This window comes from Ixodes scapularis, unplaced genomic scaffold (genome assembly GCF_016920785.2).
Source record: "Ixodes scapularis isolate PalLabHiFi unplaced genomic scaffold, ASM1692078v2 PGA_scaffold10__122_contigs__length_95168666, whole genome shotgun sequence".
In the NCBI taxonomy this organism is placed as follows: Eukaryota; Metazoa; Arthropoda; class Arachnida; order Ixodida; family Ixodidae; genus Ixodes; species Ixodes scapularis.
The window spans coordinates 77,643,283-77,787,461 of NW_024609836.1; the positions used below are offsets into that span (position 1 = coordinate 77,643,283).

General features: G+C 46.5%; 6 protein-coding genes and 1 pseudogene across 6 annotated transcripts; 6 read left to right on the top strand and 1 right to left on the bottom strand.

Moving 5' to 3' along the window:
- Positions 1 to 1,642: 1,642 nt before the first annotated feature.
- Positions 1,643 to 5,343, top strand: LOC115328552. The gene is made up of 3 exons (XM_029989803.3): positions 1,643 to 1,903; positions 3,222 to 3,347; positions 5,263 to 5,343. The coding sequence occupies exons 1-3, from the start codon at positions 1,643 to 1,645 to the stop codon at positions 5,341 to 5,343; spliced, it is 468 nt and encodes a 155-aa protein (XP_029845663.3).
- A 5,507-nt stretch (positions 5,344 to 10,850) lies between these two features.
- On the top strand, positions 10,851 to 21,582 carry LOC115328557. Its single transcript, XM_029989813.4, has 3 exons — positions 10,851 to 11,204; positions 16,654 to 16,764; positions 21,285 to 21,582. Exons 1-3 carry the CDS (start codon positions 10,947 to 10,949, stop codon positions 21,363 to 21,365), a joined length of 450 nt encoding a protein of 149 aa, XP_029845673.3. The 5' UTR covers positions 10,851 to 10,946; the 3' UTR covers positions 21,366 to 21,582.
- Positions 21,583 to 22,579: 997 nt separating this feature from the next.
- Positions 22,580 to 44,034, top strand: LOC115328551 (annotated as a pseudogene).
- A 169-nt stretch (positions 44,035 to 44,203) lies between these two features.
- On the top strand, positions 44,204 to 46,453 carry LOC121834804 (mucin-12-like; the record flags this gene model as incomplete). Its single annotated transcript, XM_042288600.1, has 3 exons — positions 44,204 to 44,553; positions 44,674 to 45,102; positions 45,574 to 46,453. Coding segments are annotated over 3 exons (1,659 nt in total), but the record flags the coding sequence as incomplete, so codon positions are not given.
- A 213-nt stretch (positions 46,454 to 46,666) lies between these two features.
- LOC121834805 lies at positions 46,667 to 53,279 on the top strand (the record flags this gene model as incomplete). The annotated part of the gene is made up of 4 exons (XM_042288601.1): positions 46,667 to 47,224; positions 48,521 to 49,651; positions 49,733 to 50,775; positions 50,848 to 53,279. Coding segments are annotated over 4 exons (5,142 nt in total), but the record flags the coding sequence as incomplete, so codon positions are not given.
- Positions 53,280 to 56,297: 3,018 nt separating this feature from the next.
- On the top strand, positions 56,298 to 99,860 carry LOC8030643 (protein amnionless). The gene is made up of 12 exons (XM_042288602.1): positions 56,298 to 56,310; positions 81,168 to 81,331; positions 83,634 to 83,712; positions 86,103 to 86,353; positions 87,868 to 88,002; positions 88,684 to 88,783; positions 89,584 to 89,663; positions 90,363 to 90,519; positions 94,569 to 94,667; positions 97,152 to 97,260; positions 98,229 to 98,376; positions 99,660 to 99,860. The coding sequence occupies exons 1-12, from the start codon at positions 56,298 to 56,300 to the stop codon at positions 99,747 to 99,749; spliced, it is 1,425 nt and encodes a 474-aa protein (XP_042144536.1). The 3' UTR covers positions 99,750 to 99,860.
- An 8,085-nt stretch (positions 99,861 to 107,945) lies between these two features.
- Positions 107,946 to 110,630, bottom strand: LOC115331013. The gene is made up of 2 exons (XM_040221435.3): positions 110,502 to 110,630; positions 107,946 to 108,936 (listed from the first exon to the last, which is right to left on the bottom strand). Exons 1-2 carry the CDS (start codon positions 110,527 to 110,529, stop codon positions 107,975 to 107,977), a joined length of 990 nt encoding a protein of 329 aa, XP_040077369.2. The 5' UTR covers positions 110,530 to 110,630; the 3' UTR covers positions 107,946 to 107,974.
- Between the last annotated feature and the right edge of the window lie 33,549 nt (positions 110,631 to 144,179).

Below are 144,179 nucleotides of genomic sequence, written 5' to 3' on the forward strand. Positions count from 1 at the left end.
CGATCGGTATACGCTCCGCCCGTCACCCAGGGAGTTACATGACACAACGAGAAGACAGCGAATGGGTTTACTGTACCTCCCGGTTGCCCGTCGTCGAGAGCCGGCAGTCCAGGCCCGCCGACCCCTGTTGTCGCCCGTCGATCAGACCTCACAGTCGGAGTCCGTGTCCAGGCCTGCGGATCGGCTTTCCTACGCCAACGCTGCGTAGAATGGCTGTCCCGGGTTATCAATGCCCGAGTCTCGCTGTGGAACCAAACCGGGATCGTGACAGTCCAGGTCATATGGCCAGGGCTCGCCGTTTCCATCGGTCTTGCTCCACACATCGCTGGTGGACCGCTCCGGGGTTCGCCATGGGCCAGGTCAGGCAGCCCGGCTCCGACGTTTTTGACCAGCTTCATCCTCGGTCAGCCCACATTGTCTCGCGCCAGCTTGTGACTTCTCAGCCGACCGCCTGTCAGGTCCTCTGCCTCGACTTTCACCCTCGGCTCCCAGAACCTTTGTGTTTTACTTTGTTCCCAGTGACTATTGCAGAATGTCACTGGGGCCGAGAGCTTGTCAAGCTGTCTATCGAGGCTTTTATTCTCGGCCCCATCATTACCTGTAATAGGAAATAAAAATAGAGCTTAATAATATTATTATAGTTCTTACTATGTCGTTCTAGCTCCGTAATCTTCAAGAACTTTCGTTGAGGTTCCTGGAGTAAACGACCTTTTTTTTTGTTTTGAAAGAAACTTGAATGATTAAACATATAGTAATTAAAACAAATGAATAAAAGAAAGCACAGTTGTGTTTTTTGTAGCCTACAAACACACTGACTCGCACAAAGTTATGTTGTCGTAATACTGTCACTTCATTGCTTCGTGCGTTTCATATGCTTGGTACAGTGTGCCGTCGATGCTTCATTATACGCAAAAGAAGTTGCCCACTTTGAACGCTCGCACGAATAGGGCCTAAATACGTGTACATAAAACAAAACACAGGCTTTCTCCTGTAACTAAACGTATATTAGCCCGCTCTTCGTGATCGCAAATGCGTTGCACCCGACTCGTTCTTCCTGACAGGAACATAGGAACGCCTGAGCGGGCTCTTATTTTATGAGACTGATCGCGGAATTGCATCAGAATTCCGCGATCAGCCCGTTCATGATTTACTTCTTTCGCTACCACACTCCAGTTATAGTGAAAGCACCCAGACGGCCGCTCATCATAAATCCTGGGGCCCTAAACTCTTCAAACACAAAGTTGGAGCCGAACGTTCGCGGAGCGAGCCGATTGGACGCCGGCGACAGAAGTGCGAAGTCATCATCGTGATAGTCAAATCGGCGCGTTCCGTGATCTACAGCCTCAGCTATGTGTTTGACGAGTTTAGAAACCCAGAGCGCGACATTTAATATAGAACGAGGAGCGGGAGCGCCGGTGATTGGACACGTCCCGGTTCATCCCGGAAAGGGCCGTAGACGACATCACGTGACTATTGGACACAAAAAGCCCACACGCTTGGAAAAATATGTGCCTATGACGTCACAGGTGAGCGCCTCGCCTAGGAGTGCCTATGATAGCGTCAGCCATTCGGAAGGTAGCAGCGTCTGTGGCTTGTCGAAAGCAGAACCATCTACGGCCCGTCCCTCCAGGAGACGGCTGAGATGGTTGGAAGGATACAGGGATCAGTCATCGTTGCGGCGGTGACCGTTCTAGCCGATATCGGCTACCGGAATGATTTCTTCGAGGGTTGCAGGGAGCATGAACCCGACGTCAAAATCCGTCCGCGGTGTGTTTATGTGCCGCCTGGGTGGCTGGAAAGCGACACCTACCGGCGGTTTCCTCACGTGGCACTTGGAAAGTACCCTTTTTGGAGCGACGACTATTACAACACAGTGCTGAACTTGACTCGGGCGTCGATCCGGGTAAATTGATCTACTTTGTAAGTTAGGTCACGTATCTGCAAAAATCGAGCGGTGTTTGGTGTTGGTAGATTCGAGCAAGCTTGTCGATTCTTTGTAAGTTGGAAATGCACCATTTAAGCTCATGCATTACCGCAAATGTATGCGTGCTGTCTTGAACGCAATAATACTATGTTGACGTTCTAGACAGCGTCAAAGAGATTCGATATAGTGTTTGCGAAACCGGTGCAAAAAGCAAAAAGCAAGGTATCGGTGTTGCTTTGGGAGTTTGACATGCTATGATGTACAGCTAGTGCGCCTCAAACTTAACGCCGCCAGCGCATTTGCCATTTCTCACACTCCCTGCACCGGCCAATCGAACTATCTGAAGAATGTTTGGGTTCCCGATTTCTATCCTATTTCGAGAAGGCATGCCGAACGTTTTGATGACAAATTTAACAGTAAGTAACCGACACGAGCTCAATGATTGGGAACCCAGTGGCGACGGTAAGTTTGAGAAGCACTGTACATACATTCTGTTAAAGAATGAGCCAGGTGCCTCCAGTTTTCTAAAACGTCTGATAATGCTTTTTCATTTATATATATATATATATATATATATATATACTTTTTTCATATTGCACTGCATGATATAGTAATTTCGGGAAATAGCATAAACCGTTTCAGTAAGGAGATTCTGGCCATTTTCTTTGTTTCTTCGCTTTTCGAATTGACGAACACACGCGTTCACTGGTGGAAGTTGCATGTCGTGCTGCTGACAAGTAAAAATTAGGATGGTGTTAAAAGTCGAATTTTCACTACTGCGAAACTATCGGACCAAAATTAATCACACCAACCTAGTCCACTTCCTTCTTCCTGATCGCAGACGATCACAATCGTCTGCGACACACTACTGTCATACTCATCTAACTGTATACCTTCGGCATACTCAAGAGAGCCTGTGAACAAAATCAATGTATTAGAAAATTTCGATAAGTGTAAAATATGCCTGATGAATGCCGAGGACTGTCCATGGTGCTTCAAAGTACGGCCTGTGAAAAGTGCTTCGCGAAGCTTTGATAACGGATATTTCCTGATTGACGAAATGAGGCTGGCAGTATGAAAACGGCAGAGCGTTTCTTACCAATGCACGGCCTCCAGCGCCCGTTCGCAGCCTTCCGTCGTGCTGGCGTGCACTCTCGAGGATCACAAGTCCCGGGACAACCAAATGACTTCCCTGTCGTTCTAATCCTATCAGCGACTGTAAATAGCTGAAACAATGCTCGGCGCTTGGGAAAGGAGACATCGCCATTGCTTTCATTCTCTTATTGCGTGCCTCTAGCGGATCTTCATTGTAAACGGCATGGGAAAAGGCACGTTCGTGGAATTCACAACCGTCCGGAGCAGCTGCAAGGTGACCGATACGCCCGTCTACTCGGAGAAGCTCTGTCGACCTACCAGTAACAAGGTACAGACACGTACACTGAGCGAAACTGTTAGCACGAATGAGCCATCGCCATCGCCAGTTTTTCCTTTTTATGTGCCATGCTTCGTTTCGCGATAACTTGGCAAAAAGCAAACGTTATGGCACATTCGAGAAAGATAGGCACTTTTCGTATAGCGTTTCTGGCTCTTTCATATGCCAAACCCAATATTATAGACGTACACTGAAGTCTACCCTCTTGGACCGATTTTAGTCGTGCGTTCTGTAAACGCTGCCGATTGAACATCTCGCACAATCTTCTTGATTCCATTTGCCAAGGTCGTAGAATGCTTACAGCGCCATTATGCTCATGAAATGTGGTATTAAAAATACAGACTTTTCCAATCATTTAATTAATTAAGCCAAGCCGCAACTGCCTGATCAAGCGCGCTTTTCTGCGGTGCACGGAGACCACGAGTGGGTGTGCGTCGTTCGATCACGAAGCCTCCGTCAATCGTCCCGTGGCAAACGGCAGCTTTTATCAATGCTATCGAGGGGTATCGGAGTCATAGAAACGATATACTAAAACTCTCTAATCAGTGTGAAGGAAGAGAAGCAGGTGAAAGCCCTTACCGAAGATTCCCAAGCAGGTGGAGAGGAAGGAGGGCAGTGACCTCAAAGAAAAGCTTTTCTGGGCGTCAGTATTCTGCCCGAGTATCGCAGAAAAGCTCCGATTTCACGTTCGCACTAATGGTGTTGCTCATTGTGCATTTGCTGACTGCCGCAGTTAATTCCTGGTATATGAATTGGTTCATTCGAGACGTTGTCCTTTGTTGCACATAGCCTGCATGTGCGTGACGCCATCACACAGTACAAATAATCATTACTACATGTTATTGCCGGGAAAAACGAAAACAAAACAACCTCCGTAATGCCAAATTTCTGCTTCAGAATGCATGCGCGTAGATTGCAAGGTCCCTCTCAATAGACGCTGATGAGACGTCGATACAAGCCACGTATAAAATCATATCTCCTTTGATCCGCGCTGTTGGTGAAGTGTCTGCAAGATTTCGCATTTTATCAAAAAGTGCCAGATCATTCGAGCAAAATAAGTTTGTAGCACATGCGCGTTGAAAAGGATAAGCACCGATAGTTTGATCTATCGTTTTGTCTCCGTAATAGTTTTCTTCTCTTAAATTGGTTATATATTAGCTTTCCTTATTTATTCATAAGCACTACATAAAGCTAGTTAATTGTCGTTATCGTAGTTGTCTTTGGATAACTTAATAAGTTCTGCATAATCTTAGGAAAGTAGAGGCACAGCTCCTGATAAGCTATGCCTTACGGCGTTTATTTGATATATTGCATTTGGGTTTAGTACGGGCATATTTATCAGAACAGATAGTGGCAAATCTGAGTGCCTAAAACGAATAACAGGTATCCGGTCTTACCAGAAAAATAAAACAAGCGAAATGTGAGCCATGGTTTGAACGCAATGGAGTCCTCGTAATAGTCATATCGCAGGAATACTGAAAAAAGGGATAAAAAAAATTACCAGCGGCTTGCTCACGAATGGCGTTGGTCAACAAGAGTCTAAAATTAAGATGTCGGCAAAAATAAAAGCGGTGTATTTTTATTTTATCGAATTCACTACAAACAAATCTTTACTGCGTGTTTTTTGACAGTAGATTTTCGGTGTGCATATTCGTTGACAAAAAAAAAGCCTATATTTCCTTTCAGCTTATCAGGCCGCGTAAAAAGCATAAGCCACCGGGTAATTTCTGTTCGAATGGTTAAGCTATGATGGAACACGAATACACAAAAAGGACAAACACCATGCATGATGGTCCGCTTTTGATGCCGTCTGATTAATTCCATCAGCTCCTGGCGTTGATCTGAACTGAAGGTAAAACGATGTATATTTTTTAAATGTATATATTTGTTTCTCTTTATTTTGCAGGCAAATGGTTGGTGTCAAGCAGGATTCGACTATAATCTGCCACATAGAGTTCTGGTGGTGGTCTGTAAAACGCTTAAATGAGCCTGAAGGACGGCATCTGACGTCTTCGTTCTCGCGCCCATTGCAGCGAACATGTTGAACTTGTGATTACATCCCTTGCGTATTTCTTCATTCGCAGCTTCAGACATCAACGTGAAGTATTATAAGATGAGCAGGATTTAAACGAATTTGTGTACGTTGTAGAATTGGTTTTATGTCATGCAAAAATGAAGTCGGGTGTTCGGATGCTGATGTGGTTTTGCTGTTCCTTTCCTTTTTGGGCATTGTAGGTTGTTTCATGGCCGATAGCTTTGGCGCGGTGATTGCTCGCACGCTCTTTTACGATATATTGGGACTCAGAAGCACTGTCTGTGATTTGTTCGGCGGCACACCTTGCATATTTATTTTTTTCCCTCGTGTCAGTAGTACGCCAGGGAAATTGAAATTCTTTCATGTCATTGTCCTATATTGCCTGGGTCTGGGATGATATGTAGTGTATCGTAAATAAATAACTAAACTTCTTAACCTTTCTCTCTTTTTTTTTTTTTTTTGGAGCTCCACGCGGGAGGCACCAGAGAGGTGATTGCAGACTTTCCGAGACAAGAAAGCAAAGGAAGTGCTGTACCCTATACTTAGATTGACCCAGCGTCGCCCACAACGGCATTTTTCATTACATATAAGGGTTATCAACACATTAACGTTTTCGCAGAGCACATACATATCCGCTGAACTTCTAATTTACCAAGCTGACTGATAGCAGGGCCTCTAGTATAAGTTACATTGCCCTATACGCGAACTTACGCTTACTCCATTATGCAAGCTATATCGCAGGCATTGACGGAGCTCTCGTAATCACTCATACATCAGAAGGACCCCATAATGTGAGTAGAAAAGTGCCGTAACCGGAAACACATCGTTATTGGAATCTTGGTAATAAAACGTTTTGCACTAACTCTTTTATGTCGGCGGCTATTTTTTATAAATCTTATCGCACAGCTGGTTCCTTTCTAAGAAGTTATTGCCTTCTACATTGACTTACGCAACACTGCTAATACGTCGCTATGCTATACCGACACTTATTTCTTATCCGGTGGAAGTTGGAGCTTGGAGAATATATACTAAAGATAACGCGCTGCGGCAGCAGCAGCTGTATGGCACATGATCACGTTCCCAGCCCTATTAATTTTTTGCTATTATCCAAAGACGATTGAGGTATTCTTTCGTCAGTTGAACAGACCAGTATAGGTCTGAATGCAGGAAGTTGATTGATAGGTGAGTTCGTCGATAATTTCACCGTCTTAATTACCACCGCCGAGCCGAGAATGTTTCGATATGTAATCCATAAACTCAGTTAGCGGACACTCCGATCTGATGGGGACAATCGAGCATCCGCGAAAAAGTGCACCGTCACGGCGCTTTTTGCGAAAGAAAAAGTTAGTTTTCAAACCAAGCAATTGTGCTTTCATTTCTGTGCGTTCCCGGCTGAACCAATCAGACACCAAGAAAGCCCCACGTCTCCCCTGCATTTCTTAGTTCATCAGTGAATTTAATTTATCAAGAAAACGCAATCGACACGTTGCCCCTCAAGAAAAAAAAAAATAGAGGCGTATGAAACGCGCACGTTTTGATAAGATAACGTGTATGTAATCTAAACTGCACTTACATACAGCATATCTCGATACTCCACATAAAACAGGTAAATTAATAATACACCCCAAGAAAACATACTTTTTTTACCACCCTTTTTTTTGGTGGAAACGCGAGTATATTGATCACCAATGTGTATGCCATCTGACGCGAATAGTGGCCATTCGAACTTACCTTGGAGGATGCAATTGGTGTTGCAGACGCTTACGAATTTGTGGACCTCTAAATAATGGTAACACCCTATTTAAGGGACTCCAACTCCGCTATTAGGCGACTCCAGCGATAAGCCTGCCCTCATTTTGGATACACAGCAGAGAAGGTTCAAACAAATCTGATGCCTTGGCGCGTTAGGTGAAATGATTCGTTGCGGCCTAGGAGGTTTTGTTGCTTTCATTCAAGTTCAAGTTTTATCAAGATCAGTTCGCTTTTTGTTAGGTTCCTGGTCGTTTGGTTTGCTGCGTCCTTGTTTTTCTAGAGTTAAAAGAGTACGTTTTGAGTGATCCTTAAAACGTCTTTCATTTTTGGATTATTTTTTTTTGGGGGGGGGGGGGTTGGGGGGGGGGGGGAGAAGGGGGCATTTCCGGTGTAAACAGCGATGAAATTTTTTTTTTTATATATATTGTGTTTTTTAGAGGAGGTCACTGCTTCTCAGTTCTATTGTAAAGGTTGCTTTCGTTGTCAAATAAAGTTTAGGGGGGGGGGGGGGGAGGCATCGGTGGCAAAGTGAATTAAGAAGAAAAAAAAATCGACGGCCAAGTGAGCTAACGCGTCTCAGCTCGGAGCGTGGAGCGAAAGCTTGCGCTGAGAACCTCGTGGGTTCGATCGCCACCGCCCCCGTCCCTTTGAAACGGGATGAGTTTCGCACCGTCACGCGTTCGTGTAATCACTACTGCGTGATGCACGTTAAAAATCCGATTTTAGCGATGGTACTGCATTGGCTTAATTTCTCGCTGATATCTAAGCGACCTGTCACCCGTTGAGGTGTTCCAATATCAAGGCTATATAAACATACAAAGCAAGTCAATCCTTTCTTTTTTTTTTTTCAATTTCAGCTGTGTTTGAGATTTTGTGTTTGCTCGGCTCTTCTCTTCTCAGTCTCAAGGTTTCTAGTCGAATGTTTACTCCAACTTATTCTCGCCGGGATACACCTTGAGAACCAATTGCAAACGCTCGAGCAAACGCTTGTTCATCTCTTCGCTCTTTCGTTTCACTCTATGCGTGACACAGGCCCCCGCTACAGTCCGCTGGAGGGAATCAAGTGGAGCCAGAAAGTACATCGTCACGGCCCTGCTCGTTTCTGCACGCCTGCTATCACCGGGTAAACAAATCGCGTGCAGAAAAAGCAAAAAGGAGCCGGTCATAGCAAAATGCATTAAGACGACGAGTATTTTGACCATGTATTTTTGGCACCGCTGGGGTGGCTCGGTCATTTCGCAGCATCGGTTGTTGTCAAACGATTCTATCGAGAAGACACTTTTAGAGCGCAGCTCTTAGGGGCCCGTTCCCGGCTTGAGCGGCGTCGCCGTCGGCGTCGGCGTCGGCGTCGCCGTCGCCGTCGGCGTAACCGCAACCCTCGTAACCCTCGTGAGGGTTACGAGGGTTACTTACCCTCGTAACCCTCACGAGGGTTACGAGGGTTTTTACCCTCAGAAGGGTTACCTTCACAAGGGTTACCCTCACGAGGGTTACTTACCCTTGTAACCCTCACGAGGGTTACGAGGGTTAGTAACCCTCGTGAGGGTAACCCTCGTGAAGGTAACCCTTTTGAGGGTTACGAGGGTTAGTAACCCTCGTGAGGGTAACCTTCACGAGGGTTACTAACCCTCGTAACCCTCAAAAGGGTTACGAGGGTTAGGTTACCCTCGTGAGGGTAACTCTCATAACCCTCGTGACCCTCACGAGGGTTACTTACCCTCGTAACCCTCACGCGGGTTACGAGGGTTAGTAACCCTCGTGAGGGTAACTTGCGAGGGTTAGTAACCCTCGTGAGGGTAACCTTCACGAGGGTCACGAGAGTTACCCTCACGAGGGTCATGAGAGTTACCCTCACGAGGGTCACGAGAGTTGCCCTCACAAGGGTTACTAGGGTTACCCTCACGAGGGTCACGATGGTTACCCAGGTCAAGTGACCCCCCCCTGGGGTCACGTGACCTGGGGATACCCCCCGAGGTCACGTGACCCCCGTTGACGTCATAGCCACTGATGACGTCATCAGTGACGTCACTGATGACGTCACCGGCATCCGCATCGTCATCGTCACTGATGACGTCATCAGTGACGTCATTAATGACGTCACCGGCATCCGCATCGTCATCATCATCACTGATGGCGTCATCAGTGACGCTACTGATGACGTCATCGGTATCGTCACGTGACCCCCCGACGTCACGTGACGCCCCAAGGTCACGTGACTCCTACAAGGTCACGTGACCCCCAAGGTCACGTGACCCCCCGCCCCCCGAGGTCACTTGACCCCCCCCCCCCCCAGTACCCTTCCCTCCTCCTCCTCAAGAGCTGCGCTCTAATTCGGCGTTACAGGGAGTTGTAAACGGCTTTCATTTTTTTTTTTGCGTAGGTTAGAAAAAGGCTAAAAAACTTCTTGAAAAAAAAAAAAAAAAACGAGTTAGGGGTGAGTTCCGGCGTATTTGTATCTCTTAAAACCTTAATATGACGTTAGTTTTGCGCGAAGATGAAACTAAGCGCAAGAAAACACGAAAAAAACTTCAACCAGTCGTGACGTCATACTAGGATCTTTGGGCCGCTAAGTGCGTGTGCCATTTTTCGCGGAGTGTCCAAATTAGGGCCCCAGATCTAATTCTTTTCGCGTGTGTTTTATAACGCTCCAGCTCATATTTCTGATATCAGGCCAGGCTCTTTGAAAACCGGGTTGGTGCACGGGCCCAGTGCCCACAACTCACGTGCGAAGTCATACATGTTTGCAAGCTGTAGAGACAAAAGCTACCTGGGTGATATATCTAGAGTGCAAAGGTGATGGTCCTTTGGATTACAGAACCGTATAGCTTCACTATGTCTTTCTAGCTTCGTACTCTTCAAGAGCCCTTCCGCTGAGGTACGCGGACTAAAAGAGCTTCTATTAAAAAGAACAAAGAAAACTTGATTAACTAAATAAAAGTATTTTCAGAAAAAAAATGAAAGAAAACACAACTGTGTTTTTTGTAGCCTACTAACAAACTGACTCATACATAGGTATGTTCTCGTAATACTGTCACTTCATGGCTTCGTGTGTGTCATATGCTTGGTACAGTGTGCCGTCGATGCTTCATTAAAGGCAAAATAAGTTTCCCGCTTTGAACGCTCTCACGAATAGGCCCTAAATACTAATATACAAAAGAAAACATAGGCTTACTCCTGTAACTAAGCGGATATTAGCCGCTTGTCTTGATCGGCCATGCGTTGCATTCGACCCACCCTTCCTGACCGGAAAATAAGCACGCCGGAGCGGACTCCAATTTATTATGACACCGATCGCATAAAGCCGGTAAATGATTTACTTCTTTTGTCACCCCACTCCAGTTATAGTGAGCGCAGACAGACGGCCGCCCATCATATGTCCTGGGGCCATAAATTCGTCAAAGGTTTAGTCGAAAGTTCGCGGAGCACGCCGATTGGATGCCGGCGATAAAAGCGAGAATTCATCGTCGCGACAGTCGAACCGGCGCGCTCCATAAACTTCGGCCCCAACTTTGCGTTAAACGAGTTTAGAGGCCCAGACCGCGCCGTTTAATATAGAACGGGGGGGCGGAAGCGCAGGTGATTGGACACGTCCCGGTTCATCCCGGAAACGGCCGTAGCCGGCATCACGTGACTATTGTACACAAAAAGCCCACACCCTTGCCAAATATGTGCCTATGACGTCACAGGTTAGCGCCCCGCCTAGCAGTGCCTGATAGCGTCGGCACTCTGGAAGATAGCAGCGTCTGTGGCTTGTCGAAAGCAGAGCCTTCTACGGCGGCGCGTCCCTCCAGAAGACGGTTCAGATGGTTAGAAGGATGCAGGGACTAGTCATCGTTGCAGCGACGACCATTCTGGCCGCTCTGGGCCTGGGGAATGGTTACTTCGAGGGTTGCAGGGAGCTTGCACCTGACGCCGAAGCCCCGGCGTGTGTTTATGTGCCATCTGGGTGGTTGGAAAGCGAGACCTACCGGCGGTTTGCCCACATGGCACTTGGAAACTACTCTCATCACAGCGGCGACTATTACAACACAGTGTTGAACGTGACGCGGGCGGCGAACCAGGTAAATTGATTTACTTTGTAAGTTAGGTAATGTATCGGAAGAAAACATGCGGTGTTCGGTGTTGGTAGATTTGTACAAGCTTGTTGATTGTTCGTAAGTTGGAACTACACCATCTAAGCTCATGTAATACCGCAAATACGCCATCTGACATGGCTTGTGCGTGCTGTCTTGAACACGATGATAATTATGTTAACGTTTTTGACAGCGTGATAAGAGGTTCAATATGGTGTTTGCGAAACAAGTTCAAAAATGGTTAGAAGGGTGCAGGGATGAGTCAGGATCAATATATCTGTGTTGTTTTGGGAGTTGGGCATTATATGATGTCCTCACATTCTGGTAAAGAATGAGCCAGGTGACTCCAGTTTTCTGGAACGTCTGATAATGCTTTGTTATTTATCTTATTTTTTCCATATGACACTGCATAATACAGTAATGTCGGGCAATATCCTTAACCGTTCCAATAACGAGCTTATGGCCAGTGCCATTTTCTGCATTCCTTCGCTTCTCAAAGGGACGAACACACGCGTTGACTTGTGGAAGTTGCACGTCGGGCTGCTGACTTCTACAAATTAGAATGGTGTAAAAAGTGGAATTTTCACTAATGCGATACTATCGGATTGAAATTCGACTAATCATGCCCACCCAGTCCACGTTGTTCTTCATGATTGCAGACGATCACAATCGTCTGCGACACGCTGTAACGACTTCCAGAGTGCGTCGTTAGTAAAGAAGACCCACAAGACGAAGTGAACGATATATGTGCTGCGACTCGAGTGCCCGTAGGGGCCGGTTTAATGCCTAGCCACTTCTAGGACATTGTTGCCAGATGAGGATAGTGATGCAGTTACACCTCCCTTTCGGTAACCAAAGGTGCTTAACACTCTTATCAAAATTATGGCCATTGCTGAGTCTTCGTGGAACCCGACGCGTCCGGTTAGAATGTCGGACTGGTGTTAAATCAGGTGCATGAGCGCTGACCCGAGGGCTAAGATCCACAAAGGGCTGCGGACCGTCCTGGTCTTGAAGCAGCGACTCTCTTGGCTCCGACTCCATTGAGATCTCGCCTGAAGAGTCTGTCATCGGGCTTTCTTGTGCAGCTCGCGCTGTGGTCCACTATTCGGGATGTCTGTCGATGTTGAAGGCGTCTGGAGTAGTCCGCATGTGCTGCCTGTTTGTGTGATACTCCGCACCATTCTCGGTGACAACCTTGTAGGAACGCGGAGAAACTTCGTCCTCACTTTTGCCTTTGTCGTTCATCCTTTGTCACTTCTCATACGAACGACATTGTGTGGGCGCAGTCCTGGTTATGCTCCTCTGGTAGTGCGCCGCTGCATCCGATTTGTGGGTGGATCACCCGGTGACATGCTGAAGTCTGGTAGACCACAGCGTAAACCACGTCCCATCAGAAGCTCGCTTGGGATTTGACCGCTCTCGAGGGGCGAAGTTCTGTAGTTCAGCAGACCTTGATAGAAGTCCCCTCCTGCAGAGCAAGTCTTTTTCAGGATACGTTTGATGATTTGCACGCCTTTCTCGGCTAGCGCATTGGATCGCAGAAATCGACTCGAGGTGATGTGCCTGAAGTCGTAGTCTGCTGCGAAAGTCGCGAATTCTCTGGAGCTGATCTGGGGCCCGTTATCTGTCAAGGCCCCGAGCGGTATGCTATGTCTTACAAGTATAGACAACAGTTTTTGATATTACAACAGGAGCTGAGGTGCTTTCTGGTTGCTTAACTTCGGGGTAATTAGAGTGGGCATTATAGATAACCAGATATGTTTTGCCTGCATGTTGAAATAACTCTGCTCCTACTCTTGTCCCCGGAGAACCGGAAGATGGTCTCATCAACAGCGGTTCTTCGGGCTGAGCATACGAGTTAACCTTGCACGTTTCACAGTGATCTCTTGAGAAGTTGAGACATTCCGGGCCAAAACATCAATCGGCGAGCTTTTGCTTTTGACTTCGTTATTCGCAAGTGACTCGCATGCAGCTTCCGGAGCATTTCGGGTCAGTTAACACTTTGGGTATCACCACTTTGGTTCCTTTGAACAGCAGTCCACCATTAACTGAAAGTTCCGAGGAATAAGACTTAATTGTATTGGTCAATGAACAGTTGATGATTTAAAAGAGCTTCCACGATTCTTGACAGGACAATATCCCGTGCTGTTTCTTGTACAAGTGCCCTGCCTGTCCTTTCACTCACCGCACTGGAACGGAAAGGAACCGCGTGGACCTCGACGTCGTCGTTGTCGTTCGGTACCATCTGGCTGTAGGGGCTTGGCGCTCTGGATAGCGTGTCTGCTGGAACAAGAAGTTTGCCAGGCACATAACTAAAGTGGTAGTCAAACTTCATTAGTCACAAGAAAAGCCGTTGCAATCTGGGGCGCATGTCACCCTGAGATTTCTTTGATATTGCAATCAAAGTCTGATAATCAGTTTCTTTTAGTACTTTCCGGCCATAAAGGAAATCGTGAAATTGTTCGCAGCCGTCCACAGTTCCCAGAGTTTCCTTCTCAATTTGGGAATATCTGGTTTCGCAATCTGTTAAGCATCTTGAGCTGTAAGTCTACTGGTCGCCCGCCACTCGGGGCCTTGCTTCTGGAAGAGTGCAGCACCGAGACCGTACCTTGAGGCATCTGTTGAGATCTTCGTCTGCTTGCTCGGGTCGTAGACTACAAGGACAGGCGCGTTGGTGAGGGAAACCTTGATGCTGTCCAGCTCCTTGTTGTGTTCTGGTCCCCAAGTGAAGTCTCGGTTATCTTGAGCAGCTCGCGGAGTAGGGCCGTCTTTTCAGAAAAATGAGGCAGACATTTTCCGATGTAGGTGGCGATGCCAAGGACTCGCTGGAGTTCTTGCTTGTTGGTAGGATCTGGTATCTGGAAGACACTGTCGATCAGGACCGGTGAAGGCTGGATGCTCTTCTCAATGATTCTGTCACCTAGAAAAACAATATCTTCGGCACCTATTTCACAATTCTCTGGATTCAGGGTGATTCCGTTACGTTAAGCAGAACTCAAAGCTGCTCGTAGGCGCCCTCCATGTTCGCTATTGTTTGCGCCCCACATCAGCACATCATCTATGTAAACCCTGACACCCGGAAGGCCGTCATAAACCTGAGGCATAGCTTTTTGGTAGACTTCCGGTGCTTATGCCAGACCAAATGGCACGCGGAGAAACCAGTAACACCCAAAAGGGGGGTGCTAAACGTGCTAAGTCGCGAGCTGTCGTTGTCAGTGGAATCTAGTAGAAATCAGAATTCGCTTCTAATCTTGAAAATACTCGGACATTCGTTAGTTCTGCTTCGATGTCCTCGCGTTTGGTCATCTTGAGCATTCATTGAGGTTGCGAGGGTTCTTGCAAATTATTAGGCAGCCGGTCTTTTTTTCGAATGAGGACCAAGGGGCTCACCTACTCAGTTGCCTCGTCAATCCTCGCAATGATGCCTGCCGCCGTCATCCTCTCCAGTTCTTCTTTCAACGGATGCTACAGCAGGTGAGGCACACGTCGTGGAAGCTGAACAACCGGACGGGAACCGTCGTTGGAGAACGATGCTGTAGGCATTCGAAAAACATCCCAGACTACGGAACAGCTTTGGATAGTCCTTCATGACACACTCTCGGAGGGGCGCCGATTCTGGCTGAACTTTTGAAGGCACTGCAGACACGGCTGCAAATTGCTGGACAAGGCCGAGCTGTTCGCTTGCCGCAAGCCCCAGAAGCGCGTGTCTCTTGTTCACCACAAAGCATTTCAAGTCGACTGTCTTTTCTAGCAAGATAAGCATGCCAGCGTGCTTGATAACATCGCCACTGTAGCTTCGCAACGTCACTTTGCTCTCTTGCAGCTTGACTTGAATACTGCAGTCGCTCAGCCAGTTCAAGCGAAGTAAGTTAACTTGGGAGCCGATGTCCACCTTCAAATTTAGGTTTTTATCGCCTACGTTAGCCTGCATCAGCCACTCCGGTGTACCCTTCTTGAATGCCACTTCCAAAAAAACTCGTCGCCGTCCGACGCGCGTTCCGTTTCTTTAGAAACACCGTCAATTGCTTTCGACTTGCAGACCACCGCAAAGTTATTTTATCTTCCACACTTTCGACATTGTTGACCGTGAGCGAGACATTTCTTTGGTTGATGTTGCCTTTTGCATCGGCCGCATTCTTTTCCCCTTTGGTACTTTAAATTTGCTCACCGCTTTTACCGTCTTCTCTAAATTGTCCTACATTCTTCTCTGGTTCGCCGCCACTTCCGCAGACTGTGCTAGCTTTATGGCGTTTTCCATGGTGAGCGGGTCCTCCCTCAGCAGTCGTTTTCGTAGATTGCCATCTGCTGTGCCGTACCCAATCTAGTCAAAAATCAAGTCCCGCAGCGAGCCAAAGTTGCAAGACTGTGCCTTCTCTTTTAGGTCACCTGGGAAGCTCTCGAACGACTCGCCGTCACCCTGGACGCGCTTTCTAAACACACATCGTTCGCAAGTCTTGTCCATACGGGGCTGACAATAGTTCTCAAACTTGTCAAGCAGCATCTCGAAGCTTTCTCAGTCTTCTGTCGTGCATCCAAGAGTGCTGAACACTTCAATTGCGTCAGGTTTGGCTACGTGTAGAAGTACGGCTGCCTTCTGCTCGGTGCTACGCCCTTTTTTTGTCTGTTGCTTTGAGGTACAATTCGAGGCTTTGTCGAAACTTACGCCAGTTCTTGGCGATGTTTCCAGAGAGCACCAGGCAATCGGGCGGGCGAAGTCCGTCCATGGCCGCTCAGTAAGGCAGGCAGCAACTCCTAGCCTGTTGTGGGCAGCAGGTAGCGGCGGCTGCGGCGTGGGAGTAGGCCTCACTGGGCGGAAACAGCGAACGGCACTCGCACTTCTGACACCATGTAACGACTCCCAAAGTGCGTCGTTAGTAAAGACCCATGAGACAAAGCGAACGATATAAGTGCGACGACTCGACTGCCCGTCGGAGCCGGTTTAATGCCTAGCCGCTTCTTGGACATTGTTGCCAGATGAGGATAATGATGCCGTTACTGTCCTATTCATACAACTGTAGCCCCGGCGTACTCAAGAGGACCTGTGAACAATGAAAACGTCTTAAAAAATGTCGATAAGTATAAAAGATCCCGGACGAATGCCGACGACTGTCCATGATATTTCAAAGTACAACCAGTGAAAAGTGCTCTCCGAAGCCCCCATAACGCGTCTTTCGTGATTTATAGAATAGAAATGGCAGGATGAAAACGGCAGAGTGTCTCTTTCTGTTGCACGGCCTCCAGCACGCGTTCGCAGCCTTCAGTCGTACTGGCGTGCACTCTCGATGATCACAAGTTGCGGGACAACCAAAGGACTTCCTTTGCCGTTCTAATCCTGTCAGTGACTTTAAATAGCTAAAAAAAAACAAAAAAAAAACTCGGCGCTTGGTAAAGGAGACGTCGCCATTGCTTACATCTTGTTACTGCGTGCCTCTTGCAGATCCTTATGGGAATCGTCACAACCGTGGAATTCACAACAGTCCCGAGCAGCTGCAAGGTGACCGATACGTCCGTCTACTCGAAGGAGCTCTGTCGCCCTACCAGTAACAAGGTACAGACACGTACACTGTAGGAAACTTTTAGCACGAACAAACGATCGCCAGATTTGCCCCTTTGTCTCTTAAGATGGAATGGCTGTCATAGAAGCTTCTATGCTCCGTTTCACGGTAACTTGGCAAAGGGCAAACGTTAAGGCACATTCGAGAAAAATGACAGTTTTAGTATAAAGTTGTTTGCTCTCACGTACGCCACACGCAGTAGTACGCTGAAATCTACTCGCCGGGACGAATTTTAGTTGCGCGTTCCATAATCGCTGGCGAGTGAACATGTCGTATGATCTTTTTGATTAAATTTGCCAAAGCCGTAGAATTCCGCGTGCTTATAGCGCCATCATGCTCGTCAAAATAGATATTAAAAACGAATTACATGATTAATTATATTATGATTAATTAATTAAACTAATCATATTATTAAAATTGGGCCAAGCCGCAGCTGCCTGGTCAAGCGCGCTTTTTCTGCGGTGCACAGAGACCGCGAGTAGGTGTGCGTCGTTTGATCACGGAGCCTCCGTCAATCGTCCCGTGGAAAACGGCACCTTTTATCAAGGCTATCGCGGGGTATCGGAGTCATAGAAAGGATATACTAAAACTCTCTATCAGTGTGACGGAAGAAAAGCACGGGACAGCCCTAGCCGATGATTCCCAAGCAGTTGGAGAAGAGCGAAAGGGGGAACTACCCTCTTACCTGCACCCTCTTTTGTGTCTTACAAGCTTAGCTTTTCTCCCCCTCGGAGATTAGCCTGCCGCTCAATATTTGTTCAAAAGTTCATTTCCCCTCTCTCCCGCCAATGGCTCCTACAGCTCTGCGTTTATAGTGAGATAGAGTATAGTCCAGTGTTTTTCTCCGACGGCGTTGTTTGGTTCACTGGTACCGTAGCCTTTTACGTTCGACAGATTACCGTGAGTCGGAGTGGCAGAGGCGCTATATGGAGATCAGTGACCTGAGAGAAAAATCCTTTATTGGCGTCAATATTCTGCCCGAGGAAGACAGAAACGTGCCGATATCGCGTTTGTGCTAACAGTGTTGCGAATTGTGCATTCGTTGACTGCCGCATATCAATGCCCGGTATCTGAATTTGTTAAATCGAGACGTTGGCCTTCGTTACACATAGATTGCACGTTGGTCACGTCATCACACATTACAAATGGTCATTACTACATGTTATTGCCGAAAAACAAAACAAAACAAAAAAGAACCTCGGTGATGCGAAATGTTTGCTTCAGAAGGTACGCGCGTAGGAGCAAGGTATTTCTCAATGGACTGATGAGACGTCGATACCAAGCCACGCATAAAATATGTGCTTCGATCTGCGTTGTTAGTGAAGTGTCTACAGGATTTCGCTATTTATCAAAAAGTGCCAGATGATTCGAGCAAAATAATTAAGTGGCACATGCGCTTTGAAAACGATAAGCACCGATAATTTGATCTATCATTTTGTCTTCATAGTTTTCTTCTCTTGAGAAATATTGTACTAGGTTGATCAATTGGTCAGATCATTGCTTTTTTTTATAATATCTTCATAAGCACTATTTAAAGGTGATTAATTGTTGTTATTATAGTTTTCTTCCAATATCTTAATCAGTGCAACATAACCTTAGGTAAGTATAGGCACAGCTCCTGATAAGGTATGCCCTACGGAGTTTATTTGATATATTGTATTTAGGTTTAGTACGGGCATATTTATCAATACGGATTGGAGCAACGGTGAGTGCCGCAAAGGACTAACACGTATCGGGTCATACCAGAAAAATAAAACAAACAAAATGCGAGCCATGGTTTGAACACAATGATGTCCTCGTAATAATCATATCGCAAGAATACTGAAAAAAAAGTGATAAATATTTGCAAGCGCTTGCTCACGATTGGCTTTGGTGTACACAAGTCTAACATTACTATGTTGGCAAAAATAAAATCGGTATTGCTTGACTTCACCGAATTCACTTCAAACGGATCTTTACTGCGTGTTTGGACAGTAGGTTTTCGGTGTGCATATTCGTTGAGCAAAAAGAACTTATGCTTCGTTTGAGCTTAAAGGGGCACTGAAGTCATTTTTGAAAAAGATAGTTTTTGATCTTATATTGCTTAAAATTTTTTAGTTCCCCCACATATACCAAGTCCTATATTACAAAACCGCATACTCATCTCAGGGCAATAGAAAAACGCGTGGACTCTTTTTTCTCGCGGACTACATTGGTTGGGCCACTACATTGGTTGGACCAATGGAAGTACTACAATACGTGCGGATCCCGCATGATTTTATTATAACTCGTTTTGAAGAGAGTTTTATAAGTAGTACACATTCGGATAAGACTCCTCTTTTTCTCCGTGGGCGAAGCCATCACTTGCAACTCGCAACCAAGCGGCCTTCGCCGACCACTTCACTCGGAAGAAAATTCTTCCCAAAAAGGGCGTGTCGCGATATATAAAAACGCTTTTAACAATGAAATAAGCTAACACATGATAGGGATTTTATGTTTGTTGGGATGCTTAGAGCGTCTAGGTTGAGTTGTCACCATAAAAGAACGATATCAGAATCGACTTCAGTGCCCCTTTAAAGGGACCATGAAATGACTTTTTTGCTTTTTCCAGATAACTTTTACATTAAACCGTCAATGTTCACTGAATGCCGAACAGGCATCCGTTTTCGTCTCGGTTTATTAACTTCTACACAAAAAATTAATGAAATATCGACTTTTTCTTGACCGCAAAACAAGCCGTGACGTACGCTGTTTCCGGAACCGGAAGTTCTCTCGGCAGTAGGAGATGAGAGCGTTAGCGGCGACGAGTTGGGGTGCGCCGGTAGGTTTTACTGCGCCGATGTCACCGACGTATTTTCTGAATCGGCGCCTCTCATCGCCGCATCGCAGCTGAGCGAAATTCAATGAGATACGTTGCGCTACAGCGACAGCATGGGACTAGTCCCATACACCGGTATGCCTGTTGGGAAGTGCAGCGAGTCTTCCGGTGAAGACTCCAGAAGTCAACCCAACTGTCATTGTTGGTAAAAGGCGGCCAGTGTCAGTCGCTTGCAAAGTGACGTAGATGGAAACAAATTGCCGCGGCGTTTTTCGCGGTCTCGGAGATGCAGGGGCGAGCCGACGTTAAAAAAGATACGTTTGAACTACGAGTGTCAGCAAGAGCCACGTAAATACCTGTTCACACTCGGAGCGGACGCGCGCGTTTGATGGAAGCGCTGTATTCGCGCTGTTGGTAAGCGCTTCGGGACCGATCTTTTACGATTGCAACTCGATACTGACGCGACACTCGGCAAAGAAAGGTTGGACCGGTATTGCACGTATACCTCCCACGAACTGTTACAGCTCGACAGTGACGTGCAGTCTGTCAGAATAAAAATGGCATACCAATAACAAATTGTACATACCGTGTTACGAAGGTAATCCATACAGCGTTTATTTCAGCTCTATATCACACAAAACAAGAAAAGAGAATCGACGAGGGTCCCTTTTCGACGAGTGTTCGTCAACACTAACTCGGAAAACAAGGGGAAGAGATTGACCTCACCTCTTAACCTAAAATTGAGGTCAGCGATCAAACTATAATACGGGAAGGGTCCACAAGGGTAGCGCGGGCATATTCCATTCAGCACGCCAGCCGGTCGTAGTGTTTGTGGATCCAGCGTTCTTGTTCGTCATGGTCTGTTTTAAGTACATTTTTTTCTTGCTGCTTGAAGTCGGCACGCGCGAGATGAATACGTAGAAAAATAAACGTTCAATCAGTCAGAGTTTTGAGAGGAAGGAAACTAAAGGAAATAACCACACTGGAAATAACCGTCCTGAAGTCGGCCCTGCCCTACTGCGCACGCGCAGTAGTTGCTTCGTTTACCACACGATAGATGGCGCTTGGCTCTCAGCATTATCAAATTTGGCAATTTTCGCCACACATCTCTAATTATGCTACAAAATGTGGGTCTGAATATTATTTAACAAAACTTTTAGGAAACATTCGCCGGCTATTTATTGTTTACGATCGCGGTGCTGGTGAGGTAGGCTCTTACCCAATAGGCGACGTGGATTCGGCTGACGTGCTCCATTTCTGCGGATGCATCGTAGTGAAAAGGCAGAGCTTTCGAAGGAAAGAAGTCGCAAAAGAGTCCAGTTTTCTTTTAAAAGTTCTACAGCAAATAATTTTTTTTGGCTCCCTAGTTTTGTGTTTTTGTGTTTCTTTTCACACCTTTTACGACGTGCGGTGGATGGAATTCGATTTTAAAATCATTTCATGGTCCCTTTAAGTCCCTGGACAGGGCCAACGCTACGAGCTAATGTGACCAATCTGGCAGCGTCAAGAGCACAAGCCACCGGGTAATTTCTGTTTGACTGGTTCAGCGATGATGGAACATGAAAACAGAAAAAATGAAGAAAACAATGCATGATTGTGCGTTTTTGACGCCGTCTGATTAATCCCATCAGATCGTGGCGTCGCGTCTGGGCTGAAGGGAAAACGAAGTATAGGATATTTTTTTAAAGTATATATTTGTTTTTCTCTATTTTCCAGGTAAATGGTTTGTGCCAAGCCAAGTTCAACGTGTTTCCACCACTAAGACTTCTGGCGGTATCCTGTCGAACACTTGCGTGAGGCCGAAGGACGGCACCTGACGTCTTCGTTCTTGCGCGCTTTGCAGCGAACATGTTGAACTTGTGACTACATCATTTGCGTCTTTGTTTGTACGCGGCTTCAGACATCACCGTGAAGTATTGTCAGAAGAGCAGGCTTTAAACAAATCTGTATACGCTGCAGATTTGGTTATATGGTCTGCAAAAATAAAGTCGTATGTTCAGATGCTGATGTAGATCATGTGGTTTTGCTGTTCATTTCCTTTTTGGACATGGTACATTGTTCCATGCCCGGTAGCTCTGGCGTGGTGCTTGCTCGCACACTGTTTCGCTATATATGGAGATTCAGAAGTACTGTCTGTGATTTGTTTGGTGGCACGCCTTGCACTTTTTTCTTTTTTCTTCTGAGTGGCACGCCAGGAAAATTGAAATTCTCGCTTGTAATTGTCCTATCCTGCCTGGGTCTGGGAAGGTATGTAGTGTATTGTAAATAAATAATTAAACTGCTTAACCTTTTTTCTTTGTGATTGCAGACTTTCGGAGACACGAATGCACAGGAAGCACTCTACCATATAGTTAGATTGACGCAGCGTCGTCATCAACGACATTTTTCATTAAATGTAAGGCTTACCAATAAGTTAACGTTTTTTGCAGAGCATACATCCGTTGAAGTACGAATTTACTAAGCTGGCTGATAGCAGGGCCTCTAGTATCAGTTACGTTGCCTATACGTAAACTTGCGCTTACTCCACTGTGCAAGCTATAAGGTAGGCATTGAGGGAACTCTCTTAATCACAAACACGTCAAAATAGCTTCGCAATATGAGTAGAAACGTTCTGTAACCGGAAACGTAGTGTTATTTCGATCTGGGTAATGACATTTTGCTCTAACTCTTTCAGTTCGTGGGTTATTTTAGCTAATCTTATCGCATTGATATTTTCTTCCTAAGAAGGTATTGCCTTCTCCGACAGGTATAGGACGTCAGTGGTCTCCGATAAAAGTGTACATTGACTTACGCCACACTACTAATGGACGCCTCTCTGCTCTATCGACTCTCATTTCTTATCCAGTGGAAGGTGGAGGATATATATCTAAGATAGAGCGCCGCGGCAGTAGCAGCTGCATGACACCTGTTCGCGATTCCAGCCTTATTAATTTTGTGCCAGTATCCAAAGGCGATTGAGCTAACCTGTCTTCAGTCGAGCAGACCAGTATAGGTCTGAATGCAGGAAGAAGATGGTTGAAAGGTGAGTTTTTTGGTAATTTTACCGTCTTAATTAACACCTCCGAGCCGAGAACGTTTTGATATCTAATCCGTAAACTCAGTTAGCCGACACTCCGATTTGATGGTGACAATCGAGCATGCGGCATAAAGTGCACCGTCACAACGCGTTTTGCAAAGGAAAAAGCTTTTTTTTTTTTTTTAAGCAAAGCAATATTGCTTGTTTCTGTGCATTCCCGGCTATCCCCGGCTGAACCAATCATACGCTAGGAAAGCCCTACGTGCTCTCTGCATTTCTGAAGTTGTCAGTAAATTTAATTTATCGAGCAAACGCGACGCCATCTATACGCGTTGTTACTTGAGAGAAAAAAAAAAAGCATGTTATGCGGACTGTTTTTGCGTCGCGCGAAAAGATTTTGATGACGGAGGTAGAAGCGATGCTTTTGGCGTTTGAAACGCGCCCGTTTTGATAAGACAACTTGCATCGAATCTAAAATGCACCTTATATACAGTACATCCTTATTCTCTACATAAAAGAGGGAAATTAATAATGCACCGCAAGAAGCCGTACTTTTTTTAAACATTTTTATTATGGTTCTTGAGGTAGAAACGCGAGTATAGTTATCCCCAACGTGTATGCCATCTGACACGTATAGTGGGATTCGAACTTACCTTAGCTTTGGAGGATGTAATTTGTGTCGCAGACGTTCATGAATTTGAGGGCTTGCGACTAATGGTAGAACGCTATTACGCGACTCTGAATCAGTTTTTTCGCTATACACTTCGAGATCCAATTGCAAACGCTAAAGCGAACGCGGGTTTTTCTCTTCTCTACTTCGTTTCACTGTGTGTGTGAGACAGAGGCCGGCGCTGTACTGACCGTTGGAGACAATCAGGCAGAGTCAAAAAGTGCATCGTCACAGCCCTGGTCGTTTTTTTATGTTTCCTATTCCCGAATAAACCTAATGCGTGCAGAAAAAAAAAAAAAAAGCCGATCACAGCAAAAGGCATAAACACGACGAGCGCTGTGAGGATCTACATTTGGCACAGCTTGGCTGGCTCTGTGGTTTCGCAGCATCGCCTGTGGTCAAAAGGTTTTATCGAGAAGAAACGTTTTGTAGCGCAGGGATAAAATAACACCCGCATAAGGAGCAAAACATTTTATTTTTATCATTCTTATTATTAATACGTACAGCGTAAACAGACGGGACAAAAGAGAGAAGACACAGAATCGCCGATGAACCTGTATGTCTGTCTTGTGTCTCTTATTTCTCTTCTGTCCCGTCTGTTTGCGCTGCACGTTTTAAGCTTCGGGCCTCACTAGCACGCCCAAGCTGCATTTTGGAAAGTTGCCATTCCAATCCCATGGCATGTAATCAACACGCGAGTATTCGTCACTGTGAAAAGCGGACCAACCACGCGCCATGCGCTCGCACGCTGATAGCAGCACCAATCAGAGGCAAGCTATTGAAGCCGTAACAATGCTGAAAAAACCTAATTTTCAACCTAATCTGCTTTTCTTTTTTTTTTAAAGAATGAACAGCCGAATATCTCATGCCATAATGATGACAGTAATAACGAGGCTGATCCCCAAAAAGTATACTTAAAAAAAGTCTAACAGCAAAGAAAAATGTTGGGATCCCGAATAGTCGGGAGGGTGTACGGCTTCAAATTTCATTTGGTATTAGTGGTGTTTCTACAAGTGTTCCGCTTCTAGTACGAGCGTTTATAGCTTCGACACCACGTCAGCTTTTCGTATAAGCTTCTAGACCAGTGTTCGTTGATCGTCCCTCCAGTGGAATAGTGCACGGGTAACGTGGTTTGGTTTCCATTGAGAGCATTTCAACGTGTAATCATTGTCAAACGGTTGCACATAACTTGCTCCGACCACATTAAGCTATTTTCGCCGTTTTTGTTTGTTCAGAGCCTTATTGCGCACATGGTGCAGAAGATCGGCGCCGCTCTCTGTTTTAGTCGGCGTCGCAGTCTGCTTCTTGGGCTCTTCAGAAGGTACGTAAATTCTACCCTCAGCCTCTTCCTATCCATGGGAACCAGCTTACAGGTTCCAGACCTCGTCGCCACCGACTCACTCCCCTCCCTACTTCCTTGTAAAGTTCTAGATAAATGTTTTATGCTACTACTAATATATCAAAAAGTTAAGTGTTTAACTTTCATCAAATTCTTTTTGTACTCACTGAAGGAATAACAACGGAAGAGAGGTCTTTGATTTGTTACCCCTCGAACACAAGATCTTTTACCCTCGATTACACCTCGGCCTGTGTAAACGCGCTATGTATCGCACAACGTGAAATAATGGCGGTATCGTCACCAACTCACTTGTGAAGGTAATAGACGCTTTTCAGAACGTCATCGAGCAGCATTGGCGGTCGTCATTTGTTTTAGGCACGAAGTGAGTAATTGAATCCGAGTCCTCGACGGACGTCAACACCAGCCCTCGTTATCGGTACTAGCCGAGCCGAGTTCACGTCGAAAATTGGCGCAGCCCTCGCGTCCTATAAGGAGTATATAAAGCCACTGGATCCGGGGAATATGGATAACGCCATTGCCTTCCCTCTGTGCTAGGGGGACAAGGAGTGCAAACTAACAAACAGACGAACAAAACCTCGCAAGGCTATTGGTTGTTTCGTCTCTGCTGCCATGCCAATCGCCATTTCGGTCCTTGCGAGTCTTCGTACGAAACTTCGAAAGGGTTGTTCTGAACCAGCGGCGCCAAAATCGCCATATGAAAGGTCATCGCACCGAAAGCGTTGCTCATCAATGCACGCGTCTTTCAAACTGTGTAGGTAATCAACGTATTTGTCATATGCTCATTTCCACAGACCTCTTGCAGTTATACTGTTCTTCTTGCATATTTCAAGAAAGGAAAGTTATTTTTCAATGCCGCCAAACACTGACGCCACAAGTGGTGGCGGTGCAAGGATATGCGCTTGCTTCGCAGTGTGCGGATAACAAAATCTAACGATTGTGTGAATAACAGATTTTGGTATAAAAAAATACCTTTCTTAAGCAATCTGTCACCGCGACTTTCGATCGGATCACCAAGAATAGAGAGGACAAGAAATAACTGCTCATCCTATGAACCAAAGCGGCGCTACCGTCTCAGGATCTAATGACTTTACGAGTATATAGCTTTGTACACTTGCGAGATTACATCCGCCATTGCTGACCTACTCGTCTCGCCTAGAGCCGATAAATAAGCTATGCTTCAGAGTAACGACACTTTAGTCATCTTGGAGCTTAAAATCATGGTTGCCAGTTATCTGAAGCTTTATCTGAAACCGGAGGAAACACTTTTCCGTCCTCCAGGACTGTTAAAACGGTTTGCGAAAGAGAAACACAATATCGTCTCAGCTTTCTAGAACTGTATCGAAATTTGAGAAAACCTCAGTTTTGAATTATGAGGATCGACAGTTGCGTCTGCTCTGCGCTAAGCACCAAGATGGCGGCGCCCACTACCAGATTGGGGAACGGAGTGCCGATGATCTAAGCGTAGCTCATTTAATGGCTCTAGTCTTACCGTGATACCGAGCCACTGAAACGGTCGTTGACGAGTCTCCAGAGAGGCCAATGCCGAGGAGAAGGACACAGCATAATCTAAAATGGCAATAACCTGGCCAGCTATTGTAATGATCAAGTGAAGTAAACGGAATAGACCCCTTCCATATGACTGCCTTCTGTTTGCAGCTGGTGGAATCCCTGCACAATGGCGGGCTAAAACCACAGCGTCACGGCGCACTTTATGCGTTTGGTTGGATCAGAAAGAAAACACACACTCACAAAAACGTGGCGAGCGCAGTGACGTTGCACTCTCGTCGCCGATTTGATTGGCTCGTCGCTTCCTAGCGTTGGCCGCGCTCCGACGCTCGCCATTGTGCAGTAGTTCCGACCTTGTATAATCGGCGCGTGCCTTTCGAAAGGTGCCCATCAAAGGAAACAAAAAATGAAAGACGTTTACAATTCCCTGTAAGCCGAATTAGGGCGCAGCACTTGAGGAGGAGGGCTCTCCTCTTCCTCCTTTCTCCTACATCCTCCTCCACTCCTCCTACCCCTCCCTCCCTTTCTCCTCCCTCGTGACGTCACTCGTAACCTTCGTGACGTCATTCGTAACCCTAGTGACCCTCGTGATCCTCGTCACGTCGCTCGTGACCTTCGTCGAGGCATTCACGAGTAACCTTCGTGACACCACGAGTGACCCTCGTGACGTCACTCGTGATGTTACGTGTGATGTCATTATGGAAGACATCTCATAATGCAGCGCGTGGTTACACCGACGGTGACGTGGTCATGTGACGTCACTTTCCCCGCGAAATTTAGAGGGGACATTGACATGACGTGAAATTTATTATCCTCGCTAAATTCAGCGGGGAATATTGACGCGACCACCCTTCGTGACGGTTTTTCGTAATGGCTTTCTTCATGAAATTCGGCCGATAAAACATATTCTGCTTTCAAAAAGGCGAGAGTTGTTAACGATGTTTTACAACGGCTTTCGGAAATGCGATGCTAGATTTAAAACCATACTTGCTTTCTCTCTATATAGTTTTTAATGCTCTTTTGTTGATTGTTTTCAACAAAGGAAATTTCTGCGTAAAGGTGGTTGAGAGTGACTCTGTGGGTATATATAAGATGATTGAGAAATAAACCAGTTAGCTGAGTTCGAGACGTTCTTTTCTGTGACTGTTTTTCAACTAATTTTTTTTTTCCTTTTCTGCATTGCAGTCTTTTCTTAAGTTGCCTTTGACTCTAACGCTATCGTTTCACTGCCGACAGCGGCGACGAATCAGGAGCACCTGCCCATCTTCTGTTTCTGGAACACGTCTTCTAACTGGGGACCCTCGCCTCCGCGTCAGATGGGAATCGACAACGTAACCGCCGAAAACTGCAACGTCATCGTATACTCCCACGCATCACTGGTGGACGTCAACGGAACGGTTGGTTTTGACGTCGCCAAACACGAAAGCGGTGAGTAGTATCCTTGAAGCATTGACACTTTTTTATACTTTTTCTTTTGCTTTGCGCCCAAGACAACCTGTCGTGTCGTGTTGGGTTGTTCTTATAACATTTTAATGCAATGCGATTCGAGCGTTTACTCGGCATAAAATAACTTCTGTCAACTAGTGCTGCTGATTGAGGAAAAAAAACTTTCATGGCGTATTTTAGAATTTGGAAATAGTTTTGTGCTTCGTTTTGGTTTCTCGAAGAAAGTACCATTGCAGGAAAACATACTTCTTACCCCTCACAAAATGAGGGGCTCTTCGGGGGAAATTATAGTTATCCGGCTTCTGACGAGCTCAGTCTCTTTTCAAGATCTACCTTCGCAGTGGCGAACTGTGCTTGATTTGTTCTTCAGAAAAGATGCAGTTTAATTTGGATGTGAGAGGCAATCTGAGAGAGCAAGGCTTTTCCCAGAGGGCCTTTCAGGCTTTCACTTACATCAGTTTAAAAAGAAAGTTAAAAATTGGAGGAAAATTAAAAAAAAAGGAAAACAACAACAGCAGCAGGAGAACGCATTTGGTTATGCACACTGGAGGGTCACAATTTTGGTCATGCATACCGAAAGGTGAGAGATAAGCCGGATGAAAATGGTAAAATATCTGAAGGGGTCTTGCGCCTGAAGATATAAGAAGGCATATCACCTTCGAAGGTAAAAATCTTAGACAACATAGAACTTTTTGTAAAGAGATAAGCTCTGGGTTGTTACGTTGTTCATCTGAAGATTAAATCAAACTTGCCGAAGATAGATGCTCGTGTACCATGCCAAAATCAGTTCCTAGGTGATGCAGCAGAACAAATTGCACTAACAAAAAGTTTGCTGTTGGCACCTGGTTTTCGGCCAATCATGTGCAGGAGGCGCCTTTACGCGAGCTTATTCAGCTGGTGTAGAGTTGCTTACTGATTAAATAGGGATCTGAGTAATTACCTTGCTATTTGAGTATGCACCTTGCCTACTTCAGTCCTGATATTTTGTAACCCCCCCCCCCCCCCCCCACACCCCAGTGAATCGACATTCTTTTGCTTAATCGTGGAGGCAGGCCAAGTAACTAAAGTTTCTGTGATGTAAATTGTACCTAAGCTAAAGAAGGGTGATATTTAAACTATATACAGGGTGTTCCCCCAAGAAATGACAGGGTTTTTTCCACCGCAAAAGTAAACTGTGCTTGGCCGAACGCTTATTCTCAGCCGAATGATAGCTCGAGAGGTACGAACCAGAGGCCAGAGTTTCGGCACGAACCGATATTTTATTAAAAGGTTAAAAGTTATTTTCTGAAAATTTAATAAGAAAATGGGGCTCATTTTCGCCCTTTTTGCGGTTTCTGGCGCCTTAGATCAGCATGTATTCGAAAGCTCTGTCGGCCACCCATTTCCCATTGACACTTTCGAAAAATCATTTATAACTTATAAATAAAATATCGGTCCGCGCTGAAACTTTGGCATCTAGTTCCGACCTCTAGCTTTACTTCCCTCACCTCCCCCCCCCCCCCTCTTCCCTCCCCCCCCCCCCCGCCTCTTCCCTTCCAAAGACATCCTCTCGCATTTTAATGTCCGGGCCACCTGTTCGAACATTTCGTACAACACGAGAGCCCATTCTTTTCATTGACATTAGGATCCTTTACCAAACCGTTGCCGTGCTCTGCGTACTGCACTACCGGAGCCTTTGAAGCATGCTTTTAAACGCGCGTCCGAGTGATACCATGACCGCGGGGCGCGCGCGCTTAAAAGCATGCTTGAAAGGCTCCGGTAGTGTGGTACGCGGAGCACGGCAACGGTTTGCTAAAAGTTCCTATTTACTCTCATAGCCTGTATCGCCATGCTAAATGAAATGTCTGTTTACAGGTGTGGTTGAAGGAATGAAAAGGCTGAAGACGCTCAATCCAAACCTAAAGTTTCTCTTGGCCATTGGCGGCAGCAACGAAGACGCTGAGGAGCATTGGAAACGAATAGCCAACCTGCAGCGCCGTTTCGCCACAGGCGTTCTGACATTCGTCGCCAAGCACGGTTTCGACGGAGTTGTGCTGAACAACCTACCGCTGGTCAAAACTAAGCCAGCTCAAGAGCCTGGATTTACGGTCCACATGGCTGAGTTCTTTCAGGTATAGTCTCGCGCTTACCACCAGTCACTTACAGATATAATTTCGTGTTTGGGGTGTAGGTACCGTTAAGCCCCGAAACTTAACTCTTAGCCCTTTTTATAAACAAAATAGGGGAAAACCAAAAAAACATAAAATTTGAGCTGCCCTTAAGTAGTAATAATAATAAAAGAAAACCATCACGAAAAAACAAAGTATCTTCAGGCCTTTTTTTATATTCAGCCGGAACACGCCAACGCAATCGAAGTCGCAAAAAAAAAAATTAAAGACAAGCTTTTAGCCTTTTCACTTTATTGAAGAAGAAAGACCAGCGGAGCTGTACAATGGAAAGTAATAGTAATGAGCGGCCGCAAGTCGGCAGGCCAGAGTGGAAAGGCTGCTGCCATCTATGAGCGACGGCGGCAACCAGATACGTGGTTTGCCGCCGTCGCTCATAGGTGGCGGGAGGTGTCCAGAGTTCGGTGTCTTCATTTCTTTGCGGGGGACACGTTCCTGGGGAAACTAGCCCTCAACAGCTCTGCTGTAAAATAAGCAGCGTTCGCCCCCTCAACTCGCAGGCAGAACAAGCGGCCACGTGATCAGGAGCCGCTTATATGCCGCCAATGTTGATCATAGCCACACGCTGAGGCTGGTAAAGCACAGGACACTCTCCGAGTTGCAGACATTGTTATGGCTCGGCTATTTTTGTCATTGCAACGATTGGACACGGTCCACTACCCGAATGCTTCTCGAGCTGTTGATTATCACAAGCCCAAAATCGAGTGCTCATGCAATGCTCGGGTTCAATCTATGAGCCGCATTCAAATATCGTCATTGGAGGATACTACGATCCCGAGGTTACGTTATCAAGTTTTGCGAAGCAGAGATTAAATCAAAACGCCCTCTTTTGTTCCTGAAATTACACCGCAACAAGGGAGTTTTTTGGCCAGTGGCGTTGGATGCGAGTATCCTTAGAGTCCCAACTAGTGCTGGCTCGTGTAACGTAAAAAAAAACAACAAAAAAAAAAACACATTCTAATTGAATATCGTTGCACCGCCCCTTTAAGAGTCCCCTTTTGACCAGAATTTTTATAGGAATAAAAAAAAATATTGAATATAGTATAATGTAAATTTTCATGCTGCTCTCGCATCGAGAGTGACTAACTTCGTGACCCCCGAAAGGTGTTGTATGTTTTCGGAACATTTTAAATGACCGAAGTGTGTGGCTCAACGTTATCAGTTTAAGTAGCCCAAGAGAAGCCCATAGTTACTAGATAAATAATTCGCCACTTTTTTTATTACTGACGATACATCCTCTTTTGGCAGGCCTTCCAAGCTGAACTGTCCAAGCGCGAGAAAGAAATCGTCTTTGCGGTTACAGTACCAGCATTCCCAAGTTTGAGGGACCTTAAATACAACGTGAGTGCAATCAACCGGTGAGTGTGTAATTTTATTTCATCATTAGCGACTGAAAGTATTGTGAACGAATTTAATGCTTAACAGTTATCACATATATCCGTAAATAAATGTAAGCTACAGCTCCATATCAATCCGGCTGAAGCCTCAATTCAGCGAGAAGTTTCAATTTGGCTGGACGCTTCAGTTAGGCTAGACCCTTGTTTCGATTCGGCTAGTGAATAAAATATAAGATAATTTATTCACTTGGGCAAGTGAATAAATTGTAAAATAATTTATGCACTTGCCTAAGAAGCAATCTCTTGAATGCTCTTATCCAATCTCTGGGAAAGTTAATAAATTACTTTATTTTAGAGCAGAGACTCTGTGTTTGCACAGCAGCTCCACAGACAAACAACGCAAGCACAAATATTTCTGTGGCTAAAGCCTTCGTAGCTGCTTGAACTTATTGAATTAGACATCCAAGCACCTTATGCTTGGATGTCCAACTTGATTAACTTGAAACGTCCAGCCGAATTGAAACGACTACTCTAGCCGAACTGATGCATGCAGCGGAATTGAAACTTGTAGCTAAACTGAAGATATAGCCGAACTTAAGCGTGCGACCGAATCGAAACTTCCAGCCGAATTGAGGTAAAGGCCGAATTGAGGCTTCAGCTGGATTGAGACAGAGCCGTGAGCTACAGTTGCAATTTTATACCTTATTTGTGTGATCATGGTTCTTAGGCACTTCCCTATATGAGGTAAGCCCCGGTCATTTATATATAGAATCCTTCAGTCCAAAGAAATTAAAGTCCAATTAAATAAAATATACCTACTTCTCTGTTTGCAGATTCGTTGATTTTTTTATTGTCAAGGCAAGCAGCTGCTTACAACCTCCGAAACACTTGAAAGATGCTCGCATGTTTGGGAAGTCGGACCTACTGAGCGACGTAAGTAAAATTTACGGCATATCCTCAGGATTAGGGAACACTTTCCGGCATTTCGTCACAAACTGGTTTATAGATTATATCTTTTGTGCTCCTTTAGTAACCCGCAAGTTGTGAATCGTGCTTGCAAGTGATATGAAATGATAATGAGTATTGTCGATTTATGGTCCTCTCAAGTACCAGAAGGTACCTTGCATTTCACACCTATGCGTCAAAAGGTGAACCAACTGCGCATGTTCTTTGCATGCGCCAGAAGGAGAGCCAAATGAACATGTTGTGTTTGAGAACCTGCGTCATTTTCCTGACGGGACGTCAGAGCAGACATGTTTTGGGTTGCGACACATGTGACTTGATTTTGTTCTCGGAGAAAAAGTAGAAACTTTGTTTCCTCATTGTGCGCAAAAGATCCAATAGCGCACTTTTTATCACACTTCATTACTCAGTAACAATATATGGTATTTATCCATTTTCTTTGTCACGAACATAGAGTTATTTAATGTACGCTAGATGTTCAACAGGCGCTAGTGTCTATGCGACTTCCGGGAGGCAAATTGAAGCAGACAGCAACCAGTCAACTTTTGCGGTGCTCCTAGGCATTCCTATGGGAAAACGCGTGTGAAATTTGTCTCTTCGCCAGAAAATAACATGAATAACTTTTATTATTTCGGCTGTACCGGATAGTACGTACATTTATTAATATCGTAAAAGTGTAATTGCTTTAATTACAGCATTTTTCTTTGCCACTGAACGATGTTAAGCTCCGCTATATTTCAGGCCCAAACCTATGTTCTATGGCAGGTATGTAAAAACGAGCGACGATTCTAAGCAAACTAACGATCGAAAAGAATGTAGAGTGTGTTCAAGGTTCGCTAGCATTACGGTGACGCTTATATACTGTTAATATGCTTGTCCTGTCACTATGAAAACGACTCCTTTGTGCTTCTTTACGACGGTTAAAAAACATTTGAATGTAAGAAATAAAGTACGTGGACTACGAAAGGTGTGCCTTTTTAATATTTCCCTTGTCAGGCAGTTTTTATCGGGCACCTAATTTCTGACTTCTTCCTATTTGCAAAGATTTGGAGCGTGCGGTTGATGATTGGAACCCAGAACATGCATCTTTGCACATATTCATGAGCAGAAAGAATAAAGCAGTACTTATTTATTGCAAATCGGACTACATTACGTGGCTTTCAATTTATTTTGATCGCCTGCCTGCGCAAGGAGTTACTTATGCAGTGTTACTGCATAGTTCTTGCCGTCTCTCTTGGTTTTCCACATGTCCTTCGTTCGTTTGACACGTATATCCCCCATGGTGGAAAGCGCCGATGCCGTGTTCGCGCTAACAGTGTCCGACAGTGCACATAAATACATGTATGAAGCGGTTTTAGCACCGTTTTTCATGCTACTAATTTCAAATAAAAACGCAGTAACTGACCAATTATTTTGTCTGCGTGACTCAGAAATGTTCCAATGTGCCAGTACGTACGAAATATTCGTGATATTGGCTCTTATAATCCAGCGCAGTGAGAAAATGCACTCGCTTTTTCCCATAGAAATGCATTACCGGAAGTCAATTTCCGACTGGTTGCTGTCTGCTTCAATTTGCAGCAGCACACTAACGCCACTTGAACCTTTATCGCACATTATAATAACTCTATGGTCAGGAAAGCTAATAAATTTTTATAATCGTCGAAACCCTAGAGCGATCCAACGTCTTTTTGTTTGCTGTTCCCTACGTGTTTATCAGTCGAGTTTTAATATAAGGACGAAAATGTACTTTTCAGCACATCACATAGATTTGCCTTGTGACATTTGTTTCTTGTTTTTTTCATGAGTATGTCGCAGGAGTTTATTACTATCCGAGTGAGTGAGTAATGAGTGTGTGATATCACATTCTAGTAACGTATATATGTTTGCGCCAGGGTTAATAGCTCACGTATGGTGTACGAAAGCTACTGCTGTCTTCACTGCAAGGAGTCCACATTGACAAATATGATCTACTTATAACCCAAGTTTATTGTGCAGGTTGGTCGTACCGAACTGCTCGTGAAGATGGGAATACCGAGGAGAAAAATAGTGCTGGACATTTCTATGGACGGTGGAAAGTACACTCTCAGCGATGTCGGAAATATGTTAGAACCTGTCAATCGCGACGCTGGTTGGAAATCTGTGTTGGTTGACAACCGATCAGAATTGACAGAGGTAATTTTTCATTACACTCCAGGTCGGGGTATTACCCAAAGTTCAGTAATTCAAAATTGCAGCAAGCTATCATAACAAAAGATTTCATTTGAAATGGTGTTGTAAAGTGTAAAGAGAATGCCTGCACGGTTTACATACGTTGAGAACCTTAATCTAAGGATAAAGCTTCATAGCCGATGGAATTAAAAATATTTCGATCCATAAAAGCAAGCAGCATGAGGAATTTAGTGGAGCATTTTTTTAATCTCACTTTCAGTCAAAATTGCAATATTTGAGTCAATAACAAGCCTTATTTTATGATTAACATTTTTTGGCGATTTTTATGAGTATGTGGTGCTGAAGTAAACATCCTTAAATGTAGAGAGTGCGACACCGTTACTATAAACATTAGCAGAACGCTATCAACCCACTTGCTGGGTGAAAGGTTGAATAGAGCTAAAGAGCCAGTTGGTAGGGTAATACATTTTCTGAAAACTTTGCCACTAAACAAAAATTAACCACATTAAAATTGCAGTATTGGTAACTTTACATAATAAACTTAAAACAATCTCTTTTATTACCACATAGCACTAAACATGATAAAATAAATTTATTTATAAAGCATTAGCAATATAATATTTCCAGATCTGTGCCATGGAGACAGGTGAGTGGCAACGGCAGCGCAGTCGTCACTATTCGTGTGTTTTTATACCGAGTGGACGTGACATCATGGCCTACGAAGACGACATTAGCATTCGCAATAAGGTAAGATTGGCGCAACGTCAAAGTACACCATATTTTTTCAATTCTAACGAGCGTCGTGTTTTTTTGCCCGCAGGTCAGTAAGGCACTAAGGAAACAATATGCCGCAGTGTCCCTTTCAAGCGTTGATAGAGATGACTTTTTTGGTCGGTGCGGAGAACAACGAAAATTACTCACAACCCCACGGGTAGTTTTTATACGATCTGCATGCAACATGGGCTTAGTTAATAAAAACAAAAATATCGTAGCCTCAATAACCACGTTTGAAAACATTTTTTCATTGCCAACTCTATCGACTAAACACGTGAAGCGACAAACATCAGGCTGGAATGACCTAAACACATCATCTCACCCGAGAGACTTGGAAAACGCAAGACTAATGTCGGAAGGGAATGAATCAACGGAAATTACAACAAAATTGACGACCGACTTCGAACGGCAGTCGACAGAAAGGAATGACTCAAACATAGCGTCTCAGTCAGAAGACTGGCGTTACTCAACAACTCCGTCTGCTTGGGAGGCATTAACCGAATTTTCGACGAGAGTGATTACAGACGGGGACCGGCAGACGACAGTCGGGAATTACCCAAAAAGAGCGTCTCAGTCAGAAGACTGGCATCAATCAACTCCACCTGCATGGGAGCCATCAACCAAATTCTCGACGAGAGTGACTACAGACGTAGACCGGCAGGCGACAGTCGGGAATTACCCAAACACAGCGTCTCAGACAGAAGACTGGCATCAATCAACTCCACCTGCATGGGAGGCATCAACCAAATTCCCGACGAGAGTGACAACAGACGTAGACCGGCAGACGACAGTCGGGAATTACCCAAACACAGCGTCTCAGACAGAAGAATGGCATCAATCAACTCCACCTGCGTGGGAAGCATCAACCAAATTCCCGACGAGAGTGACTGCAGACGTAGACCGGCAGGCGACAGTCGGGAATTACCCAAACACAGCGTCTCAGTCAGAAGACTGGCATTACTCAACTCCTCCTGCTTGGGAAGCATCAACCAAATTCCCGACGAGAGTGACAGCAGACGTAGACCGGCAGACGACAGTCGGGAATTACCCAAGCACAGCGTCTCAGTCAGAAGACTGGCATCAATCAACTCCACCTGCATGGGAGCCATCAACCAAATTCAAGACGAGAGTGACAGCAGACGTAGACCGGCAGGCGACAGTCGGGAATTACCCAAACACAGCGTCTCAGACAGAAGACTGGCATCAATCAACTCCATCTGCATGGGAGCCATCAACCAAATTCTCGCCGGGAGTGACTACAGACGTAGACCGGCAGGCGACAGTCGGGAATTACCCAAACACAGCGTCTCAGACAGAAGACTGGCATCAATCAACTCCACCTGCATGGGAGGCATCAACCAAATTCCCGACGAGAGTGACAACAGACGTAGACCGGCAGACGACAGTCAGGAATTACCCAAGCACAGCGTCTCAGTCAGAAAACTGGCATTACTCAACTCCTCCTGCTTGGGAAGCATCAACCAAATTCCCGACGAAAGTGACAACAGACGTAGACCGACAGACGACAGTCGGGAATTACCCAAACAGAGCGTCTCAGTCAGAAGACTGGCATCAATCAACTCCATCTGCATGGGAGCCATCAACCAAATTCCCGACGAGAGTGACAACAGACGTAGACCGGCAGACGACAGTCGGGAATTACCCAAACACAGCGTCTCAGACAGAAGACTGGCATCAATCAACTCCACCTGCGTGGGAAGCATCAACCAAATTCCCGACGAGAGTGACTACAGACGTAGACCGGCAGACGACAGTCGGGAATTACCCAAACACAGCGTCTCAGACAGAAGACTGGCATCAATCAACTCCACCTGCGTGGGAAGCATCAACCAAATTCCCGACGAGAGTGACTACAGACGTAGACCGGCAGACGACAGTCGGGAATTACCCAAACACAGCGTCTCAGTCAGAAGACTGGCATCAATCAACTCCACCTGCGTGGGAAGCATCAACCAAATTCCCGACGAGAGTGACTACAGACGTAGACCGGCAGACGACAGTCGGGAATTACCCAAACACAGCGTCTCAGACAGAAGACTGGCATCAATCAACTCCACCTGCGTGGGAAGCATCAACCAAATTCCCGACGAGAGTGACAACAGACGTAGACCGGCAGACGACAGTCGGGAATTACCCAAACACAGCGTCTCAGACAGAAGACTGGCATCAATCAACTCCACCTGCGTGGGAAGCATCAACCAAATTCCCGACGAGAGTGACTACAGACGTAGACCGGCAGACGACAGTCGGGAATTACCCAAACACAGCGTCTCAGACAGAAGACTGGCATCAATCAACTCCACCTGCGTGGGAAGCATCAACCAAATTCCCGACGAGAGTGACAACAGACGTAGACCGGCAGACGACAGTCGGGAATTACCCAAACACAGCGTCTCAGTCAGAAGACTGGCATCAATCAACTCCACCTGCGTGGGAAGCATCAACCAAATTCCCGACGAGAGTGACTACAGACGTAGACCGGCAGACGACAGTCGGGAATTACCCAAACACAGCGTCTCAGACAGAAGACTGGCATCAATCAACTCCACCTGCGTGGGAAGCATCAACCAAATTCCCGACGAGAGTGACAACAGACGTAGACCGGCAGGCGACAGTCGGGAATTACCCAAACACAGCGTCTCAGTCAGAAGACTGGCATCAATCAACTCCACCTGCGTGGGAAGCATCAACCAAATTCCCGACGAGAGTGACTACAGACGTAGACCGGCAGACGACAGTCGGGAATTACCCAAACACAGCGTCTCAGACAGAAGACTGGCATCAATCAACTCCACCTGCGTGGGAAGCATCAACCAAATTCCCGACGAGAGTGACAACAGACGTAGACCGGCAGGCGACAGTCGGGAATTACCCAAACACAGCGTCTCAGTCAGAAGACTGGCATCAATCAACTCCACCTGCGTGGGAAGCATCAACCAAATTCCCGACGAGAGTGACAACAGACGTAGACCGGCAGGCGACAGTCGGGAATTACCCAAACACAGCGTCTCAGTCAGAAGACTGGCATCAATCAACTCCACCTGCGTGGGAAGCATCAACCAAATTCCCGACGAGAGTGACAACAGACGTAGACCGGCAGGCGACAGTCGGGAATTACCCAAACACAGCGTCTCAGTCAGAAGACTGGCATCAATCAACTCCACCTGCGTGGGAAGCATCAACCAAATTCCCGACGAGAGTGACTACAGACGTAGACCGGCAGACGACAGTCGGGAATTACCCAAACACAGCGTCTCAGACAGAAGACTGGCATCAATCAACTCCACCTGCGTGGGAAGCATCAACCAAATTCCCGACGAGAGTGACAACAGACGTAGACCGGCAGGCGACAGTCGGGAATTACCCAAACACAGCGTCTCAGTCAGAAGACTGGCATCAATCAACTCCACCTGCGTGGGAAGCATCAACCAAATTCCCGACGAGAGTGACAACAGACGTAGACCGGCAGGCGACAGTCGGGAATTACCCAAACACAGCGTCTCAGTCAGAAGACTGGCATCAATCAACTCCACCTGCATGGGAGGCATCAACCAAATTCCCGACGAGAGTGACTACAGACGTAGACCGGCAGACGACAGTCGGGAATTACCCAAACACAGCGTCTCAGTCAGAAGACTGGCATCAATCAACTCCACCTGCGTGGGAAGCATCAACCAAATTCCCGACGAGAGTGACAACAGACGTAGACCGGCAGGCGACAGTCGGGAATTACCCAAACACAGCGTCTCAGACAGAAGACTGGCATCAATCAACTCCACCTGCGTGGGAAGCATCAACCAAATTCCCGACGAGAGTGACAACAGACGTAGACCGGCAGGCGACAGTCGGGAATTACCCAAACACAGCGTCTCAGACAGAAGACTGGCATCAATCAACTCCACCTGCGTGGGAAGCATCAACCAAATTCCCGACGAGAGTGACAACAGACGTAGACCGGCAGGCGACAGTCGGGAATTACCCAAACACAGCGTCTCAGTCAGAAGACTGGCATCAATCAACTCCACCTGCATGGGAGGCATCAACCAAATTCCCGACGAGAGTGACTACAGACGTAGACCGGCAGGCGACAGTCGGGAATTACCCAAACACAGCGTCTCAGACAGAAGACTGGCATCAATCAACTCCACCTGCGTGGGAAGCATCAACCAAATTCCCGACGAGAGTGACAACAGACGTAGACCGGCAGGCGACAGTCGGGAATTACCCAAACACAGCGTCTCAGACAGAAGACTGGCATCAATCAACTCCACCTGCGTGGGAAGCATCAACCAAATTCTCGACGAGAGTGACAGCAGACGTAGACCGGCAGACGACAGTCGGGAATTACCCAAACACAGCGTCTCAGACAGAAGACTGGCATCAATCAACTCCACCTGCGTGGGAAGCATCAACCAAATTCCCGACGAGAGTGACAACAGACGTAGACCGGCAGGCGACAGTCGGGAATTACCCAAACACAGCGTCTCAGTCAGAAGACTGGCATCAATCAACTCCACCTGCGTGGGAAGCATCAACCAAATTCCCGACGAGAGTGACTACAGACGTAGACCGGCAGGCGACAGTCGGGAATTACCCAAACACAGCGTCTCAGTCAGAAGACTGGCATCAATCAACTCCACCTGCATGGGAGGCATCAACCAAATTCCCGACGAGAGTGACTACAGACGTAGACCGGCAGACGACAGTCGGGAATTACCCAAACACAGCGTCTCAGTCAGAAGACTGGCATCAATCAACTCCACCTGCGTGGGAAGCATCAACCAAATTCCCGACGAGAGTGACTACAGACGTAGACCGGCAGGCGACAGTCGGGAATTACCCAAACACAGCGTCTCAGACAGAAGACTGGCATCAATCAACTCCACCTGCGTGGGAAGCATCAACCAAATTCCCGACGAGAGTGACTACAGACGTAGACCGGCAGGCGACAGTCGGGAATTACCCAAACACAGCGTCTCAGACAGAAGACTGGCATCAATCAACTCCACCTGCGTGGGAAGCATCAACCAAATTCCCGACGAGAGTGACAACAGACGTAGACCGGCAGACGACAGTCGGGAATTACCCAAACACAGCGTCTCAGACAGAAGACTGGCATCAATCAACTCCACCTGCGTGGGAAGCATCAACCAAATTCCCGACGAGAGTGACTACAGACGTAGACCGGCAGGCGACAGTCGGGAATTACCCAAACACAGCGTCTCAGACAGAAGACTGGCATCAATCAACTCCACCTGCGTGGGAAGCATCAACCAAATTCCCGACGAGAGTGACTACAGACGTAGACCGGCAGACGACAGTCGGGAATTACCCAAACACAGCGTCTCAGACAGAAGACTGGCATCAATCAACTCCACCTGCGTGGGAAGCATCAACCAAATTCCCGACGAGAGTGACTACAGACGTAGACCGGCAGACGACAGTCGGGAATTACCCAAACACAGCGTCTCAGACAGAAGACTGGCATCAATCAACTCCACCTGCGTGGGAAGCATCAACCAAATTCCCGACGAGAGTGACTACAGACGTAGACCGGCAGGCGACAGTCGGGAATTACCCAAACACAGCGTCTCAGACAGAAGACTGGCATCAATCAACTCCACCTGCGTGGGAAGCATCAACCAAATTCCCGACGAGAGTGACAACAGACGTAGACCGGCAGGCGACAGTCGGGAATTACCCAAACACAGCGTCTCAGTCAGAAGACTGGCATCAATCAACTCCACCTGCATGGGAGGCATCAACCAAATTCCCGACGAGAGTGACTACAGACGTAGACCGGCAGACGACAGTCGGGAATTACCCAAACACAGCGTCTCAGTCAGAAGACTGGCATCAATCAACTCCACCTGCATGGGAGGCATCAACCAAATTCCCGACGAGAGTGACTACAGACGTAGACCGGCAGGCGACAGTCGGGAATTACCCAAACACAGCGTCTCAGTCAGAAGACTGGCATCAATCAACTCCACCTGCATGGGAGCCATCAACCAAATTCTCGACGAGAGTGACAGCAGACGTAGACCGGCAGGCGACAGTCGGGAATTACCCAAACACAGCGTCTCAGACAGAAGACTGGCATCAATCAACTCCACCTGCGTGGGAAGCATCAACCAAATTCCCGACGAGAGTGACTACAGACGTAGACCGGCAGGCGACAGTCGGGAATTACCCAAACACAGCGTCTCAGACAGAAGACTGGCATCAATCAACTCCACCTGCGTGGGAAGCATACACCAAATTCCCGACGAGAGTGACTACAGACGTAGACCGGCAGACGACAGTCGGGAATTACCCAAACACAGCGTCTCAGTCAGAAGACTGGCATCAATCAACTCCACCTGCATGGGAGGCATCAACCAAATTCCCGACGAGAGTGACTACAGACGTAGACCGGCAGACGACAGTCGGGAATTACCCAAACACAGCGTCTCAGACAGAAGACTGGCATCAATCAACTCCACCTGCGTGGGAAGCATCAACCAAATTCCCGACGAGAGTGACTACAGACGTAGACCGGCAGGCGACAGTCGGGAATTACCCAAACACAGCGTCTCAGACAGAAGACTGGCATCAATCAACTCCACCTGCGTGGGAAGCATACACCAAATTCCCGACGAGAGTGACTACAGACGTAGACCGGCAGGCGACAGTCGGGAATTACCCAAACACAGCGTCTCAGTCAGAAGACTGGCATCAATCAACTCCACCTGCATGGGAGGCATCAACCAAATTCCCGACGAGAGTGACTACAGACGTAGACCGGCAGACGACAGTCGGGAATTACCCAAACACAGCGTCTCAGTCAGAAGACTGGCATCAATCAACTCCACCTGCATGGGAGGCATCAACCAAATTCCCGACGAGAGTGACTACAGACGTAGACCGGCAGGCGACAGTCGGGAATTACCCAAACACAGCGTCTCAGTCAGAAGACTGGCATCAATCAACTCCACCTGCATGGGAGCCATCAACCAAATTCTCGACGAGAGTGACAGCAGACGTAGACCGGCAGGCGACAGTCGGGAATTACCCAAACACAGCGTCTCAGACAGAAGACTGGCATCAATCAACTCCACCTGCGTGGGAAGCATCAACCAAATTCCCGACGAGAGTGACTACAGACGTAGACCGGCAGGCGACAGTCGGGAATTACCCAAACACAGCGTCTCAGTCAGAAGACTGGCATCAATCAACTCCACCTGCGTGGGAAGCATACACCAAATTCCCGACGAGAGTGACAACAGACGTAGACCGGCAGACGACAGTCGGGAATTACCCAAACACAGCGTCTCAGTCAGAAGACTGGCATCAATCAACTCCACCTGCATGGGAGGCATCAACCAAATTCCCGACGAGAGTGACAACAGACGTAGACCGGCAGACGACAGTCGGGAATTACCCAAACACAGCGTCTCAGACAGAAGACTGGCATCAATCAACTCCACCTGCGTGGGAAGCATCAACCAAATTCCCGACGAGAGTGACAACAGACGTAGACCGGCAGACGACAGTCGGGAATTACCCAAACACAGCGTCTCAGTCAGAAGACTGGCATCAATCAACTCCACCTGCATGGGAGGCATCAACCAAATTCCCGACGAGAGTGACAACAGACGTAGACCGGCAGACGACAGTCGGGAATTACCCAAACACAGCGTCTCAGTCAGAAGACTGGCATCAATCAACTCCACCTGCATGGGAGGCATCAACCAAATTCCCGACGAGAGTGACAACAGACGTAGACCGGCAGACGACAGTCGGGAATTACCCAAACACAGCGTCTCAGACAGAAGACTGGCATCAATCAACTCCACCTGCGTGGGAAGCATCAACCAAATTCCCGACGAGAGTGACTACAGACGTAGACCGGCAGGCGACAGTCGGGAATTACCCAAACACAGCGTCTCAGTCAGAAGACTGGCATTACTCAACTCCTCCTGCTTGGGAAGCATCAACCAAATTCCCGACGAGAGTGACAGCAGACGTAGACCGGCAGACGACAGTCGGGAATTACCCAAGCACAGCGTCTCAGTCAGAAGACTGGCATCAATCAACTCCACCTGCATGGGAGCCATCAACCAAATTCTCGACGAGAGTGACAGCAGACGTAGACCGGCAGGCGACAGTCGGGAATTACCCAAACACAGCGTCTCAGACAGAAGACTGGCATCAATCAACTCCATCTGCATGGGAGCCATCAACCAAATTCTCGCCGGGAGTGACTACAGACGTAGACCGGCAGGCGACAGTCGGGAATTACCCAAACACAGCGTCTCAGACAGAAGACTGGCATCAATCAACTCCACCTGCATGGGAGGCATCAACCAAATTCCCGACGAGAGTGACACCAGACGTAGACCGGCAGACGACAGTCAGGAATTACCCAAGCACAGCGTCTCAGTCAGAAAACTGGCATTACTCAACTCCTCCTGCTTGGGAAGCATCAACCAAATTCCCGACGAAAGTGACAACAGACGTAGACCGACAGACGACAGTCGGGAATTACCCAAACAGAGCGTCTCAGTCAGAAGACTGGCATCAATCAACTCCACCTGCATGGGAGGCATCAACCAAATTCCCGACGAGAGTGACAACAGACGTAGACCGGCAGACGACAGTCAGGAATTACCCAAGCACAGCGTCTCAGTCAGAAAACTGGCATTACTCAACTCCTCCTGCTTGGGAAGCATCAACCAAATTCCCGACGAAAGTGACAACAGACGTAGACCGACAGACGACAGTCGGGAATTACCCAAACACAGCGTCTCAGACAGAAGACTGGCATCAATCAACTCCACCTGCATGGGAGGCATCAACCAAATTCCCGACGAGAGTGACAACAGACGTAGACCGGCAGACGACAGTCAGGAATTACCCAAGCACAGCGTCTCAGTCAGAAAACTGGCATTACTCAACTCCTCCTGCTTGGGAAGCATCAACCAAATTCCCGACGAAAGTGACAACAGACGTAGACCGGCAGGCGACAGTCGGGAATTACCCAAACACAGCGTCTCAGACAGAAGACTGGCATCAATCAACTCCATCTGCATGGGAGCCATCAACCAAATTCTCGCCGGGAGTGACTACAGACGTAGACCGGCAGGCGACAGTCGGGAATTACCCAAACAGAGCGTCTCAGCCAGAAGACTGGCATCAATCAACTCCACCTGCATGGGAGGCATCAACCAAATTCCCGACGAGAGTGACAACAGACGTAGACCGGCAGACGACAGTCAGGAATTACCCAAGCACAGCGTCTCAGTCAGAAAACTGGCATTACTCAACTCCTCCTGCTTGGGAAGCATCAACCATATTCCCGACGAAAGTGACAACAGACGTAGACCGACAGACGACAGTCGGGAATTACCCAAACAGAGCGTCTCAGTCAGAAGACTGGCATCAATCAACTCCACCTGCTTGGGAAGCGTCAACCAAATTCCCGACGAGAGTGGCAACAGACGTAGACCGGCAGACGACAGTCGGGAATTACCCAAGCACAGCGTCTCAGTCAGAAGACTGGCATCAATCAACTCCATCTGCATGGGAGCCATCAACCAAATTCTCGCCGGGAGTGACTACAGACGTAGACCGGCAGGCGACAGTCGGGAATTACCCAAACAGAGCGTCTCAGCCAGAAGACTGGCATCAATCAACTCCACCTGCATGGGAGGCATCAACCAAATTCCCGACGAGAGTGACAACAGACGTAGACCGGCAGACGACAGTCGGGAATTACCCAAGCACCGCGTCTCAGTCAGAAAACTGGCATTACTCAACTCCTCCTGCTTGGGAAGCATCGACCGAATTCCCGACGAGAGTGACAACAGACGTAGACCGGCAGACGACAGTCGGGAATTACCCAAACAGAGCGTCTCAGTCAGAAGACTGGCATCAATCAACTCCACCTGCTTGGGAAGCGTCAACCAAATTCCCGACGAGAGTGGCAACAGACGTAGACCGGCAGACGACAGTCGGGAATTACCCAAACACAGCGTCTCAGACAGAAGACTGGCATCAATCAACTCCATCTGCATGGGAGCCATCAACCAAATTCTCGCCGGGAGTGACTACAGACGTAGACCGGCAGGCGACAGTCGGGAATTACCCAAACAGAGCGTCTCAGCCAGAAGACTGGCATCAATCAACTCCACCTGCATGGGAGGCATCAACCAAATTCCCGACGAGAGTGACAACAGACGTAGACCGGCAGACGACAGTCGGGAATTACCCAAGCACCGCGTCTCAGTCAGAAAACTGGCATTACTCAACTCCTCCTGCTTGGGAAGCATCGACCGAATTCCCGACGAGAGTGACAACAGACGTAGACCGGCAGACGACAGTCGGGAATTACCCAAACAGAGCGTCTCAGTCAGAAGACTGGCATCAATCAACTCCACCTGCTTGGGAAGCGTCAACCAAATTCCCGACGAGAGTGGCAACAGACGTAGACCGGCAGACGACAGTCGGGAATTACCCAAGCACAGCGTCTCAGTCAGAAGACTGGCATCAATCAACTCCACCTGCATGGGAGCCATCAACCAAATTCTCGACGAGAGTGACAGCAGACGTAGACCGGCAGGCGACAGTCGGGAATTACCCAAGCACAGCGTCTCAGTCGGAAAACTGGGATTACTCAACTCCTCCTGCTTGGGAAGCATCAACCAAATTCCCGACGAGAGTGACAGCAGACGTAGACCGGCAGACGACAGTCGGGAATTACCCAAACACAGCGTCTCAGACAGAAGACTGGCATCAATCAACTCCACCTGCGTGGGAAGCATCAACCAAATTCCCGACGAGAGTGACTACAGACGTAGACCGGCAGGCGACAGTCGGGAATTACCCAAACACAGCGTCTCAGTCAGAAGACTGGCATCAATCAACTCCACCTGCATGGGAGGCGTCAACCAAATTCCCGACGAGAGTGACAACAGACGTAGACCGGCAGACGACAGTCGGGAATTACCCAAGCACAGCGTCTCAGTCGGAAAACTGGGATTACTCAACTCCTCCTGCTTGGGAAGCATCAACCAAATTCCCGACGAGAGTGACAGCAGACGTAGACCGGCAGACGACAGTCGGGAATTACCCAAACACAGCGTCTCAGACAGAAGACTGGCATCAATCAACTCCACCTGCGTGGGAAGCATCAACCAAATTCCCGACGAGAGTGACTACAGACGTAGACCGGCAGGCGACAGTCGGGAATTACCCAAACACAGCGTCTCAGTCAGAAGACTGGCATCAATCAACTCCACCTGCATGGGAGGCATCAACCAAATTCCCGACGAGAGTGACAACAGACGTAGACCGGCAGACGACAGTCGGGAATTACCCAAACACAGCGTCTCAGACAGAAGACTGGCATCAATCAACTCCACCTGCGTGGGAAGCATCAACCAAATTCCCGACGAGAGTGACTACAGACGTAGACCGGCAGGCGACAGTCGGGAATTACCCAAACACAGCGTCTCAGTCAGAAGACTGGCATTACTCAACTCCTCCTGCTTGGGAAGCATCAACCAAATTCCCGACGAGAGTGACAGCAGACGTAGACCGGCAGACGACAGTCGGGAATTACCCAAGCACAGCGTCTCAGTCAGAAGACTGGCATCAATCAACTCCACCTGCATGGGAGCCATCAACCAAATTCCCGACGAGAGTGACTACAGACGTAGACCGGCAGACGACAGTCGGGAATTACCCAAACAGAGCGTCTCAGTCAGAAGACTGGCATCAATCAACTCCATCTGCATGGGAGCCATCAACCAAATTCCCGACGAGAGTGACAACAGACGTAGACCGGCAGACGACAGTCGGGAATTACCCAAACACAGCGTCTCAGACAGAAGACTGGCATCAATCAACTCCACCTGCATGGGAGGCATCAACCAAATTCCCGACGAAAGTGACAACAGACGTAGACCGACAGACGACAGTCGGGAATTACCCAAACAGAGCGTCTCAGTCAGAAGACTGGCATCAATCAACTCCACCTGCGTGGGAAGCATCAACCAAATTCCCGACGAGAGTGACTACAGACGTAGACCGGCAGGCGACAGTCGGGAATTACCCAAACACAGCGTCTCAGTCAGAAGACTGGCATTACTCAACTCCACCTGCATGGGAGCCATCAACCAAATTCTCGACGAGAGTGACAGCAGACGTAGACCGGCAGACGACAGTCGGGAATTACCCAAGCACAGCGTCTCAGTCAGAAGACTGGCATCAATCAACTCCACCTGCATGGGAGCCATCAACCAAATTCTCGACGAGAGTGACAGCAGACGTAGACCGGCAGGCGACAGTCGGGAATTACCCAAACACAGCGTCTCAGACAGAAGACTGGCATCAATCAACTCCACCTGCATGGGAGCCATCAACCAAATTCTCGCCGGGAGTGACTACAGACGTAGACCGGCAGGCGACAGTCGGGAATTACCCAAACACAACGTCTCAGACAGAAGACTGGCATCAATCAACTCCACCTGCATGGGAGGCATCAACCAAATTCCCGACGAGAGTGACAACAGACGTAGACCGGCAGACGACAGTCGGGAATTACCCAAACACAGCGTCTCAGACAGAAGACTGGCATCAATCAACTCCACCTGCATGGGAGGCATCAACCAAATTCTTGCCGGGAGTGACTACAGACGTAGACCGGCAGGCGACAGTCGGGAATTACCCAAACAGAGCGTCTCAGACAGAAGACTGGCATCAATCAACTCCACCTGCATGGGAGGCATCAACCAAATTCCCGACGAGAGTGACAACAGGCGTAGACCGGCAGACGACAGTCAGGAATTACCCAAGCACAGCGTCTCAGTCAGAAAACTGGCATTACTCAACTCCTCCTGCTTGGGAAGCATCAACCAAATTCCCGACGAGAGTGACAACAGACGTAGACCGACAGACGACAGTCGGGAATTACCCAAACAGAGCGTCTCAGTCAGAAGACTGGCATCAATCAACTCCACCTGCATGGGAGGCGTCAACCAAATTCCCGACGAGAGTGACAACAGACGTAGACCGGCAGACGACAGTCGGGAATTACCCAAGCACAGCGTCTCAGTCAGAAAACTGGCATTACTCAACTCCTCCTGCTTGGGAAGCATCGACCGAATTCCCGACCAGAGTGACAACAGACGTAGACCGACAGACGACAGTCGGGAATTACCCAAACAGAGCGTCTCAGTCAGAAGACTGGCATCAATCAACTCCACCTGCATGGGAGGCGTCAACCAAATTCCCGACGAGAGTGGCAACAGACGTAGACCGGCAGACGACAGTCGGGAATTACCCAAGCACAGCGTCTCAGTCAGAAAACTGGCATCAATCAACTCCACCTGCATGGGAGGCATCAACCAAATTCCCGACGAGAGTGACAACAGACGTAGGCCGGCAGACGACAGTCGGGACTTACCCAAACACAGCGTCTCAGTCAGAAAACTGGCATTACTCAACTCCTCCTGCTTGGGAAGCATCAACCATATTCCAGACGAGAGTGACTACAGACGTAGACCGGCAGACGGCAGTCGAAAATTACCCAAGCACAGCGTCTCAGTCGGAAAACTGGCATTACTCAACTCCTCCTGCTTGGGAAGCATCAACCAAATTCCCGACGAGCGTGACTACAGACGTAGACCGGCAGACGACAGTCAGGAATTACCCAAACACAGCGTCTCAGTCAGAAAACTGGTATTACTCAACTCCTCTTGCTTGGGAAGCATCAACCAAATTCCCGACGGGAGTGACAACAGACGTAGACCGGCAGACGACAGTCGGGAATTACCCAAACACAGCGTCTCAGTCAGAAAACTGGCATTACTCAACTCCTCCGGCTTGGGAAGCATCAACCAAATTCCAGACGAGAGTGACAACAGACGTAGACCGGCAGACGACAGTCGGGAATTACCCAAACACAGCGTCTCAGTCAGAAGACTGGCATCAATCAACTCCACCTGCATGGGAGGCATCAATCAAATTCCCGACGAGAGTGACTACAGACGTAGACCGGCAGACGACAGTCGGGAATTACCCAAACACAGCGTCTCAGTCAGAAGACTGGCATCAATCAACTCCACCTGTATGGGAGGCATCAACCAAATTCCCGACGAGAGTGACTGCAGACGTAGACCGGCAGGCGACAGTCGGGAATTACCCAAGCACAGCGTCTCAGTCAGAAAACTGGCATTACTCAACTCCTCCTGCTTGGGAAGCATTAACCAAATTCCCGACGAGAGTGACAACAGACGTAGACCGGCAGACGACAGTCGGGAATTACCCAAACACAGCGTCTCAGTCAGAAGACTGGCATCAATCAACTCCACCTGCATGGGAGGCATCAACCAAATTCCCGACGAGAGTGACTACAGACGTAGACCGGCAGGCGACAGTCGGGAATTACCCAAACACAGCGTCTCAGTCAGAAGACTGGCATCAATCAACTCCACCTGCGTGGGAAGCATCAACCAAATTCCCGACGAGAGTGACTACAGACGTAGACCGGCAGACGACAGTCGGGAATTACCCAAACACAGCGTCTCAGTCAGAAGACTGGCATCAATCAACTCCACCTGCATGGGAGGCATCAACCAAATTCCCGACGAGAGTGACTACAGACGTAGACCGGCAGGCGACAGTCGGGAATTACCCAAACACAGCGTGTCAGTCAGAAGACTGGCATCAATCAACTCAACCTGCATGGAAGGTATCAACCAAATCCTCGACGAGAGTGACTACAGACGTAGACCGACAGACGACAGTCGGGAATTACCCAAACACAGCGTCTCAGTCAGAAGACTGGCATCAATCAACTCCACCTGCATGGGAGGCATCAACCAATTTCCCGACGAGAGTGACTACAGACGTAGACCGGCAGACGACAGTCGGGAATTACCCAAACACAGCGTCTCAGTCAGAAGACTGGCATCAATCAACTCAACCTGCATGGGAGGCATCAACCAAATTCCCGACGAGAGTGACTACAGACGTAGACCGGCAGACGACAGTCGGCAATTACGCAACCACAGCGTCTCAGTCAGAAGACTGGCATGAATCAACAACTCCACCTGCATGGGAGTCATCAAACAAATTCCTGACGAGAGTGACTACAGACGTAGACCGGCAGACGACAGTCGGGAATTACCCAAACACAGCGTCTCACTCAGAAGACTGGCATGAATCGACAACTCCACCTGCATGGGAGGCATCAACCAATTTCCCGACGAGAGTGACTACAGACGTAGACCGGCAGGCGACAGTCAGGAATTACCCAAGCACAGCGTCTCAGTCAGAAGACTGGCATGAATCAACGACTCCACCTGCATGGGAGGCATCAACCAAGTTCCCAAAGAGAGTGACTACATTCGTAGACCGGCAGACGACAGTCGGGAATTACCCAAACACAGCGTCTCAGTCAGAAGACTGGCATCAATCAACTCCACCTGCATGGGAGGCATCAACCAAATTCCCGACGAGAGTGACTACAGACGTAGACCGGCAGGCGACAGTCGGGAATTACCCAAACACAGCGTCTCACTCAGAAGACTGGCATGAATCAACAACTCCACCTGCATGGGAGGCATCAACCAATTTTTCGACGAGAGTGACTACAGACGCAGACCGGCAGACGACAGTCGGCAATCACGCAACCACAGCGTCTCAGTCAGAAGACTGCCATGAATCAACGACTCCACCTGCATGGGAGGCATCAACCATATTCCCAAAGAGAGTGACTACATACGTAAACCGGCAGACGGCAGTCGGGAATTACCCAAACACAGCGTCTCAGTCAGAAGACTGGCATCAATCAACTCCACCTGCATGGGAGGCATCAACCAAATTCCCGACGAGAGTGACTACAGACGTAGACCGGCAGACGACAGTCGGGAATTACCCAAGCACAGCGTCTCACTCAGAAGACTGGCATGAATCAACAACTCCACCTGCATGGGAGGCATCAACCAATTTCCCGACGAGAGTGACTACAGACGTAGACCCGCAGACGACAGTCGGCAATTACGCAACCACAGCGTCTCAGTCAGAAGACTGGCATGAATCAACAACTCCACCTTCATGGGAGTCATCAAACAAATTCCCGACGAGAGTGACTACAGACGTAGACCGGCAGACGACAGTCGGGAATTACCCAAACACAGCGTCTCACTCAGAAGACTGGCATGAATCAACAACTCCACCTGCATGGGAGGCATCAACCAATTTCCCGACGAGAGTGACTACAGACGTAGACCGGCAGGCGGCAGTCGTGAATTACCCAAACACAGCGTCTCAGTCAGAAGACTGGCATCAATCAACTCCACCTGCATGGGAGGCATCAACCAAATTCCCGACGAGAGTGACTACAGACGTAGACCGGCAGGCGACAGTCCGGAATTACCCAAGCACAGCGTCTCACTCAGAAGACTGGCATGAATCAACAACTCCACCTGCATGGGAGGCATCAACCAATTTTTCGACGAGAGTGACTACAGACGTAGACCGGCAGACGACAGTCGGCAATCACGCAACCACAGCGTCTCACTCAGAAGACTGCCATGAATCAACGACTCCACCTGCATGGGAGGCATCAACCATATTCCCAAAGAGAGTGACTACATACGTAAACCGGCAGACGGCAGTCGGGAATTACCCAAACACAGCGTCTCAGTCAGAAGACTGGCATCAATCAACTCCACCTGCATGGGAGGCATCAACCAAATTCCCGACGAGAGTGACTACAGACGTAGACCGGCAGACGACAGTCGGGAATTACCCAAGCACAGCGTCTCACTCAGAAGACTGGCATGAATCAACAACTCCACCTGCATGGGAGGCATCAACCAATTTCTCGACGAGAGTGACTACAGACGTAGACCGGCAGACGACAGTCGGCGATTACGCAACCACAGCGTCTCAGTCAGAAGTCTGGCATGAATCAACAACTCCACCTTCATGGGAGTCATCAAACAAATTCCCGACGAGAGTGACTACAGACGTAGACCGGCAGACGACAGTCGGGAATTACCCAAACACAGCGTCTCACTCAGAAGACTGGCATGAATCAACAACTCCACCTGCATGGGAGGCATCAACCAATTTCCCGACGAGAGTGACTACAGACGTAGACCGGCAGGCGGCAGTCGGGAATTACCCAAACACAGCGTCTCAGTCAGAAGACTGGCATCAATCAACTCCACCTGCATGGGAGGCATCAACCAAATTCCCGACGAGAGTGACTACAGACGTAGACCGGCAGGCGACAGTCGGGAATTACCCAAACACAGCGTCTCACTCAGAAGACTGGCATGAATCAACAACTCGACCTGCATGGGAGGCATCAACCAATTTCCCGACGAGAGTCAGTACAGACGTAGACCGGCAGACGACAGTCGGCAATTACGCAACCACAGCGTCTCAGTCAGAAGACTGCCATGAATCAAGGACTCCACCTGCATGGGAGGCATCAACCGAATTCCCCAAGAGAGTGACTACATACGTAGACCGGCAGACGACAGTCGGGAATTACCAAAACACAGCGTCTCAGTCAGAAGACTGGCATCAATCAACTCCACCTGCATGGGAGGCATCAACCAAATTCCCGACGAGAGTGACTACAGACGTAGACCGGCAGGCGACAGTCGGGAATTACCCAAGCACAGCGTCTCAGTCAGAAGACTGGCATGAATCAACAACTCCACCTGCATGGGAGGCATCAACCAAATTCCCGACGAGAGTGACAACAAACGAAGACCGACAGACGACAGGCTGGACTGACCAGAACACAGCGCATCAGTCAGGAGAAGGGGAAGACACAGGAACAGCGTTTGTATGGAACGAACCATCCGTATTTCCAAAGAAAATTACCACAGACATCGAAAGGCAAACGACAGAGTGGAGTGAGCCGATAACAGCTACGGAGAGAGCCGAATGGGAGAGCACAGTTTTCGATTACTCAGGCTTTGGGTCTCAGGGAACGGAGCCAACCGGAAATGTGAGGGAAGTGACCGACGTATCTTTGCCGATAACAGGGACCAGGAGTGCTAAAAGGACGTCGTGCAATCCGGAGAATGACGAGCGTGTTGTGCACGAGACTGATTGTTCCAAGTTTTATCACTGCGTTAGGGGAGCGAGAGTGGTTGGCGTCTGTCCCACGCCCACAGTATTCGATCCCAAACGACAGGTCTGTGACTGGCCGGGTATTGTGAACAGGCCTGAATGCTTATCTGTTTCTTGAATAAACCTCGGTATTCATGAAGTGTTTTGTACGAATTGCGTTAATGTCTAGTTACTCTTACGTTTCTGCTTAGATTGTTATAAACTATTTATTTTATATCGCACCTCTTTCCCCCACCACAGAATGAGCAAGCTGAACAATTGACAAAGGTTACGCTGTCTTCCTTCCTGTTTCCTTGCCCCCTAATTCCTTTGTCCTAATGAATCTGAGGCGAAAAAATATTTATTTGAAAGCGTGCCTCTGAATATCAGCAATCACACCCATTACAAAGAGCAGAAGATATGCGGGCGCAAGAACGCGAAGGAACTGTTTTTTTTTTTTTTAGATATCGTAGCTGCTCAGTTTGCTCTGTGGCAACCTGGGATGTGATTGTTACGAAACAATTTGCTCGTCTATTGTAGCATCTTGATGAATGTTTGATCTTATTACTTCATCTTCTGGGGCGAGAAAGATGGAATGGGGAATACTCGTGTTTTCTCTGTCTAGGAAAAATGATTATCTCTGACAAGTTGGCCTAATTGTGTTGGATTGATTATAAAATCATGGATGTCTTCTAATATACCTCCGTTAAAAAAGAGCACCTGGTGTACAGCACCAGGAATTGATCCGAAATTTGATTTCACAGCTTCAATTTGGTTTCTTGAACATATGTTCTGGATGATTACAATTCTTGTTTTAGTACATATTAATAGTGTTTAAGTGGAAGAGTTCTCAGTGCTTAAGATATATACATTTCTTTCATTTTAAAGGAGAAACGGCGAAACATTGCTAGTGGTTAATTTTCGTAAACAAATTCGAGGACACCTAAGTACTTCTTCTGAGTTTTGAATTGGAAAGCGTGAATGTCCTTCTTCCGCTAACTTAGTTCGTTTGCGGTGTACTGAATCTGCGGTGTACGTTTCGCTACTGGGGCCGGCATTATCATCTGGGTATTACGCAGATTGGCTTCGTCTTACGGCAAAAAGAAAACGTAGCAGCGACCGAAGCAACGTTAGTGGCAGCTATGACGGAAAATAGGAGACGATCTGGTTTGATCATGGAAGAGGCACTCGAAGAGACGATAATAATTGACCGCTGCGAAGTTTTTCTTTGACAGTGAGGACGCGGTGTTTTCTGAGGTGAATCCACCGGCTCAATTCGTTCACCTTCTTGTTGGGATGTATATTAAGATCTAAATTACTTACCTATTTCTGTTAGACATATCAAACATTTGTTTCTACTCCTGAAACTTAGTAAGCTTAACATTGACCCAACCGTTTTATCCTGGATTAGAGACTTTCTAACAAATCGATCGCAATTTGTCTTCACTCATCAAGCTAATTCTCACCTCAGTTTTTTCACCTCAGGCGTCTCACAGGGGTCCGTCTTAAGTTATCTTTTATTTCTAATCTACATAAATGACTTAACTCAAATTCTGTCTTCCTTTGTTAGTCTGTTTGCGGACGATTGTGTCATCTATCGTGAAATCACTAATAACTCCGATGTTCAACTTCTTCTGACAGAGACATTGTTTTGGACTGGTAAAACACGTGGTGTATATCTCTTCACATTAACAAATGCAAAGCGATGCGTGTATCTCGACGTAACTCATCACTACCTTCACACACTCTTGGTACCTTCTCCTTGGAAATCGTAGCTTCCTTCAGATATCTTGGAGTTCATACTACAGATAACATGTCATGGAACGTTCACATTGAGCATATCACTGCTAACGCTAACTCCATGCTCAGTTACTTAAAACCGAAATTTGCTTTAGCACCGATGTCACTGAAATTACTTTTATTCAAAACCCTGGTACGCTATAAATTGGAGTTCACTGCAGCAATCTGGGATCCCGGTCACACCACGCTCGTATCTAACATTGAAGCCAGTCAGAACCGTGGCGCGCGGTTTCTCTTTTGTAATTATCATCGTTCAGCCAGTGTGTCATCCATGAAATCTAACTTATCTTTACCCCTTCTTTCTCTGCGCCGTAAAGTATCTCGTCCATCGCTTTTTCATAAAATTTACCACTCTATCCCTACTCTAAAAAAAAAACTTATTCTCCGTCCCCCGCACATCTCCTATCGCCTTGATCATCAGCATAAAGTTGGAATTCCCCAGTGTCGCACCTCCGCCTATCTCGACTCTTTTATTCCCAGGTCATCATCGTAGTGGTGCCACCTTCCCTCATTTTTAGTATCTATATCATCGTTTGATTCTTTTCTCTTGTTAAATTTTTGTATTTATTTTCATATTGTATTATGTCTTGTTACTTGCCTCTTTCCTCTGTAATGGCCTTGGGCCTTGAGGGTACTGAAATAAATAATTAAATAAATAATGCGGGGCGGAAAACGTTTCCAATCAGTCTAACACCTTCTTCCGCGGCACAGAAAAACACAAGACGCACCAAGTCGCATACCAAGCACTTTGGAGCACCCAAACACCACACCCAACGTGGGAGTGGCGCCCCGAAGAAAGTCTTCGCCAACGTTTCCAACCACTCAACATGACCGCGAAACCTGACGATGGCTAGATGGCGCTACACTACTGAAAATGGCGCTACCCACTCCCTGACGTCACGCCACTGCGGTGGCGCTGAGGTCGGCATTGCGCATGCGCATATGCCTCAGAAGACTCTGGTTCCTGCGCAGGCGCCGTGCCCACACCAGTTGTTTTATTTCGTTTTATACAGTGTGTTGGACGACACGCTGGGGAGACTTACGGCAGGATACCACTACGTGTCACCACAGCAACCTAGCGCTATACGTCGCTTGGTTGTCGTAGAAAATCTTCATTTCAGGCGCTTCTGTGTCAGCGGGACTTTACGCGCCACGTCAAGGGTGCGAATCCATGCGCAATAAAAATAAACTCCGACACGCACAACCTTTGCTCCTTTTTTTTAAAAAAGATATTTTCTACCTGTTTGTCAAACGTCCTGTAGCCTCATTCGCGCGTAGTACAATTCAAAACTAAACGAAGAGAATAATAATACAAATAATAATAAAAAAGTTCGGAACACACAATAGTCGCGTTAACTCCTTTTCGAGAGAAAGCAACCATGGCGAGTCAGGGTGAGGTCACGCACCCCCGACGAACGCCGTAAAATCGTTCTACCCGGTCGCACAGCGTAACAAGAAGTAACTCACCCCTCTCGCAACCAAGAATAAAAAGAAGAAATGCATCAATTGGCGGCCCGACTCACTGACACTGACACTGTTCGCAGTGAACCACTTCCTTTCCTGTTAGTCGGTGATGACGTCAGTGTGTCCAGACTGACGAGTGGGCGGGGCACTCCTTTTCCCGCTTGCATTCCTCCCAAATCAGCCCCCTGACAAAACTGGAATTTGGATACGGCTCACCGAATCCTTGTAAAAGGGAGGGAGGGGCGACGACTGGAGCCAGGACTGCTATAAAAGCGGCCGACACGGCCTATGGAGGCTATTCGTATCCGGTCCCAGCGTACACTGACAAGTATGTTTGCGCAGGTGAGTCCTCGAGTACGCAGAAAACTGAAAGGAGGATTTGAGCTTCATGGGTTACAAGTGGATGGTGATATGGAGACAGCTTGTTTGACCGATTGGTCGCACTCGGGTGCAAGGTGTCATGGCATTTGTTCTTACTTGCTTACTTGCACATCGCTGACGTGGTAACTTATTAGCGACCTCTCGGTCATCATTACAAATGAACATCTATGAAAATGGAAGCTCAGCAGTCGATAAGAGACTCGACCTCGTTCTTACCTCGAATCCTGTATGTTATGGAGACTGCAGTGTGCGACGAGAGGTTCTTTATGACATACGAGGTGATATCAAAGAGTTTACAAACTCGTTCAACATAAACAAACGAGATGGCTTCACGTCTTATTGGCTGCCATATCGGTCAATGTAGTCCCCTTTGGAGGTAATGCAACGTTCCTCACGAGTCTGCCTTTGTTGGAATGCCTTCTAGAAGTCCTATTTCTTTTGGATGTTCAAGAGAACTCTCCCGTGTTCCTGAATCTCTTCAGCGGAGACGAATCTCTATCTCTCAAGGTTCATGCTTAATTTAGGAAAGATGAAAAAGACACAAATGGCAAAGTCGGGACAATGTGAGAGACGCTAACCATGTTTCTGCGGGCCAGAAAGAGATGCACCTTGAACAACGCATGGGTTGGGATAATGTCACGCTGAATCATCCAGTTGCCAGCCGCCCGCACATCTGGGCACTTCAGCATCAAAAGGACCCGCGGACATTTCAGAACAGCAACGTTCTCGTCTGCGTTGTCTCCAGATTAGGATACCTGCGACTTTCATCTTTCCTAAGATGAAAGTGAGCCTCAAGGCAGAAGGATTCAGCTCAATCGAAAAGGGTTCAGTAAGAGACGAGAAATATCTCAACTAGCCCGAAGAAGGAGGACTTGTAGAACGCCTTCCAAACAATGGCAAACTCACAGGGACTATTGCCGGAGCTTATTGGGACTTCCAAAGGCGACTGCACTGAGGGAGATGGCCGTTCATAAACCTTAAAACAGTCACTGACAACCCCACCATCGATATTTTTGTTTAATATTGCAAACGAATGAAGATGATTCCTAGAAATCGCAATAGAAATACCAAGCTTTGAACTGCGTAGTTGCAGAGAAAATACAAAATTTTCGGAAAGCTTGATTGGAAACGACCGCGAAATGGTGCATTCTTTGCTTTTATGAGTGACGTTAAACAAAAAAACGTCATTTATCTTTCTCTATATCTCGCTCAACGTTTATGGGCACGCGCACGGGCCACCCCCCCAACTGCAAAAGTATTTTGCAAGACATTTTTTCGCGTGAAGACGACGCGTCCCTTTTCGGTTCCTCTTTTCTTTTTAGCGGTGTTAGTCGGTCTAAAACGATTTTTAAAAGGTAAGAAAGAAAACTATCTGTAGCAGCCCGAGGTCAGCGATGTGAGGGATGATGTCGCAAAGGTGCAAGAGATTACTAAAAAAAAACTATCCAGCTACTGAAAAAAAAAAAAAAAAAAAAAAAAAACTCGTCTGAGCCGTTTTTTACTTTCCCTTCGTGCTCACGCCTCAAACGTCGCCCGATGCCGGCATAGTGAGAATATAAAGAAAAAACTAGGAGACGGCCGATGTTTCGTCATGAACGCTTCCGATCTCTGATATTTATTTTTCGAAGTCAGCATTGTAGTGCCTTTATAGTCGTCGTATAAAAAACAAATCGTATTTTAAGAATGAAAATAATAATTATTACAGAGTTACAACTTGCGATACTCCTTACCGTTTTCAAAAATACCTTCGTCAATTACGTCGAACAAAAAACAAAAAACAAAAAAAAAAACTAGCAGGAGTTTAATTTTGGGGGAGAAGGACACACACATTGAAGGGCTCATTCGCGCGCCACAAATATTTTTTTTTTTTTAGCGATGATTTGTTTTTTGTGTTTCGCCCAACGCTTTTGAAGCGCGTGAGAATATAAAAAAAAATAATATAGATCTCGGTGTTGTCAGTGGCCCTTTAAGGTAATCTCGTCTGCTTTCATAGAGAAAGTTCTGAAATTTCTTGTTACCACTAAGTCAACATAAAGCAAACTAAGCATTTAGAGAAACGAACACACACGCACAGATCACACTCTATTTCTTCACTTTAAGGAATCTGGGGTGTTCCTCTCCCGCAAGTCACCTGGGAGATCCAGTCGCTGTAATCTACTGGGCTGAAAATTGGTTTGGACATACAAGAAAGAGTCTGCGCAGTGGCACTGAGTGTGGTAAAACGTCATGTTGAATGCCAAAGCGCAGACAACTTTTTTTTATGTTTATGTTTATGTTTAGCCCAATCATTGGCCAAACTCTATCCGTAGATCGCAGCGATAGTCTTCCATAAGTGCTCTGCGGGAAAGCCGACCCTCCAGAATTCTTACAAGTTCTGTGTTTAAATCATGCACGCCTTTTTCTAAGATTTAGTTAATCTTTTTTTTTATCATATACGGCATGTCCTACAAAGTGAGTAGCAATACAAAACGAAAAACAAAAATAACAATAACCGACATGCATAGCTAGCTTTACTCTTATTTGTTCCACGTTTTTATTTTCTTGTAACCTTTGCTGTTGTGTATATGTATAAACAGGTGCCCCATGAAACAGACTTTCTATTTAAACCTATCTAAGCACAAGTTAGGCACTTATAAACTCTACGTCAACTGTTTTGTGCTACATTGTCAAAGATAGCGTAGTTTTCACTGTGAAGCAGTGCCGCACTGCTGCGAGAGCACGTGGCTTGGTCTTTTGCGCCTCATTTGCAGGCGCTCGCGCGACTAGCTTTGACAGAGTTGCAGCACTCTGGAAGCTAGGCTAGCTTTGACACCGTAGCAAAAAAATGATTGACGCCGAGTATAGACAATAGACTACTTGCATAAATCCGTCATTGCGCGCGTTGCATCTTGGGAACCTGTGGGCCAGGACGGGAGCGTGTATTGATTTCGCTTCCCATTGATTCCCACAATGCATAACGTGGCATTACGCCGGGATGAGGCTCTTTGAGCTTTGCATGGCACCCCGAATGCATGGCACCCACGTGCAGCTCGCGTGAACATAGCTTTGGCAGGTTTGAAATTGCACGGGTTTCTCTTTACGAGTAGAGACATTGCGACGGGCAATAGCCTTGCTGAATATGATTGTGCACTATCAACGGTGGGGTCACTCCACCAAGTGTTTAACTTTGCAGCGAGCAAGATCTTAGCCGTGGTACAAATATGAACGGAGATATAATCGTCACTATTCAACACTCGTAGCAGAAGATTGCATCAAGTCTGTTACAAAAGAATTCCAAGCTCCCGGTGATGTGTACACCCACTCGCAGATTGCAGTTCTTTTCGCCTTGGTGGCTCTTGGTCTCGGAGGCTATCACGGAGGACACGGCGGAACCAGCAAGCAGTACAGGAAGCAGGATGTAAGTCTTCTTTACCTATACAGGGCTAATGAAGTCTAATTTGAAAAAGAAGTTTCTCTACTAGAAAATACACATACATAAAAGCTGAAACACCTCTTATTCTTGTTTTGAAAGCAACAAAAAACTGTGGTAACTTATGAGGAGCATTCCACTGCCGGACATCAGAATGCCTGCTTTAGAGCGTTCCAATGCTTTCATTTCCACACTTCAGTGAGCAGTGCCCACGGCTTACTACGCGCTTGCTCGTCCCTTGCCAAGGTACGCGGAAACCGCATCCAGCAAAACTACCAAAGTAATATGAGCTTGTGCACTAAGCTTTTGACGTCATCACAGATAGATAAAAAAAATGGCACATATTGGACACTAGCGATGCGTCAGTGTTTGGCTGGGCTTCGTATCCAATCAACACGTCGAAGGACGCTCGGTAGCAAGCTCGGATCCGATTGCTGAGTTGTTGCAATATAGGACTGCGATGACGTTGCATGGAGGAGGAGTAGGATGTTCGAAAGACTTAATTGTTAAGGCGACCTTCTATGTGTCATCGTTCAGTCGACCTTCAAAGTCGTTGAGCGAAAACACGTCTGCGACACGAACGGTACCAAAACATTTACGTGATCACTCAGGTGAATTAGATGCAATGAAATTAAGCAAAGCGCTTTAAGAGGAATTTAATTTCTTTGAATTAAACTAAATCACGTGTCTGTCTTTAATGCATCGGCGCTTGGACTTTCGCTTTCAAGTCGTCTTAGGGGTTTACATAGGAGGCCCTGTGAATTTGCCCGAGTGTGTGGACCACACGCACTTACGCCAAATATTCATAACGGCGGAAATATGATACAGCTTTTCTGCATCAGGCGCGAGCGTCGGAACCTGAGCATAGTTTTGATATCTCGTTAAAGTGCTTCAGCATCGCGTCAGCTTCCGACGCGAAGACACAGTGAGGTCGCTCGACGAAGGAGCGGTCGTCTCTTGGTTAGAGCTTCAAAGAAAAAGGGACAGTCCGAAAAACCCCGAAATTTTTGTGCACCGGAAATAATATCAGTCCCTGACTACAGACCGCACAAAGCTTGACGTTTGGCATGCTCACGTCATGTTCCATGTCAAATCGTGGGCTTCATATTTAAGTCGAAATATTTCTTGTCACTGGTCTAGTACTCTTGCCAGACGGTATTAAGTATAATGCCAGTTCCATCGAGTGACATTAGTTTCGTTCTATTTCCCTGCACCTATTGCACCGGTGCAGAAAAGTGCAGGGCAGTGTACTTCCGGTATCTGTGTTGAGACACGACCGGAAGTACCCCGCCCTACAGGTTTCTGCGTCGTTGCATAACGTGCAGGTAACTCGAACGAAGCTATTTAGCGTCATTTGATAGAACTGATACTGAACTTCACATTGTGCTATGGGTATAACTCCCGCTTCCTATCGCAGTGCCTTGCTCTTTAGGTGGTCTGCGGGAATCTTGCCACACCAACATTTTAATGTAGAATACCTTATAGTTGAGGTTAGGTGTCAAACAGTGGCATTAAGAGGCGACACGGAAGTCACTCATCAGCTAAATTTAGCGGGCTTACGTGTGGCCATAGCGTCAACCAATGAGGCTCTTTTCAAAAGTCGCCATATTAGTACATAAATGGTTGGAGCGAGATTTGCCGTCCCAGTAGCGTGTTTTGGATAAGAAGATTTGACCAGGTACTGACAACTACCGTTTGAATGTAGGGCTACACTGAGAGAAACCTTTGTCAGTTTGGATCGTTCATTCTCTCAATAGAGCAGTTAGGTTTTGCCTTAATGTTACATTAAAAAGCCGTGACCTGTGAAGAATGGGCAGTCTAGAATTGACGGTTCTACCCAAACATCAGAAAAGAAGGCTTCGCTGCAAAGCTGTCCAAGTCTTTAAATTTATGCTGGTGAGCTATAGAACGACAGAAAAGCTCCCAACGCAAAACTGGATCGCTACTCTGAGTGAGTTTTAAAACGTTTTCATAATACGTTTTTTTTAAATAATCTTATAAGCTCTCCTAAAATTATTTCGATGTTGATGTATGTCGCAATAAAAGGCCAAACAAACCACACTTGCATTCAAAGCTGGAGATTGAAAATTAACCTCATCGACCCTTTTTAAGTAACGAGCGCACTAAAGTTTCCTGGAGGTTTCTGTTTACTGGTTTTACGATATAAATATACCCAATAATTCGTTCAGGCTGCAACCTTCCTCTGCACTCCCCTTCAGCAATTCGGAAGTTCGTCGCCGCGAGGCCAATGGTACCGAGGTGTTTGACGAGCTATAAATAATCTTTGTCGTCTGTGTCTATTTTAGTACCTCTCGGCAGAGTTTCATGCACGGAGCGCACAGATCATGACACTGCAACAGCACAAAATGGAGCTGTAGAAACGGAATAGTTTCTTCATTTTTTTAAGGTTTATAGCGGCACTTGTGGAACACTTCTAGAAACGGACAGCACAAAAAAAACAACCGAAAACGTAAAAATCACAGGGATAAAATGGCGGAGCAAGCAAAGTGGCAGCTGCCGCGAACACGAAAACCAGTTCCGTTTCGGTCAACAGACATCACCTGGTGTCTGTATATTACGAAACACAAGAAACGTAACGTCACGCCTCATAGATCCGTCTGCGAACCAGCCATTTACCGTTCGAGCGTATATTTGCTCAGTTCCGCAAGAAAGTGCCGCGACCGAAAATGGCCGAAACGAAAACCAGGTCAAGGAAGTTTTTTTTGTTTTTTTTTCTTTTCGGTTACGAGTTTCAAGTGACGGATAATTATTGGCAGGAGGCCGTGAGTGTTTTTTTTCTCTTCGTGCCAGCCTGTGCGATCCCGTAGTGTGGGTACAACTTGGAAATCTAGAATCGTCTGCGCGAAGTCACCGACAATGGTGAGTTTTAGTATTGCGTATACAGCGACGCAAGCCCTGTGCGTTCTCTCGTGTTCCACACTGCGCGTGCGTGGAGCCCAAACCGCGGCCTTGGATTGGCGCATGGCGACTTCGCGCATGCGCAGCATGGAACAGGCAACGCTAACGCAAAAGCACAGCGCTTGCTCGTATACGCAATACTAAAACTCACCAATTAAAGAAACGTATGGCGTGTATTGACGTGTTCACGCTTCTCGCTTCGCGATTGGTCCTTCGGCGATTCTATTGACCAATGCCGCAAGCTCATAGGCTGTGGTGCATACTTTTACGGTACGCAACGCACGCGACTGAATTACTCATAATCGATTACTCTTTGGACTAATTTTGCCATAATACGAATGCGAATTATTAGAAGTAGTAATCGCGAGAGCATTCTAATATCTTTTGGAGGTACTTAACGACTCGTAACCGTACCAACTTTCCCCTCCCCAATGTACAATGTACAGATTTCCTACCAAACAAATTCTCCAACCAAGACCCCCCGACAGGAGGATGGCTTACCAAAATTAGTGGATTAAAAGTACAAGTAGTTTATATAGTTCAGTGATTCTAATCCAGTTATGTAAAGTACAAAAACCCGTGTTCGACCCATCAGAAAGATACGACGCTTTGAAAATCTGAAGTAGGTAACCGTAAAAGTAACGATTACTTTTTTTTTTCAAGTAATGTTCAATGTTTTCTTTTTTCAAGTAACTGAATAATCTAATCGAATACGTTTTAACCAAGGTAATCATAATTGTTATCGATTACGTTTTTTTTCGGGTATGGCGTGTGCAAGACCAGTGCGGTGTGGTATAATACAATAATTGAGACTCACCACGCCTTATGTTTCTCAAGTTGCCAGTCACCACGCTTATAGTAACTGCTAAAAGTAAAGTTACTCACGGAAGGTGTAAGCACCGTGGATAATAAAAAAACACGATTTTATCTTTCGGGACTATCCAGCTTAAGAAACATTGGGCCTGCCTAATGGCACAAGATCATGAGAAAGTAGCGCGATTTGCCTTAACCCGTTTGTTAGCCGAAGACAAACAGTTACTAACCAACAGACGACCAAAACCTCGCAAGGCGACTGGCTGTTCGGTTTTCGTTGCCATGGTCATCGACATTTCGGTCCCATCAAATCTACGAAGCTTCAAAAGGGTCGTTCTGAACGAGTCTCGTCAGGATCACTATGGAGCGTCATCGTAATGAAAGCAGTCCTCGCAAATTTAGGTGTTCTCGGCACTTTGGATCTAACAAACTGACCAATCGTGCTGATCTCTACGGATCTCCTAAAATAGCATGATTTCTCTCGCGCATTTTAATACAGGGAAATTATTTTTCAATGGTGCCAAGCACCGATGCTGCATGAGGTTGCGACGCGAAGATGTGGGCTTGCTTCGCCGGCGTGTCTATAACAAAATCGGGGTAGACAAGCAGTGTCTTTAAAAAGGAACCTGCCACCGTGAATTTGTATCGGTTCACCAAGAGGGGAAAGGTCAAGGAGAAAGAAGCCATTTCATGAACAAAACTGGCGACCATACGGGAAGCTTGGCGCTACTTTCTCAAAGTATAAGCCATTCCATTTAGCGCTCTCAGGGCGGCGCCATTTTGTTCGACCTCAGCGCTCTCGCCACACATCCGGGAAGTTGAGCAGGTTCGGCGGGGTAAAACGAGAGAGAGGGCACACGCCCGACTCCGCTAGCAGATGACAAACCGGGAGGTTACCGTCCTCCATCTTTGGGCTGTACCGGCGGGTTGTACAGAACATCGAAATTTCGCTTGTGGCTACCGTTGTGAAGTGGTTCGCGTTCTTAGAATATAGTTAGGGCTACTCAAATATCAGTCAATAGCGCTCTGTTGTTTTATTTCAGTAAATGATCAACTAGCGAATCTTTGTTCCGTTACCTCAAGTGCAGTGGAGCCAGCCGACAGTACTACCGTCAACCATTGCTTGGATTTCGTCGGGAAAGCAAGCTTTTATTCATAATTCCAGACTTCCACTTACTGTCGCTATAGGTCTACACCAGTACAAACCTTTTATATTAAAAAGGCTACTGCAACCGAATTTACTTTTCGCTGGAGAGACCGGCCGCTCTGACAAAGTTTTCTCATTATTTTGTTTGTTGTATTTGCATGCAGGTAACAACGCGATTGGACCCAGTTAGTCTTTTTTATCGAGCATAGAATTACACGAAAACTTGCATATCAAAATGCGCGCATCTTCACTTTAAATTTCCGAAATTACGCGATTTTAAACCGAGTTTGAACGCCAGCCGGATGTTAGGTACAGCCCACTCGGTGAAGTAGACGACTCGCGGGGTAAGAGGGAGAGCACATTTTTTCCCTCTCCACTCTTCCTAGTCATGTTTACAAATAAAGCCCCTGTATACGGAAAAGTAGCGACATCCTTTGAAAAATGCCGCCTGCTATATTGGAGCGACCCAGGCGGCGCTACCGTCGACGCGCGAGCGCGAAAGAGCAAAAGATAACAATAAAAGTGTGCATGAGGGACGAGAAGGGAGAAGGAATGCCTATTCTGTCGGAGTGCAGTGCGTGCTATGAGCTCATGCCGCCAATCAAATAACGCCGACAGTGCAACGTCACGGCTTTCATTGCCTTTCTTTGAGCACATTCTTCGCGGCTGGCAGACCGTGACAGCGCGCTTCTAGCCTGTGTCCACGTATTTCCGTGTCTTCAGGCCTTTGACTGCGCTCCGACTCAAGTATAGGAAGGCCGTCTGCTATCTTGGAGCGTTCCAGGCGGCGCTACAGTCGACGCACAGGTGCGAAAAAGCAAAACATAAAGATAAAAGGTGTGCGCGTCAAAGGAGGAGGGAGAAGATGTCGCTACCTTTCTTATTCAAGGGCCTTATTTACAAACAAACCGGAGCGTCCCTAGCGGACGCCACCGGCGCCGCGCATGCGCGACGGGGGTGTGGGCAAGAAGCTCGCCGTCGCCCATAAACAAACCATTGAAATGCGATGTTATCGGCGTCGCTGTGAGTCCCCCTGCCCTTTTTCGCGTTGGAATTGTTGATTCTACTTCTTCCTGGCAATGTCTGATTACTTGAGCGGCCTCAGCGAAATTAACGAGGCTCGTTACGCCGCAAAACTTGGCGTGAATATTGTGACATGCGGCGATTCATTCCGCGTGGACGCCGCAGAATGGACGATAAAGCCTGATTCGCATGATTTGATTTCGCTCGCAATTTTCAGTCACGACGTCCCTCGGTCTGCAAGAGTGTGAACCGTAGCTGATATGGTTGACGTCGATACTGAAAAGCTAAAGCAGGGTCGGACCATGTGAATCAGGCATAACGAGCCGGTGATGGCCACTGGTAACAATGATCAACATCTCCTTGTACCTACTGTTTACATCGAGCCTGCTTACCAACCTTCAAAGTTAAGGCTTATGAAGCCTGCACTTAATTCTTATCGCAAGTACCGGGCCCACGTTTGGTCTACGCGCCGGTGTCGTCTAAAAAAGCAGACGACAAGCAGAAACGTTTGAAAGAGCAGATGACAGTTTGAACAGTTTGAACGATCGGGCGGCCGTTTGAACTTGAAGACGCACTGAACGTAGTCCACAGGTCCGCACAACTTGACGGTTTTCTGCCGTTCATGTTGGAAGAAAACATATAAATCTGATGATTACAAGTATCCGTGAATTCAATCCAAAGTGCTTCCCACCCATGCAATCGTTGTCCGACGGCGTCTGCTTTTCCCTTTTCACGGCAGATATCCAGATTCTCGGACAAACCGAGCACGTGAAAACTGACCTTCAAACCTTTCTCGACACTTTTGGTACGGCCCCAGTCGCGGCGTTTTGACGAGAAGGCAGGTTTTTGCCTGGTTCCTTTCAAAGCAACGCAGGAATACACGTGTGGCATGGGGACTTCTGCCCACAGCCCCAGACCGGAAGTGCGACCGACGCGCCACCACCGCGCCGTGACGTCACAGAGTTGAGTTTGTGTATAGCGCCATTGCCTTCCCCTGCCTGCCAGCCGTACAAAAACAGACACTAACATACAGACGACCAAACCTCGCAAGGCGATTGCCTGATCGTTCTTTGTTGCCATTTCAATTCCTTCGAATTTTCGAAGCTTCAAAAGAGTCGTTCTGAACCAATCGCGCCAAGGTCGCCATGGAGCGTCGTCGTACTGAAAGCGTTCCTCGCCAATATATACGTCTTCGCCGCTGTGCACGCAGTCCACTATATGAATATGCTTAGCTTCACAGATCTCTTCCTATGGTCTTGTTGTTCTTGCGTATTTGAAGACAGGAAAGTTATTTTTTTTTATGTCGCCAAGCACCGGCACCTAGAGGCCGTGTTCCAAAATTTACTCGATCTTACTCCAGGGTAAGGGTTTTGTACCCTTGGCGTTCTAAAACCTACCCGCGTCCAGCGTTTTTCAATCTGCGCTGTCACGTGATACGATCCGCCGGAGTAACTCGGATCCATTTGGGTGAGATTTGCAGCACAGCCTTGGTGTCGGCGGTGCGAAATCGTGTGCTCGTTTTGACCGTGTGTTGATAACAAAATCTTGGTATTCAGCACGTCACCAGCGAATTTGTCTTACGTCATGAATAAGTCCCCCAAACATTCATGTTTCGAACGTCGCGTGTCAGGCTGTCTCCTTGAACTGGTAGCCACGCTTAATATGAAGCATGGATGTGCCGGTGACTTGTGGCGTAAGCAACGTAAGCTTTCTTAACGTAACGTAACCGAACGTAACGTAACGTAACGTAAATTAGGAAAGCAGGGCTGTGTGAACCAGCCAAGGGGAAGCTGAAGCGGTGTTGAATTTAAGTAAAAACCCTTAAATCGTCTTCATTGGGCCTCCAAAATCACGAATATCTTTTTTTTTGTTGTTTGGTTTGGTGCACGGAAGCTGCAGAAAATCACTTTCGAAGTACCGCTGAAGACCCCTGCTTCCCAGATCATTACATCATACAAGAAGTTTTTCGAATTTCCGCTCTCGCGCATCTTCAACGCAGATCAAAGATATGTACGCGCACTTTTGCTATTTTCAGAAAACGTAGACGTCACGACTGGTGTCAGTGGGGGGGAATGTATCTCGCAAACTTGCGATTGCACGCACTGCCCAGTCGAGCGACACGCACTTGGCGGCCAAAAGATCCTTTTATGACGCAACGATTGGTCGGAGGTTTGTCGTGTCTTTTCACGAATGGTTACATCTTCGGGGCGTATGCGAGCGTGGTACTCAGATTCACGGGATGAAAATATTCTAGATTTCGCCTCTAACTCGTTTCTTTTCTTGAAGTACCTCTTAAGCTTCCTTACAAATGGCACGCGTTGACAGAGGAGATTATTAGCAAATGCAATTCCAGACGTAGAACTGCGTTTGCTTATAGAATGAAAAAAATGAAAGCCGTTTACAAATCCCTGCAACGCCGAATTGGAGCGCAGCTCTTGAGGAGGAGTAGGGAAGGGTACTGAGGGGGGTCACGTCACCTGTGGGTAGTCATGTGACCCCGAAGGGGTCACGTGATCTCGGGGGAGGGGTAGGGTCACGTAACCTGGGGGAGGGGGGGTCACGTGACCTCGGGGGGGGGGGGGGGGGGGGTCACGTGACCTCGGGGGGGGGGGGGGTCACGTGACCCCCCCCCCCCCCCTCCCCGGTTACGCCGACGCCGACGGCGACGCCGCTCAGGCTGGAAACGGGCCCCTAAGAGCTGCGCTCTAAAAGCGTCACCCCAAAGGATGTGCGCCGTGGCTCCGAAAGCCGAAGCAGATAATAGGGAGTTTTAGGGAACCCTCTTTGCACATCCGATATGGTACGATAGGACCTCCGGTACTCACTGCGCATGCGCTGCCACAGAAGACTCATATGCGCAGTTCGTACCGGAGGGCTCATCGTATACCGCATTGGATGTGCAAAAGCGGTTCCCTAAAACTTTCTAACGACCGCCCAGACTTCTCAGACAGTGCCCACAGGCTGTCGTTTGCGCGACGTACAAGTAGCGTAGTTGCGGCTTCATATATTTTGTATGCGTCCCCAGGACTACGGACACTACCGGTTCGGCTACGACATCGTCAATGGCTACGGCGCCGTCAACGGGCGCCACGAGGCCGGCGCCGCGTACGGACCGGTGCACGGCTCCTACTACCTCGGCGACATCGACGGCCGGCACCGGCGCGTCGAGTACGTCGCCGACAAGCTGGGCTTCCGGGCTGTGGTCAAGACGAACGAGCCGGGCACCAAGACCAGCCTCCCTGCCGCTGCGCCCTACCTGTCCGCCCACGGCAAGAACGTGCCTGCCTACGGACACGGCGGCTACGGATACCACGGATAAAGGCGCCGCCGACGCACCCGACTCCCTTTGCCCATTCCCGTACGACTCCGAAACGTAAGCGACGTCTTTCTGCTTTATATATAAAAAAAAAAAGAAACATATTTACAGCATCCCCGCGTAACGCGTTGTCGACGAACGCTACGGTGCTGCGGCTATTTATGTGGGTTTCAGTCACCGAAAACTCACAGGACGCGGCTTATTTGATCAGAGTTAGAAGCCTTGGCTAGGTGGCACGAGCCGCCGCCCGATTTAGAGGGTTCAGGAGTGTTCATCTATTCAACCATCATTCTTGATTTGGTTAGGGTGTGCTGGAATAGGGACGTGTGTTATCCGGCGGTCACCAGTGTGTCGCGATGTGCAAGCACGCCGGTGAGGGCACTGTGGGACAGAGCATGGCCATCCGACGGCTGACAGAGGCCTAGCGGAAGTAGCAGAGATGCTTTATTTGGCATGAAAAGTGTCGTATTTTGTTGTCTGCCCGGTTCTGAAAACGAATAAGTTCCATCCGATCTCACCCGCCCGTGAAAAATCGTGACTTGCGGGAGCTGCAAAAGCTTATATTCAAAGCGCACGTGCCGGTTGGGGCCGGTTAGTTACTTACATAGTCTCGCGTCTGTATTTGTTTCCCTTGTCTTTTTTTCTGTCATTAAAAAAAAGAATATTTTCCTATCGCACATTACACACCTGCATTAAGCAAGCGAAGTATCAGTGTGATATGATGTGCGATGCTTTCCTCTCCACTTTAATGTCAAGGCTGTTTTAACTATTTTTTCGGCAGCTGTACACTTTGCAGAATTTTAAATACCTCGCTTTTGTTTTGGTGGAAATACATCTTTTATTTTTGTGCCTGTAGCATGAATTAATGAAAGCGAGCTTTTCTTGACTTCAGCATCCTTAGTCAAGGCTTATAAACCAGGGAATGACTCAATTGATTTCATCTAGTCAGCATGTATCAGATGAAAATAAACACTTAGACTGGCAAGATAAATAGAGCAACTTCAAATGTTATTTCTTTTTAAAGAGCAATCTCACTTGGAGAAATTTGTTTTCTCTGACTTGTCACGCGGAATAAACAGTTTTCTTAAACTTTCTTTTTCTTTTTTAAACGTCAAACGTTTTTTGGCTAGTTTTCTCCAGGTTTTCTGAAGCCGGATGAAGTTTCTCCACTAGATTTAGCGGCAAAATTGACGTCACGTGACCTCAATGACAATTCCATTTCCCCGGTAAATTTAACGGGAAAATGACGTCACGATTTCGTGTCACGTGACCTGCGCAAATTGGGTTTCCCTACGAGATTTTGCGAAAAAAATACCTTCACGTGACCTACAAATAAATTCCGTTTCCCCGCTAAATTTAGCGGAGAAAATGATGCCACATGACGTCATTTCACGTGGACTAAAGTTGAACTCATTTTCACCGCTAGATTTAGCCAAAAAATTGACGTCCCGTGACAACATCAATTCATGTTTTCCCGCTAAAATTTAGCTGGAAAAGTTGACGTCACATGGCTTCGTGTCATGTACCCTATACAAAAATTGAGTTTCCCCGCTAGACCTAGCGGGAAATTTTTCCCGTGACCTTAACAGAAATTTTGTTCTCCCGCTAAATTTAGAGGGGAAATTCGAATTAATGTCATTAATAATAAGGTCCACCTTGAACGTCTGCGAAAACGTTTTGTACTTTGTTTGTTCGGTGCAAACGTTACACTTTTGAGCGCAGAAAAAAAAAATTTGCATAGCGAGACCAACACAAATTTCGGCTGTCCCCGTGTCATTTTCCAAAGGCGTTCTGAATTCGTAGCATTTATACTAGGGCCTCTTGACGCTCTTACTTGTGCAAATAGAGTAAGCAGGCCACTCGGAAACATATTGCGAAGGTTTCGGGGAGATATATAAAACCACCACAGTGTCGCGCAGCACCATGACGTTACACACACCATGACGTCACAGATTATGACGTCGCCTGACGTCGTAATGTCACGTGACCTATACCAGCGACGTCGTGAAGTCACGTAACAGCGTGGCATCATCGCGGCTACATTCCATGGACAAGAAACTGAGGGAGAGGAGGGGACTAGAGCGCGGAGGAGACGTCGGAAAGCTGAGATCTGATTGGAAGGATTAGGGGGTAGACGTAAAGCTAGCCACCTTTCTCTCTACTCACTGTTCGCACGAGTTCGAATGCGAACGCGAAACGCTGGACGCCGGCGTTTGGTAATAGAAAGCGTTCGAAGTGCGAGTGGAGACAAAGGCTTTGTGCCTACGCACTCATTATTACAACACTCTGCAGACTGTCCCCGCGCTCTCTCCGTCTCGCCCTCGCTCTCACTTTCTCGGCGCATAAATGTGACACAAAAAAGTAGGCACCCAGTTTATACTCGAGTGACTTTCTTCTTCTTTTTCTGTTTTCTTGCAGGTCTTCATAGCTCTCCCAGCATTTGCGATCCGCAAAGTGGGGAGATGGTGTGAATTGCCCCCCACCCCCTTCCACCCCGTGATAACCGTCCCCCGTGAGTCCCCTGTGCGTGTTGCTCGTTCCTCGTGGTCCCACCGACCCCAAGTCCGCGTCCTCGGCTGCTGCGTGTGACTCTCGTGACACTTTGTGCGTGTCTGTCCATCGTGCCTGTATATGTGTACATAAATAAATTATTTTCCGCGCTTGATCGCATCGTACTGCAGCGAATCACGTGTCGTCTCGCCTTCTTTCTCTTTTTTCTCTGTAAATGATCTCACGGACAGCTTAAGAACTGCATGGTTTTGTTGATGATCTTCTCCTTCATCATCCACTTCCTCTTCATCTTCTTCTTACTATGATGATGATGATGATGATGATGACGACGATGATGATGGCCAACTACGCCTTTTGTTGCTTAGGCTGTCAGTAACGAATAATAGGGACCGGTGAAAGGTTTCCCCAGAAGATTGTTAAACTTATAACTGTATATTTCATAGAAGCTTGGTTGTAGCCGGGAATCGAGTCAATCAGGTCTGAGCGGCATCACTCAAAACGAGAGTCATGAGCGACTGTAGATATTCGTGCCTTCCAACGAGAAAATAAACTTTTATGCTATCGGAAAGCGTTTACAGTTGCTTTCAACGTAGACCTAAGAATAGATCCTTCTCCAAATAATTCGACACCGAGGAAAATGCTGGGAGCGTATAGGTATTCACACGCTGCCCTCGCCGGCTGGATCGATATAGAAAATTAAAAGGGAAGGAACTAAATGAGGAGTTGAGAGCACGTGAAATGTGTCGTTTGTTCTAGGGCTTTAGCGATATCACTGTTGCAGAAGGCAGGACGTGCATGGCAATTAAATACGCTTTTAGCATGCACTCTTGGGGAATTTAGCAAATAATCTTTGTGCGCTTGGTCAGTTTTAGTATCATTTGCACAGTGCGTAAGAATCAGTCGTGGGTAGTATCGCGATACTCTAGCTAGTTACTTTTTTGGTAACTTTTAACTGTAACTCGATAGATCTTCTTAAAGGACTGCAACGATAACTTAAATACTTCTTTGAAAAAGTAACTACAAAAGTATCTGAAAAGATACAGATACTTTTAGCGAAGAAATTACCCTTTTTTGTGTACACCACAGCGGGCTCGACTTTGTGCGGAGGTTGGCCCCAACATTAGAGTCGACGAAATAAAACAAATTATCAAAAATGTTTTCGTCGGAGCGAAGTGACGGCGCAGAGAGCAGACGGTTTTCTACTTCTGTTTTTCCTTTTCCATCGCGCGGAAAAGCGCATTAAGCACTTGCCTCATTGTGAGGCAGACGACCAGTCAAGCTGTTTTAGCAGCTTTTTTTCCCAAGCCCCCACCAACACTGTACCTCATTGTTGGAAATAAAGCTATTATTATTATTATTATTACTTAAACCGTTTTTTGTCTGGCTCTCTCGCCCCGTCTTTACCCTTTCCGGCCTCATCTAACACCGCGGCCTCTTCAGCCAAGCGACAGAGACACCTCACGGAAACACGCGACGCGTAGCGATGAACGGTTTAACGCCGAACGGGAGCCTTTGTCGTCGGTGTCGCAGCAGTAGCGGCGATGGTTTTCTTTGCGAAAGCGAGTCGCCACCAGCAAACACTGTCTCACCGAGGTCACAGACAATGAATCTACTGGTCGGCTCACCCTTTCTCAGGGGCCATGCGTCCACGATTCACTGTCGAGTCTTTTGTTCTGCGTTGCATAGAAGAAATTAAAAAGAAAAGCGGAACGTATTCCGAGACGACATCGTGTTGTTTTTGTACACACCTTCCTTTATCTTGTTTAATACTAACGGTCCTTTTCACTTTATTCGATTCCAAATGGTTTATTTAGCCTTCTGCCTGTGGTTGCAATGGACCCGTTTCTTCCTCGGTGCCTTCCTCTTCTGTCAGCTGACAAAAGGAGAATAAGAGAGCTTTTAAGAGAGAGAGAGAGAGATCAAGGGAGAGCGAACGTCGCAAGAAAAAAGGGAAATAATTGAAGGGTAATTAACCGTCATCGCTCAAACAAGAGGCTGCCATGAGTGACGAAAGGTAGGTCTTACCGTGGTTCGGCTATGAACTTCACTTTGACCTTCAGTGCTTGCTGCAAACACCGCAAAAAGGTATAGGGACGGCCATAGCTGTGTGCGCCATAGCTGCCATACTGGCGGCCATAGCTGTGTGAGCGGCCACTTAGCAAGTGCTGACGGCGAGCTTCCGCAATAGACCGATCTCACAGTTAGTTTGAGTGCGCCACCGCTGCCGAAGCATCGTGGGAGCTGTAGTCTTTCTGCCCGCGCGACAACCATGCTGGAGGTCTGCGCGAGCAGAGCATGATTCTCTCTCGTGCTCTGCTTATCTCGTGAACTGGCGTCTGCCTCCTACGAACTACAGTTATGGCGGCGTCACGCATGCGTGGAACGCTGAGTGAGATCGGTCTATTGTATTGCAACGTTCATTCTGCACCATCAAGGTTGCCGGTCTTACCATGCTATTAACGTGAGCTCGTTCCGAGCATACGCTCTAAACATCGCCCTCAAATATGGCCGTCCAGCGCACCTCCCCTATACACATCCGGGAGGTTTTCTTCCTCCAACCTTCGCAAGCACCCCGGGGTGAGGTCCGACTTTAATTTCGGGACACTACGCTAGGCATTGAGACGGAACGATGGAAGGCTGAAACCTCAACAACGCTTGTTAAAACAGAAGTTCGGGCGAGTTGGTAGTTCATGACGCACGAGGACACAGCGCACCCGTAACAAACACTCAACGTTCACAGTCACACCAAAAGAAAGGGACACTTACACAGCGCTGACCTCAACTCTTTGTATATTCCCGCCTTTTCTCTTCTTTCACGTCTAATGCATAACCTAGGCCTCATCTTTTTCTTTCTTTGCTAAAGGTTAACTGTAAAAGTTTTAAGCCAGAAATTGAAAATTAAAAATTAAATGGAAAAATTAAAAGAAAAATTAAAATTGAAATTACTGTAGATAAAAATTAAATGGAAAAATTAAATGAAAAATTAAAATTGAAATTACTGTAGATCAATGATGCAAAGCTAAGTAATCCAGCTCTTTTTGTGACAGCGCTATAGATGGATTACTAATACACCTGCCGTTTTGTCTGGCAATGTTCTCCGCTTCTATTATTTCCCTTGTGAGCTGGTCTCGACTCCTTGCCAACACCACACACTTGTCAAGTTCCGCTGTGCACCCACAGTCCCGAATGTGTATGCCAACATGTCCAGAGTTCTTGTTGATGGTGGACAGGTTGTGTTCTCTAAGGCGGTGGTTTAAACACCTACCCGTCTGTCCGATATATGTTCTTCCACAGGACAGGGGGAAGGAGTATACCACATTTTCAGTGCATCGAACGAACTTATTTCTGTGATTCGTTGTGCAGGACGTCGGTGTTCTTGATGGAGTGTTTACCCTCTTGCACAGACTGTAGAGCTTGTTCGGAGCGGAGAAAATAACGTCCGTGCCTACTGTGTTTGCTATTTTTTTGAGGCCATGAGAAAAATGATGGAGATATGGCACAATCACTGGTCTTTTTGCCCTGTCCCGATGACTTTTCTTAATTCGCTCATCATGCTTAAAATCCCTGAAAAGTCCTTCCGCCACTCAACAACGCTCTCCATCCTCAACAACGTTCCCACTAAAAAAAAAAAAAAGTGTTTTTTGTTTTTTTGTTTTTTGCGCTTGAATATTGTAAAGCTGTCCAGTGCCACCGATGAGCGTCTCTTTAGCAAGGATATGCTCAGCATCAAAAGAAGAAAGTTAAGTTATATCTGAAAAGTAGTTGCTGCTGCGTTAGAATACAATTTAAATAATTTATTGTTTAGTCCACTTTCTGCCGAAGCAGCAAACGGATTGATTCAATTGACTCGTGCGACGGTAAAAATATAATATCTGCAAAAAGTGAAATGAGAGTTTGCTGAGAGTTCAAAATAAATATAAATCGTAGTCATTGTGTGTGATCATCAAGGTCTTCATAGTCACATAATTAAATTAAACGTGTTTCGAATGTAACTAAGTTACTATGACAAAGTAACTGCAACTGTAACCCGTCACTTTAACTTTATAGTGACTGTAACTTTAACTTAAATGCTCCTTGTCAAACCCTCTCTAACTGTTACTAATTACTTCTTAAAAGCAACTTGCCCTAAACTGGTAAGAATGGTAAGTTTACCACATCTAATTTTAACTAAAACAAAATTTGCTATCGTTGAATTTTAGAAAGCAAGTGCAATTGCGTGCATGTTTAGGCAGCAGGAAGTTCATCAGCCCCCCCCCCCCCCCCCCCCCCACACACACACACACATTTTTCACCCTCATACTAGAAAGGAAATGTGAAGCAAAAATTGTACCGTAAATTTGGCAATTGAACACCAACCCACGAAGCATTCTCGAATATTGACGGCCATTCCAGAAATCACAGCCAATACTTAAAACGAAATTTAGTACAAAGCGGAAACAGGCATTTCCAGCACTTCCAATAACAACCGGCTCGCGTTAACCACTGAAAGAACTCGTCGAGTCAGCCCTCGGTGGCGGGAGGTACCACGACGCCGCGTCTCCCCAGACACCTGACACGTTCGGAGGCGGTGTCGCGGCGGATCGTACCGCGCCGCTCCAGACGACGAGAGCTTCGAAAAAGTCATGCTGCCTCTAGTCGCCTGCCTCGTTCTCTTATGGCTCCCCGGTGAGTGATTTTTCAATCGCACGCTAGCTCGAAGTTTTAATATTGTGAAAAAATCAATTTAAGTGCTTTTAGTATGTGAATTTGTTTGTTAAGTGTTTTAAACATATTTGTTTGCGGTATGTCATAAGCAGAAACCTAGTGTTAGATCGCTATTACGCCAAACTTTGCCGTTCTGAAGGAGTAACTAGCCGGATTGAGTGGCGAATCTGAAGAGACACGTATATTTCGGAACAAGGGCTGTTTTCGAGACTTCTGCAATATGCAGCAGTTTTGAAATATGGCCGCACGCATTGGGGTTTCTAATATAAATACACACACAAATTAAATTTCCAAAGCTTATGAATGTATTTTAGCTAATTAGAATATTGGTGGCAACGGTTATCCTTGCACTTACTGTCCGCTTGGGAGCCGAATTTAACTGCAAACAGAGATTTCACTAACCTCCCGCAGTGTTTTTGTTGTTGTTGTTTACTTATTTTTTTTGGGGGGGGGGGGGGAAAGAAAGGGGGGGGGGGGGGCGAGTAGAGTTTGCTGCAGAGGGAACATTTGTCCAGAATCCTGGCGTACACACAGATCAAATTAAAACTGTCGTGAGCGTGAATTTAATTAATTTAATTCTCAATTCTTGGAACCTACGGCGTAAGCGGTCGCTCTTCATGTTGCCAACCTTAGGTGAATGAAGGTGTGGGTTTGGTCAACTGGATGACCAGGGCAAGCTTTTGGGTTAATAAAACTTACACGTAGCTTAAAATCGCCTGACTGAAGAAGTTTTCCGCACTGGCGAAATTAGGCTTCCACAGAGGTTCAACTTGACGTGCCTTACCTATTTTTGTAACAGTATATGTGATCACATTTATGCCTAGTAGCATCACCCCAGCTGGCGGAAAAAAATAAATGAAGCCCTCTTTGCCATTTCTCTAACATAATATATATATATATGAACGAATATGTGCAGATGAATGAACCGTACTTAATCCAATGATTTAAAGAATCCAAGTTTTTCAGGAGCCCGCCGAAAGCCAAAAAACGGCGGAGCCAGGATCCTGGCTCCGCCGTTTTTTGGCTTTCGGCGGGTTCCTGGAAACTTGGATTCTTTAATTCATTGGATTAAGTACGGTTCATTCATCTGCAGATATTCCTTTATATCCTTCTCGGAGACCACGTACGATGACGTGAAGTGCCCGTGTTGTATATATATATATATATATATATATATATATATATATATATATATATATATATATATACCGTAGGGCTGGGCACAGACTAAAATAGTTAACCCGATAAATAATCCCTCCCCCCTTTAATCGATTAATTACTAGATTAACCGGTCTCGTTAATTTTCATTCCTAAAATTAAAAAAAAAGTCATTGATAAAACAAAATCGATGCTTTTACTGAATATGTGTTGAACGCCGAAATATGCAATTTTGTATCTAATGCGTATGTTTAATGTGTAGTTAAATGTGTAGTTAAAACTTAAGAACGGTAAGAAGACACTTACACTCAGATGATTACTTCTGCTGCATGAGGCAAAGAAGTTCGTTCATATTCACCGACGAGAAAGACCTCCTTTAATTGTTCACAATAGTCCCTGCTGCGCTAAACGGACATGATCGAACGACGTTAAAGTGGCCCGGACACGTGTAGCCTCTCCCTCCCTGTCAGGAGTTCCAAATCTTGCACCTAGAGTTCACTTTAGGCTAAAATTTGACCTAACTAAATTAACATTTCACATATTGCTTCTGGAACAAGTCAAGCTTTTATGTGGATGGGGAAATATATGTGGAACGCCAGTTCTGTTCGCTTTATTTTTGTTTTGTTATGCAGAAATCTTAGGTGTTATGCGGATCAGACGGCCTGCTGCCCTTTCGCGCTAATCTATTTCAGTTAAAGCCTTCGGAAAGTGGATTTTCTTGTTCTTTTTACTTTTGTCGCGTTCTAGTTATAATAATTTGGCGGCAAATCCGCGCAGGCCGAGTAAAAAATTAGATAAATAAACCAAGAAGAAATACACACAAAAGGAGGCGGCCAGCGTTCAGAGAGGCGCCGGCCCAGAGATCAAAACAGATACAAAAAAGGGAACCTAATGACCACGTCCTTCGTACGACTAAGAAAATAGTTCCAGTGAAGGTTCTTGCTTTCGTTACGGAGTTCCCGCGGTATGGTTTGAACAGTTTGAACGTTTTGAAAGCGGGCATCGACACTGTTACAGGCTGAGGAACTTGCTGCGACATGCAGCCCGTCCGCGCGCCCACGCGCCTACAGTGCCGGGCGGCTGCGGTGCATGATCCGTTTGTGCTGTTTGACGCTGAGCTTTTCTAACAGCTTCACTTGTGATACTGCTGTATGATCTCAGCGATCTCGGATTACATGTGCGAAATTCCTTGGTCTTATTGTGTAAGGTTCGCACGAACCTTTTTGCCGACGGACGTTCGCTCTGTTCCTTTCGTTTTTGGTCTACCGTCGCCGTTGGTATGGTTATTCGCCTTATGATTTCTTCGAGACGTAAAGAAGTGAAGAGTGTTTCGCAGATTTATTTGCGTCCAACAGAGCGGTTTAAGTTTGGCACACTTTTATGCCGCATTGGTTGTGTGTTGTGCATAACCGTATAATAAACTTGTGGATAATTTAAAACAAACTACTCGTGTTCCTGTCCCTGGTTCGATACCAGGATAAGACGGATTTTTTCGGTCGCGCACCATTCACCTATAGCTGTATGGAAATTTGCGCTTGGTTTTTGTCACCTTTGTTCTCCTTCTCCAGGGATTATTATTGCCATTCTTGTCCGGCTCGCTGTCACCTTTCCATTAATTGCATTATAATCATAACCTTAAAAATGCAAGCTTTTTATCCTTGTTGGTGTTAGACTGATGGCAGCAGATAAAACCCGTTTGCTCTACTGACGTCAAGCTCCTGGTTAGCTTAGTTGGTGGAGAGTGAAAGGTCACTGGTTTAATACCAGGACCAGGCGGATTTTTCGGTCCCACAACAGTCATCTAGCTGTGTATGGAGAGTTTTGTTTTTACTTTGTCCCCTTTGTTCGCTTTCTCCAGGTATTATTAATGTTATTCTTGTCCACCTCGCTTGCACATTTGTAATTATAATTATAATTAAGTGTATGATTATAATTGCATTATAATCATACACTTATGTTCCTTTCTTTTGTTTTTGTTGTAATTTTACTGTATTTTAACAAATTTCAAAGCGTACAAACTAAAAGAAGAAAAAAACAAAAAAACGTTGTCGCTAATATTAAAATACTTTTCGTGAGAATAGCGTCGCACCTGTGTTTGATGAGCCCAAATGTAGTGCCAACTTGTCTTTTGATTATGTTTCCAATGTCGAGACGCCGAGTGCATTTTTGCATCGCGTATTAGGGCATTTCCTATCAAATTTTGTATTTCGATTGTTGTCATATGATGTATACAGCTTTTTGTTGTCATATAATGCATATAGTGACTTTCTATAAGAGTCCACTAGAATGGCTTGAAATATCTGGAACAAATGCACGGGATAATACCAGGCATGCTTTATTTGAAAAGCGCTCTTCCAGAGGTCAATACATAGAACACCGTTTCACATGGAATCATTGTTACTGTATGTGGAACAACTTTTCTGATGCCAATATGTGGGACGCTGTTTTATATACCACCTTCACAATTTACCTGAAAGACAACCAGTATGGTTTCTGGCGTCGCTCGCCACCTGCGAGCGACGCCAGAAACCATACTGGTTGTGTGCTTGTCGCCGTCGCTTAGAGATGGCGGCAGCTGTCTAGGTAAGTCTGTGTCGACATAACGGACACGATCCTGGGGAACCTAGCCCTTAACAGCTCCGCTGTAAAATTCTAGTAACTAATTGGAACCAAAGTATAACGAGATGAATTGTGTACTCTTCCAAATCTGCGTAGTGAAGGCGTGTAATTTTTACATTTTTTTAGTTCGTCAATTTTTTTTATCAACTGGTTAAAAAATCAATCGCTATAAAAGCATTAATCGATAAATCGGTAGGTTAATCGATCAATATATCAGCCCTAATTATATTGCATGTTCTATAAGTATATACAACCTCTGCCTTATGGAAGGACAAATAAAGGCCTGTCTGCCATGCCAAGATGAGAACAGCAAAGAACTTAAATCTCGTTGTGATTCAAACGTCTACCAAACTTTAAAAAAAAAAAAAAAAGAAAAAGAATGACAGTAAGAATAAGCATTGACAACTTTCTGTTTTGCAAACAGGCGCTAAATTGCTCACTCAGGTATTCTCATTGCGCAAATCAGATAGCAGCTTTGCGTAAAGTGTATTTTTCGTTCGTAGTGCCGTAAACAGCGTCACCACTTCAGGCCGATGCCGGGTGTTTGTGTCTTCATTCTTCTAAGTAATACGTTTTCACCCCGCTCCACAGTAACAAACAGTTTTTCGATGGTTTTGCGTTGTCGGAAATAGCAGAATCATAAGTTGGCTTCGAGTACTGAACGGTTTGGCGACTGCCTTCTGAAACGAGGGGAAAAAAAATGTTACAGCAATGTCCATGCGGTGATATATACATCACGTGACCGCGATGAAATGCAGCGTGCGAACTGGCTGATGCGCTCGCAGGCGGCTGCCACAGTGCAGTGAAGAAGTGGATACCCGACACCCGGTTTGAGAGCGGCCAAAACTGGGCATCGGGTCAGAAACCGTGCTCGGGCCAGAGTGCTTCGCTCGCTGAAGCAACGGGCCTAGCCGTCCACCTCGGCTCGTCGATATCTCTGGGCGGTATGGTAAGGCGACACACCTGCTTTAGGATAGAAAAAAATGAACCTCAAATAAATGCGTGAAAGTAACGATCGATAGTTTTAAAATAGGGGCCGGGCCCTAACGCGTATGGTCCCAGAGCAGTTTGGGGAGTTGCACTGCGCAAGCGTAGAAGTTCTGCACGTGTGCAGTGCGTCGCACCAGACTGGTCGGGGGACTGAAAGTATCGGGGCTCCCTATTCCACGGTTCCCAAATATCGGATTAGGGATACAAGAAAAACTCCTGCAAAAACACTTCGTTACTGCTGCCAAAGGAGATGGAATGCGATAGCATTTGAGATCTATTGCAACCCTTCAGAAGTCCGTTGAGCTCAGCGTTTTCGGTCGGACTCAAAGCGGTGCCATTTTCCCTCTAGTTCTTTCCTTATTGAATATTTGTATAATATACATCAATTCATCTTTTTTCGTAAGATTTAGGGGGGAAATTAAATTGGCGTGTATTTTCATGCCTTTATGTCCACTTAACAGTTATATCAGTCACAATGTGCGCCATCAATCTCTTACCATTTATTATCTATAAAATGTATTTGCAAATTGATGAGAGATTTATTTGATCCAATTGCATATTTGTGTAAAACCAGGTTTTTTTATTATTGGCTCTATCTGCCTCATGATTGAATTGTGCAATGTGTGAAACCAAAAGTTTCGTTTATTTTGTTTTTTGTCAAGCTGCTCTTTGTGTGCCATTGAAGAAGTTCGGGGACCCATCAAGTTGTCTTGCAGCTTCATTTTGTTTTCCTAGCCTCCCTTTTCATCCATTTATAAGGAAATTAAGGTAACGTATGATATTGCACACCATTTGAGGTTTTCCCGGTAAATTTAGCACCCTAGCCGGGGCCGACAGATGCATACAATTTCGCGGTTTGGTGAACCTAGAAAAAGCTATTGCACTTAAAAACCAAGGTTGTCATTTGTTTTTTGTAACTCCCACTTGATCTTAATCAACCGTCACTTCCTCTTTTTTTTTTTTTTTGTACAGAGACTAGAATCTAAAGTACATGACGTCGCCGCTCCGACATCAGCCTTGCCTCTCTGACGTCGTGTCCAAGTGGTGACGTTGACCGAGCGAGCAGTGTTAACGCACTAAGAAATCTGGAGCGCCTACTTTCCTTCAAAGCACCCGAGTCACCAGGGCCCGGTTGCTCTAACCCTAACCCTAGCCCTAACTTTAACCAGAACTCTAACCCTAAGTCTACATCTACTCCCAACTCTAACCCCAATCCTCTCTAACTCTAGCACTAAACGTAACTCTAACCCTAACCCGTTGGCTCGAACCCTAATAAAAGCAGTCTGCGCTGTGGCACTGGCCATGGTGAAACGTCATGATCAGTGTCACAGCGCGCAGAAGTTTGTTTTTGTTTTGTTTTGTTTAAGCTTATTATTTTTCCCGTCATTCGCCAAGCGCCCTTTGTAGATCGCAGCGATGCTCTTTCCCGAGCAATTTACGGGAGAGAGCAGATGCTCGATATTCCATAGAGTAACATTTTTGAAAAAAAAAAAAGGAAACTGCGCGCTCGTTTACGACAACTAGGAGCTTCGTTGAACAGCGGAGAACTCAGACAGTGGCCAATCTTGAGACAAATATCTCATCAGTGTTGTCCAGGATTGTGATAGACTGCTTTCAGGAATCTCTATTCCCCTTCCATGGGAATCGTGGTTGCCTAAAAATTACTCGTAATAATATATCAGCGGTAGAATAAACGATGCAACCGCTATACTTAAGTTTGAGTAAAAAGCGCGAAACTGGCGGTAGTATCGTAGTTATTCATTTATTTATTGAGGTAGGTATCTAGATCACCAAATTCTGGACATTAAGGAAATACAATATGTTCACGATCGAAAATGCAAAGATGCACACTAAAAATTGTGTGATGCAGGGAGATTTACATAGAAATTACATTGTACGTTCGATGATCACGAAGCTAGAAGCCTGAACATAAGCCACGCCGGGGTTTCCGAACATGCCAGTAAATGTACATGACGCGATAAACACCAACGTGATGACTCTCATAGACGCGTAGCACTCAAGAAGCACCAGGTATGACGAACCACGGGCGCCGTACTACCACTCCAATAACAATTGGCCGCCCGAGCCACTGAGAACGCCATTAAGAACCGATCACGAAGCAGGAAGTGTGAACCTTATGTGTCACACTTTGCGTTTCTCAAAAAGCCGTTTCGGTGACTATAGTATAGTTGGCACAGGAAGCATGATGCTGTCCTTCGACGTAACTGTGGCTGACCGGTATATTCATCGGCGCCTCGCAGGTCTTTCAAAAGTCGGGCGCCCTGGTACTGGACGAAGGCGCCTCTATTAGCTTCACCAGAGGACCATCATCCTGCCCAGGCAAGTGGCTATAAGTGCGCAGTCTGGAACTGGTGAAGCCGCAGCTCATACATCATACGAAATACACGCTGTTCCCTGTAGACATGATGACCGAATTATTTGCGGAGACGAAGTCAAGCATGTTCCAAGCATGTTTGCTTTATACAAACGCTTCATTCAGACATGTCCGCGGACAGTTTCTGTATGTCCAATGCGATAATGCGGAGCACACGTTCGTCTGCTTTTTTTATAGGGGTTGCAATGAAGTCAGAACGTCGAGCTCTTATTGACTGATTGGAAAAACAAATAGTGGGTAGACCTTGAGGCATGTAGCATTGAGGTCTACCCACTATACGTTCGATGAAAGCCAATCAGAGCTCGGTCTCGTTATGACGTCACTGCAACTCCTGAGCAAGAAGCAGACGACTTGTCCTCCACATAGGACCGTCGTACAAGGAAGATCTCAGAGAGTGGCTGCATTCTGTCCTTTGTGGGATGTTTTTGAAGTGTGGCCGCGTCTTAAAGGGGGCGATGCAACAATTTTTGTACTTTGCGAAAATACCACTTAGAACGGATCCCTGACGGTAATGGCCTATGAAACACGCGTTCGTTTTTCACCCCACGCAATAGAAGTCCAAGTAAAAAATTAAGGAAAAACGAGCAGCTTTCGATCCCTCAACTCGCAGCCAGAACAAACGGCCACGTGACTTAAAGCCGATTATATGCCACCAATGCTGATCATAGCCACGCGCTGGGGTTGGCAAAGCACAGGACACGCGCTGAGTTCCAGACATTGTTATGGCTCGGCTGTTGTCGTCATTGCAGGGATTGGACAAGGGCCACTACCCGAATGCTTCTCGAGCTAGTAATTATCACGAGCCCAAGTTGAGTGCCCACGTAATGCTCGAGTCCAATCTGTGAACCGCATTCAAATATCGTCATTGGAGTAAACTTCGATCCCCACGTGACGTCATCAAAATTTGCAAAGGAGAGATTGAATGAAAATGATCGCTTTTGTCCTTGAAATTACACCGCAACAAAGGCGTTTCTTGGCCAGTGGCGTTGCGTGTGAGTATCCTCGAGTCCCACTAGTGTCAGTATGCTCGTGTAAAGTGAAAAAAAAACATTCCAAATGAATATCGTTGCGCCGCTCCTTTAAGGGGGCGGCGACCTAGGGGCTTCGTACCGCGCGTGCTGAAGCGTCATTCGGAAGAATAGCCGGCTGAACTCGGTACACCCATCATTATTAAAGGTTCCCGTACAGAGTTTTCGCAGCGCCCGCACATGCTTTTTTTTTTTTTTTGTAAAGACACACTGGGTCTAACTGTATGCCTGTCTCCTCTAGCATGCTCCCAGAACTTCAAGTTGACGTTGTTCTGAGCTTATTATTTTATAATGACCTGTTCTTTAAAAGAAAGAAAAAACATTATAATATTAACAAAAACATTATTATTTACACATTTCTATATTTAAGCTTTTTAAATTTTTTTAATTTATAATTTTTTTATGACTTGGATTTAGCAGGTTTCCACGAGACGAGATGTTACTGGAAGAAGCGTTACACCTGATCGTCGACCTTTTATCTTTTACCTTTTTAGCGCCAAATTTAGAAGGTAGCGTTAAAAAGATATTTCTAATGTCTCGCTGGCAGAAGCCAAAGAACAGCGGAACCCAATCTGTGCATCTTTCGTGGATAGTGCTGAAGAAATGTAATCCACGGAATGTCAGTTAAGCGAAATTGAACATAACCGCCTTGTGCGATCCACTGCCTTTACTCGGTATGAGCGAAGAGAACGTATTTATTGTATTTTTCTATCTTAGAAAACTTGCTCTAATCAGCGAGAGCTCGAGAAGAATCGGACATCAAGTCGATTATGTTTTCCTTTTCGCCTCGTCAGTAGTGCTTCGCCATCCTTATCGACTAAAACTCGCCGTCTCTTCGGCTGATGAGAGGTAAGAAAAAGCCCGAAAGTCGCCACGTCTTTTGTTACTAAGTTGTCAGCAACAACCATTTCATCGCCGTTTAGACTTCGGTCTTTTCTCAAATGCTTTAGACCAAAAACAAAAATAAATCGCTTATCCTTTACACTCTCCTGAAGAAGGAAGACCAGCGGAGCTGTACTCGATACACTGTGTGCTTCTTCTTCGTCGTCGTCTGTTTTTCGCGCTGTTTCCTAAGATGAATTCCCACCAATGCGCCAAACTATACATTCTTCTATTATAGCTGGAAAGGTTGCCGCCATCTACGAGCGACGGCGGAAACCATACTGGTTCTGTGCTTGCCGCCGTCGCTCATAGATGGCGGTAGCTGTCCAGGTAGGTTTGTGTCGACATACACGGACACGATCCTGGTACGAATACACACGAATACATAGCGTGGAGAGTCGGTTACCTGGTACGCTTCGCTGCAGGCGAAGCCAAGTTCGTGGGTCAGGAACGGGTGCACTGGTACAACTCGGACAACTGGGCGCTCCGGGAGTCCGAGCAGCTGCTACCGGAGCCGATCGAGAGTCGACCCACGGGATCTCCGCGACCGCTGGTCGTGCCGGACGCCGAGATGGTGCCGTGTCCCTCCGACCACGTCGAGTTCGAGGACACTCGCTTTCGGGTGGACACGGACGCTCTCACGCCGCGCCTGCGCACCATGCAGATCGGAGACGTGGTGCGTATACCTGACGCCGAAAACTACGCTTCACACTGGGTCTAAATAAAGACCCTTGATACTCCTTTTACAAGTAAACATAACCAATACAAATGACAAAGCGCATTCCACTGAGACAAAATGGCTGCATCCATTTCAAACCTCTGCTGTGCGCCGCCATTCGCTTCCTGAAACTTGCACCGCCACGCAGTCGGCGCTTCAAAAAATGTCGCCAGAATTTGTCGTTATGTTGTGTTTTAGTGGCCTAGCGGGTTTGCGGGCACATCACGCGGGCGTGTGTGTGTTGTGTGTGGTGATGGCTACGTAGTGTGTTTGGGTTTGATTTGTCAGTGCAGAGAGAATGTCTCTGTTTGTAGGAATCTCTCATCTAGGCCGCCGACACTGCCCTTCGAAAGAGTCAGTCCAGCGGCTTCAAAAGTGCTTCGTCACCGTCCTACTTTTTCTTTGTACGTTTACAATCACCGACTTAACCAATCACGTACAGTGAAAATGCCGTGGTCTCGCGCTCTTTGTTATGCACATGATCGATTTAACCGGTAATTCCCAACGAACAAAAATAAAAAGAAAAGAAAAAGGTCGAGGGCAGTGACGATGTGATTTTGACGCCGCTTGACTGAATCTTTCAAATGGCAGCGTCGGCAGCGGTCGGATTTACGAGAAAACGGGGTGATGGTGATGTCATAGTAATGATGACAAATTCAAGAATATATTTTGCATTTTGCTGCTTCGTGAACCGGAGAGTGAATATGAATCGGTTCGCTGTTTGATCAAAACTAGGGCTGTGCTTTTTTTTGGAGGTATTGACAGGTTAAGAGCTCCAGGACGTGCTGAGTATCTTATAATCTCTCTAGGGCGGGTAAGATGGCGGCATTAGCTGATAAAAAACAGAAAGGTGAATGAAAAGGAACCTAGTCAGCCGCGCCCTGCATTTCTTAAGTTGTCGGTGAGTATCGAAGGTATCAAGGACAACGGTAAAAAGCCATATGGCTAAATTATCGGGAGTGTATTCGTGCGCACTATGCCGTAGTGACATTAGAACAGTACTCATTTTGTCTGCCTTCTTGCCAGTTTTGCCAATGTGAAGGGTTTCCGTGAGAGGCATGACCGGTGTCATGCTCTCACGGAAAGGCAATCTCAGAGGCATTTGGTGAGTGCGGAATGAGACCGACTGCCCTTCTCACTCACCCAAATTATTAGAGGGAATGAATGATTGACATTCGGAGTGTATCGTGAGATAATATCGTGCTTATGAGACTGTATAAGTGCCATTTGACTCTTTCTTTGTTCGGTACTTTGGGAAAGAGTAGTTTTGTCGAATCTAAATGGTTGTCAGCTTATAAAACAAAAAAACAATTAATCCTTTAAAGACCGACTGAATAAAATAATGATAATGATGATGATAAGTGTGATAATGATAATGGTTACAATGATACTGATGATGGCGATGACGACGACGACGACGATGTTTATGATGATGGTGATGATACTTGTGGTGATGGTTGTCGCGGGTGCAGTTGTACGATGGAACGGCTCTCGCTGCATTTTTGGAGACTGACGCTGGGAAGGAACTGTTCGCGGGGGACGTTACGGGTGGAACTCCCGACTGCACGGACCCGGCCGGATGCGCCTGCGGAAATGACCGCCCCGAGGTACAGTCTACCTCGCGTTTAATCGAATCACATGTGAGGGTCATTGCGCCTATTCGTTCCGAAATCCTTGGCCAGGTTTATTCCAACACATAAATCACTACTTCCAGCTGCCCTTATCATATTTTAGTCTTTTGCACTCGGTCAGAAGACTTTTACTATCGAATCAAAAAAACCTTCTGGCCTTGTAAATTGCTGGCAAATGTTTTTAGCAAGTTACAGCCATGCGACACGGTAAAATGTAATGTTTGTTACATTTACTGACATTATTTGATTGGCCAGTCAGTGCACGCCATTGCTTGTGCAGCGCAGTGCACCGTGTCACTGGTCGTCATGATCAAAAGCTGACTCGTCGATCACTGAACGTCAGTTGAAAGAACTGGCATTAGGTTTTAGAGTGTGGCGGTAGTGTAAGTAACTATGTAATTTGTTTGTGAATACCCAGATCGTGGGAGGCCGGAAGAGGCGTCTGATGTCTTTACTGCAGATGGAACTTTTCGTCAGTGCAGTACAACTGCTATTCCCATCTTCTTCAGTCTCACAACGGAAGCGACGTACTAAACCCTGGGACGAACAAATTTGAGGAGAACAAAAAACAAAAACTATGACACAGTAACCGAGAGAAGGCAATGATGTTCTTTTTTTAAGTCTTACAAAAACTTAAGTCTTTACTTGGCTTTGCAGCCACTCGAGAGGATATGTCTTCAGCACGCTCCCAAATGTCCCCACGAGCTTCCCTGCAATGACCCAGTAACGCCACTTGGAAACTGCTGCCCCATCTGTGGTGAGTTATCGAAAACTGACCGCGGTTGTTTTAAGGTGTAACCCCCAGAAATGACGCACATTCCAGTGAGTCTTTTGCTTATATTTATAACGAAAGTTGAGGTCTTATACTCACTGAAATATTCTCGAATTGATCATGGCCGAGTAAGACATCGTAAAATAGTATTACCCTTCGCGATTTTTCTGCCTTAACATTCCTTGCACCCACCCAATAGTCATTTTTGGTTAAAGTATACATCAAGATTCTTTCAATGCAATATTTCGTTGGTCATAACCATCATCTGCACCTATATTGGCCCTCGTTAAGGGTAAACATAAACTCCAATTTTGTTAGGAGCTACCCTGTACGCCTACTGTCCCTCACAACAATCGGAGATCGGACCACTGCGATATATGGGGATACCTGGGCGAATGACCAGGCAGAAAATATGTTTAAATATAAAAATAGTCTGCAACGTGACTCCAGCAAAGACGTGTACACCAGTGTGTCACTATACTCAATGTGACACCGCAGGCGTACTTTTAGGTCTAAAAATATATTCGACCTCATCATGCTGCAAGCTTACTTCCTTGGCTTCTATAATTGGCTTTTTAAGTGCTTTTATGAGCTAGTAGACGGACAAGGAACTTTTCTAAAGCGTAGGATGTCATTTTACCCTAATTATGTTTCAACATATTAATTTTAAATTTTCTCTTTTTGAGGTTGCTTATAGTAACATAAAACAAGCGTGTACAAACAGCAGTCCGGTGAATAAAATGAATACAGAGACAATCCTCTCTATGACGCCATCTGGTTTCCAGTGTCAATGCTCGTGATGAGGCCATCTTCAGGATTCCGATTCTCCACACTGCTCCGCTTCTTCGAAGAAAAGGTCCTCAAGGTAAGACCCTCTTCTAATCGGCACTGCGTTGCCTCCGCTCTCGGAATTCACTTCGATACCGGCAGATGTCAGCAGTGAAACGCTGCAGAGCCGTTTTGGAACCTCATACAGTGTCTCTGGCTTCGTGGCGTCTAGGTATTGATCAGTTGAACATTTTTAGCTGTTCAATCAAAGCGTAGCAGACGGACAGCAGGACATGAATAAAAATACTCAGTTTTGCCTGTAAGAAGGAATGATGAACTTCTCAGTACGTGAAACCGGGGGTGGCGGGGGGGGGGGGGGGGGGGGGGTCATGGGGAGAAAAAGGGCAATTGAAATTCGGTGAAACTAATAGCAGATTAATTAATGGGTGAGACGTCGGACATGTTGGAAATGCCATGAAGTCCGGTCATTCTTTCTTGATGGTGCCCGGACATAATAATGCCAATATCTAGACCAAGCACCCCCACCCCCCTTGCCCTTTTATATCAGTCTTCCTGCCACACAAACGGGACTCTCGAATCAGTAACACAATGTTGGCTCGAGTCACATCATGTTTAGTCGGATGGACTCAGTACTGGGTATTGATGCCTTGTCTCCGATGTTCGCGCGTAAAAGTTATACAATCCTAGCTCCCTTAGCTGTTGGCGAGTGGAGTTCTTTCCCAAGCTCACTACATGGTTACAACTTGGACTTGACAACGGGAATGGTGTTGCGCAGGCGCAGTTCAGCGGGATTATTCAGGCATACCTTCACCGCACATGGGATGGAAGGCTGCAGGCTGTGCTGTCAGACCTCTCTCCATCGGACACCTCTCGGCCGGCGACACCGGGGAAAGCGCACAAGCTCGCCACTGAACTGGCGGCTCTGCTCAATGGTGGGTGGACGTCCGTGCCCGATTCCTGTCATACCAACGTCTGTCAGAAGGCGACGCTTCAGCGATGAATTTGAGAAAAAAAAAAACAAAAAAACTGGCTGACTAAGATACAAAACGGTGCAGTGTTCTCCAGGTCTGGGTAATGGTCAGCATTGCAGCTATTAATTTTACGGCAATTATTATTCAAGTATTGTCCGATATAGTAGCTGGCGTGTTTTTGCATGTATCAACAGCTCTCTTCTGATATCGCAGTGTTACAATAGCAGGAACCGGATCACTTCCTTGCTTATGCGAGGTCCGTTCTCCCAACTTGGGTTTTTACCAGTGATAAGGCTTACCACCCATCTCTGGAAAACAGCAAGCTTGATATACAAGCGGGGATCTGAGTGTAGGAAGCATCTACAGGGCCGGTTTGATGGACGAAAAGCTTGTACTTCTCAATAGCGGCTGACTGTCGATTGTTGTTGAAGGGAGTTATAGTTCTGTAAAATTGCAGGGCTCAAAAATGTTTCTGGCAATATTCAGACTTAAAATTAACTACTTTTTTCCTTGAAAAATGTTGCTGTCAGATTATATGGCTGTCAAAATGTTCACGAAAAGCTACTCATTGAGGACACGGAGGTCAGCGCTAGCGCTAGAAAAGTGCCAAGGTTCCCAGGCGCATTGATTCCTTCGATGACTTCACCGACCGCGGACCGCCTAGAATGCGACACTAGGATTGTCTATGAAATTGAATAAGAACGTCTTCAATTCTTTTTTGCCTTTACATAGTGCCTTCAGGTGTGTTGGGCTGCAATAGAAAAATGAAACAACGTACCGCTCTTAAAGAATTTTGTGGGATGGGCCAAATATGTACGGTATCCCCGTCTTAATAGAGAGTTTTAGGGAACCGTTTTTGCACATCCGATACGGTACGATGGGCCCTCCGGTACGAACTGCGCATGCGCCTGTCTTCTGCGATCTTACCGTAATGCGCTGGTGGAACCGTAAGGCACGACCGGCACGACCAATGGCCGACATGGACAGTCTCGCTTCGTTAGCAAAACGGCTATTTCGCTGGCGGAGAGAGCGTGCCGTGGCTCTAAACATGAATAAAATAACTCGTGGCAGTGCCTGGCAGGAGCGCCATGTGTGACAGCAAGTCCATAAAGTTTGAGTCAGCAAAAAAGAAAGAGAATAAAGAACAAAACGCAATAGGACTTTTTCGATAGAAATAAGTTTGTGTTTAGTGCAACCAAAACTCGTGTGCTCGGTAGCTCAGTGGATTGGAGCGCCGATTTCTTGAGCTCGTAGAGGACGGGTAGTGGAGAGTTCAAATCCCGCTGGCAACTTTTTTTTTTTATTTTCTTTTTTTTTTACATATTATAAGTTTTTTTTTTTTTTTATACAAACATTGGATGTGCATTTTGAGCACTTATCACCCGTATTTTACAGCTGCTGTTATGACAGGATTATCTGTAGTGGCACCAGAGTGTGCAACAAACAGCCTTCTGCATCAAGGCTCTGGATACATTTTAGTTTAAAAATGTTGCATGAATTAAAAATTTCTGTACAAATGCTAATCACATATATCCTATAAAACGAGCCCTTTGAATATTTGGTGATAGTTTTAATAAGTCCACAGCAGTAAAGTTACAGGTTTTCCTTTATATTTTCTTCGTGGTCGTACCGTACACGGCGCAACGATCGGTACGCGGACGTACGACCGTGATCGTCTGCTATCTGTACCGTAAGAGAGCAACATGAGCGCCGCATCTACCTCCGTCCCTCCGCCTCCTCCTCGCAAGCGATTTAAAGTAGTAGACAACATCGTTCTACTTCAGGAGCTGCTAGGCGCTACTCCTTTTTCGCTCCAGCACTTTGGAATGACGCAGCGTTGAAAAAGAGCTTATCGTTGCGAGGAGCGAAGGAACGGATTGACCTCCTCGTAAATAAAAATAGAGATTTAAGACGTACTGAAAGATACGTCATTTCAAAAATATACACACTGTATGGAAAGTAACGAATTCCCAGAGTCCCTTATGAATATTGAATCCACTAGGGTACTAAAAAGGAAATTAAGGAATTGGTGTCAAGCATTTGAGCTGTAGATATCGTAGCCTAACCGTTGGAGATATTTCGTACTTTTATTTCATGGTTGCGTGAGTAGACTTGGCTATAAACACCTATATTTCATGCTCTAAAGTGTTCCTTTTTGTATTTATTTGTGCTGCTACTTTTGTGCTCCTTTCATTTTTTTTTTTGTGCTGCGGAGTGTCTTTTTTTTTTTTTTTTTTGTAACAACATGTATTGTAGTTGGTCGCCTGGCCCCACATACAAACAGAATGCTGCTTTTGTGGGCCAGCTCTTTATTTTGTATGACTTGATCTTAAAATAAAAATTGAATTAAATTGAAAATTGAATTGAAAATTGAATTGAATTAGCTTTGTTCAAGACAAATGACCGCATCAACTTGAGAAAGTGAGTATATTTTGGTTATTTTTGTATTTTCTTCGAGATTTAATATTTCTAGTTTTATTTGTCCATAGCTTTCTTAATACTCGATCCTGCATTGGGCCTCGAGGGAAAAAGACAGGATCGCTAGCAGACGACTTCGAATGTTGATGATAAGCGCGCGCGAGCGTGTTCTTGTGCCAAATCGAGTTTGCTTTCGGCAACGTTTCAGCATATCAGGACGTGGTTGGTGTAAACATCATATTTGTTGATGTAAAACACCGAAGTTTGCCCGCTGAGAACGCATGATTTATTTGAAAACAAGTTACCATGTACGGTCGAGGCATTATTTTATTCCCCAAGTATATAAATCTGGTAAACTGAAAGAAACAAAAACCCAAAATACGCTGGCACATCATTCGTGGTATCCGCACATCATTCCTGGTATCACAACTTTTTTGTTTACTCAAAAGCTACGCCAAGTTGAACGTCCTATGCCTTGCCGCCAACAAGCGCCTTCTCTTAGTGTATCGGTGCTCGGTGGCACCCCAAAGAAATGCGACTGACTCCGTGTCACGGCAAACCAAAAAGAATGTTTATTCCCTCGTGCCCCTGCACAAGTCACGGGCCCCACGGGACGCGCGTGCGTGCCTCGCTTATAGAAAGCGAGAAGTTCAAAAGAGACTCACGCCACGCTTAGTGCGCAGACAGTCGTACAAAATCACTTTTTCTAAATTGCTTTCGCTGAATAGAGGCAACTCCAAGTCATGGTCAGAAAGATCGAGCGCCATTGTCGTCGGAAAGCTCGTCTGCTTCTTTAGCAGACGAACATTTTACAGCTTCGCTGCGCTAGGGGCGACACGCCGTGGTGCGCCAGGTTTTGTATTACGGAAGCGCATTCATTCCAGTAAAAAAACGAGACGAACTATAAGTAGGTATACAATATTTTAGGTTCTCTATATATTTAGGGTGCGATCTTTATTTACTTAAGTTTCTGCGATTTGTACAAACACGCAAATTTGTCTTTTCTCGATGAGGCGGATGCAGGTTTCCGTTGCCAGGGGGCGCGACCTGTACCGATCGTCTGCTATAATCTGCAAATACGGTTCCCCCAAAGCCGTTTCAGGGCACATGATCGGTCCACACGCCCGATCCAAGGTATCGATCGTTTTTGTTTATCGATCGTATTTTGTTCCGGTTCCCTAAAACTCTCTAATAACTCGAGGCCTATACACTCATGACTGACTATAAAACGTCTGGGACTTTGCCCAATCTCGAGTCACTAATTGGGCGCGATCGTTGTGATATCCTTCCCTTCAACTACTGTCCAGTCAGCATGTCGAGGAGCTATGAAGTCGTGGAAAGTCCGTTGACGTTTATTAGGTAGGTGAGGGAGATTTCACTAACACTGCGTTCTCCAGGTGTTTTGGATTCACGAACGTACTAGGAGAGTGTGCCCCCGTGGCTTTTGCGGTGTTCGATTGTTTGATTCTAAATTTTTAAGTTGATAGACGACGACATGCACCATGCTTTGGCAGTATATGTAGTCTGTGCTGTTCACCAAGTGAAGCGGCCCAGCGCACTGGCGGTTGCACTGGTGGGTGTGGTTTTAACAGGGGCCACCGGCTTGGAATACGCTGTGAGCAACACCAACTTGAGTGGCAGTCAAAGCTGGAAGAACCCTGCGACTGGAGGAGGCATCGGGTCGACGTCCGGTACGTTTAATTCTTTCGCGACGCGCTTTGGTGCCATAAGCTGGTCCCTGCACTTGCCACTGCTTATGACCTTGTGCCTTAAAATATTTTAAAACTTTTTCGTCGAGAAAGCACACTGGATAAAATGGCCGGGAAACACGTGCATTTTCTGTGTGTTTACTATTTTCTATTGCGTTACCAAAGCATAACCGTCAGAGGATCTCAATAAATGACCGTTCCACCCCTACTCCTTTTTCTTTTTCGCGTCACGCACGCGTTCCACGCGTGCGTGACGTCTCCCCAGGCGAAAATTTCTAACTGGGACCAGTTGGCACCTCAACTGGTTTCAACTGGGACTAACTGGTCCCAACGGGGAATCAACTGGGACTAACTGGTCCCAACTGGGAATCAACTGGGACCAATAGGAGTCCAACTGGGGCCAGCTGAGGGGTCAACTGGTTTGAACCATTCCCAGTTGGGAGTCAACTGGTTTGAACCATTCCCAGTTGGGAGTCAACTGGTTTGACTCCCAGTTGGGAATGGAGTGCACTGGAACCAGTTAGGAAAGTAACTGGTTGGAGCGATTCCCAGTCGGACTTCAAATGCCTTTCCCGTTCCCAGTTCACACTGGGCAACAATTTGGACAAGTTGGGGGTGTATTGACCTTTGCTAATGAAGAAAACTAAAAACACTAACATTTTTGGATTTATACAAATAGGGAATTTTAATTACTGGGGTACATTTATATATTTATAAAAATAATATAAAAATTTTAATTAACTAAATAATTGTTTTAATTGGAAAATATAATTAGTGACAAAATGTGTTCACCTACATTTACACTTTTAGTGCATTATTAAAATATATTAAAACATTTATTTAAATACCTACAGTATTTTTTTTTTTCTTTTAATAAATAAATTTATCTTTTGACTAATCAGAGCTAGCCGGCCGCCGTGGATAGCCGTGGCACGCGGGTGCGGATTAGTGGTACGCGCTGTCGACAGATGGCGCTGCCTATGCTGACGCCGGAGGCCGGAGTTGCCGGAGTCGGACGGACCGGACGGACGCGGTAGAGAAGGGTCGCCATCGCCCAAGTTGGCGTCGTTATGAAAATGTCAAAACTACAGCTGCGCTTCTTTGGACCTAACTGTACACACACCACGGTGGCGGCGGTGAACTTCGAGGGTGGAAAGATGCAGTTCAGCGATCGGAGGGCACCCAGGAAAGACCGGACGCACATAGACCGGACGGAACAGAACACGCCGCGGAGAGCACAATGGCGAAAATGGCGGGAGGTCTACCTCGAAAATGTTCGACTGTTGTGACAGAGATCGCGAGGTGGGAGCGCTACCGCATCTTATCAGGACTTCACCTGCGCAACGCAGGATCACGGGTGAGCACCTTCCTTCACGCGATGGGAAGAGAAGCTGAGGACGTCTTTACTAACAGACGCCAGCGGCCGATCTTCCTTCATCTCATGAATACCACCTCTGAAAAAGCGATTCAACCTTTGCAAGCAAGTGGCTAAACCCGGAGCGTGTACGTCACCGAACCTATTTAGTTTCATTCTCCAAGTTTTTGACAATAAAGTATTGTCAACCTTCCATTTTGTGCCGTGTTTCATTGTTGCTGGAGTTGGTACCAACTCCAACTGGGACCAGTTGTAACTGGGACCAATTCCAGCTGGGACCAACTCCAACTGGGACCAGTTGCAACTGGGAATTGTTCCATAAACCAGTTGCAACTGGGACCAACTGGTTCCAGTTGGACGACTCCAACTGGGACCAGTTGCAACTGGGAATTGTTCCATAAACCAGTTGCAACTGGGACCAACTGGTCCCAGTTGAAAATTTTCGCCTGGGTCCGTAACTCTACTTTGTAGGAGACAGTCGTCAGTTCACGAGACATGTCTCGTGCCGCCTCGTGCTCTGCTCGCGCAGTACGTCAGCGGGTTTGTCACGCGTGCAGTAGGAATACTACAGTTCCCACGACGCATGCCGGCAGCGGTGGCGTATTGAAACTGGCTGTGAGATCGGTCTTTGCGGAGCGGAAGTTCGTCTGCTTCTTTTGCAAGGTTGTGGTGACGTCAGAACGCCGAGCTCTGGTTGGTTCCGACCGGAGGATAATGGGTAGACCTCAAGACAGTTTCCGTTGAGGTCTACCCACTGTCCTTCAATCGAAGCCAATCAGAGCTCGGCACTCTGACGTCACCAGAGCCCCCGAAAAAAGAAGCAGACGAACTGGCGCTCCACATTATCTGCTGACGCGCTTCAATTCTTTTCGAAGCATGTCTGCTCCACACATATGCCTGGTTCGAACATGTATGACAGGTTTTGTACCACCACCTTGAGAGGAGCGTCGTACAAAGAAGAAGCATGCCTCAACTAGTGTCTGGAGAGTGTACTTTCAATGATGTATTAGCGGTGTGATCACAACTTGAGTGTGTACACGGGTGTGGAAGTCGATGCTTCATGGGGAAAAAAAGACGGGCACTATTCGCAGGCTCTTCGGCTGGGGGCATTGTCGGCGGCATTGTGCTGGCTCTTCTGATCCTCGCCCTGATCATCTTCTTGTGGTGGAAGAGGCCGCGCTTACCCCTCACCCTCTACAGGTGAGCTGTAATATTTCGGAGTGAGCCACTGGTCTTGAAACAATAGGGCGCACTATTGTTTGAGGACCGGTGTCTTCGGTGCATTTTTATAGGAGTTGAGCCTTTTTTTTACTTATTCAAGATTTTTTGCAAATTTTATTGAAAAAATACACCACATGTGGGCACAAAAGTGTATCGCGATAGGTGAAGAAACCGTTTTTTTTTGTCACTATTTGAGACGCCGTGTAGTTCGGTGATTCTAGCCCATTAATGTACATTACGAAAGACACGTTTTCAAACCGGCAGAAAAATCCGTGGTCTTGAAAATCTGAAGTAATCGGAAAAAGTAACGGCCGATAACCTTTCTTCTCAAGTAATGAAGTTATATCTAAATCTGTTTGACAACTTTAGCGCCACGGCAGTGACGTGACGTGAAAGAGGCGAGTTGGTCTATAGAGTAATTGATAGTGCCACTAAATAAGCTACGCTTCAGAGTAACGACACTTGTTCATATTCTGGCTTGAAATCATGGTTTCCAGTTATCTGAAGATTTATGTGAAATTACAGGAAACGATTTTCCGCCCTCCACAAATGTTTAAACAGCCCGCGACAAAAAAAAAGCAATATTAAATGAGCTTCCTAACACCGAATGTAGTGCTGAGGAAGTCGCACTTTTGAATCATAACGATCGGCAGTTGCGTCTGCTCCGCACAAGCCCCAAAATGTCGGTGCCTGCAATAATGTTGGGAAACAAAGTGCCGATACTCTAAGCGCAGCTCATTTAGTGGCTCTAGTAATTGGAACTGAAAAAACTCGGGGCACGAGCACCAAGAATCTCACAATAGCTCCGGAACCCATGAGATGGCGATGTTGGTCACTGAGTACGCCGAAGAACAAATCACGAAGTCAGAAGCGTTAGCATAATAAAGCATTCTTTGAATTTCTTAAGCTGTATCAATGATAAGATATGTGGCTTCGTTTCGTCTTAGGGGTCGGCAGCTGGAGAGGCTGCTTCCACTGGCACGCTTCGACGAAGGACGAGTCGAACTAGAACTGGGCACGACACCCCACGACGACCTTGTGCCCATGGGCACTGATGGGTTCGAGAACCCTCTCATAGGAGGCGGACCTTTCAAGGTACATATGGGGCCCTAATCCACACGGAGTGACCTAGGGGGAAAGATAGACCGGGACATCTATATGCCTGCAACGATCGGCCAGCTCCAAGCCGCTGTCCAATCACAGCAGTATCTTCTTTTTGCAACGGGTACTAGAGTCACTGACATGATGAGAATGGCAGGAAGGTCTTTCGATTGTCCCGCCATTGGCGCGAGCGTCTTATCTTTTTTAACACTTCGGTGGCTCGTGAGCATCCAGTGTGCACGCGCGACCAAAGCACGGCGGAAGGCAACATATGCGTTTATTAAACCCAAAAAATGTCTGCCAAAATGTCGTATAGATATATGATTTTTCACTAGGGAAGCGCGTGCTTGAAGCCTGGCATCTGAAAAAGACGCTCTGCCGTTTCGTTCCTGTCACTCACAATAGGCAGTAAAAGTTCGGCCTGGAGGCTCGATCTGCGGTACTTTGGAGAAACAAATAGGTTGAATAAGAACAGTAGTGGATTGTATCTCTCCGACAAGCGTTGATTCTTAGATCATAGCTGATCTAAGAATCAATGTTCGAAACAAAACTCGACATAGTCAGTGAAAGCTCAGAACTTTGAGTGCGACGCAACCATAACCTCTGAATCATGTTGCGGTGTCGTATAGAACGTATTGTTGGTGCACGCTAATTATTGAAAAGTTCCTCGCACGTAATATTTCACATTATACATATCTCATGCTTTTGTTTCAGAAGTAGTCACCATAAAACAAAAAAAAAAAAAACGTACGATGATCATTTACCCACCTTAAGGTTATGTATTGTTCATAAAAGAAGATTTGAAAGGCCATGCACCCATGAATGCCATGGCAAGGCTGACATGCAGGCATTGGTTACGTCGGGCCGCGTGTAACATATAGCTTTAATATTTCTCTAGAAGTAATGTCCAATTGTTGCATGCGACATGCCTCGATATGTTGGACCTTGTGGGCGTCCTGGTGGCACGAAGCGTTGGACCAGGATGCCCGGATGTTAAGCTATCTCTGGATACCTCTACCGCGTGGCAACCAAGTGTAACCGACTGCGCGCGCCGCCGCGCTCCTTCGCTGGTAGAATGCCATCGCAAAAGGATGCGCGGGAAGTCATATGGGTAGGGGCGCACGCGGCGGTGACAGCCAATACCTGACTACGTGTTGTTGAACAAGTGCGTTGTGACATTCTCCGAGGCAGGTAGCAGCAAGGGAAATCCTACAGCTTAACCAGACTAGTCATGTAAAATTTGCTCATACTTTTTTTTTTTTTTTTTTTCTTTTCAGAGCTTCCCGGAGTTTGGCCCGGAGAGCAAGAACAGTTCTACATTCGAAAATCCGATGTTTGAAACGGAGACACCCCCCGCACAGGACTAAAATCCGCAGCACAAGACGACAATTGCGACTGTTATTACTTTCTACTTCGCGCTCCCACGTTTCTTTCTTTTTCACCTGGGGGTGAAGCAGCATCATGTATTATACAGTGACAGCGCCATGAAGTGTGACTCTTTATAGCTTTTTAGGGCTCCTCCCCGATGCCTTCAGTTTTGTGGAAGGCATTTTTTTTTTCTTCTGTTAAACTATATTTGTAAAATACTTTAAAAACCGAAGAAGTAACCGAAAAACCGAGTAACCGAGTTTGCTCCGGCATGGCATAACGCGAAACTGTCTGTTTTTTTGTTTTTTTTTTCTGGAATCTTAAAGTCTCAACTTTGGAGGCTATTGCGCAGCTTGTAAAATATATTCAAAAGTCTCTACATTAAAGTTATACTAGCCTCATATCTAGCTCTGCTTCCATAGTGTTTGCTCTGTTTGGGAATGTAGCCTTCCGCAAATCAATACAGGTTTTTCTCTGGTATCCGAAAATCAGTCATAACTTTCGGAAATGGAAAACATGAGCATGTGCTGATCAGAAGAAATGGATGCTAGCCTTTTGTGATGCTTTATGCGCGTAGTCATAGGTTCTGCGGGACATGACAAAACAATGGGTCGGAAGCAGCGTAAACAGCTGCGGCCACAATGTTCACGGTTGAAGATGCGTCCGAGTTTTGCTTAAATAAACGTACCAGCCCTAGGCACAACGGGAGCCGAAGATGCACTGTCATGATCAAATGTATAGTTACTTGTAAAATAAATCCTAAAATTTACCCTTTTCCACGGAGGTGGATTACTCAGAGTCATCTCTCGTATAGTTAAGGAAGTGTCAGAATTCGCAGTATATAATATGAATTACATCCTGTAGTGTCCTCCTTTTATCACATGGGGAGAAATTAAAATAACTTGCAGACTTTATTAGCACATGATCGAGGTAAGTGTCAACAACCCGCGCATTGTCTATAATCACTGACAGGACGACAAAGACCGGGCGTCACTTTCGGGTGCGGGGCCCCCAGCACGCGCCGTTGCCTTCCATGGTGCTTTGGCGGCGCATGCACGTTCGAAGCTCACGAGACCCGGAATTGTTGTCGAAGGCTACAAGCTTGCGTTGGAGGCGGGGACAAGAACCTCTTTGTAGTTCCGATCCTTGTAGTGACTATGGAAAAATTACCACCCCCACCATTCGGAAGATTTAAAAAATTGCGGCCTTACAGCTGCATGTCAATGGGTTCCGTACGCAAAAGGCAAAAAACTCCGTCCACGCAGCAAAGGGGTGTTGTCTAACAGCCGAATTTAACGGGGCTCGACTCGGCCTCGACTCGAGCTCGACTCGAACTTGACTCGAACTCGAACTCGACTCGAACTCGACTCGAACTCGACTCGAACTCGACTCGAACTCGACTCGAACTCGACTCGAACTCGACTCGAACTCGACTCGAACTCGACTCGACCTCGACTCGAACTCGACTCGAATTCGACTCGACTCGAACTCGACTCGAACTGGACTCGAACTCGACTCGACCTCGACTCGACCTGGACTCGAACTCGACTCGAACTCGACTCGAGCTTGATTCGAACTCGACTCGAACTCGACTCGACCTCGACTCGACCTGGACTCGAAGCTCCACTCGAGGTCGGTTTTGCGCTTCATAAACAGACCTCAAAACCAAACACTCATCGACTCGAGGAAATACTCGACTTTTTCCTCGAGAATCTCAATGTATTCCTCCTACACTTACTCGAGCCGCCCCTCAAAGCTCTAGTTCGTCCCTGGAGGTAATGGCGGCCGACATATATTCCTGCGAGTTCATCAAGTCGGTCATGAGAGCCGACGAACTCCTCTACGACCGCCAAGATGAAAGAGTCCTAGTGCCACGGAGTTGTTTGAAGGAACTGCTCGACTTAAAGAGGTGTTCAACGACCGCGAATGTTTCGTGCGCTACCGCTTCACCAAAGAGCAGTGGCAAGCCTCCCGGAGTCCCTGTTGCTGGAGGAGTGTGCGAGCAATCACGGTCTGCCGGTCCCTTCAATGTCCCAGCTTCTAATAGAGCCGCGATTCTACGCAACATGGGACACTCCAGGTCGTCATCGGCGACGTCGTCGACGTGTCGCAGCCGTCAGTGTGTTGGGTTGTCGAGCGGATGTCGCGACTCATCGACGGCACCCTGTTTCGACGGCTCGTGAAGTTCCCCAGCTGCGCGACGGGCTTTGATTGTGTGATGTTAGAGTGACATGCGCTGAAGAACTCCCTTGGCGTGACTAGGTGCATTGAATGCACGCACGTAAGAACCAAGGGACCTGGAGGTCCTGATGGCGAAGTCTACCGCCACAGAAAGGGATACTCCTCCACCAACGTGCAAGAAAGTTAATATTTGTTGGGGCCCTTACCATAAAACAAATAAGTAAAGAATATTCTGACGTTATAAAACAGAACGTTATAAAAAAAGTAAAACAAAATCTGCATGTGACGATTGTTTCTGCAGCCGGGAACGTCACGCTTTTACTCAAATGCAACAAGGAATACCCCACCGACTAGCGTTCCACTTCTTAAGGCAGAGAAATATGGCACAGTAAAAGTAAATTCCTTTCAATGAGCCGACAGACAATTAAATTAAAAACGACATTCATAAAGCATAAAACTTGACTATTTAATAATCTATATCGTATCTCTACTACATTGGTCGGGCTTCAAAGCCAAGAATTGTTGTACCCACCCAAAGAAATGCAGAACCATACGGTGCTTACACCAAAGATGTGATAAATGCTCAAGCTATTGGGGGATGTAGCTATCATATTTCAAAGAATAATATACATCAAATGTGGTTCAAAACAAAACCTGGGGTCACAGAACCATTACAAACTTTTAACATATTCATACTTTTTCACTAAATTCATCTGATTAAATTGAAAATCTCGCATTGTTATCAAATATGGAAATGAACGTCTAATCGATTTTAGAAAGCAAGGATTAATTCCTCTTCATGCTTCGCTATATCCGCATAAAATAGTCGAGACACAAACTTTTGTGCCATTAACTCTTCATTTGCTAGACTGGCAAGTGCACTTACTCGCAAGAGTATACGTGTATCTAAAACTTTGTGTATGTTTCGATACCACCGCAGCCTGCTCCTCCTATTGCTGGTCATTTCCCCCACTGAAGCCATCAGGGTACCCCACCTCCAATTTGATGACATCGTGGCCAACTGGCCAAGCTCCGTGCAAGACGGTCAAATCTTTGACAAGAGTCGTGCAGGCGTCCTCTACGAGCATGGGCGTGTGCTCGGAGTGCTGCTAGAGATGCAGTCTATGCCTGCACTACCTACCTCATGACGCCTCTGATCAGTCCAGGGACAGCCAAAAGTCCAGAGGAAAAGTATATATTACTCTGAACCTAACCCATAATTGGTGCACCAGCCTCGCTTACAGTTCTGTCTTTTCATTTTGTTTTTCCTAGTTATGTGTACAATTGGTTTCTGACAACAGTTCCGGACGTTTACTGTTTTTTATGTCTGCATGTGTTGTCGCGTCTTCGGCAAAGTGGATGGCAAGTGTACTCTGCTCGTCAAGATTTGTCGCTTAGTGGGGCTGGCCGGTGTTGGTTTTTGGTGTTTATATCTAAGGTGGGACTTTGGCTGGAGGGTCCACATGAGTAAACAATAATGCAGGAAGCATCCCACAAAAACACACCGTACACAAAGCTGTAGGCTTCGGCATTAAGCAGCATCAAAATGCAGCTAGCATGAAAGGTTCATACCGTATACGGCATACCCGTATCACCTGAACTGATGCTGGGAGCCACCTAACAGGAACTCTGAAAGCGCTAGGAAAGACATTATCCGGCTATGAGAGAGAGCCGTGTGTCTATATCTTGAGCAATATTATCCCACGCAGTACTTTCCGCCAAGAACTGCGGTCAGAGAATTTATGTGATCGACCGCTATACAAATCAGTGTAGCATTTTCTACTTAAAAAGCGCTGTATCGCTCCAACCTGAAGCAAGACAACTGTACATAGGGGTGACCAAGCTGTGGCTCGCGAGCTGCATGCGGTTCTTTGCGTGTTAAAGTGCGGCTCGCGGCGACGTGACAGGACCCCCGGTCGCTCGGTCCGTCGAAACCATATGCGACGCACGACGCGATGAGCTGCAACGACGGGCGACGGGCATAGTTTTGCGGAAATCTTTCCACTGATGTCTGACGAATGCAAACGGTGCTGACACTTACCCGAGATGATGAGCCTTGAACAGATAGGTACTTGTCGACGTCTTCGTCGAGAACATTCCGGTTGATTCGCGCAAGCCATTCGCGTTGCCTTCTCACGGAGGGCGACCGTGCCCTACCACACGCCTGTGCTGGGATTTTATGCTCCATCTCATAAATGTATGCAGTGAAGAAAAAGGCATGGGCACGAGCGGGTGGCTTTAGAAAGCGCATCTTATGCACGAGTCTTTATACAAACAAAAGAGTTCTGCTGAGCTGGGCTCACGCGCTCATGCCTTTGCCTTTACTGCATGACATTCGTGTGATGTAATATAAGAATCTTGAAGTAACCGGAGTTTGCAAGCTTGCTCTCCTCTTTTTCCTTCTTCGGCTGCGACTTGGTGCGGCAGTTGACCATCACCCGCTACACCATAGTGGCGCTGCTAGCTCCGGTATTGCAGAAAGAAGAAAAAGATTTGGCGCTGCTGTCTGCTGTCAAGTGCCGAAAAATGGCTTTGTACACAGAACGCATCGCACACAACTCGCAAATAAGCCGCAGGTGAATACTCTCTGTAATGACTGTTGCGAGAGAGTCCCAGTTAAAAAATGAAATATGTCATTCAATTCAACCAGTAATACGCAAGAAACACAAGTTTAAAAAAAAAAAAAGATCCAGCCTGCAAAAAGATTAGGTGCTTGGTTGCTTGGCGTAGTTTATACGTGTACTATAGTGCGTGTTTTTTCAGTGGTTTTTATTCATGCATTCAAATTGCTTCTCGCAATCTGCTCAAGACAGTGTCGAAACTCAGGTCAGGTTGGTGTAGCTCAACCAGAAAGTTCGCTGTGTAATAATCGCCTAAATGTTGAACAACATTTAGCCTTTTTAAACGTGTGTCTGACAAATGAACCTTCAGCTGTGTTTGAGACGTTGTGTTGTGTTCGTCCCCTTCTGTGTTCCTGAGTTTCGGGTTTTATTACCATGAAACACAAGTTGTCGGTATCAGCACAAGAAGCACCAGAAAGAGCGACAAAGTACGCTCCTACGGACGCCGCAGGTGGTCGCAGTAGATCCATCTGCAGAGTCATTTAAGGGCACAGGGTTTTAAGTCCTATATACTGTAGGCATTTTAGGCCATGTTGAGGAACATTTTTCTTTGTAATGAATAGGAGTATTTCCTTGATATTCATATAATTTTGTTTAAAATTTGACGCCTTTTCTACTGAACTAGAACTAATAATACCAAACTAAAATTGAAATCTTTATCACTTCTTAAGCTCTGAAATTTTAGCCCTCTGGTTGTTTTAAAAGATGTCTAGAACAAAGACTGTTGGGTGAAATTTGTATTTCTAGTTCAGTTCTTTTCAACATCTTTGTAAGTGGCAGGAATAAAAAAATCAATGATTTATATTGGGAGGTTAAGAAAATAATAGTACTAGGTACTAAAAAAAAAATAGTTTCGAAATAATTTAATTAAAAGTGAAAACACAAGTGAATAAGAAGTTGTTATTGGGACCAACATTCTCAGAGTCATTTCTTAAATATGCGCCAGCTTGGCAGTCATTGTTAGAGTCATGTATTCGCTTTTCGAATTTCGCCCTATTTGCCGGGCTTCTTTTGTGACCTGTCGCGTCGTTCGGTCGGCGAAGTGTTTTGGAGTGACGTCAACTTCGTTCAGCCACATAGTGGTGTTCCACCCAGGGTTCAATCCACAGAGCTTCAACATATGGGCTCGTGCGATGCTACCACCATGGAATGAAAGAACAGCACTTAATGTCGCCATTTTGTCGTTCAAGAACATATGCGTTTGAATGTACACTCGCGGAAAAAACGTGCACAACCTCTTGGGATTGTCCTGGTGAAAAAAAAAAGCTTTGCAATAGTTGCAAGATCATTTTTAAGGTGTAGCTCATTTTGATTATCCTGTTTAATCTGGTGTTATTTTTTTTTTTTGTTGAAAAATTTATTAATAAACAAGGAGCGCAATCCAAAAGGGGGCATGGCCACCCGCTACTGGCGTTCAGAAAAAACTATTTTTTTTTCAGGCGGAAATATAACTTTTCAAGAAAAGTGTTATAATAGAAAATACACAGAAAGAAAGAAACTTTGCAAATTGCAAAACAACTAAAATCGATTTTTTTTATCTTAAATTCTCCCTTACTGGGAGAATTTAAGTTACATCGTGTCATGATTATGCGAACGCATTGCGTTTTTCTTTTTTTGAAAGTAGAAATGAATTACACACCAGTTGCGTGGATGTCACGCTTCTCCTCCGAGTCACCTTTCTTTCCATCTGAATTTAGCGTTTTTCCAACACTTATTTAGTCGTTTAACATCCTTTGGACGGACATGCGGCTGGCAGCTATACTCAGTGCAAAGTCTGTTCCATGCTTCAGTGTTAGGCTCGTTTGAGGACTTGCTATTTACTTTGTTTTCGATAACTTTCCAATATTTCTTTATTATAGAATTCGGTAGAGATTCGTGTATAAGGCTCCTCTCCCCAGCAGCTTTCTTTCTTGGACTTCGCTGCTGCTGGGAAAAGGCACTGTGGTTGCTGTGAAGGAAGGTGAAGGATGAAAGATAACCGCTTTAAACGTCAACAACAAGACAGTGATACGGGTACGAACCTCTGTTTATAGTGAGTATTCACTGGCGGGCCATAGCTCTGTGCGCGATTGCTGAGTGCGTGCTGACAGCGAGCTTCCACAGTTCTTTTGTAACGTGCATTCCGCACCATCAAGGGTGCCGGTCTTAGCAGCCTATTGATGTGAGCTCGTTCTGAGCATGCGCGTTTTAACAGCACCCACAAATGTGGCGTCCAGTGAATACTCCCTATACGCGCGAAGAGGAAAGAACGAGTGACTGGCGAAGCGCGAAAAACAAGACGCCGTGTGATTCTCGTCTGGTAGGCTACAGGAGAGTGAAAAGTGGTCTTCACTCCATTTCACTTCCAATGAGTGCGCAGCAGACTAGTTTCCGAAATCCTATAATCCCCAGCGATAAAGATGGGAAACAATAATCTTAAATGCAGGTTCTGTGAAGAAAGTGCCTCCGTACAAAACAAGATTTTTTTTTTTTTGCTTTTTACAGCATTCTCGGCATCGATGTTGTTCTTGGAGCTTCGTGACTAGGCATTCCGACGGTCTTGCACTACGATATGGGCGAAGGTTTAAAAAAAACAAAAAAACGGAGTCTTGCAAAAAGCGCAGCACTTCCTACTGTGTCATGGCTTCAGCATAAACAAACATGGCAACACCCATGAAACAGAGCAGACACTGATCTATATCATCCCATGGGAAACCAATGAAGCAGAACCAAAAGTGCATCGTCACTGCGCTTGTCGTCTTTGTGCGTTTACTATCACCAACTAAACCAATCATGCACAATGAAAGGGCCGCCATCATGGCCTGTGTTCTTTTTTTTTTTCTGTGCGTGATTAGTTTAGGCGGTGAGAGCAAAACTACAAAGACAACGAACGCACGACCGCCGTGACGTTGCACTTTTTGGACGTTGTCTGCTTGGTTTTATCGGATCGTGGGGTGGGCTGTGGTTGGACGGAGTATAAGCACCATCGATTCGACAGTTCATCGATTAAATATTGTTTCCGGAAAATTGTGTGTGGTTATACACTCTAAGAAATGCCAGGGCGTCTACTTACCCACCAAACACTCGAAGAGCCAATCTCTGCGATCTACAAAATCAGCTCAGCGAATGATGAGGCGGAACATCTGTTTAGACCTAAAAATGAAGTCTGCGCTGTGGCATCACGCAATGCAAGCATGACGTTTTGCATTGCGCAATGCCACAGCGCAGACTTAATTTTGAGGTCTAAACAGGTGTTCCGCCTCATCATTCGCTGAGCTGTTTTCGTAAATCGCAGAGATTGGCTCTTTGAGTGTTTGGCGGGTAAGTAGACGCGCAGGCATTTTTTAGAGTGTAGTTGTTGTTGAAAAACTTTATTGAGTTGAAAGATTTAGGAAAGGGAAGGGGAGTAAGGGGAAGAAAAAGGAGAGAGTGGTTGTGTGCCCCTATTCCGGGGCTCCAAGTGCGGAGTGAACTCGGAGTGCTCGGGCCACGAGCAGCCTCTGCTCGCTAGCCGTCGCGTACTTGAGTCCCGCTTCCCACTCCTCGAGTTTGGGCTCCTCGACTGGAGCCAGTCCTGGGAGGTTCTTGCATGCCCAGACAACGTGATAAACGTCCACCCAGGGCTCACCACAGAAGGGACAGTCCGCCGTGGCGTACCGCTCTGGGTACCACAGATGTAGCTGGATCGGTGTGACGAACGTGTCCGTCTGAAGTCGTCTCCACGTGAACTCTTCTCCTTTGCTGAGACCTTTGGCCGGCCCAGGATAATCTGTCCTATGTGTTCGTAGAGCCTTTAAGGCCTCACTGTAAGTGAGCGCACTGTCCAGATCCCTCTGGGGCAGAACCGAGTCCCGGTATAACGCACCTCGGGCCGCAGCATTCGCCGCCTCGTTTCCGACTTGCCCCATATGGCCGGGGGTCCAGATCAGATTGACTCCCTCTACTGCGGTTTTGCGGAGGAGCCTTAGAGCTGGTTGACCCACGACCCCTCGCGCAAGGTTTTGACAAGCTCTTTGTGAATCCGAAATTATCGTCGCACGAGGATTGCAAACCACCGCCAATGCTATGGCCGCCTCCTCCACTTGTTCAACCGTCTGCGCTCGTATGGAGGCGACGCGTCTGATCTGCCCTTGCGCACTGGCCACCGCTATTGCAGCCACCCCCAGCACCGGACCGGCCCCATCCACGTACAGGGTTCCCTCTCTGCTGTCCCAGGAACGCGCTAGGGCCACCGCTCGCGCTTGTCTCCGTTCCGCATTCCTATCCGGGTGCATGTTGCGGGGGATTCTACTGATCGTGAATCTCTGCCGGGTCTCAGCCGGCAGCTCTTCCCCCGCGTCTCCGGGCCCGTGAGAACCGCCGGGTACTGCCATTCCCAGTTTGTCCAGAAGCCACGCTCCATTCACTGTGGAAGAAAGTCGCTTCAGCTGTGACACTAGTTGAGCTTCATGAAGTTCTTCTATGGTGTTATGCACCCCAAGTTTAAGCAGTTTCTCGGTCGCCGTACGCTCCGGTAGCCCCAGCGCGTTTTTGTACGCTCTCCTTATCAGTACGTTTAGCTTTTGCATCTCCGCCTTGTTCAAGTTCAGGTACGGAGTGCCGTACGTCAGTCTGGCAATAATGAAGGCCTGGACCAACTGTATTGCCTCTTTCTCCTTTATACCGTGTCTACGGTTCCTAATTCGCCTCATCATACCGCACACCTGCGTGGTCATGGCGTCCAGTCTGTCGATAGTCGACTTGTTCCCACTCCCCTGTTGTAGAAGCTGGCCCAGAATCTGAACCTCCGCTGGTTTTGGGACCCGGACCCCATCTATCGCCACGTCAATGTGATCGACTAGCTTATCGCGAGGGTTTCGGAAGGCAAGAAGCTCAGATTTCTCCGGGGCGCACTTAAGCCCGCATCTCATAACGTACTCTCCGACGATATCCGCCGCCGCCTGAAGCTTCTCTTCTATTTCCGCGTCACTGCCCTCCCTGCACCACAGGGTGATGTCATCCGCGTAGATGGCATGCTCCACGTTCGGAACCGCCCTCAGCGCTTCTGGTAGACCCCGCAGCGCAAGGTTGAACAGCAACGGGGAAAGCACTGCCCATTGCGGCGTACCCCTGGAACCCAGTCTGTATGTCTCAGATTGCATACTTTCCAACGTCAACGTGGCTGTCCTGTCCGTCAAGAAACTGCGGACATATTCGAAGGTTCTTCTCCCGCAGTTAACTGTGCTGAGACCCCTAAGTATGCTTTCGTGCGAAACATTATCAAACGCGCCTTTCAAGTCTAAAGCTAGAAGGCATCTCGTTTGGCCGCTCCTCGGATTCTCCAGTATATCCTTATATATCCACAAGAGTATGTCCTGCGTCGATGTGTGAGGTCTGAACCCGAACTGCGTGTTCGGAAGGAGTTGTTCCTTGTCTAGATACTTCATAACCCTGGAGTTTATGACTCGTTCGAACGCCTTGCCCAGGCAAGATGTAAGCGAAATCGGCCGCAGATTTTCTAGCTTGAGCTCCTTTTTGGGTTTTGGAATGAAGCGAATGTCAGCAACCTTCCAACTATCTGGAGTAAGCCCGCGCTCCCAGAAATGTTCGTTGAAATGGCGTACCAGCTCTTTCAGGTCCCCTTCCCCTAAGTTGTAGAGGAGTTTCGCTGTGAGGGAGTCCGGTCCGGGTGCTGCGCCCTTCCTCATAACCCCGAGCTCTTACTCCAACTCCGCGACAGTAATTGGCCTGTCTAATTCAGGGTTTTCCTGCCCTTCATACTCCACGATTTCTCCTGTGGATTCCAAACACAAATACCTTTCCGCCAGCCGATCCATGATCTGCTTGCGGTCCCCGGGTAACTTATGTATCAGTTCCGCTAAACGGCCGCCCGTCACCACCTTTGCCCTACTCGGATCGATTAAGGCCCTAAGCATCCTCCATGCCTGAGCCGTGCCTAGGCTTCCCCGTATAGAGTCACACAGGCCATACCAGTTCTTCCTAGCCAAGTCCACCGCATAGTCCTCGGCCAGCTTTGTGAGTGCTTGAATCCTCTTCCTCAGCTTCTTGTTGTAGCGCTGTTTCTTCCATCTCCTGGTCAGCCCGCGTCGTGCTTCCCAAAGATGAAGGAGACGCGTGTTCACTGCTGGGGTCTTCTCTGAGAGTTCAACTTCAGCCACGAACGGCTTGACACTGGCGATCACCTCCGAAGGCCAATCCTCGATGTTCTCGATGCTAGCTGCACCTTTCCCTCTCTGTTTTCGCCATCGGTCCCAATCCGTTATTCTTGCCTTTCCCGTCTTTCTTGTGTATCCGGACTCGTGAATAGTCGTTTCGAGGATACAATGATCGCTACCGAGTTGCTCCATGAGGTTAGTCCACTCAGCGTTCGCCACGTTCTTGACAAGCGTCAGGTCCGGACAGGTGTCTCTGCATGAGCTCGTGCCCGTCCTGGTTGGCTGATCAACCTCGGTAAGCAATGTTAGGCGTTCCTGGTTGATGCTTTTCGCCAGCCTTCTGCCTTTCGGAGAAACGTACTTGTAACCCCATCCCGGGTGAGGGGCGTTGAAGTCTCCCGCAATAACCACAGGGTCCTTCCCCGCCTCCTTGACCACCTTCGCGATGAGCCGCCTGTAGTCCGTCTTATGGTTCTTTGGATTTCCATACACGTTCACCACATGTACACCCCGATCCCCTTTTTTCACTGGGATGATCACAATGTGACAGCACGACACCTCACAGCCATCCAAGTCTAGTCTCGTGGCTGCGTAGGTCTTGTGCACAAGCGTCGCGACGTATTGGTCGCCCTCAATTGTAGCATAGTCTTTGATCTTCACTGGTTTCTTGCCCGGCTCCTGCAGCAGTATCACCGCCGGGGGATTGGGTTCAAGCGACACCCTCAGGCTAAGGCTCGCCTGTTTCCGACCCATCCCCCTGCAGTTCCACTGCCACACTTTCAAACTTGGCTTCGCTGACTTGCGCATGATTCTGCGTCCGAAATTTCTGCGTCCCGTAGAGGCTCGCCCGTTTTTCTCCGCTTCGAGACGAACTGCCTGAAGAGGCTCTCTTGGTTTTGCTCAAGAGTCTTTCCTAATTTCTCCAGCTCGGTGACCCTGCATGTCAGCTGCATCAGTTGGCTGGTGAAGAATTCTTGAAGTCCCTGGATCGCCCGCTGAACGGTCGTCTCCACGATCGCTTGTACTTGCTCTGCCGAGACTCCCCCGGTTCTTTCTCTTTTGTTCCAAAGTTCCTCCATGGTCTTTTTGCAGTGGGTCACGTCCCTCCGCAGGTCTTGTATCGCTCCGTTGCTGCTCGCCCCTCCACCTTTGGGCTGGGACGTGCTCCTCGACTCCTGATCCCCGACCCTTGGGAGTTCCGGCCACTTCTTGCGATTGCCTGGATCAGTGACGATCCCTTCCATAGAGGCGCTTCGCTTGCTCTTTTTTTGCTTGCCCTTTTGCCGGCGCCGCTTGGATGTAGTCATATCTCGAGACGCGCTTCCCCACAGCTGGCGGACCGGCTGCGCGAGCGGGTGCGCGAGTCTGACACGCTCCGTCCCGACTCTCTCGAAAGCCACCGCACGTGCTGCGCGCCGTCGCGACGTCTCCCCCGACTCCGTCTAGGCTCCCTGCTTTTAGTCTCCTTGTAGAACTTCTCCGGGCAGTGTCTGTCGTAGGTCTTGTGGGCCCCCCCGCACAAGGCACACTTCGGCACACACTCATGGTCCTCACCGACCTCAGTGGCCCTGCACGCCGAGCACGCAAATCCCTCCGGCTTGCTGCATACGTCGGTCCGATGGCCCACTTCACCACAGTTCAGACAAGCCGCCCTAGTCTTCTTATAGATAAAGCAGGGAGTCTCAAGCCAATTGAAGCTCACCGTGAACGGTACCTTCTTCCCCGCAAATACGATTACCGCAGACTGTGACTTCCCTAGCCTCCTTGCTTCTAGAACTTCGTATCCCACAGCTCTGGTTTTCTGTCGAATCTGTTCGTTAGTCAGGTCAGGCCGGACACCGTGTATGACGCCGCGGCACGCATCTTCGCTCGGGGAGACATGATACGCTTCGACGTCTAGCACGCCGACAGGAAAATTCAGTTTCTTGATACCTGCGACGGCTTCCGCTTCGCTCCATTCGTCCGTACAAACCATGATTGTATTCTGTGCTTCCAGCAGCCTTACGACCGTCTTCTCGTCCAATCCTCTCGGCAGGGAGCTCCGGACCGCTTCCCCGATCAGGCTCCTGTACCGCTTCAGGTCCACCGCGACCCGATGAGGTTTGATAATGACCTTGTGCTTGTAAACTCTGAGACTGGGCAACCTCAGAGTTTTCCTCGACTTGAAATTCTCCGCCGTTGTTCCCCCGGCTTCATCTCGAACCTGTTTCTCGAGGCCTTGTGTCTCCCTCTTGCTCTTTTTCTTCTGCATCAGTACTTGCACCCAGCCGTTGCCGGGTCTTCCGTCCTCCTGGTCCCCCAAGGTGGCATCCTTGATTCCATCATCCCGGAGTGGCCGCTGCGCCGGCTTGATAAATCCATGCGCCACCTCGTCTGGGTTATAGCCGATCACTCGACCGGTACCTGGAGTTTCTTGGGTCCTTGTATTCATCCTCCAGCCTTCAGCCCCCACCAGGACGGCGACCGCCACGCGATAGGCCTAGCTAGGCGGCCGCTCCGAGAAGCTCGGTGCGGCGCGCCCTGCGGCGCGAAGCCTAACGAATGTTAACAGGCCCTCCGTGGGCCAGAATCGTGACAATGTCCTTGAAATGAGAAAGATTCGGCTCACCGGCATGAAAGTGGTATCGAGCGAAACCGGAACGTTAGCTCTGTCTTCTCCAACACTTTTCACCGCACAGAAAAGGAATTTTCCAAGAAAAAGGACGATTTTTTGAGGAGCTCATAGAACATGCGTCCGCTCTCAGCACGTGCGTGCACGCGCCTCTTTAGAGTGTAGAAGCGCATAATGAGTGGTGTTCCATTTTTTTATCGCCGTAAAAATTGTGCGTTTTTACTGAGTAGAGTATGAGCAACCTATGCCATGAAAATACGAAAGTAAAAAAAAAAATAATAATAAAAAAACTAGGATTTTGAGAATACCTCCACTTCGAGCGCGTACTTTTTATTCAGAAAGCGTTTGTACGTTTAAACAGAATGGCGTCAACGAAGTGCTCATTCTGTACACTGCATTCCTGTTTTCTTGCGTGTTGTAGGCACTATATCACAATATCAGAAGTGGGCATCAAAAACGAACGATCTAGTCAACTGCATATTTTCGGTCACGAAATAGACAGTTAAGCTGGTTAAGCTATCCACAAAGCTAATCGTTCCATGCGTGCCGCTTAAAACGATTCTGAAATTGAATTATTTATCCACCGAAGAAGACGAATCTTACTCTTTGCTCGCGATGGCTTCAGCACTCACGATCGCCGGCGCCGTCGCGGAGACGACGACAAAGATAGAACGTTCCTTCATCAACTTCGGACGCACAGATCTCGCCGAGGTAAGTGTTCCTTTTTGTTTACCCAACAAACACTCGCGAGCTCACTGCCGAGACGTATCTATGGAAACATTTTAATGGTTCTCCACAGAGAACACAACATTATAATCTTACAGCAAACATCATTTAGCGCTCCCTAAGGGCTGTCCATACGGGGCATGTTTTTTTTTGTTTGTTTTTTTGTCGTACACTATAAAAATCGTATCCGATTCTCGTAGGAGCAGACGCAAAGCACGTGGAAAGCACACGCAAGAGGCAAAATCGAATTATGGGAGGAGCCTTGCATATGTTTCTATGCGGAGCTAAGAGTCGGAATAAGCTATTTTCTATGTAGACAGTTAAGCAGCCCTTTCATTACGAGAAAAAAAAAAAAGAAATCAAATTAGAAAAAATATGCCGGGTTGTTGCAAGCAGAAAGAACCGTGCTTTTTTCACCGCACAAATTTACAACGCATCGTCGAACAGACTGTCTCCGCCCCATTGTAGCGCTGTGAGCTGGTATCAGATGCCAAAATATCAAAACCTACTGCTGTCTGATTTAAAAGCTGTGCGCCTTTTTGCGGAAATTTTCAATTCGATTCAATTCATCACTGGAAGAATTTTCAATTCTTCCAGTGATGCAATTGGCCTAAACCATTTTGGAGCACCTTTTGGAGCCGCCGAAACAGCGTTTTGGAGCAGCAAAATTGGCTTTTGGAGTAGATATTCTTAGAAAAATAAAAAAATATTCGTTTTGAGTGCTGTACAAACGAAGGGAACTTTCTGTTGTGTTGTGTTCTGATGTGACGTGTCGTGACGGAACTCGCCGCTTGTGTTTTAGCTGCTGAGACATCCCACAAGTACACAGTGCTGCAGGCATTGCCAAGCAATTCCGAAAAACCGCTTGCCACCGTTTTTCTTGTCCGGACGTGCCAGATTTTCGCCAAAAATAAGCAAACGTAAAACAATGGATTTCAAGCATCGCGGCTGGTGTTTCTGTCGTGCAATTATGTTCGCATGCACGCGAAGGCAACATCGACAGGTTTGCAGCTGCGCGTGCTTCGTCGCGCGAGCGGAGACAACGGCTATTCGATCGAAACCGAAACCATATGCCACTCCGCTCCGTCGCCAACTGATTCCCAAAATTGTATGCAAAATGAGACTGTCGAGCATACGACAAAAAACAGTCCAGCAGCGCGTGCTATCCAGGCCGGCAAACAAGGTAAAAGATAAACACACACACGCAAAAAGTACCTGATAGCATTGATGCAAGACATCGCGAGCCAGGGTCACAAAGGTCTTGGAGCGCTTTGTGCAACGACTGAACTCAAGACAAACAAGCGAGCTGCTCGGGTTCGGCGTGCTAACATTGCCTTCTTTGCTTTAGCTCACTTCTCTTCTCCAACTTTTGCGGCCGATTTTTCACGTAGCGGGGCCTCCTCGACAAAGAACCGGGTATGACAAACATACTAATTTGGTTTAGTACAAAAACGTGGCCCTCATGAAACTAAGCTTTTCGTGTAGTGCACACCTTTCCATCTAAAAATCTTCTGGGGCCTCTTCAGGGGACTCCAAGAAAATAGCGGATGGTTTCCGACTGCCCCTCGATTTTCCCTTCGCTGAGCTTAATGACGACAGACCGTCGACTTTTTTTTTGTTGTTGTAACAACTGTCAGGAGTGTCACATAATCCAATTCAATCTAAAACATAGCACATTGCTACTGCACATTTTATGCCTATAAATTAATTTACACCTATCGAATTCCGGAAAGTTCTGTTTAAATATAGACAAGACGATTTGCACTAGCCTGACCGCCGCCGTAAGTGCACAAACCAGATATTATAATTATCGTAGAAGAAACTACATCATTCAGTTTAATATTTAAAATTTCGGAGGGAGGTTATTATAGTCAGTGACAGGTAAAGAGCTCAGGGGAAGCTCCTCCCCCTCTCTCCACTTTAGTAGAGCAAAAACTGGAGAGGAGGCGACCTCCCTTCCAGCGTCTTTGCTAAAGGGATAGGGGAACACCGATATGAGATATTATGATCTGGTAAGCAAATGAGTGCTATACAGCTCCAACATTAAAGCTTCAAGATGCGGGTTTCGAAGCGTTGCGAAATTTCGAAACCACCCAAGTGTGCAAAGAAAGGGACGAGAAATTGTACTGACATCTAGACATCGACTAAGCCACGACTGTTATACACTGAAAGTCTTTGTCTTCCAAGCATGTTACGTGTGCTTTTGTTTTTTTCTTTAGGACGAGCTCATGTCTGGCGTCCTGGGCGCCCAGCCCAAGAAGGCGTGTTGGACGAAGCTAACCTGCAAGCCGGAGCCTGAAGGTCCGTGCTGATGAGTCAGCTGGACGAATAACACCAGCCACACGTTTGCCAGGAGCCCACAGTCACGGACAGTACCCCGGTCGTATTCAAGCCGACGCTGCGGGCGCAAGATCCACGAGTCCGTTACCAGCAGAGAGACCAGGATGAGCCAACAGGGTAACGCTGGCGCTTCCGGACAACAGCCGGATTCCTCCACACTGAACACTGAGGACAAAGTAACCTCTCCCGTACGTCAGTCGACACCCAAGGACAGCGTGTTCCCAAAGCCGACACCCCTCGGAGTCGACGAAGGGTCAAGAAGCGCGTCTGTTCAGACATTGTCGTCTGTCTCCACGTCAGACACAGCTCTTTTTCGTAGGGCCATAGACGAAGACATGAATTTGACCTTTCAGGAAAAGCAACGTACTTACCAGAACACGGAGAATTCCGAAGACCATGAAAGTCTTGCCCCTGTGGGGAAGGCGACAGAAGAAGGGGCTCCAGAGGGATCTCTGAACAACTTATTGATAGTAAGCAGTCCGACTTCTCCGAAAGACAACTTGGCCGGTAATAAGAAACCAGCGTTACTTTTCAAAGCCGTGGCGCCTCAATCAAATAAATCAAACGCTAGCAACACAGAGAATGACGCAGAATCGAGAGCATCTCTCCTGGAGGAAGTTGACACCTTACTAGACTGCAGTCCAATGAAGAGAATTGACGAAGCCTGCCTTAAACAATTAAAAGAAGGCGGAAATGTGTTGAAAGTAAACACTCAACCAACAAAACAATCCCTAAGAAATGAGCAGGTTAGAAGCGACTTGAAGGTTGGTGACGACACGGATGATCCATGGGGACTGCTGGAGTACATTGGCACAGAGTATAATGGGACGTTTGTTAGCTATAGTGATGATATCAATGCAGGCGTTGACAGCGGCTTCAAAAATAAGGAATCAGCCTCCGGTCCAGATTCTGGTTCTGGAGCGCTGCAACCAGATATCTTTATTCCAGCGAGCACGGGTTCGAAGGAAGGTAGCGTAGCGGGTCACTTTTTGTTTGAGGCACCGCAGCAACCGAGATCTGGAGGAGGAACCCCGAACCTTGGCAAGCCAACACCTGTCTGCGACAAATGTGGAGCTTACAACTCGAATATGAGATCAATGGACAGTGAGGATATTGTCATGGTATGCTCCTGCAAAGCGATGCATGCTGGAAACAAGGACACCTGCAGGTTACTTGCGGTGGAGGACGTCGCCTTGAAGGAGGAATACCGCAATCCTGACGTTTTGCCATGCGTCGTACAAGATGGCGTAGAGTACGTGCTTTTGGAGTGCGACGAGAACGAGCACGAAAGCCTGAAGCGCGTTGCGCGAAATGGTAAACAGGATTACGAGGAAGACCGCTTTCGCATTACCCACCGCACGAAAAGGGACTTCATCTTTGGACAGAATTGTAGTCAGAAAGCAGACAACTGTTTTCGTAAACCAGTCAACGAGCATTTTTGTTTGGCACACGATGACTATATATTCAAGAAACAAGAAAATCTTTTCGGTGACTGTAGAAACGGTCTCGTACCGGACAAAATAATAACGCGACAAAACCCTTGGCTCCCTGAAGCATACACTACATCCGATATCACTTTCGATCATACTCGATCTTCAGGCGAAAGAAGCTTCCCATTTTCTCCGTTACGCGGACAACACAATTATGACGAAAAAACAACATCAAGCGACTATGTGGCTGCGAGTCACGCTGCAGCAGACTTAGAAGGACATAATATAAAAGTCAGTTCTCAGGCTTCGGCCATGAAGAAGCTGAGCGAGAAAGATTCAGTTGCCAAATCGGTACTAGCGCATTGTTTTGGACGAAATTGGTCGTCCCACGACATGCACGTGAACAAGAACGTGGAGCCGAATATTCAGTCAATTAGTCTGAACTCAAACGTTGGGTCATATGATATAAACGCACCATCGACTTCGTTTGCTGGAAGAAACTCAGTGCCCATGGCAATGAAGGGCAAAGCAACAGGACAAAGAGGATCAGGAAAGCAGTAGAACCGACCTCTAAGTGAGTTATCATAAAAGTGCAGACATCTGAATTTCTCAAGCGCATTTATGTCCCCAATGAGAACGGTGATGTCTGGAAGAACGGACTTCCTCATGGCCGCATAAGAAGTGAACAAGGACTCCCGACACATCGCTAAACTTTGTTAACAAGACACATTATGGTAGGTTGACGACTTGTGATGATTCACAGAAGATTCTTCCCATCGCTTCTGAAAAGTGTTTTTTTTTTTTTTTTCTTAAAGAGCAAGTTGTTGAGCGAGGTGTTAACCTCGAGTCTTCAATATCATTTCATGTTTTTTTTTTGTTTTTTTTCGCTAGCAGTAAGAATTGACAGGCATTTAGGGACAATTGGGTTTTCCTTAAAGTAGAGGTAGCCAGAAAACGGAAGAAATTCGTCATGCCTGAGATGAAAATTGATCTACATTCGTTTGTAATCATGTCATAATTGAACGGTCGACCTGTTTGTTTCGCATTAACTTTTTTTGTTGCTTTTTCGAACGTTAACAGTTACGTGGGGTCACAAAGGTTTACTTCTGTGACTCATAAAAAAAAATGTTTGTTTACGTTTCCATCAAAGTATAATTTGCATTGTGTTTGAAAAAAAATAAAATTTATCTTTTCAACTACAACTCCTCCTTTTCTGACCAAATATCAAACACATAGGCTTATACCTTTTTCATGCGGGCGCTCTCAACTGCCAATGTGTCATCGGTATATTGAATGAAAGGCCCTCGGCCGGAGTCAGAGCTGTTTATATTGAGCGAGTTTGGCCTTCTTGAGGAGGTTTTGACAGCCTAGGAACCATAGCAGCGTAGCCTGACAACCGGGGGATGACTACTTCCGTCCGCCATTTTGTGGCTCTGTCTCATGGAAACTCTATGCGATTTCTACAGACTAAAATGAAAAAGAAGTAACGCCATTTTGTGTTATAGCAAAATCCGCTTGTTCTAGCGGACCACAAGCTCCGCACGTTGGCCAAACTCGCTCAGTCCAAAGGGCTCTTGTCGGAGCTAACATGGTAGCGCCAACTGTCGCTAAGCTGCTAATATTAGTAGAATTAAACCAACATTGAACTAAACCATGGCCTCCGAGTGTGCCTGTTGGCGAGGCAGAAAAAGGAAAACAGGCAAACGTGGATGTGGGCTTATAGCCCCGTCTGTCACTGCCTCAAAATGGCCTCAGAGACTCTTGGCACCAAAGCTCGCCTCCGGTCGTCCCATTCGCTGAAAACTGACATGAAAGAGAAAATAAAAATAAAAAAAGCCTCGCGGTTGTTTTTGACGCGCGGTGGCGATAGTTACAGGAGCGCTAATCATCGTCATTGGACTAGCTTGGATAGCTACCTGTATCTCTGGAACAAATTATAAAAAGTGCATAGACAACGCGCGCCACTGTCATGGTGCTCGTTGTCTTTTTGCGTTTACTACCTTTTTTTTTCCTTTTGCGTTTGCTACCAATCAGGAAAAAGGAATGCGCAGTGACCCTCCGCTTTTTTCTATTTGTGCCTGATTTAGCCGGTCGTATCCAACGCACAAAAACGACGAGCGCAGTGACGCTGCACTTTTGGCGTTGCCTGATTTGCTCTATAGTCTTGTTTGGCTGGCCAGAGGGCGCACCGGGGCAATACTAGTGGCGCCGCGCTCTGGCGCAAAACCGCCCTTCGTAACTGTTCGGGTCCGCTTGCGATGGCCACGAACACGTTGAAATTCCATTCCAATAGCGTTGCGATATTAGGTACTTTTAGCAAACCGTTACTGTAATACCGTTACCATGGGCCCGACTGCTCATGCGCGACCGCGTACCGTTCAAATCCTGCAAAATTTGATTTTAGCATACCGGCAATCGCCCTGTGGTACCTGGTGGTAACTAGTGGTACCTAGAGCCCCTCGATGTGTTTATCAAGGGGCTTTAGTGGTACCAGAGCTAGAGCACACCCTGGTGACAAAGGTTGACGGCAATAGATGATTTATAAAATGGTGACGCAATAAAGTGAAATTGTGATAAAAATAAGGATCGAAATAAACCGGTTCCTGCAACTCAGGGAGAGCCAAAGCGTATTCTCGGCAAAGTAAAAAATGCTAAGGGAGTCCTTGAGCTGACTCAACTTGGGCGCCGATCAAATTCATACGCGTGCACTCTTTGTTCTGATTTGCCATGAAAAACTGCCCCGAGTGGCGAGCACCCCGGTATCCTGCTCATGGAGGCCAACACAACAGCCGCGTTCTTTTTTTACCTTTTTTCGTGCTCCGTCTTCGTGCTGCCCAGCTGAAGTGCTGAAAATCGGTCATGACTTACAGCATGTTATACGACCCGCTACTGCTCGACGCGCTGTCGTGGCCAAATTTGAGGAACTGCATTGTCTGCACAGATAAGAGGTGGCAAGACGATCGGTCAGCGACAGTGGGCTATTGAACATCACCAGAACGCAAGTCGAAACGTTCGAAGGGCTCTTGAGCTTCGAGAGGTACGACCTGGACAAACTTATGCATCATGCCTGCCGAGGTAATCAGCGTGCAGAAAGTGAGGGTGCCGGGCATCGAGGCTCTCTGCATGACTCCGCGGTGCCTCACCTATCCAAACAGACTTCTAGACTTGTTTTCGTATAGTTTGCGGCCACTAACCGCGGTTAGACGAAACTCTACCCAACGCGAGTATCTTGATTCCTTTTGTCAAAATAAAGGAAAGTGTTATGTCATCACTCTAAGTATTGAATCAGATTAAATATAAAGGCCTTTTGTCCTGTTTATAGGCGTTTAATAACTTTTGTGATAACGCTCCTTGCTCTCTTTGTGGGACAAAAAGCAAACACAATAGGGAGTATTGAATGGCGGCCATAGCGGTGTGCGCGGCTAGACTCTGTTTCACCTTGTGTTGTACCGCAGGAATGGCTACAAGCGCGAGCTCCCTGCTCTAGGGCACATCTCGGCGGCACAAGCTCTCGTGCACCAAGGGCAGCTGCCAACGCTATTGTGCGCGGCCAAAAGCGTCGCTGCGGTCAGCTTTCCACGATTGGCCAAACCATGGGTATATGAGCATTGTCAGATTGTCAACTTTGACGGTGTTGGTTTCGGATTGCGATGACTCCTAGCTTCTACTGTGCTTTTTGAACACACCATCGAACTCGTGCTTCCTCCCGATGGTAAGTAGCCGGAATGACAACTGGTGACGTCACGGCGAGGCAAATCCCAGTCGTGACGTCACGGAGGGAAACCATAAGAGGGCGCCACCGAAACATCTCGGCGCTAATAGCGCGGCTGCTGAGCGCGTGCTGCCGGCGAGCTTCTGCAATCATTTTGGAAGGTGCCATTCGCATCATCAAGATTGCCGGTCTCAGCCATGGTGGAAGAAACAGATTTAGGTGATGCCACACGCCGCCCTTCCCGCGGGGAGCGAGCGAACAGGTCGTGTTCGGAGCTAGCCTCGAACCAGGAGTAATTAGTTTCGCGCCGCCGCGGAGGGCGCTGCGGTAGGGGGTCCCTCCACGGTGGCCACGGTGTCGGCGGCGTAGCGTGCTCGCCTTTTTCGCGGTGTGGTGGTGGTGTGCGGCCAGTGGCTGGCCTCGTGTTTTGCTTTGGTGCTGTGTCGATCATAGGTGCCACCATCGTGCACGAAGGTGAGCATTAACCCAAAGAAAAAGAAGCCTTAACCCGAAGAAGAACAAGAAGAAAAAGGAAGAGAACACAGATTTACGGACTCTGGCGACTTGGTGGCGGCGTGGCGGCGGTGAGGTACAACAAGACGAGGGAATGCGGGACCACCGCTGGAGAGAAACAACCGGAGCGGTCGGTGTGGGAGGGACCCCATACTTGGGCGCCATATCTATCCCCAGGCGAGTGAAGGGCGCTCGGTGCGCCGAACATAATGTGGCCACCGCATCGGACAGTCATCACCTAATTGTGTTTCTTCCCCCGTGGTCATAGCAGGCTATTAATGCGAGCTCGTTCTCAGCATGCGCTCTAAACATCACCCTCAAATATGGCGTCCAGTGAATATCCCTCACCAACGCCTGCCACATAAGCGCCTTCCCCCGGATCATACCCTTTCCTGTTACCCTTTCACATTCGCTAGGGTTAGCCGCGTTGTGCGCTGGCACCTGAAACTCACGGCGGGCAACGCGTCTCATTTCCCGGGCCGGGCACGCCACCGTCAGCACCGCTTGAAGGGACCATGAAGGCAGTTTCGAAGTTTTATTCGACGATTGAAATGGGTGTCAGGCACGTCTCAGATACTGTTGACCAAGGTCTAGCCCGAACAGAAGTTTGGGTGCCGCACCAATCGAGCAAACAGGCGCGGTAATAATAGCGCCGGGAACGATGCCTGAGACCTCACCGAGGCGGCGGCAGAAAGGTGAACTAAAGTGCGCCGTCGAAGCGTGACGACAACGGGCTCCTCGTCTGGCGATTGGTTCAAACGATAGACGCGCTCTTGGTTTCAATTTCGGTGGTGAGATGTGATGAAAAAAGTTTATTTGAACTTTGGATAATATTTCGAAGTTGTAGTTGGGAATTAATAGGTTTCATACCGTGTATAAAAGCGTAATCTGAAGCTATCCCTCCGTTTGTCACTGGTTGAACGCATCCCGCACTGCTACCTCGGGCGCGTAACAAGCATCGAGCAACCATGGACCAAAAAGAAAAAGAGGTACGAGCGCCGGGGGCGGCAGACTTTTGGTTTTGGTTTCGTGCGTCGTCTCGTGTTCGCTTTGCGAACCAATCATGCCGCGTTTATGTGCAGTAGTAGGTTGCGCGAAAGGTCGGCTAAAGACGTGCCGTCGATCGGGCGACGTTAATTTGCATAAACTGCCGACCGATGCAGCAATGCGCAGCATTGTGCATCGGAGGCCAATCCAGAGTTCTGCATCCTTAGCAGCATGTCCCGTTCAGTCGGCGTGACGTCGCTGAACGGGAGCTCAAACTCGTTTCCGAGCGCGGCGTTGTCGTCCATTTCTTCCAGGTTTTCCTCACACACCGCAGTGCACTAGAGCGAACCACGGGAACCACACTCAGTGTGCACTAAATCCTACCGATGCCGACAGTGCTCCCTGACGTCACTTCTCTTTCCAGAGGCGAAAAAGGGAAGAAATCTGAATGTTTTTTTCGGTTTCGCAAATTTATTTGCAGGTACAGAAATAAGAGTCACAGCATTCTAGAAAAAATTGTGTGGCATGCCAGGACCCCAATGCTTCCGAAAACACCTTCTTTAAAAAAAAAATTATTAAATTGCCTTCATGGTTCCTTTGATTGTCGCACATGCGTCGGTTTCACTCGCGGGAGTGGGAAGCGCGATTCAGCAATTGTCATTGAGATCAGTGGTACGCCCCATTAGTGGTGAGATGTTCTGGTGGCGCCTCCTATGGTTCCCTTTCGTGACGTCATTACCTCGCGAGAAACAAGTTCAATGGTGTTTGTAATCAGTATGTAGGAGGCTTGAAATCATTGCGCGCTAAAATCGACAATGCCAACACCGTCAAGATTAAAGTTCTTACATTCCTCTTATTTCCGTCAATGAGAAATCGTTTGCTGACGTCATAGTCAGCATTCGGCCAATCGTAGAAGGCCGACCAGAGCGACACTTTCGATCGCGCACGTCGCCAATATAAGCGTATTGCCTTTTACCCAAGCATCAAGGAGAATGCTGGGAATGCATGTACACCCGCTCGCCTTCCCCGTATAAAAGATTCGAAGTAAATAACCTTAATAAAGCGTTGACGAAGCCGCGTGAAAGTTGACATTTGTTTTAGGCTTTTACTTCAGAGCAGTTACTGCTCCAGAGGCCAGCCTGTGCAGTGCGTGTAACTATACACTCGCAGTGAACTGTAGTAGAATATTTGGGTAGTGTTGAGACCGGAGCTGCTCGCCTGAGGCGCGTGGTATTGATAGCGACAGGTGTCGACTAGAGTGTCGACACAGGCACGTAACCCAGAGGGTGTGCGCGTGCGCGGCTGCAGGCGCGAAAACATGAATTTTTGGTACCGCTTTGGTAGAGTGCAAACTGGATTTCTGACACAGCTACGACCTGCCAGCAGGCGTACCGCGGCATCAATTACGCTGCGGCACGACCGTTGACAACATGATGCTTCAATGTATTGGACGGTACGAGCTACATTACTCTGCCTTCAGATAAAAACAATTGGGACTTTAAAGAAGCGGATTGCAAGTTGTGTCAGCGTAGAATTAGCTGCGACTTTCGGTTCGTCGGATGGTGAGCATTTTAAAAGAAATGCTCATTTCCTTGGTTGCAAGAGGCCAAAGATTAAATATTTGGCGAAATATCAAAAAACTCGGACGCAGTTTTTTTTTTTACTTAATTTTATGGTGAAACGAAACTGCCGCATATACTAAAGCCCAAGGTTGTTTTTGTACGTTTCTAAGTACCCCAGGTTAACTTCTCTGTCTTCTTTTCTGCCCGTCTTCTTCTTCTTGACCTTAATTAGCTCGCTTCACTTCTCACTTATTCTTGTGTTCATTTATGCGACAAACCGCCCAAGCGACGGTCGCAAAAAGATGAGAATTTTATATTTCTTCATGGCTGCCACGCACACTCAAGGACGACCCGACGTTCGCTTGTAAGAAATGGCTTATAAGCCCTGTCAATTTTTATCACGCGTTTTGACATGGTTAAGTCCAAAAACTGAGACAACGTGGGCTGAACAAGTAATGCTTTATAAGATTCAAAAAAGAAAACGAGCCCCTATTTCACATTATTTAGAGCAGGAAACAACAGCCCACGTAAATCAGGCAAGATGAAAGTTGTAATAGTTTACAGCATGGCATTAAAATACATGGTTACATGTGCAGGGCATACATAATTACAATGTGCAGCGCATTGTCCTCTGGAGGGTAAACCATCTCAAACATACACGCTCATAACATTATACATCTAACCGACAGCTGCCTTCTGACAGCCAGGTAAGTCTCGACTGAGCTGAGTATTCGAAGGGAAAGACCCATGGTTCCACAGGGGTCGTATCTGGTTCACGCAGACATACAGAGTGTTTTTGTTTTATTCTTTGCAGAACTTTACAGATTTTACAAAAAAGGAGGTGTCAGATACGGGGATGGCGTCTTTACATATATGTGTAGTGTCGATGGACATTCAATGGGCGAATAACCGTTGCAATGTTTAATATTTAGCCAAAATCCCATAGTTAACTTGTTCATTAACGGTTTAGTTGGTCATACTGCAATTGAAGTTTTAGAGGGAGTCATTATTAAAGGCTAACACAATTTTGACAAATCGCGAAAAGGCGACGAGGTCCGCGAAATTCATCGTTAAAAGTTTGCCTTTCTTCGCTTGATTCAGAAATCGCCTGATGATAATGATATGTAAGATAGTGACGTAGTCGTCTTGAGGTGTGGCGGCGGCGCTTGTCCGATCGTTGCAGATTCTTTTCCCAAAGACCTTTTGTGACTCTGTCCTTTGGAACGCCGAAAAGCGATGTCGTTTTTACGCCTTTCACTCGGATGTAGTCCGTTTGGCAACCAGGTACGCAGCAAGAGTTCTGTCGCCGTTTCGCCGACGGCATTTCGGCGCTACCCTTGCGTATGTTCACCATACGCAACATCAAAACACGCAAGATTCAAAACATATTTCGATCGACCACACGGAACTATGAAATGGTAGTCGGCTTACCGACGCGCGCACCGCTCAGACTGAAAAAAAGAAAAGCAATAGCGTCGTCGACTCCGAACGCATTTTCCGCCAAACCTGGCGGGCTGCGCGATTTTTTCCGGGTAACTAAGGTGCCTACATGTCCGTCTGTCTCAAGGTAAAGACATCCATTGTTGCCCCGAATGTGCCAGTGCGTGACGTTCTGGCGCACTCGGTGCCTGACTTGGGCGGTAAAATGGCGTCTATGAATTAGCCAAAGCTACGCGCTCGAGCTGAGTGACACCGGATTGCGCGCACTTCAAAATGCATAAAAAAACGATTAGGCGGAAAAGTGGCTGAGAAGTCGCCACTCAAGAACACTGTAACTCAAGCAACAGCGCGCGTGTGTATGAAGGCACATCTACGGGTAACCAGAGCCGTATATTGGGAGAGTTGGGCCATTGGGAGGCGCAAGGGCCGCCGCCAGTGCCAATTATTCCCCAAGCGGTTATAGCTTTAACTTTTTGTAAGCCATTTGCACCAATCAGCAAACCGTTACGTCACAACATTGAAAACGACATTGAAGGCGTGTAAGTGAAGCGTTCAGGTTCAGTCTGGGTTCAGTCGGTTTAGCCGGTAGCGGTCGGTGACACAACCGGCGACAGAGCAACGGTGATCGCCGATTGAGTGCGGCGTGACTGAGGCTACGAAGAAACTGATAAAAACGTTCCCATAATCGAGACGGTAGTCTCTCGTCCGTGGAAATTAGACTTCCTTTTTTGTCAATAACAGGTGAGTGAGCGCCAACCTAATCGAAGAGAGAAGGCATCGGGATTTCCGCTGACACCGTGCAGCGCCTTGCTTACAAGCTGCATGTACCAGAACTTATATTCTGCACCAGAGTGGACTGTAGTACATCCCGCCCGGTGTCGGAGTGCGTAGTGAAAAGCAACTCGCAACCGGCGGAAGCAAGCGGTATCATGCTATCCTGCGAGGGCGAGCACCTCGCTTTTGTGCCCACCTGCGCTGCTCGAGTGTTCGTCGTGGACCAAAGTGGTTGATGCATCGATCAGAGCCCCGATGAGCGGCGCCGGAAAAGAAGCTACACCTCTGAGCCACTCAAGCGGCTTGTTTGATTGAAATTTCTCTACCACTTTAATAATTTCTGCCCCGGAAGTATGCTTAGCAGACTCCGCTACCACACCGGCAGTAAAGAAGCTAGATCGAGATGAAGCTCCCCGGGTGTTGCGGTTTTGTCCAGTGGAGGTTGCCTTTTACACCAAATTCGCGTCATATAAAGTCACTCGATCGTTTAGGACAAAGACAACTCTCATTTGGACCAGTGCATAGAGGAAGCTGAGTGTCAGTAAATATTTTCGAACCACTACTTCATCTGGGCGACATCAGTTAATTTGAAATGTCATTTCTTCTGCTCACGAGAGACGGGGGTAGAGCATGTAGGCCGAAGGCCCGAACCAGGTGGCTGTCATAGTGTGTTTGCACTGGATTGGTTACAAGTTTAAAAATGTATCTCATTTTGTTGCTGTAATAAAAACAGTCCCATCACATTTAGTTGGGTGTATTTCTTGTCTGCAGTTGCCTATGCGGTCAAATGAGTACCATCCCAGGCTCTACGAGCTACAGCACTCAATCTGGCTTTTTGGTACTGTTGCAATTTTCACAAGCGATCTCTAAATTTCTCAGAATAGAGAGTTTGGGACTGAAACTTCGTATTCCAGTCCTACTCTTAACCATAACTTCAAAAACAGGAAGCTTTGTGGCAAAGAACCAAAAAAAGGCTATGTTTAATTAACCTGAGACGGGTAGAGAAGAAGCATCAAAACGTAGAAGGGACAGAAAATAGACAGGACGACGTCTCAAACTCACGTAACTTATTTATTTAGTCCACCTCCTTATATAGTCTCAATCTCAAGGTCATCTCCACCAACACAAAAGGACGAAATCTATACAGATCAAGCGCCACAGCCTTCATCGCACAATGCAAGAACGTTGACGTTTACAGGTCAACGCGATAAGGCATCATCCATCCACCCTCAAACTTGAACAAAAGGATCTCTTCCACTACTACTATTCTATACACAGTTCATACTTCTCTTCAAGTTTGAGGGTGGATGGATGTTGCCTTATCGCGTCGACCTGTAAACGTTGTCAACATTCTTGCATTGTGTGATGAAGGCTGTGGCGCTTGATCTGTATAGACTTCGTCCTTTCGTGTCGGTGGAGATGACCTTGAGATTGAGACTATATAAGGAGGTGGATTAAATAAACGAGTTAGCTGAGTTTGAGACGTCGTCCTGTCTATTTTCTGTCCCTTCTACGTTTTGATGTTTCTTCTCTACCCCAGTCTCGGGTTAATTCAACATGGTTAATATTCACCAGCTCGCCTGCACCCTTAAGATTTTTTCTAAAAAAAAGGCTATAGTAGCTCATTGTTTGCAATCAAGTAAAAAGACAATTGGCGAAGTACCTTTCTATATGAGCGGAGCATAAATCCTTCCATATCAGAGCTAAAATGTAAAGTTATGTTTGGGCACACAGGCATGTGCACAAAGCTTTGTGTCCACGTACCTTTTTTGTGCCTGTGCCTTACTCACCTGCTGCAGAACTTTTGCTTCGATGTACTGGCAGTGCGTCAGTGTGATTATTTTTTATTTACCTTCTGTCCAAACGAGGTGAATGGGCCAATAATTTTTCAGCAACACATGCATCGTGCCAAATGTTTTATTAGCACCTCCATAAAACTTGCACTCCTGGCTTTAACAAAAAAAAAAATCTGCATTACAGAGGTATGCCCACTATACCGAGAATCACATCTTAGTGTGCCTAAACTTCTCTTTCATTAGTCACGGAGTCTATTATAAACTACTCCCAATAAATTATAATGTGGTGGTACATAAAAAGAAACACACACAGCTACCAGTATGCAAATTTATTTCGAGAGTCACTCACAAAAGGTATAAAATATGCTTTCAGAGAGAGCAGAGCAACTTTGTTGGTTAACGGTCAAATGGCGCACTGGAAAGAGTGCAGGAAATTGCACCAATGATGATACATAGAAGAATAACATTGTTGTTTTGGATGCTCAATTATATGGACAGCGTGTCCTTGGTGGATGCACCTCCTATGTGTTTACGGAATTACTACGCCACTCTTCTACCATTATAAACGCAACTTCTTGTGCACACTTTTTTTTTTTTTTTAAATCTGGTGACAAACGGCAAACTTTTAACAATAAATTCTGAGAGCCTATTTCCCCTTCATAAATTTTGGAGTACATTACCTTTCTCCACTAGGTGATCCAGACATCCCATTAGAGTTACAGAAAGCATTAAGGCGTGTACCACACATTAGAGGGGAAACAGTGTACCACAAATGTTAAAGCAAAAGAATGACATTTTATTATAAAGAGTGTGAGGCAGTGTCAGTTATCCGAGTACCAATCTTCAGTAAAGCCTTTCAGCTTCTTAGAGAAGAATGATTTGTGCACTCCTTAATTTAAAATTGGCAAGTTTTGATATTTGCTTGCAGACTTGCAGCCTACAGTAAAAAGAAGTGTTAGTATAAACAAGTCCTGTGTCTTTCATTAGTAATAAAAAGTTTATTTAAAATGTATTAAAAATTACTGAAAAATAATTAACAGTGAAATTTTAAGCCTTATATTGTTCCCATTCAAGCAAGGGGATTCCACTCAAAACTCATCCCAAAAAGAACAGAAGAATGATAAATAGTCAAGATAACTTACCATGCTCAGGTGTCCTGTTAATTTTGCCGTAAATGGCATGTTATGCATGTATGATATCAAAATGTGGTTAAAAGCAGCTTCCCAAGATCAGTGTTATTGTGCTCTTGGTATAACAAACAAATCTTACCACAATCGCTTTATGAACAATGGGTTAGAATCATAATCCCCAAGTTTGTCAATGGGTTTTCAAGAGTTTTGCAGGTACTCCACCAGCTGGTGTTTAAGACAAAGAAACTGGCATTCCTACCAGAAGCTATGTGCCGTAAAATATTGAGTAAGCGCTCATCAAATGGTTGGAGATAACTGTAAAAAATATGGGATAGGCACTTTGCAGGTTCCAGCGCTGAAAGTCAGAACGGTGCAGGAGCAGTGTTGTAGTCTGGTGGGACCCCTATTTTCTTAAAGCAGTTGCACCGCTTGCATCCAGCCAGCTTTGTGCTGGCACTCTCATGTGAAGCTTCATTGCTTCTTACCGGAGTGAGCATGGAAAGCTTCACCGCTCTGCAGCAGCGCACTGGGAAATGTGGTTGATGCGGAGGAGCGCCTTGTTTCATTCAATACATTCAGAAGTTCACTGGCCTGGGTGCTTGATATGTTCTTAATCACTTTTTAAATGTTCAAAAGTGGGGGTGGACACCTATTGCGATATGAGCACATGCTCATCATTTTATGGCACATGCAATGGCAGAGATAAAAAAGTAAGGCAAATATTTTGCCTATCACAATGGCGGGTAGTAGAAATGCGTCGAAATGATGTGTTATGCGTCACGGAAAGTTAAAAACATGAATGGTTAGTAGTGACTACTGCTGCATTAGAAGGAAGAAGGAAGTGCAGAAAGGAAGGCAAAGAAGTTAACTTGGGGCATTTTATGCTTCATCAGGTAAGTTATAGTAAAGTTTATAAAACACAACATTTTAGAGACAACATGCCTCCTATAATTTATACAATTTTCGTCATGGCAACATACCCCCCCCCCCCCCCCATACACATCCCACACATCTAAACCGCTATTGCATGCCATTATAAATAGGGTGCTATGGCAACTATTTAAGCATCTCTCTTGACTTGTAACATAGCAGACATTGTAACATATCACGGCACAGGCAAGACCGTGAATTTCAAACATTACTAAATCTTAGGCGCAGGAAGACCGAAAGGAGAAGACACAAAAAAAAGAGTGACAACACTGAACGGGATGGTGTGTGTGTTGTCCCTCTTTTTTTTTATCTCCTCTCTGTCCCCTTGCACCTAGGTTTACTGATGCTATGACATGTTCCAATCAATATATCAAGACTTAATCATTTCTAAATTGAGAAATATAACATGCAAAGCATACTGCAAGATCATAGGCATGCACAGGGTCCTCCTATAGGGGGGGCCAAATTCACTGCAGCGCCCCCCCCCCCCCCCACCCCCGTCTCACCGAGACCCTTACGCCGTAGGGGTAAGGTGTTCTAGTGTACCCTAGTAGGAGAGCACTAGAACACCATATTTTAACCACGAAATATGACTTCCAAGTTTACTTCAGTGTCACTATAAAACTACCCTTCAGTTTACTTTCCCGCAGATTACTTGAAAGTCTAATTATTGCGGTTTACGAATGGAGCCCGGAGAATGATAAGGCTTGAAATATGTTTGAACCTAAAAATTAAATCTGAGCTGTGACACCGAACATGACGTAATGCCACAAAACGTCATACTTGCCACTGTTACGTGTCATCGTATCCATATCCTCGTAGACCGCAGTAATTGGATTTGCGAGTGCTCTGCGTGAAAGTGGGCTTACATGCGCTTTGATGAGATAACTTTTCTAACAACAAAAACAATTTATTGCCAAACAAAAGTGGAGACCCCCACGATAAAGAAACCACAGCTTGCACTCATAGGGCACAAGCGCCATCACAAAACACAGAAAGAAAATGAATCACACGAGGGCTCAGACGATACACAATTTCAATTCACAAACGGTAGACTCTAAAAAAAAAAATTTAACACAACACAACAACAGGGCTGGTGCAAATGAAAACAGTAACACACAGTAAAATTAACTACACTATACAAAAGTACTATTCAAGCTGAGCTGTGCAAAAATACTATTGGTGTGAGAGGCGAACCTTAGTTCGGACGGAATCGGCTGTAAAGCACCCTCTTCCGCCGGCTGTCAACCAATTAAGGATAAAGTAGAATTATGTGACGTTGTAGGTTAATGCGATAGCATATCCTGCGAAATTAAAACACATTCATAACAAAAGTTTCCGCGTTTCAGTCGTAAAATGCTTTAAGATATTATCAAAACTGATGGATGTTGCTAGGTCCTGCTCCACAAAGGGCAGCATCAGCCAACGAAGCCGTTCCTGCGACATCATGGATCTTAACTTGGTCTTTACATGTGCGAGCTTCGAAAATGTCCTTTCGCACGAGCAACTGGTTACAGGAATCGTGGAAAAAAGTCAAAGAGCGCGAGAAAAGTCCTTGAATACTGACTTGTCCAACCCATTTTCTTTGAGTGAATCCAGCCAGTCATAGGCGGTCATGCTGTTTGTTTTTTCGTCGCTGGTTCGGGACTTCAGGAGTTGCATTTCAGCACCCAAGCTGTCGGGATCTACCTCAAAAAGCTACAAATAAGAGATATTTGTTCGTCGCTCGCAGAGAGGCCCAAAAGGTTCTGGACAGCACACACAAGCTCAAAAGTTTCTTGTGTGAACCTTTCCTCGATCCCTCGAACACAGGAGTCAAGCATCGGAAAGAAAACACCGACACAAAATTCCTCCTCTTTTGTCGCATAGAAACATTCATTCGCCCAGTTTTGGTCAAATCGCTTCGATACCTTTCTTCTTCGAACTTCGGGAATCTCGATTTCATTCATCTCGCACATCGAAGAAGCTTCCGCAAACATCTTTTTAAAGACTGTCCCATCTTGCCTCATCTCTCGCAGCTCTTTTTGCAGATGCCTGACTTCATTGAGTGCAGTGGTAAGGTTAATTTTAGGGTCCTGAAGAGCTCGGCTAACCTTCAAAATAAGCTGTAGAATAGGGTGAGCTATTTCCATGCTGCAGACAAAGTCAAAGCTCATCACCTGAGAAAGGAGTCCCTTGCCTTTTGCTTTCGTCTCCGGGTGCTTTGTGGAGTCCAAAATCGTTCTTACTGCACTCGACAGTTCGCTGTAGCTCTCACAGCGAACTGACCTTTACTGCTTCAGCACGACATGCCCATCTGGTTGTAGACAAAGACTTCAAAGTTTTCAGCTGTGTGCCGACAGTTTGGAAAATTCGCTCAAAAACAGCATGGCGCACAACACTGTTTTCAATAAAGTTGTACGCAAGTTGCACAACGCCAAAGAAATCAAACATCATTCTGTTTTCTGCTCAAGACAAGCATGCATCGACAAGCACCAGGTTTAAGCTGTGGGCATAGCAGTGAACGTAGACGAGCTTGTTGTTCTGCTCTTTGCACTTTGCTTGAACGCCAGCAACGTGCCCTGACATAGTAGAAGCCCCGTCAAAGCAGACGGAACTCACAGAATTCCAGGAAACATTGATGGTAATGAGAACTGCTTGCAATGTGGAAAACACAGAGTCGCTGTCTAAATTTTTAAGCCTGTCGAGAGTAAGGAAGACCTCCACTGGCCTGTTCTTAATTTCGCAGAAGTACCTAATAACAACGGAGAGTTGTTCATGATGACTGCAGTCACTTGTTTCATCGCACATGAGCGAGACTGTTTTACCTTCTATGCGGTGGACAATCGAAGAAAAAATGGCTGCATGCAGTGACTCTAGGATGTCATTTTGTATTCTGTTGCTGATGTAGGAGGCGTTTTTTGGGCCTGACTCTAAGTGGCCCCGCAAAACGGGGTCGTACTTCTTTAAGATATTAACTATCTCTAAATATAGACCTTGCTCTGCGCTTTCCTTATTTTCACTGTGCCCTCTGAATGGCCTTCCTCCCTTTGAGAGAAGAACAACGATGTCAATAAGGCGCTTTAGCACCTCACGATTTTGTATTCGTTTTTCTTCAACTTGAGACGCTCGTCCTTCAAAGCTTTCATCCAGCATTGAAGCAATCAATCTGTTTGCTTTGGAGCAATTCCATGACACAACACTGCTAAGATGGCCCTGAGACTTTTCATGCTGATTAAACCTTTCTATCGCTTTCTTCCAAGTTCGAAACCCAGTTGAAACAAAGGATGGGTCTAAATGTGCTTTGGATATACCACTGCCCGGCGGAAACGCCCGACAACAAAAGCAAAAGGCTGCATCTTTTGCTGGACTGTATTCAAGCCAGCTGAACTTTGCAAACCAGTGTTCACAAAAGCTGCGCTTTCGATTATTCGTTTCTGTTTGGGCATAGCTGCCCAGATGAGGCTGAAAAGGACCCCGTGCTTGCCTGGCTTCCTTGTCCAGGTCGTTAGTCGGCATTGGCAGCGACAGGTCGTCGTCAGACATTTGGTTCTAGTTGGTGGAAAGCGTTGAGCGAAATCTCGGAGGCTCATCTGGTGCATCAGCGATGTGGCTTGGCGTCGTGGCACAGCTTGGCGTCGTGGCACAGCATGGTGAAGTGGCGCAGTCGTCAGCTTGCTGGTGGCTGGACATCTTTTCCGGTTCATTTTGTTCATGCTGCTCTTTGCAGCTTGTTGACTGTGCTGCAAACAAATAAGAGAAGTATAACTTTTTAGTTTTCTTTTTACCCGTTAACATGGCTCTTAGAACACGCTCGAAAAGAAGACTGAGTAAACAATTACAGAACCAACTGCACCAATAATAAATAAATATTTTTGGAAATTTTACGACAGCTTTCTCATCGACAGCTCAGCATAGTCTCTCCAAGCTAACAACAGCAACCGCTGCTCGGAGGCGAGCCAAACACGGCCTGCTGATTGTGTTTTCTACGTTTTAACGTAAACAACCTTTTTGAAAAAACTAGGTTGCTAAAAAGCTAGTTTTTTTTATGTCGGTGATGTTAGTCGCGCTAGAGTTGCTAGTCTGGCCGAGGAGCACTACCTTCTTTGTTCATCGCGACAGAAGTTCGCGCCCTTCTCGTATAGTTAATAATTTCTAGAGAGATAATCCTGCACAGAGCGAATACACGACTCAAACATTTTAAGACTGCGTTGTATTAATGGTGAGCACTGGCGCTGGGCACGGAAATGCCCAGAGTTGCTGAGTACGTCAGTGAAGACAGACGGGGCTCTAATAGAAATGTTGCTAAATTCGTTAGACACATTTTCCTTTGTGAAGACTTAGGCAACAGTGAGAGTGCGTCTCTCACTCTCACTGTTGCCTTCGTTCATGAGGCACTTCATTCACCTCAACAAGATCAGTCATTTTGCTCAACGGGGTCCTGTTGAGGTGCCACGCTATCGACTACGAAAAGACTTCATAGAATGATACCGACACGTGCTGCTATATAGACTTTTAATGAAAAGGATATGAATAATTTAACCAACTAAACTGAGCTCTGGAATGAATTTAATTGTGCCTTCAACAACGAAGAAAAATACTACAAGGTCAGTTTACTCGTTTTTTTCTTGGAAGGATCACATTATGTGAATGAAACTGCCTCTAGGAAGCCTTCATACAAGCACTGAACGTCCCTGAATTGACTCATCCAATCACCAAACCAGTACCGATGTGCACGGTGGACCCCTTCTTTCGTTTCTAATAAATTGCACTGTTCTCTCTTTCTATACTGCTCCGGCAATTTATGGGGTTCTAAAATAGCGGTGTCGTTTGCATGGGCACCAACAGGACCTTCTTTCTAACATTTGTCACACATTCAGTTTTAATATCCAGCCACTAAACTACCAGTATATACCATGGAAAAGTTCAAAATATTTTCACAATTTGGACACTCAAAAAAACTTCAAATTAATTAATCAGATAGCATGAATGATGTGAAATGACAGAAATCTGATCTTCGTCCACCCGAGTAAGTTACCAAGCTTTCACCTAATTACGAAAGATAAAGGCAATGTCACTGATGGGTCCGGCTACCAGAGGGCCAGTACTTCTGAGGACTTTCCTGCGAGCTTGGATGCAAGCAAGTCAGTCGTTCAGCTCGATCACTAGGTAGATAGACTTACCTACCTATCTCAACAAGCTGAAAGCCAACCTGAAGGTTCCTGCTCCATGGAGTTGCCATGCACTTTGTTATTTCTCAGGATTCATCATCTATAGCATGCAAGCTGCCTGCCTCAAATGTTTCAGCTATTGGCTCCATTCAACCACCTGCTCCGGAAAAATGTGAAATAGAGGTGTGTATTAAAGGAAGACGACGGCTCTAACAAGGCAAAGCAGACACTGCTGCGTCAGGCTCCTGGTGTATTGCAACCACACTGAGGAACTGATCCTGAATGTGCCACACCTCCAGAGGCAGTTGGACCAGTGTCGTCACACAACATCCACGGAGTCAAAAGGCCCATAGGAGGTTAACCTTCTTCCAAGAATTCCATGACACACGCATGGGTATCAACGCAATGAGGTAAGGCAATGGTTGATGCCGTACAACCTTGAACAATATGCCAACAGGCTGCATTAATGCCACCAGAAGCAGAGCCACAAGCTTGGCCAGAACCCACGGCTCCATGGACAAGAATTTACATGGACTGCACTGCACCTATCGAAGGTAAAACGGTGCTAATTGTGGTAAACAGTTACCAAGATTGAAAGAAACCACTGGCATCTGCAGCCAGCCAACTCCACTGCAACAGTCGAATATCTGAGGAACACGGTCGCCTGGTTAGGACTTCCTGTTTGCTTGGTGTCCAATAATGGAACACCATTCCCCGGCATGCTGTTTACCGACTTCATTACTCAGAATGGAATTGGCCACCTAAGGACTGCACCGAACTATCCACAGTCAAACAGACTTCCCGAGAGAGCTGTCAGAACGATCAAGGACAGTCTAAAGAAACTCTCGGGTGGTTCTTTGGCCGCATACTTGCCAAGATGGCTCCTTGTGTACCGTCGCACACCGCCTACCACAGGAGGACAATCTCCAACAGAGCTCGTGTTCAACTTTTGTCCTAGAGTTTGCTGCATGGACCTCATCACTGAGACCCAGGAGCCAAAGGTAGACCTGGAAAGACCTAGCAACCTCAAAGAAAGCAGCCCTGTTTTTGAAAGAAACATGGGAGCTGTAGAACAATGGGGACCAAGATCATCTTCCAGGTTGTCGAAAACTGCATGACTTTGGTAAAATCCACCATGGCACAATGAAGCAGCACCTGGGCCAGTTGTGCCCCAGACGCTTTAACTCAACTCATTTCTAGTCAGATGATGATATTACCACTGGGCACTAACTTGATTGGCAGTTAACAAGTGAAAAAACCAGGCTATGGACCAGGAACTGAGCAGGCATTTTAAGCAGTGCAAGGATGCCCCACTCAGGCACGGGGGACAACAACCAAGATGAACCTTTAGCTTGTGCAGCAAAGTGTTGGATCAGGCCACCAGCAGGGGTCAGTGTTTCTGGGGGCTTCCCTGTGCAACGGCCATGGGCTTTCTCTCTTTTCCCACACTTTCCAGTGACCATGTAACAAATATGTATGACACGGCCATGTCAATTATTCCCTAATAAACAAATAGGTATGATCCTTGCACTCCATGGATGAAGCAGCCACCAACAATTTCAACATTGGTCTGTATGGAGTCAAAAACCAAGGAAATAAAGGAACTTCTGACACACAACTATTCTTGATGCATGCACACAATAGACTACTTCCATGAAGCCCTGCATGCAACACGGCGCGCGTTGCACTCTGGGAACTAGTTGGCCAGGGAGGAGAGTGGCATGGTTTCGGTTTCGATCGACACGTCGACCAGAGATTACACACAGAGCGTGGACTATAAACGGCCATTATTTCATGTGTTCTGGTCCCGAGAGCGTCATTTGCGGTCTATAAACTAACCTAAATGGCCAGACCTCGAAGCTTTAGCACAAGCCCGAGACGTATATAGCTTCTCTTAACACATGCTTGTTCTATTTTTGTACTTGAGCCTTTTTGTTAGCGTTTCGAGGTATCTGGACGAGCCAGTGCTGGGAATCTCGACGCTGCGAAGCTCGGGGATCTTGCTTATGTACGAATCAACAGGCTGTAGCAACCAATAAGTATGCATACATCGAGCTCGCGCCTTTACATTATATGTTGTTGATCAGGAAGTTTGTTCGTTTCGTGCGTCCATAGAAGAAATATTACTTTTTGCAATTACTGTTTTCTTAATACGCCTGTGTACGCGAAGTAAAACTCGGAGGTGCCATTGAAAAGCTCAATTATAACACACTTCTTATCTCTTATCTGTACTGACCCGCAGCGCTGCACGAAGCGAAGTCCCCACCCACTTGCATTTTACTAATATTCAACATCGCGTATGCACGTAACGTTGTCCTGCAATCGTATAGGCACATTCGCGCATACAAACCATTTTAAGAAAGTAAAAGTCGAGCACTTGTGTGAAAAATGTTGCACCATTCGCCAGAAGTACGCCGGACGGGTATGAACCCCTATGCGGTGCGCCAAACGAACAAAATTATTCAAAGTGCATTTGACGGTTGCCAATGGCCATAATATTTGTCATGTGTTAGCTTTCTTCCTGCCTGAGTATGCCGCGATAATTTCGGACACACCGTTCAGGCACAGATCTTGGGCGTCAGTAAAAGCTCGTCCAAAAAGGCTTAGCGAGGAGTAGGGGACGCTTGCTAGGGCCTCCGTCGTAGCTAGCCCATCTCCGCGTTTGCGAAAACTTAATCTTCTATCAGCATAAAATTTGAGTGGGAGATATATGATGACACGAGGAAGACATCATAGTAACTTTGGTGCAGTAGTGAGGTCAAATTTATTGCGTTTCCTTAAAAGTTTACGCGTCAACGCTGGGCTCAACTTTGATACTCCTGTGAGAATGCGGCTTGCTTTTTGCCCAATGAAGTAACAAGAAGCAGACGTTTGGCAAACAAAATAGGTGAAAGGCTCCAGGTGAACAAATTTCAGTTCTACTTCACTGGTACTAGACGGGATTATTGAAATTGAACTCAAAGATGCACTCGTTAAGGTGACTAAGCCACGTCTTACTACGTTTGCATACGCACTCAAATATCCGGTGTTTCGGGTACCAAAAAAAGTGCCCCGGCCTTCGTTTTGTATCGCTTGAGAATGAGTATATTGTACATTCGTAAAACAGTCAGATAATCGAAAACGCAAGCAGTGCGTTCGGTCGCGGCGTGATGGCATGAGATGAATCTGCTCAGTCGAAACCGAAACTGAGTGGCCAACTAGTTCCCAGAATGCACTGCATGGTATTTCGCCGCAACGGGGCGCGTCGGTTTTGGAAGAAGTCCATTGGCCATCAGTCTCCTTGCAACATCCTGGACACAGCAACAAAACCCAGCCCTTGCACCTGTTACACTGAGTACGAGCGTCCGACAAAAACTAACTCACGGAAAGGAAATGGCGGCAGTTAGGTCTACTGCAAACGAACTAACACACAGATACCTGACAATAATTAAGTCTGCAACTACAATGAAATAAAATGAGACAGACCCAAAAGCTGCAACCGATGACCATGGAGGGGACATGGGTCTCGTGCCTCTGCAAGAAAAAACACAGAAACTGCAAAATTAAAATAGGCAAGTGGATAAACCAAAAGGGTCGGAGGCAAAGCATAGGCTCCCAGAAGCGTAAAGGTGCTGCACGGTGAAGGCTCACATGGAAAGCTCGTGAAGTAAAGGGATGGCTTGCAAATGTCTTAAGCAAGTGCAGAAGTGAAAAACTTGAGGATACAGAGAGAGTGCATATTTCGAGGTGTGCGAATGACACGAGGAAAGTGAACAGAAGAATGACAGGGGAAAAGACAAACTAACATGGGCAGGAAGTCTCTGCATAGGCTTTCATGCAAGACACCAGGAAGGAAAGTGTAGGCTACAAACATCCACATGAAGCAAAAAGGGATGAGTGAAACATAAGCAGTGCACAGCACAAGGAGGAGGACAAGAAAAAAAAACATGATACAGAAGAGCAAGATTGCATGACAGCGAAAGCTTCACATAGGCCTACACATAGAGCATAAGAAAAAGAGCTTCCCACAAACATCTCTAGTAAGCATAAAAAAAATTCAGAGGCTTCATGCAACCATATGCACAGAGCACAATAAAAAAAAAAGAAGCTTCCCACAAACATCCGAAGCAAGCGTAAAAGAATATTCTGGGACCTCACTCAGGCTTACATGCAGAGCATAAGAAAAAGCAAGCTTCCCACAAAGAGCTGAAGAAAGTGTGAAAAAAATTTAGATGCTTCACGCAAACTTACACGCAGAGCACAAGAAAAAGAAAGGATTCCCACAAACATCTGAAGCAAGCATGAAAAAAATCCAGAGGCTTCATGCAGGCTTGCACATAGAGCATAAGAAAAAGAGCTTCCCACAAACATCTCTAGTAAGCGTAAAAAAAATTCAGAGGCTTCATGCAGCCATATGCACAGAGCACAATAAAAAAAAAAAAGCTTCCCACGAACATCCGAAGCAAGCGTAAAAGAATATTCTGGGACCTCACTCAGGCTTACATGCAGAGCATAAGAAAAAGCAAGCTTCCCACAAAGAGCTGAAGAAAGTGTGAAAAAAATTTAGATGCTTCACGCAAACTTACACGCAGAGCACAAGAAAAAGAAAGGATTCCCACAAACATCTGAAGCAAGCATGAAAAAAATCCAGAGGCTTCATGCAGGCTTGCACATAGAGCATAAGAAAAAGAGCTTCCCACAAACATCTCTAGTAAGCGTAAAAAAAATTCAGAGGCTTCATGCAGCCATATGCACAGAGCACAATAAAAAAAAAAAAGCTTCCCACAAACATCCGAAGCAAGCGTAAAAGAATATTCTGGGACCTCACTCAGGCTTACATGCAGAGCATAAGAAAAAGCAAGCTTCCCACAAAGAGCTGAAGAAAGTGTGAAAAAAATTTAGATGCTTCACGCAAACTTACACGCAGAGCACAAGAAAAAGAAAGGATTCCCACAAACATCTGAAGCAAGCATGAAAAAAATCCAGAGGCTTCATGCAGGCTTGCACATAGAGCATAAGAAAAAGAGCTTCCCACAAACATCTCTAGTAAGCGTAAAAAAAATTCAGAGGCGTCACACAGGTTTACAGGCAGAGCCTAAGAAAAAAAGCGTTCCGCAAAGACCCATAGCAAGCGTAAAAAAATTCAGAGGCCTCAGGCAGAGCACAAAAAAATGGGCTTCTCACAGACCCGTAGCAAGCATAAAAAAAGTACAGATATTTACAAGCACAGCACAAGAAACTTCCCACAAACATGTGTAGCAAGCATAAAAAAAAATGCAGAGGCTTCACGTAGGCTTACATGGAGATCACAAGAAAAAGGGCCTCGCACAAACAACCGTTGCAAGAGTAAAAAAAATTCAGAAGTGCCTCGGTAAACAAGAAACGCAAAAAATGAAAGCTGCCCTTAACACAAAGAAGAAAGCAAAGTAAAAACAAAATGAGAACGGGACAACAGTTTCATCAACTAAGGCAATCTAAAACACTAATTAGTTTTCCGAGGTCCTGCCATCGACTGCCGAAGTCCCTGCGTTCAGCTGCCCCAGCCGCCAACTCGCGACTTTTTTCCCGCAGGAACAGTTGCAGCCGTGCATGGCAGAATCGCCTGATGAGCTTCATTTTGATTTCATGGCGGTCGGGCAGCTGAACACATTGGCTCTCTGCAGCCATCCTCGCCGATAGGCCGTCCAGGATGCCCCGTGCATGCATCAAATCCGCAATGAGGCTGCGAAAGACACTTTCACAAATTGTGAAGAGGGCGCGTGCAGCTTCAGAGGGGCAGGTCAGAGCGTCAGGGACATAACTCTTTAGCCTGAGGAGGCTATTTGCAGGTGCCATGGGGACTTGAACAGCTGCAGCAGACGTGTCACATGTAGCATTATGTTTTACAACTCTTCGTACCACATACCCGCGTAATAGTCAAAGCTATTCTCCTCAGGTTGTGACATGGTGAGTTCTACCTCCTCAAGAAAAATGTCGGTGGGCACAGCAGGTTGTACATCCAAGTCTGCGAGGTCAGCCAGGTAGAAGGAGGCATCGTCCAGTTCGTAGGACCCTGCCTTGGACGCCTTCAGGTACTGCGAGTGTGTGATGATTTTCAAGGTCATCTTAAACTCCAAGAAGTTGGGATAGGGTTGCCCTGTCGCATTACCGAAAACAAGTTTTCATGGCAGTCCTGCGTGAATCTGGATGTGAGCACAAATGAAAAAGAATGTCCCTCAATGAGACTTTGCTGCAGGTCTAGAATGGACTTGGTAGAGAGGATTACCCCCGCCTGCACTGGCTTGAACGCCCCATCCCCAATAGTGAGGTGGAGAAAAAGATCCTTAAATTTGACCAAAAAGTCAAGGGTGTTCTTGTAGCAGGCCTCATTTTGCCTGCTGATCGCAAGGACTGGGTGCCTGCTGCTCATAAGATCAAACCATTTGTTGACCTGTTCCAAGAACCAAGCCGTGGTGAGGAAGTTGGTGCTCCAGCCATGTTTCTCCACCAGGAAGCGCAGGGCAGTGGCCGTGGAGTGACTGAGGACCCGTAGGGCAGTGCTCACCTACAAACACAGAACTGCTTTAGATCATCAAGTGTATGCAATGTTTGGTAAACTCGACTGAAGGAATCAATGATTTGAAACTTCCCCCTCAGTCAATAAAAGAACAGCATGGGCACTAAACAAAGAAAAGGCTGCTAACTTCCATTATTGTTGTCCATACGAACGGTTTTTGCTGGTTTTTTACGAGTTTTTGCCACTCTGTTAAAGTTGGCAGTTCCACTTCATGAGCAAAGGTGATGAATGCCAGCACTGAAGTAAAGTACACTCCATGGTTACTTTGGTAGCTGTGCGTTGCTAAAAGTGTCACCGACTCCGATTTGTGAACCACTGACTGATTTTGTTGAAAACACTTTAAGGGAAGCTAAAGAGGTTCTCCAAAAAAAAATGAGTTAGAGGTAAATTCTTCCGTATTTGTATCCTGCAAATTTGAATATGCGCCATTTGCTCAAGAAGTATCACCCAACGCAAAGAAATATTTAAAAAATTCACCCGGCATGATGTCACGTCAAGAACTTTCACCTGGCCACCGAAGCTCAAGCACCATCTCTCGTGCAGTGTTCCGGCACATGTGACCAGCCTTGCCCAATGCAGCGTTTTTTTTTTCTCGTGAAATGGTGCGTCATCTGCTACAGACGCCTAGTTCCCGCTACAATCTTTCACGCCTGACCAACATCCGCTAAATCTTTTATGAAAGTTTATAGGTGTACTAAACTTACGTCAAAACAAACAGGCGAGTGAAAATCGTGAGCATGAGGTGAATCGCAAACAATTTGTCGACCACTCAAATAAGCTTGCAATTACTGCAGAGATTCCGAGGATCCTTGTTGCGACGCTGCTGTCTCTCAGAAATTTCCTCCTAGCTTCTTACACCTCGGGAGGGCGGGGCTTCAGCGCTATGGTCAAAATGCTTTGATGGCTACTCCGGGCCTCAAATTGACAAATAATTTTAATATTCGTGATACTGGAGGCCATATGAAGATGATGCAAGTGTTTTTTAAAGGTACAAAACCGCTTTAGTTTCCCCTTAAGCAGGCACGTGCGAATAACGAATTTTATGTTTCAAGCGAATAAGAAGCTAATAGTGACTTGGGTCGAATAATTTCAAATCGCATATTGAATACTTGCTGTGCCTTTCTGATACTGCCATTGCGCTCAGCTTCCGCCATCTTGACAGTGTTGATGTCAAGATGGCGGAAGGTAGCTTAGCTTAATGGAAGCTAACCTAAGTTAGCTTCCAGTCGTGTGTAACTAGCTTAGCTAGCTACAAACAAGCTACGCTACATGCTAACTTAGCTTAGCACTCTTACCTTAGTACACATTTTTCAAAACATTATAGTATTTGAGTGATGGATGAGTGTGAACGAGTATGAATAAAAAGTCATTTTAGATATGATATAAAGACTATCATACCTAAAACACCTAATATCAAGGGGCACACAGTAATCCACTGAAATGAGGTTAGACAAGAGTAATTTTGAGTATGTTTTGTTCACGTTCTCAAGGATGTGCGTAAATTCTGCAGTTGCTAATCGAAGCAACAAATGAAGCTTGTCATTTAGTTCTCCTTGTCAACAGCCTTTTTCCTGTAGAGATAGCTTTCTAGTGCACAAACTCAGCATGTGAGCAATGATTATACTTTGTAAAGGAAAATCTAGCTGGTTTCATTTAGGTTATTCTCAAGTATCTGCCTACCCACTGCCAAGGCTCAGTTAATTCTGATCTAAATTACTGAATGACTCTCGCTTCAAATAAATCAAGCCCTACATAGAGATTGTAAGTAGATGAGAGATTTGTCAGTCCTCTTGCTATACCCAAATATTCGTTTTAAATCTTAGACTAAAGAAATGATGAGCAATGATGCACACTGCT

Bases quoted from the DNA above. Each gene is read 5' to 3' on its own strand.
- LOC115331013 (XM_040221435.3), bottom strand. From the start codon at position 110,529: ATGCGGTGGACTTGGCTAGGAAGAACTG. The intron at 108,937-110,501 runs GTATGGCCTGTG...TTTCTTCCACAG, and splicing joins GACTTGGCTAGGAAGAACTG to TGAATGGAGCGTGGCTTCTG.
- LOC115328552 (XM_029989803.3), top strand. From the start codon at position 1,643: ATGGTTGGAAGGATACAGGGATCAGTCATCGTTGCGGCGGTGACCGTT. The intron at 1,904-3,221 runs GTAAATTGATCT...GCGTGCCTCTAG, and splicing joins TGACTCGGGCGTCGATCCGG to CGGATCTTCATTGTAAACGG. The intron at 3,348-5,262 runs GTACAGACACGT...TTTATTTTGCAG, and splicing joins GTCGACCTACCAGTAACAAG to GCAAATGGTTGGTGTCAAGC.
- LOC115328557 (XM_029989813.4), top strand. From the start codon at position 10,947: ATGGTTAGAAGGATGCAGGGACTAGTCATCGTTGCAGCGACGACCATT. The intron at 11,205-16,653 runs GTAAATTGATTT...TGCCTCTTGCAG, and splicing joins TGACGCGGGCGGCGAACCAG to ATCCTTATGGGAATCGTCAC. The intron at 16,765-21,284 runs GTACAGACACGT...TCTATTTTCCAG, and splicing joins GTCGCCCTACCAGTAACAAG to GTAAATGGTTTGTGCCAAGC.
- LOC8030643 (XM_042288602.1), top strand. The intron at 86,354-87,867 runs GTGCGTATACCT...TCGCGGGTGCAG, and splicing joins CCATGCAGATCGGAGACGTG to TTGTACGATGGAACGGCTCT. The intron at 89,664-90,362 runs GTAAGACCCTCT...GGTGTTGCGCAG, and splicing joins TCGAAGAAAAGGTCCTCAAG to GCGCAGTTCAGCGGGATTAT.